A 138,657-nucleotide genomic window follows, 5' to 3' on the forward strand; every position below is an offset into this window, starting at 1 on the left:
CTTCCGTGATCGCGCTCCTAAAATGCATCCGGGGAATTCCTCGGGAATGCTCACCGTCTTCCCGGAATGCCGAAGGAAAACTAAATAGACACGTCGAGAACTTTTTCCCTCAATGAAAAAAATGTATCGTAAGCTGCATTTAATATCTGTGAAATGAACTATGAATGAAGGAAAGGCACACACACCACAGTGTGCGTAAATAAGGAAGGATTCGGCACGTCTCCATTGGTGTATACGGATCGCGCGTTTGCCCAGTTTGCGTGGGAACTGGGTTCGATCCTCGGCAGAGACAAGTTCAGTTTTGCTTTCCGAGTTCACCCAACACCACCTATACAACAAGGTCTCCGCACGAAGCTTGGGACGTCAGTGAAGAAGGCCATTTCTCCTATTGCCATTGGATGTACTGCAAAAAGGTAAAGATATCGCATGCGTCGTCCTGCTATATCCAATGGGAATAGGTGAAATGGTCTTCTTCAGTGACGTCACGAGCTTCGTGCGGAGGCCTTGTTCTATAGGTGTTGTTGGTTCAATTCGGCATAACGTACAGAAGAAGTTGTCTTTCCTTCATCTATGGGCTGAGAAACATCATCTCACTCTCACTAAACTATGTATGTTTAGCGAACAATCACTATTTTATTATTGCTATTATCAATCTGGGCTGGTCTTAATCCATTAATCGGGTTGGTTCATCTTTTAGCTGAGTTAATCGACTCGATCAATCCGATTGAAATTTTTAATAAAAGTTTGTGAATCAACTTCATTTGTTTGAAAGAACCGATTAGATGTCTTGCAAATTATGTTCTTATACATAGCATATTTTGGATAAGTGACCATATTTAAAATATTTGAATCAATATTTTGATTAGATTTTTCGACAATTCGATTCAACGGAAGCTGATGATTGCAGTTTCAAATTGAGTTTTATGAGAGTTTTAGAGGACAAGACCGAAATTTATTGACTCAGATCCTCTCTTCACAAATGTAATTTGCGTTTGAGTTTCTAAGAGACAAAGCAACAGTATGATCGAAAGCAGTTTCGAAATCAGTGATAAATTCAAAACAGCCGATTTAAAAGAAAAAAATGACAATACCCAAGTGGAAAAATTGCAGGTTTACAAAATAGATTCCGCATATTAAATTGTTCCAAGCGGGCAGCCTTAATTTCTTAATCTATTCCGGTATTTGTTTACATCTATCGAATGGGTGTGTGTGTGTAATGAATAATATATTGATTTTACAGCATCTATTAATATTATTCGGTTACAAAAAATATTCGATAAAAATTCGATTAATCAGTCGATTGAAACTTTTTTGATTAACGAGTTGAAAGTTTTCATCGATTCCCAGCCCTAATATCAACGTATTTCCACCGGATATTAGTCAAAGTAACAATAATTGAAGAGAAATTTTATTTCCTTTTTCAACAGAAGAAATTCTTTCCAACTTTTGAACAATTCTTTTCTCATGAATGATGGTAGGCTGACAATATTTCCTCAAAAAAAGTGGTATGTTGGGATTAAAACACACGGAGAACAGGGAAAACAGGGAGAACAACTTCATAGTCCACAGAGTTACAATAAAGCTTGACGATGATGAGGAGATAGGAAAGATAACATAGAGAACTGAAATGAATTTATTCCACTGGCGTTCGAACGAAATATTTCGGCCGTGATCGTAAAAGGGTTGATTCCTTTCTGTTTGGTTTTTCATACTTTGGACCAAATTTTTTGGACGTCCCATATGTACGGAAATCACGTTTGCAGGGGTCAGGGCATTGTATGGTATTGTATGGTGGAGGCATTGGTATGCATTGTATGAATGATTACATGCAACCATGGGCACTGGATCCCGGGGAGCTGACTATAGCCAACACCCACTAGAAAACAATTCTCTAGTAGGTGTTGCTATAGCCCCCCCCCTTCCTTTAAATAATTAATAAATATACAACGCACACTTTCCTCCTCCTTGCATACGAGCTTGAGACCATGAAAAACGAAAGGCAACATGCACAATCCCCCCCCCAACACACACACATACGAGTGTTTTATTCATGTCGGCGCCTTTGCATGCATCGATGAATTCCTGGGGGGACAGGGCCTCATCTTTCTTACAAAGTTTTTTGGGGGGGGGGGGGAGAACGGGTCCAAGCACTCTGAGCTCTCAGCCTAACCCAACTTGGAGTAAGGTGAGCTTCAAAAGATTATACGAACATATAAAATCTGCATTGGAATAATCGAAATCATTACAATAATAAAACCGGTTTCGAACTCAAAAGAGTGACGAACATTTTTACGAAAATAAGGAGACAACCGAACAATATTTCGTGGGGTCAGAGAAAATTTTATGTACAAATACAACGCTACAACAGGCAAAATGCCCAACGAGATGACCGAGAAATTAATCGAAAAGAAAAAAAAATGGGAGGGGGGGGGGGGAAAGGATTTCTGTCCACTATAGACGGGTTGCCTAATCCGAGGTAAAAGCACAGGAAAAAATTAATTGACCAAATCAAATTAGGGAAAATGGTTTTCGTCCTCTCTTGGCTCTTGGATGGGGGTGCCTAATCCGAGATGAAAAGGGAGGAAAATAAATTTTTGACCAAAAAGAAATTAAGGAAAATATTTCTGTGTGCTCTAGTTGGCGGGGGGGGGGGAGGGTTGCCAAATGCGAGGTAAAAGGACAAAAAAGACATTTATTGACTATCTTGGATTTAGATGAGGAATTCGACTGGTCATGTTGGTTATCTAAGGATGAAGTCACTCTTCGCTATCCATACAAAGGTTTTTAACAGCTGGCTGAAGCGAAGATATATTTAGGAACGGAAGAAAATTCAACTGTCCCTGCGGGGAATCGAACCTACGTCCTTTCACTTTCCGGGTGATCGCACTAGGCTACGGAGGCAACGAATTTCTCAATTTACTTGGAGCTCGTGTGCACTGAACGGGACCGTACATGGACGGTCGGACCTAACTCAGGCCAAAGCTCACAATTGCTGACAATTTCACCAGATGGCGACTTATCCGAGGATGATGTCTGCTACCCATACAAATTCTTTTAACAGCCGGCTGGTGCGAGGATAAGCCCGTCCGCAGGACCGCAACTATATGCTTGGTCACCCGGGGCAAGCGCACATTTTGACGCCCCCCCCCCTTCTTATGTTGAAGGAGAGATTTCAGAATGATTTTGCGCCCCCTCGAGTCTAGCACCCGGGACACGAGACCCGCCTGCTTCCCCCCAGTTGCGGCCCTGCCCGTCCGTACATGAACGCATACGATCTCCAAGGAAAGATTGAGAAGTTCCTCCTGTCTAGTGCGTTCACCCGGAAAGGGAAAGGACGTGGCTTCGGTTTTTTCTCCCGTTCCTAAATATATCTTCGCATCAGCCAGCTGTTAAAAACCTTTGTATGGATAGCGGAGATTGACGTCATCCTCGGATAACCAACATCACCAATCGAATTCATCATCTAAATCCGAGATAGCCAATAAATATCTTTTACCTCGCATTTGGCACCCCCCCCCCCTTACCGCCTAGAGCGCACAGAAATATTTTCCTTAATTTCTTTTTCTCCCTTTCATCTCGGATTAGACACCCCTCCAAGAGCGGAAGTTAATCGTTTTCTCTGATTAGGTTTGGTCAATGATTTTCTTTTTCGACCTTTCATCTTCGATTTTGCACCTCTCGTAGAGTGGACAAAAACCATTTTTCCCGAATTCATGTCAATTAATTTTTCCTTGTGCTTCTCAGGAATAATACCTCGGATTAGGCAACCCGCCTGTAGCGGACAGAAAAATCCCCCCCCCCCCATTTTTTTTCGGGTTAATAACATTTTCGTGATTTTAGCACGAGTTGGCGACTTTGCTTACTTTTAGCAATTTGTTGGTTGATTGGTTGGTTTGATTGGTTAAAACCCATTTTCACGTATTTTTCTCGAGCAAATATGGTAAGCCTACCTATAAAGAGAACAAGTTGGAAACCGTTTTAATGGTACGTCAGTTTGTGTGAAAAATAAACAATCAATTTCATTTTTTAGTGTTATATATTCCGGCGGGCATTCGAAGTCGGAAATAAACCTATATGAATAGTGTGTAGATTGAGTCATAGATGGCAGCAAAACTAAAATCACATCAAGTGCTTTTTTTTTTGTCTTTTTCAATTTGGCAACAATATTCCATGTTTACATTGTTTACATTTGACAGGTTTTGATTACACAAGGATGGCGCTTCTAGTCTCCAAGAGAAGTTTCTCTTTTTAATAAGTTAGGTAATGTAGCAATTTGCTTTGTTTTTTTAAGATTTGTAAAAGAAATGCTTATAAGTAATTAATTTTGAATAAATGCATGATTAATTATTTAATTATTAATTAATTAGTTAGTTTTCATTTTACTATGGGCTGTGTTGGGTATTATAGGGAAAAGGAAAGCATTAAAATACTTTGATCTATCTTGGGCCACGGTTGTAACTGGGGGAGGGGGGGTTCCCAAATTTCATCCTCTCTCATTTAACATTCCGGGGGGGGGGGGGGTTCCAGTATCTAGCTCTTGTTAACCAAGCATGTATAGGCCCCCTTCGCACTATGACTGGGTCCACTCATCCTCCTCAGACAATTAAGGTAAAAGATAATAAAGTATTTGTTGGACATAAACCGCAAGATGCTATCGACAACAAGTGTCAAGAAAAACCGTACTTTTTTCAGAAGTTTTCTAAGGGAGGCGATTGGTGGGGAGAGAAAAAAAAAATAACCTGTTCCCGTCATCATTGTATGACCATAAATTATTGCTTCCCTGAGGAAGATTGCTGGACCCAGTCATGGTGCGGAAGGACCCCTTTTACTTGCATCTCTGCTGTTGATATGTGAATGTTTCTGTTCGTTCATTTGAACCCTAAACTTCCTGTCGTAGGCCTGTTGCTCTCTAGGGCAAGAGTTTTTGATGGGAAGATTGGCTCGAATTCGCGCCTTGAAGTTGGGAACCACAGAAAAGCGACTTCAGCCAACCGTCACTGTGGCAGCGATGTGGTTCGAACCCGTAGTGTTGCGATTGGAGTCCTTCATTCTGAACACTCGATCACCACAGTGGCGCTTCTGCTGACCAAATGTCCAATTACAGCCATGATTAAAAAATATTTTTTTCATGGGGGGGGGGGGGCCCGCCCTTCTCTTTTCATGGAAATATGGGCATAATTTTTTTGATTCCACCAAATTCATCGCAAAAAAGTTCCAACTTGTTTTACAGGCATCGAATGGAGAGCTAGTAATTACCATTTTCTGTTCGTAGAAGTAATTTGTTTGAAATTTCTTTTTTCTTTCAGAAATGAGTGGTCGAGGTAAACGGCGAGAGTACTCTGTATTCCCTCAAGCGGTATGCGCATTAGATCTGAAGCAAGATGATACTCCAACAACGGTTCAGCCTCCTCCTTTGTATCCAGTAAGTCTATGTTATTATTTCTACACTGCTATTACATCTTTTCATTTATCTTGACTCATTTTGATTATGAGCAGCTCTTTAATGTCTCTTGCGTCATAGACTGAGATAGACTTGGAAGCCTGGGGGCACACAGTGATTATTTCTGGGGGGCACGATGATGATGTCGATTCATATATGCATATATACATTAGATCAGTGAACTTCACTTTTGACGCTGGGGGCGATGCCCCCCCCCCCCGTATCTCCGCCCATGTCTTGTGTTAATAAGATGTTATCAATGCTATTTTAATTATTGAATGCCATATGAAGCATACATAACATGCTTCTGTATTCTTCAAATACTGCATGTCCAAAGCCCCAACTAGGGTGGAGCAGGCAGATCTGGTTCCCTGGCGCTGAACCAGAAGAGGCCTCAAATTCACCCTTTAATTGCTTCCTCTACATGCAAGGAGTGCCAAAATTCAGTCTTTCCCCGGGTGACAAAGTATCTAGTTGCAGCCCTGAACATACATTACTGCTATTTATACAAATACAAGGCCACAACAGGCAAAATGCCCAACGAGGTGGCCGAGAAAAAGATGCCTATATCAAATATGGATGTCATATATAAAAATACAGCGACCCCCCCAATTAAAAATGCAATTACAAAAACTAAACTAAAAATATTATATATATATATATATATATATATATATATATATATATATATGTGCATGATAAAATAATATACAATGCCCATAAAGAAAATACTTATGGTTGTCTTATTCTAAGTATGGATAGCGTCTCGATTTACCCCAACATGTTCATCGTATTTCTTTTTAAACGTGCCAATTGCGTTACAATTTACTACCTCTGGGGTAAGCTATTTATTAACAACCCTATTAGGGAAAAATTCCCTGCGACGTCATAACCTAGAATTTTCCCTTACCAATCTATACTGGTGTCCCCTTGTAAAAGCAGTTGATTGACGGTGTAACAATAATTCATGGCCCATCCTATCCATCCCGTTAAAAATTTTGAACACTTCAATCGTAACTCCAGACACCTGCGTTCATCCAACGTGAACATATTCAAAGAAGTCTCTCTTCATAGCTGAAGCCTGGTGTGCCAATAAGAACATGTGTAGCTCTTCTCTGCACCCCACTTCAACCAAGTCTATGTCCCTCTAAGTATGGTCTCCAGAACCTTACAACTACTACTACTAATCCAGACATGCACCTCATTCATATTCCTCTGCGGAACCTCTAATGAATTGGTACATGTTGGAATGTGCGTGTAGTGAAACCTGGCGTGAAGTTTGTTTCTGTGTAATACTTGTTATGTGTTGTGCTGCCATCTGTCACCAGTTTTTCTAACTATGAGTGGAGTGTAATGATTGAATGATTTATTGTTGTAGACCTGTTGCTTTCTGCGGCGAGACTTTTTAATGGGGAGATAGACGTGCATTTGCGCCTCGAAGTTGGGAACCATAGGAAACCGACTTCAGCCGACCACCACTGTGGTGATGGTGGGGTTCAAACCCGGATCCTGGCAATGCAATTTCGTCACTATGACCACTCAACCACCACAGCGGCCCCAAACCTTACAGCATACTCCAGTCCAGGACGAACTAAGCCTTGGAAAAGCGGAAGAATGACTATAGGAGTACTCAGAGACAGCTTTTTAAGGATGAAACTGAGCATTATATTCAATTTTTTTTACCACAGCTGGACGCAATAAGCCGAAAAAAACAAGGGTCAAATTCTGGAAATGTTAAGAGGAGGGACTGAAATCCAAAAAAGTGGGCAAGGGGCCTGGAATTTGAAGAAATGAAGAAAGAGCGGGGGGGGGGGGAGGTGTGGAAGAAAAACCAGTTAAGTTCCAAAATCTAAGAAAAGAAGGAAATGGAAAAATTGGAAAACTGAGATGTATGTAGAAATTTAGAAACAGGCTTGGTAAAATTTAAAGGTAAGTGGGGGGGGGGACAGAAATTTTTTATTTTAAAATGGGAACGAGTACAAAAATTCAGCAAAAGACATTCATTGGAACAATTCCATTCGTCACATTTTTGTTGACAAAATGCTAAATACATGGACATGCTAACTCATGAAATGCCCTTTATACTCTCGTTTATAAGGTATGAAATGCATTCGTGTATGAGCCGACCCCCTTCCCCCACTTAAAGATTCCGGAAATTTTCAAAAGACATTGAAACCAATGTATAGGCGGACCCATCAAAAAATCAACAAATTTTTTGAGACAATGAAGATTTTAAATGAAAAATAATGAAAACATCCAAAAAAAATTGTTTTCCTTCTCATTTCTTTCTGCAGACATTTTACGGGATAACTGCAACACTTTTCTAGTGGATGAATATGTTACAGTGGATCTCACTAATAGCTTTCCAAATTAGAACGTTTTCCAGCCTATTGTTACTCATTTTTGTGGTCCCAACTCTTACTAATATGCATCAAAATTTCCCGTTTGAAGTGCTTGCATAAAAGCGGGATCCACTGTAGCTAGTGGGTTAAGGCAACAACTTTTTCAGTTTGCCATTCATATACGTGAGATGACTAGCATTCGCCAACCAAAAATGGGTGTCGTGTTATGTGAATCTGTACCTTTTCCAAGAATATCTTTCATCGGCCTCAACGCAATGGACTTCTCAATGAAGCCCTGTGAGGGGCCCAGATGACCTTACATGGTAATCATCAATCTGTCTGTCTTTGTAGGAGGGCATCAGTGCATCACTTGACTTATGATGCTTTTAAGATTGCCCTGCTGTTTTGGGTCGGATGTAGGGCTGTCGTAATGCGTAATGCTTGAAAGTATGTAAGCAAATCGGTAGGCTTGCACTTTTCCGGCTTGGGAACGGGGAGAGGTCAGTAGAACATCAGAAAGTCACTTTTCCCCAGGGCTCATGACACTCTCAAGACCATATGAAATTGTTTTGCTGGCCAATGGGCCGAAAGCTGTGGATCCCTGCTAAAGGAGTTGCTGGGTGGAACTTGAGTTGAATTGTTTCTCCTCAAAAACTGGCCAGTGTATAATTTAACCCCCCCTCCAATATACACATTTTTTATTATCCATATTAATCGGCTTATACACGAATATATTATATGGTACACCTCAGTGTGACACAGATACATGCAATCTTGCAACCTGGGAGTAGTGATAGCATTCTTTCCCAGACTTTGCAAAGAAACAGTATTATTTCATGGGATGACAGTATACTTTGTGTTTCCTACTTTCCGTGAAAACTTTATTTGTTCGTTTTATTTTAGCCTTTGTTAGGGAAGCCACGACCACTTCTGAGAGGTGGAGAATATGATTACATGACGACATTGAGAGAAGATCTGAAGGAAAGAATAAGACAGGCTGGGTATTACATGCCATCCGTCACTCAAAACAAGGATATCGAGAGGTACTCTGACAAATACCAGCCATGGAACACTACTAAAGTGATAGAGTGGGGTAATCCGGTTTTTTAATTACTAGAAGAATTTACCGTTCATTCCTCTCATATGTTTTTGCTGTGTTATTTATTTATTTAAAGCTTTCATCAATTAAAAAAAATGCAGAAATTTCATTTCTCGTGCTTATTATTACTTTTTTAATGTGAAAGTGCTTTTTTTAGTCTTTACAGATAGGGTTACTCCATTCCAGACTTGATGCGAAAACAGCCTCTTTATGTACATAACCCTCCTTCCCAACAACGGATGTGATATGGCTATAGCACATATGTACTTAACCAACCCATTCCCTGCAGGGCAAATGTGGTCTTCTCATATGGCCCAGGACCTATTTTGACATTGTAAAATTTGATTTGATTATTAATTGATAAAAATGTGAATTAGGAAAGACTGACACCAAACCCAAAACAGAGTTCATAGGTTAATCTTTCCTAATTCACATCTTTAAATTAATAATCAAATTCAGATTTTAGGCCGTGGGCCACATGAGAAGACCACATTTGGCCTGCGGGCCTTGGGTTGAGCATATATGGGGTCTAGTGCAGTGATTCTCAGACTTTTGTTACTCGCAGCTCCCTTGGCCCATTTATGGTTCATTTGTACATCCCCAGAGTAGTTCAGTACATACTGTGTATTCAGGAATTCATGAAAGAAACACTTCAAAGCTCAAATATTTCCCACTAGTCGCAATGTTCCTGACAAAAGTTGGTGACGCCCCTAGGAGCTGTGACCCACACTTTGAGAAATACTGGTCTAGGGCTATATCACATCCTTGTTGGGAAAGAGGGTGCAATAGAGTGGTCGTTTTTGCTAAATTGCCCTGAGTAACCCTCCCTGTACCAACTAAAAAGAATCACTTCTTTGGCATAAAAAAAACATTCACACACATATATATATATGCTCAACCTATGGGCATAAAGTTAAATGTGGTCTTTTCATGTGGCCCAGAACCAAAATTTGATTTGATTATTCATTGATAAAGAAATGAATTAAAAGAGAGACACTAAACCTGAAACCAGGTTCATTGTAAAAAGTGCACAGAATTAACGTTAATATGAGTATTATTCGTTCCTTTTTTGTGATTGAGCTTGAACTGTAGGTATCCTGATTGGAACCTTCAATTTTCTACTGCAGAGGCCTCTGATGAAAACCACATCAAATGGAAAATGATGAAAATTCTTGGTTTTTGCTTTAAAATTGCCATCACACCTTCTATCTATCTGTCTATATATATACTAAAACCTGTCTGTAAAGAAACTATAGGGACCAAAGAAAATATTGTTATAGGCAGGTTTATCATTATAGACGGTACCATTACACACAGGTTTCACTGTATAACTGATTTTCTGTGTGTATGTGTGTCTGTCTGTGTTTGTGTTCTTTATACAAATCTATAATTTTATATTCAATTGTCGCCAAATTTTGCATATATTCGAAACAGGGCCCAGCTTGAATGATAGGCTACTTTAAAAGTTTGTTGGGGAGGGCAACTGCCCGAAATAGGTGAAAAACTTTTGGGCAATAATGGTTTGTAAACTTCAGCAATGACTTTCAGAATGTTTACTTGGTTCCCTAACAATGCGTCTCAGACGTGTTTATTCCTTTACAATTGTTTGTCACTGTTGTCTTTCATTGTGATCTGTGATCATTCACCAAATCATTTGTGTGACCTGTGCTTTATCCTGAATTCCTAGCAAAGGGGATCTCCAACACATGGCCTGCCAAGCTCTTTAGTAATATAAGTGTATTATAGCCTGGTGGCCCATGGGCTTTATGAAAATTCCAAATGAACCCCCTCGCTGTGTCAACTGTTGAAGGCACCTGGGGCCTAGGGATTAATTTAAAAAAAGATATTGCTAAAAGAAAAACTCCTCCGAAATTAGTTATCAGGTTGTAGGAGTTTGTTAGAAGTCTTAGCTTAACGACTGCCAGAAACATATGCGGGAGGCATAGGGAGTCTTTGCGCTCCCCCCCCCCCAAGTCCACCAAAAATTAAAAAAGGTTAATATTTTGGTAAAACAATAAAATATCAAAAGAAAATGTGTTTTATGTGCTATTTTAATAAATTTTCTGTTAATTTAAGTGCATTTTGAAGAGTGGAAATTTCTCAGAGAAAAAATTTGTGTGCCCCCCCCCCCACAAGCCTTTTTGTACCCCCTCTAAAGGTCTATCATGCTGCATATGCCCCTAATAAGCACTGCCAGTAGGCAAAGCCAGTTCAAATTTCCTGTGAATTTCCAATAATATTGGTCTAAACTGTGTAAATGTGTATGTAGAAATGTCCTCTGCACTTGTTACTGCAAGATTCCTCGAAAGACTGGTTATATTTTTGGAGAAGATGATTCACGACCTGGCAGTCCGGTGGTTAGGGAGCTAACCTCTGACAATGCAGGTCTGGGTTTGAATCCCGGTTTGGGCATGGATTCCTTATAACACTAACAAATTCCCTGGACGGATCATGCTGATCTCTTAGGAATACGTGAGGATCGCATTATTATTATTAAAATTCATCCCCCACTGGGACACGAACCCTGGTCGTTCGGGGGGCAGAGATGAATTTTCTTCCTTGTAAAAATCATCATCTCCAAAAATATAACCAGTTTTTTGAGGAATAGTGTAAATTTACGACAAACAAAAAAAAAGAATATGCCATGCCTACTCACCAAAACAGAAATATATTTTTCCCCTGTGTTGAAATTTTTCTTTTCCTTCATAAGAAAAAAACCAATTATATGGAAACATGGAAGTGGAGACAAAAATTGAAGAATCATAAAAATGCATTTGGACACATAAAATGATGCTAAAAACGCAGGTGTCTCATCACCCTGGTAGCAGGTCTTCCTATTTTTAGAAGTTGCTTTATGTCAGTTTGTTATTTACTATGAAATAAGTTTATTTATGATTTGCTTTTATTTTATATTTCCCCCAGATAGAAGTCTTTATCCCGCTGAATTATTTGAAGATGGTCCGCCTCCTAAGGCGCGGAAGAAACAGAAAACCGGGAATGAGGTGGAAATCTCTGTAAGTGATGTCTATTGCTTCTGAGATTTTTTTTTTCTCATATTAAGTTTTAAAGTTATATTTTTCTTGCTAGATAATTTTATGATTGATGGAGCGGGTTCTAATACTTTTTTGGAGGGGATGCTTATTCCTTAATTATTTTTTTTTTGTACCATTGACGCGCGCTCATGACAACATAAGATTAGTCTGGGTGCAAAGCATATGCATGCATTGCTAGAATTCCTCCCCTTTTTTTCCAGAAGTCGTCACTGGTCATGTGAGTTGAATAGAAGTGGTTAGCTCAAGATGTCTGACAAAGGAGCTAACAGTAGTTTTTACGGCGTAAAGGATGGTGGAAGAGGAGGTCAGGGTGACACCCTCAATTCTGCAACAAAGATGGGCTTCTTTTGAGAGATCTCTGTTCCTTTTTTTTTTGCCCCTATGAGGAATAAAAGTTTCTATGCAGACAATAATCACCAAAGCAACCCCCTCCCTAATCTTCCACATGTAAACGCCTAAAGTAGTACTGAAACGTTATTGCTTTATGTTGCCAAAAAAAATCACGTGATTTTATGTGGACATCCAGTGTATTTGATCAGCAGTGTGCAGGATGGCTTACCCCCATTTATTTATTTATTCTTTGATTTTATCCATTTGTTTTATACACATATATATTCACTTTTCAGGAACTTCTTGTGGCCAAACAAAAAGAAGAATCTGAAGTAGACAAGATTTCTGTCAAAGATGAACCTGAAACGGAGGGGGAAAATGATGATGAAACAGTTGATGATGAGGAAGATGAAGAAGATGCTGAAGAGGTATAATTTTCACTATGAATTTACAATTGAATCAGAGCCCAGCTTAGAAAAGTACAGTTGATGATCATTATAACCCCCCCCCCCCCGCCTCCCCCATCATTCTAGTAAAAAACTGGGTGCCAAATTAACAAATGAAATATTTTGCACCCAAATTTTCAGTTACTATTTAACTATTATTTCTTACTTGGAAAAAGCTGTAGTTTTTTTTTTTCCACATCATATCGACAGCAACAACTCAAAAAATTTTATCTCTGAGTCATGCATGCCACGAGAACAGTGGAGAAAACATCTTTAAATATCCCCCAGATGCACAAACTTTCAGCTCTTATACGCTCGCCACTGCAATTTAATGCGAGTCCAGACTCCTATTGAGTTCCATACAAAGGGAATCTCTCTAGAATGCTGATATCTCAAAATTGCCATCTTGAACCAGCCTGACGATACTAATAAACACACATTCTTGTCGTATACAGTAAAGCTTCTAAAAAATTTTGACACTGAGGTTTTCTTTTCTTTTTTTTTTTGATTTTCAATTTGTAGAATATCATTAGCAATTATCACAAAATATTCAAATTTCATCATAGCAAAAAACAAATTTTTAATGTTTGAAATAATTAAATTTTTCAGATGTAATTTTAAAATTTAGTTACAATCAAAAATTAATGTTAGAATCAAAATTGTAATCAAATGCTTTATTAAATTATCTAAATTGACTAAAAATGATTCATTTTACTTCAAAAATTGAACACTTTCCTCCTTTTTTTTCATGCATAAGACAAAAAACCCTTCGTATAGGATCAGGTAGAACATGCAATGTGATGTGACAAATTTTATTCACTAAAAATTCAGTTCGCAATGAATTTTGTTCATGGCACATTAACACTGTGATGAATTGTCATCACGAGGAATTGATGAGTGACAAATCGAGCATGACATATTGGCGGCCTACGTGAACAGTAACCAAAGTAAACATTCCAAAAGTTATTGTTGCAGCCCACTATGGGACCATTCAAGTATTACGTAAGCAAATTTTTGACCCCCCCCTCTCCCCCTCGTCAGCAAAACTCTGACCCCCCCCCCCCTCCCTGTCAGCAAAATTTCATCACTGCCCCAACCTCCTAATGCATATTGGTGGGATCAGAAATGTACGAGGGAGGGGAGCGTAGGGGCTCGTGCACCCCCCCCCCCCAGACAAAAAGAAAATTATTTTTTTTAATTTAAAAAATATTTTTTAAACATTTTTTTGTTAAAATTTCGAAATAAAACACCTTTATATGTTATTATAATCAATTTCTGTTAATTTCAATGGTATTTGAAGGGTAAGAACTCAAAATTTATCTTTAAAAAAATTCATTGTGACCCACCCTTTAAGCCATATATGGTAAACCCTCAACCCGTGGCCCTGAAGGTTATCTGATGTGGCTTGCCCCCCAAACCTAATTTTGTAAAAATCAACTAAGCGGCACGTTTACAAATCGCTTAAATGACCCGTGGCACAATTCCAGAGCATTTAAGTGGCCCGTGGCACATTTTCAGATTACCGAAGTAGGCCTCAATGATCACTTTCACATTCAAAGATCACCTAAGTAACCCGCGACACAGTTACAGAACACTTAAACGATCCGTGACACATTTAGAGATTCCTTGAGTGACATGTGGCACAGTTTTAGAGCACTTAAGCAGCCCCCAGTGTGGTTCTACATCGCTCAAATTACTCGTGAAACATTCCCAGATTACTTAAGGGATCGGTGGTATAATTACAGATCACTTGAGTGATGTGTGGCACAGCTCCAGAGCATTTAAGCGGCCAGGAAACATTTCCATAGCACTTGAAGGATCTGTGAAAGATTTAGTGATCATTAAAGTGGCTCTGTAGGGGACTTATCAATAGGGAGAATGTTAGTGCAGGTGCCCAATAACTGCCGCTGTGGTGGTCGAGTGGTTGTAGTGACGGACTCGCGATGAGAGGATCCGGGTTCGAACCCCACAGTGGTGGTCGGCTGAAGTTGGTTTTCTGTGGTTCCCAACTTCAAGGCACGAATGCGAGTCGATCTCCCTGTTAAAAAGTCTCTCCACAGAGAGCAACAGGCCTACAACGTTACAAATATTCAATCATTACACTTCACTCGAAATTTGAAGTATAGATGGCAGCACTGAAATATCATACACACTCAGACTATTAGGTGCACTCACTTTGTTCCCAGACTCTGCCACGAAGCTGGGCTGGAAGAGATCTCGGCAACGGGATAAGTCTGGTGGCAGAGACCCTGGCGTTCATTCATTCAGGTGCCCGATAACTATTGAAAGGCTTTTTGTCCGTTTTTGGCGCACCGAATAAGATGTCATTAAGAACATTTCATATCTTCATAAAGGTTGGTTGATGACGTAAACATCATCCAAACCCCACCACCTTGTCATCAAAATCAGCAAATCAAAAACTCTCCATCGATGCTGACGTAATACTTGAATGACCCCTAAACCATTATTGCCTGACCCTTTTATAAACATTTCAGGCATTTTCCCAGCTGACGAACTTTTAAAATAGCCTATCATCCAAGTCAGCTTCTGTTTGGTACACCTATACATGTAACATTTTTCGAAGATTAGTCTAAAAATGTAGATTTGAATAGAAAACATATGCACAGACAGACAGAATAACATGATAACATTACAGACATGACTGTATACATAAAGACTCTAGATTGACAAAATTGCTGTCTTCATTTTCCTGTTAGGGCACTGATTATGTCACCAATTATTACGACAATGAGGAAAACTACCCCGATGAGACAGAAGATCACTTGGAAGATACACAACTGTATTAAACTGCAATTTTTATGTTGATTTTTTAGGACTATGATTGCATAATATGTATATTACATAACTTCATCATCATCATGTTCACATTATTTTAATGTCAGTGTTCTCTTCATTCAAATGTCTGTTAGTTTTAGTCAAGGACTGTCTATTGCTTGAAGTATAATTCCATTATGTTTCAAAGCAAATTTTACTCACGTTTAACACACTCATATTTCAGTTCTTATTGTTATACTGTCTATAACGATCATTTTTATTTTAGTACCGTATATACTCGTGTATAAGCCAAGTTTTTCTACGGAAAATTTGCTCCCCAAGTGGGGGGTCGGATTATACTCGGGTCAGTTTTTGATGAGAAAATATTGGCCCCTGCAATCATTAGTCATTTTTGTAGCAGTGTTCGAGGAACCGGCATTATTTGTATGGGATATGTTCAAACCCCACAGAACTGATAATTTCAAATCTGAGGCAAAGAGATAGAAAACATCATTGGCTTTGATACCAGATGGGCTACCATCGATTGTACAGCCTTTAGATGTGAGCATCAACAAACCTCTCAAAGACTATTTGAGGAATTTGCAGATCGAATGCATGAGTTCCGATGATAAAGAAACCACAAAAAGTGGTGCCTTGAAGAAACCTGACATTAACCCAGTATGCTAATGGGTACATGAGGCGTGGAATTCTGTTTCTTCTGAAATTATCATCCGATCCCTCAAAAAGTGTTGCATCAGCAATGCGATGGACGGAACAGATGATAGTCTCTTTGAAAGTGGCAATGGCGCCGACAGCCCAAATGAGGATAAAAACGAAGATGCCGCACTCCCTATGATAATCTGATGGATTACGATGAGCTTGGAGATTCAGAAGAAACGGATTAAAAAGTTTGAATCATTTTCTATTGTAAATTTCCTTATTATTATATATTCATTTTGCATGAAAATATAATAATTTCTTTTCTCTGAAATGCACAGAATTTTTTTGGGTCGGCTTGTACACAGGTTTTCAATTTATTGCGGTTTTGGTGGTCCTGAAGTGGGGGGGGGGGGGTCAGCTTATATATACGAGTCGGCTTATACACAAGTATATACGGTAATTTTGGTTTCCCCAGTGTCAGTTGTGTAGATACCATTCGAAAATGTGATATCTCTCTTTGTTTTTGAGGGTTTTAAAAAAACGTCCATCAGGTTATTCCATATTGACCATCATGTAATAATGTCTGTCGATCATGGCTTCATACACACATATTTTATTTATCATCTGCGAGCGAAATTTAATTCAGCCATATTTTTTTTTCAGTCTCACAATTTCTGCATTTAATTGCAAAAACAAAATCCCACCAGACAAATGTAAATATCAGTAACGCACAATTTGTAACATTAACCATGGCTTTTAGGATTTTCATTAATGTGTCGTAACTTCATTATGATTCCATCCCATGTTTTTTATTTGTTGTCATTTTTATCGTTCTCATGGTGTTCATATTCAAAATTATGTTATTCGTTTTCTCCTGGTGACCTACTTATATATTATGAACCTGGTGTTATAAGTGATATTCTCTTCCGAGGATCAGATCATGCACCCCGTGTTAACAGAATCAAATTCTGCATGAAAGAGAACTTTTATGTTTCACATTCGTATAATCAAGACTTGAATGGGACAAAACAGTTCCCTTTCACCCTCAGTCATCTTCGTCTAATGGAGACTTGATGCTGTTCATTTTGATGTCTTACATATCTTTATGTGACAGATCATGTCCTGTTGCATCATTAACCATCTCTTAAACTGTTGATTTGTTTTATCTATTATCCCTTGCAAAAGGGGGCTTTCCTCTATCTAGTTGTTGCGACTCACGTCACACATGGTCAAAATATACCAATTCAAGTTTTATCATTATTGCTTAGATTGAGCAAGTACCTTTGATTTTGTCCGAAATCGATCTATTTTCTGTTCTGAATGTATCCAGATTTATTATGATTTATGGTCTTATCACCCAGTTATTTCAAAATTTATCTCAAAATAATTAGCAATTATTAAAATGAAAACAAAGAAAAGCGTTTTTATTTTATTTCGCCCTGGCAATTAAATTGTATGTGCAAGATCAGAGCTGCCATTAGCGGGGGGGGGGGGGTGTGACAGGTGTGGTCGCACCGGGCTCTGCTTTCTGGGAAGCACCGCATTTACTGTAATAATTTATTATAGAAATTCTGAATTTTCATTAATTCTCGATATCTGTATTTTCATCTAAGAAAGAAATAGTTTTGGGAGATTCATTTTTATCAGGAAAGAAATATTTCTTTCATCGAGAAGTTATTAAGAATAAATAATTATTTCTTTAATAAAATTCTGAATTTTCATCATATCTGGAATTGGTTTTCTAATAAATTCTGAAACTATTTCTTTCGTTTATTCCGAATTTTCGTGTATGATGGAATTATTGTTTTTTCCATTTTGCCTGACTTTCATGATTTTATTTTCTGAATTTATTTTGTTTTCTGAATTTCCATGATTTCCCGTATTTTCGACTCTCTCCTCCCCCCCCCCCACACACACACACACACACACACAGAAGAAAAAAATTGGAGCTGGGGGTCATGCAATTATTCTTTTTTTGCTTGCAAGGGCGGCCCTGCACATGATCACCCTCCAAAAAAAATGAAGTTTAAGTTTTCTGAAATAATTGCCTTTAGTTTCCTTATTATGTACTATCTATAATCTTTCTTTTTTTTTTTTTCTCTTTGAAACAACTGGTGTAAAAATATGATTATGTTCACAATGTACAATTATATGCGCACATTAAAGTTGTCTTGTATCACATTATTTCCTGTTGTTTCATTTTCATTCATGAAAATTATTTATGCTGCAGACAATCTATTAATTGGTGTAGATCAGTAGCTTTGAAACTTTCTTTCGTAGCAGAGCACTAATGCTGCTTTAACTAGCCACTTATCAGGATTGTAACTAGGCGGGCAGGAGGGTAAGCAGGTGGAGGTGGATTCGGTGCCCCAGGTGCTGGACCGGGGGAAGTGCCAAATTCAGCCTTTCAATGGTCCTTCTACATTATACAGGATGTCAAAATGCACGCTTGCTCCAGCTGACGAAGTATCTAGTTGTGGCCATGCCACTTATACATGCAGTTAAAATAATACTGTAACATGATTTAAGCTGTTATTTATATTTTATCTAGTCTGTCCTTAAAACATGCATTAGGCAGGTAACACACTAAGTTGAGACATTGCAGCTTCCTTTAACTTCTGCTGTGTGTTAATTAGATTAACAGATTTGAAATCATGAGGACTTGAGTTCGAACCCCTCTGGCAGCGTAGTGGTGGTTGAGTGAAATTTGTTTTGGGTGGTTCGTAATTTTTTAAGACGTGAGAGCTGATTCCCGCCGTTAAAAAGTTTTGGCACAGAGAGCAACATACATACAACAGTGTGGATATAACGGACAGCCATGGGACCAAAAACTTTGTGTGCCATTGGGGAGGTACACAGTGGAGGGTATACAGTGGAATTTTGTTGATACAACAATTTGGTTTCGGTCACAATTGGTTTCCTTTAAATGTACATGTTACTGCAAAGGTGGTGCACAGATTTGTATAGACAACATCACACCCACAAAATCAATTTTGTATGTATGGATAAATGTAATAATAAAAGTATGTATTATTATAGGAAGTATATGAAAGTGCATGCATTCTTGATTTTGATGCATATAGTGTAATTCAGAAAACTATTCAAAATCAAAATTATTCTTTGCTTGAAATCTTTTCGGCTTTCTGGAATTATTTTCCTTTCTCTCTGGGAAATTTTTTTTTTCACTCTGAAACATATCTCTTTATTGATATGAGTGTTTTTTTTTTTTCACACTTGTTCACATGATTTGACAACTCGCCATCAAAATCCCCCCAGAATACAAGAACCCAAGTTGCATCCAAGCAGAGCATGTGCTACTCTTACGACCAGGGTAATATGAAAGTGACAGCCCGAAAAACAACTCTGGATGAAGAAAATCTAACATCCATTTTGAGAATGCAATTGGATGTTTGCTCATTAACCCCAAATGATGTGTATTACTAAACCACACGCACCTCGTACATATTCCCCTGCAGAACTTCTAAAGAATTGGTACATGTTCGAATGTGCGTGTCAGTATTGTGAACCAAATGAAAGGTTTGTTTTTGCGCAATACATGTTTTGTGTATAGTGCTGCCATCTGCCATCAATTTTTCCAATTATGAGTGAAGTTTGAAAATGACGTGTACTGAAGAGGGGGGTGGCTTGTTACCTCTTCCTTTAGGTAATTAAGAAAATAAAATGCAGGAAATACTCAATGCTATGATTACAAATCGCCTCTGACAAAGAAGCTATATCTCGAAAATTAAAACCTTCTGAAGGTAGAACTTTAACAAATAAAAGCTTTCAGAAATGCCAATGAATGTGACATAACACGAGATACAAAGGAAACCTCTCCATGTTCCAGGCAAATAGAAGTGTAAGTAAGAATGTAAAGCAATAGAGCTGACCAGACGGTGGTGACAATTCATTACAAACGGAGGGAGATGGATCATATATACATATATATTTGTTTTTTGTGGTTCTGGTTTAATTGAGGGAAATTATTATGGCAGTGGGTTTTCTCTGGTAAGTCGCCACCTGTTGTAAAAATGAGGAAACACGTTACGAAGAGTGCCGACGTAGCCACCCTTCTCTTTTTTTATGTGTTTTTGAATCTGGTTACTCTGGTCTTGGGACATACGGGTCGAACCGCCTTTCCACCCATCGCTATAGACACGTAGAAAAGAGTCGTCACTTTCATTTAAAAATCAAGATTTATCAGAAAAACAAAATTATCAGATTTTTATGGGACGTATGGTCAAGCAGAGTGAGAACTATGACGTCATAGTGACGTCAACATCATCGTAGGTCCTGAAGAGTTGTATTGATTGTATGTGGCAACACAACAAAGTTTAAAAAAAAAAAGTCAAACAGTCAAAAGTTAACATGTGGCTATCTTTATTTATGTTTTTTAACAACTACGCTATTTTCGGTTTCAGCTGATTAAGGATGAAAGTCGTAGAGGCAATTAACGAGTTGTGGCCGTAATTAATTAATTAATTCCGATAATTAATATTCCGCTGATGGAATGAGTAACGATTTCAGAGTTGACGTCAAACATCTGAACAAGAGTAAACGTCATCAATGGAGTTTCGGCAAGAAAGTTGTCGGACGTAGCAGCAGCAACGTCAAGAAGAAATCATCATCATCATCATGCAAGATGTCCAAAGGTTCCGAGTATTTCCCGTTGATGTCGGATGATTATGGAAACACGACGGATGATGACGAAGAGATAGTTACGGTCCACGATTCGTCCATCTTCAGGCTGAGGCAGAGGAACTCGCCAAATAAGCGTTTGCCCGAGCCCGGTGAGCCCAACGGGAGCAGCCGCGATGGTGGTGAGTCGGAGTTGGCCGCGGCCAAGATTGGCGCCAACGGCTTCAAGAGTGACCTGAACTCGAAGGCGGCTGTTGACCCTTTCCTCAATCGCGAGATGATCACCGTCAAGATGAAGGATGGCGACACCCTCCAGAGCGTATCCCTCAAATACCGTTGTTCGGTTAGTTTTGTCAATTGTTATTTTTGTATGTACAGTCGGATGTTCCCGTTATAACGAACTCCAAGAGCCCCAAAGCAGAATGTGCCGAAATCTGTGACGTACGTCGCAGAACAATTACCACTACTGCAGAACAATTTGGAAGAATTTTAAGAAAAAGTGCAAAAAACACTATTACATGTATGGGGATTTTTACCACAGAACATTTCCAGTCAGCCGAGGGCTCGTCGCAGAACAGTACTAAACATTCTGCTTTGGGGTCCAAGAGACCGGTGAAACTGCTTGTTTCGTTATAAACGAATCCCTGGTGCCGAATGGGAAACAAAGCCCAAAATGGGGCGCTGTCGGTTCACGTGGGCGGAGATGCCCTCTCCCCCCTAGTGTCAAAAGTGGAGTCAATTGATGTAATGTATATATGAATTGACATCATCGTGCCCCCCCCCCCAGACCTCCAAGTCTATCTCCGCCTATGCCCTTTTCTGGCTTTGGCCAGCCTGTTCGTGGAGTGACTACAGATACCTGAATAAGTAAAAGGCACGATTCTGAGGTCATCGCCAAGTTGGCGTATTTTATCGTGGTAATTATGGTGTCGCTGTGGTGTTCGAGTGGTCATAGTAATGGAATGGCATCAAGGGGGACCCGGGTTTGAGCCCTACTGTCGCCACAGTGGTGGTCGGGCGAAGTTGGTTTTCTTTGGTTCCCCCAACTCTGAGGCGAAAATGTGAGGCGATCTCCCCATTAAAAAGTCTCACCACAGAGAGCAACAGGCCTACAAAGAGTACATATATTCAGTCATTACACTTCACTTCTGAAACAGCACAATAACCCAGGTCGATAAGATACTCGCCTAAAATGCCAAAGGATGTTTAGAGGTGTCGCGAGTTCGATACCTGGTTCTTCCTTGTTAGAAAACTTTCCTATCACAGGGGTACAACAGAAATGGCGTATGACCGCAGAAAAAAAGTTCTTACCGCAGGGAGTCAGTCCCCCATCAAGGGGTTAGCGCACCAATCTCTCAATGGCCTATAAAAACAAGCCTGCCATTCAGAATCATCAGTAAATTATAGGGCTCGGTCTAATTAGCCCTTGTGTGCAGAAAACTACTGTGTTGCGACAAAAATGATCAAATGATCACTTCTGAAATAGGGATGCCGCAGCACTGAAAAATCAGACGCAACACTAGATACGGCACTCAGACTGTTAGGTATACATACTTACACTTCCGGCACAACTCACTAGATGGCAGTAGATCTAAATTGTGCTTGGTTTGAAAGAAAAATTTAATTATGGTAAGCTACGGCGACCCGAACAAATAAAGGAATCTAAATATCGATATTTACTGCTGGACCCTGGTGTGTCACCAATCTCTGTCAGGGGCGCTGTAGAGTTGAGACCTTAACAAAGATATTTTGAAGATAGTCTTTGTTAAACTGCTCTGTGGAGCTGTTGATAAACGTTGATTGAGGTAACAGAATGGACCTAGGATTAAAAAGTTTGAGAACCTTTGTCATAGAAGATTTGCCATTGAGTTTTAATTTTCTGTACAAGTATTACATCATTTCTGTATCATGGGGAACCGTGTGTTAGACTTCACAGTTCCCACAGTCGTCCTGGCTTTTTGAATTGCTACTTTAGGTCTAAGTAAATGAATGGCCTTTTGGGGGTTTCGTCTCTGGGGGAGGGGAGTGCGTGTTTGGGACCAGGAGCCCTTTCCTTTCTCAGCTGGCTTGTGGTGGGAGGTGTTTCTAGGGCATGGTGGTGTTGGCACCACCGGATGGACAGACCTGGACTTCTGTGGCGGTTTTGGGGTGTCTGTTGTACTCCCAGCACTGGCATTTTGGTTAGAAATCTCAAGATGTTAGCTGTGCCAGCATTTGGTTTCATTTGTGTTAGGAAATTGATATCACAGTAATTACAGGGATAACCAGCCACTTTTGGTCAATGAACTGGCCGATTGCAATCTTTGGCCATAACATACACCAGGGCTTGACAAATCAGAAAAAAATTTAGGTGCGCACACATATTTTTTTTATTGACAGTTTCCAAAATAGTTATTTTTTACTGGCCCTGTACTTAGGGAACCCTTTTCTACGCTAGCAGACGCACTTGACACAATTTGCAATGAATTTGTGCTGTTTTAAGGTTTCTGTTCCGTTATTGGACACAAAAAAGAAAGTTTGTGTTAATTTTTTAGTCGCCATGGTGACCTGGCTCCTAGTATTTGTCCAGCTCATACATATAGGCCTACTTATGTAGAGTTTGATTGATAAATTGCCACATGAATTATTGCCATGGCGTTAAATCTATTAATAAGCTGAGCACTCTCGGATTACTGGTACAACTCATGAGGCATTGAATGGACCCCAGGCTGAAATCCTTGGCGGGCCCCTATGCCAGACTTTTCACTGGCCTCTTTATAATGGAATTTTGTAGCATGGAAAAGCAAAGAATGATTAGAATCATCGCGGACAGCAGGGCTGGAGCTCTGTCAGCCCTACCCTTTTGGGCAGAGGGGGAGAGGCATGAAGCTGGCCACTCCCGGAATAGGCATAAAACTTTAGCAGCCATGGGGGGGGGGGAGCAATCCCAGGTCACCGTAGCAACTGGAAAATTGATATAGGTCCCTAAAGTTTTGAATACTTTGTATCCTCTGAGAGTAATAAAAGGAAAGTATTGACTTTTCTCCCCGCGTCACATCTGGTTGTAATTGCATCGCTGCAGCCTTCCATCATGGAAGATTGTGGAGGCACAAAAGTTTCTTTTATCTACTGGAAGCGATCAGATCCCCGTGAAAACTTTCCTTGTTTTATAAATCATCATGAAATGATTTCCTTTTTGCATTGTTCCGAGCTGAGCTAACTGCCCTATAGCATAAGACAGTACATGCTGTATTAACACAATAGAAATGTTTCCATTTATAGGATAGAGTGTTTCAAAATTCACCGTGAAAACGTTAGGGGCTAGACAAGCCCGAATGGCTGTACATGTGTACTAGGAACTCGAGCAGTGAAGTGTTACAGGGGAATTCATTTTCCTCAGATTGTATTCTATTTCATGTGTAAAAATGCTTTCTTTTAATTTAGAAATTCAAATCTGTTTATTCGTTTTTTTTTTCTTTCAGATTTCAGATATCAAGAGAGCCAATAATCTGATAAGCGATCAAGACTTCTACGCCCTACCGCATCTGAAGATACCAGTCAGGAAGCATGGAATTCTGTCGCAGCCCGTTTCTCCGGGTGAGTCGCGTAACCACAGCAGCGAGGAAGGCAACTACAATGTCAGGGTGATCAATATGGGTGTGACGCTGCCGAACAATTCACCACAAGATGCCGCAGAGTTTCTGAAGCGTATGGACGAAGACCTTGTGAAGATCGTCCTCAATACGAAATCTCAGAAGGACTCGCTAGATGTAGGAGCAGCATCGTCATCATCATCAGCGGTGGCAGCAGCGCCATCCGCGCTTGGTTCTCCCGGCATCCAGTCGACGCTCGTGAAAGACCCTTACGCCAATCCTTACATCATATGCAACATCCATTGGTCTTACGTGCTGTTTTTCTTGGTGATAATTTCTATAGTGTCTGTGGTCGTTATTTTCTATATAAATTACGTGAGGACTTCACACAACTCTACTCAACAGAACCAGGTGTTTTCTGGCAGTAGCCATTTCAGTTCCTCGCCCAAGGCCGCCGTTGGGTCTTAGGCAAAACCTAACAATATCATACTAGTTCATTGTGAATTCAATTTCAATCCAATCACTTTTTATTTAAACCCCCTCCTCCCTTTTTTTCTTTCTATTGGCGTAACAAACATATTGATAACTTTTATTTTAAATTCTAGACGAGAAATTACCACAGTCGGCGCTCAATTTTACAAACCAGTCCTCTTTGAACATCATCCCATGTTTATAGACTTTTGATATTAACGAACAAATTGTTCAAAGTTTGTAAAAATGAGCGTTGATTGTGTTTTAAAGCAATGTTAGATTTTTACGTATGTTCCTCATGTTGACATGTTTTTTTTTCTCTTTTCATTGCTGATGTGCCAATGTTGAAACATAATCTGATAAATAATCAGATATTGAAATACAGTCGAATCCTGTTATGACGAACTCCAAGAGACGAGAAATCACTTCTTTATAAAGGAATCCCAGATATTTGCATTGTTCCTATGTAAACTTATCTGGGGGAGGGCATTGGAAAAGTGTTCATTAAAACGAGATTTTTTTTCATTATATCGGTATTCATTAAAATGGGATTCGACTGTATATCCAAAATTTTGGGAAAGTAACTTATGCTTGAAAATTAATAACTTGCGTCCTGCAAGACATTTTTTACTTTGTTAGGAGAACAGGCTTTTCCTGTTCTGGACAGGCCCTGTTTATCATAAGTTCGGGACCTGTAGAAATTATGTGTTTTTTTTTGGGGGGGGGGGGAGAGTTACCCTTCTACATAGTGTTCGTTAAGGCGGAGGTATTGGGGGGGAGGGCCTGTGCCTGTGATACAAAAAGCAGCGAATTTCGTTGGCCTCTGGTCATATGCCCCCATTTGCCAGTGCAAGAAACTGCCCCGACCTTGGGTTCCAGAAAACAGGTAAATTACGAGTGATTTCACTGTGTATGTTTGATGTTTTGAAACTTTGATTCTGGATTCGTTTTAGCTACGAGAGCGAATATGATACACCCCACATGGAAGACAGCCCCCAAAGCGGAATGTTTCGCGTTGTTCTGCAAAACATTCTTTCTCTGCAATGTTCTGCTGTAAAAAATACCTATAACAGGCCTAGTGTTTTCTACACTTTTCTTAAAATTCTTCGAGATTGTCCTGTGACATAACATCGCAGATTTCTACGTTCACTGGCGTATTCTGCTTTGGAGGAAAGATAGATGGGCATCACCACCAATAACAAGTACAACTCTGACTATATAAATACTGTAGGGCCACACAGTGTTATCCGAGACAATAATTTTTCGAAGAGGGATTTCACTTCTCTACAAAATTTCAAGGAATAATTAAAGAAAAACAGAATTAACGCTATTTAAAAAATATTACCTAAAATGTGAAGGAGTGTTTCCACTCCTCAATGAAATTTGGAGGAGTAAAATTGAATTTTAGGGCATGTGTGAACTAGGCATCTAGATACGTATTGACGAACACTGGGGCCACACATGCAGTCAGAATCAGGGTTTAAGCAATGGTCGCATTTTGTTAAAAATGCAAAAGAAAATCTTAGAATTCAAAAGAAGTGGTAGCCACTTTCGCAAAAATGCATACAGGAGGTATGGAACGAATAGACATCCAACCATCAATTATTACTTTAGCATTGTTTCATTTCGCTAAAGCTTTTCTCCCCATTTTTGCTTTTTTTTTGTGAAAGGAATTTTTTATCTAGCTTAAATCCTGGTGAAAATACACATTTTGGCATGCGCTGATTTGTTAGGAATTCTGCAGAGGGATGTGTACGAAGCGCGTGTATGGTTAAAGTAGTAGTAGAACCTATAAAGTGCGAAAGATTTTATGCCATGCGGAGGTAAAGATGAGGTTTGGAAAGAAAATTCACATGCCTCTTCGGAGAATTGAACCATTACCCCCCCCCCCCCATCATCGGGGCAAGTACTCTGTAAATTCCTAGTAGTGTATACGGTATACCGTGATTTGGTGACTTTTTTATCACCAAACCCGCTTTAGCACTGGGGTTACCCAAAAACATGAAAAAAGTATAGGTATGTGTTAAATATATTAACAATAATAATTGTTGCTTAATCAATGGAAATCAATAAATGCCTATAAAAACGGCGTCGCCACCAAGTTCATGCTCATTGCGCAGATAAGGACCTGAAAATATTGACCTCAGACAGGATATGGCAAGGTGCTATGCACTAGTGTTACTGCTCGATTACCCAAAAATGATTGTAAAGGTCCATCTTCATATGGAAGTTGATAACACTTTTTGGCCCTTCAAATACTAGCAGTGCAGATACATTTAATCTACGCAATCAGCCGTAAAGCGAAAAAAAAACCAGGAAATAGCATGAAAAAAAACGGCACAGAAACTGCAAAACAAAATGCCAACAATAAGCTGTAAAAAAAAAAAATCGGCCACTGTGTTGCCATCTACGTTTTAGGACCTAAAGAATTATGTTTGCGACATATCACTGTTTTGGTGCATACAAAAATTTGGTGACAAAACTGTATACCTCTTATTGGGAATTAGCCATAGGGCAAGTGCTCTATCATCAAGCTACATAGGACTGACATTTTCTTACCTTAGAGCTTATGTAGACGCTGAAGGAACTGCCCGTGGACACAGAGCCTCTTAACTCTTTAACGCCCAGATAGAAAACCTGGGAGGGTCATGAAAATACCAAGTTTTTTGTGTTCGAAGTGGACTCGTCCAAATTTCGGCCACTTCCCTCTCCCCACCCTTTCTCCATGAGTTTCTATTCATGCCACCCTTTGCATTGATGTTCACCCTTTCATTTAAATGGATTTTCGGGAGATAATTTGTCTATATATATACTGAAAACACCCCTTTCCTCACAGTATTATCTCTTTGTAAAATGCATTGAGTACCCTTAGTCCATTCTCAAGGAACATTCTAGTACATCAGCTTTTAAAATCCCATTGATAGGACGTTGCAGTTGTCTTTTCCATTCCCGCCTCTGACAAGAGCTTTCATCTTCTTCCCCGTTGGTGACAAAAGCCCACCAAAACATACCCATACCCTCTAGCTGGGCCGACTTGAGGCGGTTATGGGCATTAACCTACTCGGCCGACTTGGGGCGATCTGGGCATTATAGAGTTAAATACTCAACTAATAGCTCATTACGACAATACTCCACCCCCCGACAGAAATGAAGGTACATTGAATTCATCTCTCTGCTTGGTATTCAGTCATTTGTATTTTGTATGAACAGAGCTGTCTGTATGAGAAGTTTGCAAGCTCAATTTTTTTTTGTCTTTGTTGCGGCATCTGTTAACGCTCTAAGGCTCAGATATTTCTTCACAAAGTGGTCCAAGTTATAGTGATTGAGGATTGAAATTTTAACACGGGACCAGTATAGACTGATCTGGGAGCATAACATGCACCGTTTGTGATGAGTCAATTTTATCTGTAATTCCAATCTTTTAAAATTTTCTACTTTAATAAATTGCAGGATTGTTTTTTGATGCTAAAAAAAAAAACCCCAAAAACAGATAGATACCATTTCCATTACGAACAATAGCCTTTGAATCGTTCCAACTTTAGTATGCGTACTGCAGAAGCAGGTACAACAAACTGTAGTCAGGTCAATCACTAGGATTTTTATGAGGAGGGGCAAACATAATTTTACTGCTGCGCTCCACCCAGAAGCTACTTTATTGCTTTTTCCACCCGCTCGCTGCACAAATTTTGTTTCCCCTCAGCTTGTCTAATTTTCTTGACCATTCATTCCTAAAATTTGCTGCCCAGTTCTGTAGTTTGTTTTGCCTTGCTACTGTAAATACCCCTCTGTTGCCAAGTCACTCTTTTGTTCACAAACATGTTTACATATTTTCTAAGTTATTCATGGTTTTTCTTCACTCTCTTGCACTTCACTCACATGCTTGCACACGCTGTAGGTCACTTATCATCCTGTTTCCGTACTCTAGATCGCTTGCCGTCCCACTTCCACGCTCTCTAGGTCAATGGTTCTCAACCAGTGTTCTGTGGAGCCTTTGGGGGTCCGTGTGCACTCCCCAGGGGCTCCACGGCTGCTCGAGGAAAATGAAAAAACCAGTAGGCTGAATGTGAGAAAATAATTATAAAAATTTTTAAATAATAAAAACAAATCAGTAACTTCGCTGAAGAAATAAAAAAATAGGCCTGGGGGGCCTCCACCATAGAAATTATGTACCAGAAATGGCCCTGAGAGTCAAAACATTTTGAGAATTGCTGCTCTAAGTCACTGTTTTGGTCACTCACATGCTTGCACATGCTGTAAGCACCACCCCATCCTGGTTCCACACTCTCTAGGTCACTGGTTTTTTTCACTCACCATCTTGGTTCCTCTCCCTTTAGGTCATTCATGTGGTTGTATACTGTTTTTGCCACTCACATGGTTGCATACACTATAGGTCCTTCTCACTCAACCTTTAAGTAACTCCCAGCCAAATTTTGCCGTCTTTCTTCCATTCTAGTGATTTTCTTGATCACTCATTACTCAAACTTGTCGCCATAGGCTATGCCCTGCTAATAGTAAATATGCCACTGTGCGCCCTCTCTCACTACTGTAAAATTCTGATTTTATAACGGTGGTGTTGTTTTATTCTGCTCCAAAAATTTGCTTCCCTTTCTTTAGTTCCGGCCCTGAGGTCAATATATGTGGTCATACGAACTCAAACCTTATCATTTGAGATTGTCATTTTTGATTATATTTTTTAGAATTTCTACGGGATAAAAAAAAGTCCTACATTTTTTATGGGGGGGGGGTTAGAACAATTTAAAAAAAATGTAATAAAATACATTTGATTTGAAATTGTATTTGCGGAAAAGCATTGTACATACTGTACATACTGCAGTACAATTTTTAGACTGAATGCACTGCATTATGGAATAGTGAATCCTGATTTTGAACTATTAGTTTTTTAAACAGTTGCGAAACCTGAGAAGAATGTGTCATATGATGCGGTGACTTATTATGGAGGGCTAATCCTTATGTAACATTTTATAACTATCAGGGTTGATGGAATGAAACCTGTTCGAGTATATTTGGATGTAAAAGATTTCGCGCCTTGAATTGTGAACAGGATCTGTTCAGTTGAGTCGGAAATCGATTGAGATTCTGAAACAGAAACGCAGGTCTGGTTGGAATATTTTTGCCAGATGTCATATCAACGCTTTCTTCAGTAAGTCGAACATTTCTGAGTCAGGGTAATGACTATATCTGATAAGTGTGACAGAGTTCAACTGAGCAATCTATATAGGATGTGAGAAAGACACTTGCGTTAGTTATAAGAAGTCATCATAGGCATCAACTTCTTGAGGGGAAAGAAGATAACAAACTTGAGATGATGTCTGTTCTGATTCAGCAAGCTGCATGAAGCCATCGAGAATGTGACCCAGAATGTTCTTCTACAGCAATGTCCTCATTCATCTAGCTTTGGAGTAGAGTCCTCCGAACTTATTTTTCTCACCCTCTTCACAAAATTCCCTCCTCTCATTGTAGTCATTGCGAGGGCAATCCGTGTTAAATTTTGAAATTCAATGCTAAAGGTGATATATTGCCCATTTTTGTAAAACATTTCTTTGAAGCAGTGTTTGCCCAAAATGGGCAATGTCGTCCCCCAGGGGGCGATAGAAAAGTCTGGGACGGTAGAAGCTCCTGGTTTGGTATAGGTTCATATGGTTTGACTTGAGGTGGGAGAGAATGATTAGAAGAAAACATTTTTGAAGAAGGGGACAATGTGGAACATTGGAACATAAAGTTTGTGAAACTATGCTTTAAAGCAGAGGTCTTCAACTTTTTCCTAGCCGCGAGCACTGCCTGCGTCCATCATCGAAAGAAGAGCACCCTTATGGCAAGTTGGGCACCCTTTGACATACAAATGCATGAAATCAGGAGGATTTCAATCTTTCAATGCAATTTGTGCAAGGTGTTTACTTGGGGGTGTTTACAAGGCGCTTCACGGAGCACCGTGGTGCTAGCGAGCAACGGGTTGAAGATACCTGCTTAAAATCAGTATTTCCCCAAAGTGGGCAATATCGCACCCAAGGACGGTGGAAAGGTCCAGGGAGGGTGATAGAAGCTACAGGTATAACATAGGATCCTATTGGTTCTCTTGAATTAGGGGTGGGAGGCAATAAGAGAAAAAAAGTTCCTGAAGAAGGGGGGGTGACGGGATAAAAAGTATGGAAACCTATGCTGTAGGTACACCAAACTAATTCAGGAACAACTCACCTCTTCTGGTTGAAAATGGTATTAAATTATCTTAATGGCGGTTGTGGACACCTTGAAAGAAAGATCTGATTATCATGAAGCTCTACATTTATCCGAGGCTCCTGGGTTGTGCTCGGATGAGTTCACACGTGTTAAGGCGGTCCTGAGAACTGAGCATACTTTTCTATTTCTGAGATGTGAGACTGATGAGATAAATAAGATCGGGGAAACTGTATTTTGCAGAGCTTCAAAGGACAGTCGGACACAAATCGAGACGAACAGAATCTTCGAACGACGTGCAGAACGCCCTTTCACGTGGAAGCACGCTAAAAGATCTTTCACGTGGAAGCACGCTAAAAGATCTTTCACGATATTCACAACATGACAATCCTGTGACGAAATCACGCTATGTGGAAGTAGGCTTCTGGGTCTCTTATTCTTGATGTAATTTTTAAGTATCTACATCAATATATCGTCGGGACAGCCCAAGCTTTGCACAGGTGGTATCGGCTTTCTCCTGAAGATTGTGAATGCCCAGTGACTTTTCGTAATGGACACGAGTGCATTCCATCCTGCTTCGATTGCTTTGCTGTATTCTGCTACACCATCGAATCATCCATCTTGATAAATCCACTTGAAGGGGTTCCATCTTATTGGCCCTTGTGAATGCTTATTTATGCCCAGTTACGAGTACAGTGGATCCTGCTTATATTTTTCTGTCAAAAAAAAAACCGTTGTGAAAAATTGTAAGCAGAAAATACTTTATACGGGAAATCTTCATGAGTATTAGTATGGGGGGGGGGACCTAAAAAAACGCGTCGTACTAAGCGGGAAAATGTTTCAAGTGGGAACGTTATAACCGGGATCCACTTTGTTCTAAAGAATTAATTGATAATGTATGATATTGTATGAATGTAAATTTACAAATGTGATTGGATCTTTCGATGTTCGTTCAAATTGTAGCGTCATTGAAGATTTTTTTTTTTGTATTATACAGAGTTTTATTAAATTACAAATTTGAGCTTCACATCTTGAGAAACGTTTTTTGTGATATCTCACGAATGCAAGCGCCATTTTTCAAATCTCGCATCATAATTTTGCTTCGTTCTTCGACTGATAATCCTGTTTGTACATAGGTCTAATAAGAATATCATACTTTTTTTTTTTTCTGCGTTAGAAAATACTCGAAAAATAATATAACCACAATACCAATGAGTACAATATAAATCATTGTTTTTTTTTTTAGTTCACGCACATAAGTTCATTTCATTTGCGCCAATGACGGCATATGTATCTTGTGAGAGGCGAAAAGTTCGTCGACGATCTGTTCGTCCAACAACGTGCTCAGGTCACCGATATCATGATCGCGGGATGCGATTTTCCTCAAAATTCTCCGGACTGTCTTCCCGGTTCTTGTTTTCGGAAGAGCAGCGGCGTAGTGTATATATTCCGGGCTTGCAAACGGCCCTATCCGTTTCACAACTTCGTTTTTCAGCATAGAAAAGAACAAAATGGATTCGATAATGTTACGCACTATATTAAATTTCGATCATTAAATGCAAGATTACGAGTTACGAAAAGAATGCATGATGTGAACAATTCTTAACATTATTGATAGAACCATTCTGTGGCGTTTGGTCAGAACATGATATCTCCGAAAAATGAATTTTGATCTAAAACTAAGTCTTGCTAATTATAACTAATTAGAAGTGAGATAAATACACAAGTACATGCGTATGGCTAAAGAACATGCTGATGTATGATATTTTCATTTGTATTTGTGTGTGCGCGTTGTATTTTATTTTTAAATGACAATGGAAATGCTTATATCTCAAAAAATGTAATTTTGGAGTTATGTTCTGACCAAACACCATAGCATTTCCCGTAAGAAGGCTGTATTTTTATGTTGAAATTCGAAACTTTCGTATCTTATTAACCTTTTCTTATCTTATTATATTCCATGCCTTACCTTGTTGCTTCAGTTCGTCCGCCAGCACCTCGTTGAAGTCGTAACCCTGGAATGAAAAAAAGTTTTGGCTGAAGTTTTTTCTATATGAATGAATTCCATTCTTTTCTACCTCGTTCATTCACTTCGGTATTGTTTTGGTAGAACCTCTCGATAACGGTCACCCGTGGAACCGCGAAATTTTGTCCGCTAACGAGGAGAGATTGTCCATTAATCTATTTTAAAATATATACACTGTGTGCGTCCCGTGGACGTAATGTAATTCAAAAAAAGTGTCCGTTATGGGAGTTTCCACTAGAATAATCGTGTTTCTTATGTTAATGAAGGGAGGGCAGTAAGGATTGCCTTCCTGGGGTAGGTAAAATGAGTCCCGATTCAAACTTGACTTGCACGGGCTTCTGAGATGGGTCGTATAATAATACTTCTACAGCCAACGACGTTTGAGCTATGGGTCCCGATTCAAACTTGATTCGCAGGGGTTTCCGAAATTAGTCGCATAAATACACTTACAGCGAGGGACTCGAGCTATTGGTCCCGATTCAAACTTGATTCGTAGTGGAGCTTCCGAGATTGATCGAACAAATACACTTACAGCCAAAGATTCTTGAGCGATCGGTCACGACCCAAACTTGATTCGCGGGCTTCTGAGACTGGTCGTGCAAATCTACTTACAGCCAGGGATTATTGAGACATGGGTCGCAACGTAGCTTTAATTGTGGGTACAAACCCACTTACAGTCCTGTTAGAAATACACTTATTGAATCATTGGTTTTGTCAATTTCAAAAAATAAGTAGTCCCATGAGTCCCGAAGCTGATCTTGTCGTTAATTTTGGGTCGCGGCTGAAAAAGGTTAAGAACTCCTGGCCTAGAGTTTTCTGTGGCGTTGGAAATAGTCTTCTCTGTGAAACACGTTTTTCACTTGAATAAAAGTTACAGGAAAAACCAGATAAGTCCCCACGTTAATATTCCTAAAGAGTGAAAGTTACAGGGGAACGAGCTCGGTTTATTTGGCATCAAGCACGACGGTACATGCGAAGAAATGAAATCATCAGGAATTTTTGCCAATGATTTTCTCTCGTACACAATTAACAGCAGCTACAGTGTGAACGTGTGCGTTCCAATAATGCAGCAGCAAACCGCCAGTGCGAGTTACCTTGTTACTCTGTCCATTGGCGTACGCAAAGGGAGGGGGGGGGGGGCCCGAGCTAAGATTATAGTGTTATTATATGTTAGTCGAGGCGCAAATGCGAGCCGATCTCCCCGTTAAAAAGTCTCGCCACAGAGCAACAGTCCTACAAACAGTACAAATATTCAGTCACTACACATCACTCACTTCACTTCTGAGATATAGATGGCAGCACTGAAAAATCATACATAACACTAGATACGCACTGAGACTGTTAGGTACACACACTTACATTTCCGGCACATCTCACTAGGTAGTAAATTACGTATGGCGATAGACCTGAGTTGTGCTCAGTTTGAAAAAAAAAAAGTGTTATTCTGCAGAAAAAAACGTAACCCCCCAAGAACATTCTGCGTAGGCCTATGATTCTGTCCAATTTTCTCAAAGGCTTTTGGCAAGCAATATAGGAGCCATGGTTTTCTTGCCCGCGCTCGTTCTTGTTCGGTTGTAGGAGTGTTGACTTTTTCCAGGCTCACCGTCACTTTCTTGGTCACAAACTGACCTGGTTCCTAGCTCACCTACGTGACTTTTGGTCATTCACATACTTGTACACTAGTTTTTGTAAATCACACGCTTGCCCACCCTTGGTCACTCGTGGTCGCTCATTGGCATGATCTTTCGTTTGGTCACTCGCATGTTTGCACGCTCTCTAGGTAGAGGCAACGTTACGTTTTTTCCGCCCTTACATTCTAGTATAAATTTCTTGATCACTCGTTCCTCAAATTTGCTTCCCTGGGCGCCCGCTTGACCCCTTTGCAAATGTAAATATGTGCTGGTGTGCTTGGTTATGTTGTTATATCAGTTTAAGAAAACTATTATAATATTAAATCGATTAGTAAAAGTATAATTGTAACAAATTACTCACATCTTTCAAGACGACGAAGCAGTAAAGACACTCCCCCTTCACTGGATGAGGATGAGGCACGACGGCAGTTTCCGCGATGCACTCGTGTCCGACGAGAGCTGCTTCGACCTCGGAAGTGGACAGCAAATGACCGGAGACGTTGAGCATGTCGTCGACTCTTCCGGTGCACCAATAGTAACCGTCTTCGTCCCGTCGGCCACCTTTCAAACATGATGTGGTTTAGTGGAAAGTGTCATCAACATATTCAGCGCACACACATTCAGTCTATAAATTGACACTAGAAATATAATACCACGCGACATCAGATTAGGGATCTTCAATCTTATTCGGGTCGCGAGCACCTTTTGTACGCAGCATCAAAAGAAGCAGAAGTGGATTTATGATTTTGCCGCCCTTTCTCCCGCTCTAGTCGAATTTTTTTTTACCACTACTCCTCAAGTTAGCCACCACGGGATATAAGTCACTCCCATGCTGAAGCACGTTCTGGGGGCCACTTTCTAGGTCAGTCACTAACCTGGTCCCTCGCTCTTTAGGTTATCGTTTTGCATTCCTGCACACTTTCTTAGTCACTGATTTGGTACTTTGCTCTCTAGGTCTCTCCCATGCTCAAACACGTTCTGGTTTAGGTACTCTTTTGGTATGTCGCTCGCAGTCCTGGTCTAGGTCAAACATGATTGCGAACTGTTTTTGTTCACTCACGCGCTCACCACATGCAAATGATCTATATTTACATCACATACATTTCAGTCGAAGGAGATTATGAAGGGCTGCATCAAGGAACATTCTATAGAAAATGAAAGTTAAATCCAACGCGTGGTCACCAATCATATAAGCTAGACCGACGAAAATGTGAAGAAATACTGTAGAGTCGCGCAACAAATGTTTCATTCGATTAGCACGCCAAGTCGCCAGTGACTCTTTCGCGTAGGATATCGTTTCGACAATATCCTCGTGTAAGGAGCATCATAGTACTGCTGTATACGTGTTGGAACATTTGGATACCGAGTCTCCTGTTAGTCGTCAGACGTCGGTATCCCGTGTGAGGAGGCCCTTACGTCCCCTTTCACACACACCGGTTTTGACCGTCCGGTAAGAGCCCGGACTTTTTTTAGTACTATCCATTTAGTACCTGTCCATTAGTACCTTTCACACGCACCACGAATTTCTGCTGGACGGTTTTCTTTGAGCGAAATAATTTTCTTTTTTCACTTATTTTTCAGTTCTATCGTAGAAATCGGAAGAATCGTTGTAGCGATGTGGTTCTCGTATCGTTATATACGGTATAGAAAACGTTACAGCGCGTGCTGGTGCCCCTAATCAATCAAAAGAGAGATGAGGTAAGCATATTCACCTCTGTTTGCAGAATTAAGAGCAGATGAAAATAATTATCACAGGATTGGAAGATTTACAACCAGAACAAAACCCTTACGCGGAAGTTTTCGAGCAGACAACGAGACAAATATTATGGGACTACTCTGTAATCGTTGGAAAGCAGCCCCATGCCAAATGTCAAAAGTCTGCAAAATTTCGAACATGTGTTAAGTATTACATAATTAACTTTATTAGACATACATATAGGTAAATCTTGCGATTTGTTATTAATTTTACGAATGTTATTTTTATTTATTCATTATAGTTTAATGACTTGGTAGCATATTCCGGTATCAGCGAAATCATAAATTATTCATCGATATGTTCGCTCATCATCACGTGCATTTAAAAATCAACAAAAGAAATTTTCTTAAAAGTAATGGGTTTTTTACATGACTCTTCATTCGTCTATCAATTAACTCACTATAAATAATTTTTCAAATTTCTTTAATTATTCTTCTAAAAATGTTCTTTTACCGATCCGCCATTTCCATCTGAACACTCCGGCCGGCAGACAAAAAAAAGACTCACGCAAGTGGTGTGGTGGGGTCAAAATGACCTCCATCAAGCCAGTTAAGGGTTAAAAGATAACACGTTAGAATTTAATCAGTTTATGATTTCATCCGACTTACCATCACCCGTGAAATAATATCCTGGAAATTTCGTGAAATATGTCGATTCAAATCTATTGTAGTCACCATACACCGTCCTCATGATCGTTGGCCAGGGCCTCTTGACCACCTGAAAAACACAACAGGTGATATCAAAACAGTTTAATTGAAGACGTGGGTGTCAAAATGTAAATTTTTGTACGTTATTTTACATACAATGTGTGAACATCGTTTCTGTTGCAATAGACTGTCATGGCTTCCCCACATCCTAGGCAAAAGCCTTAGGATGCATACATATTATCAAACTTTGCATTCAGTACGAGTAAAGAGGGGTGGGGGAAAAAACAAATAAATACCACCCGTGCATACCAGTGACACTAAAACAACGCCATAAACAAGAGATCCCTCTCTTAGAAACAGTAAAATATAAGCAATTCTTCAATACAGTACGTTATGTAAACTGATGTCGTCTACGAGAAAAAAAAAAGTAGGGACGTGACGTCACATAGCAGCTCTGAGAACACATTCGCTGAGCCAAGGCGCCAAAAGCGAAACCAAAAAGATGAAACAGTCATTACTATGTATATAGCCCTGCTTCTCGTATCATCGTAGGTCTTGTTAATATGCGACTCGGATTTTTGGCCCTGCAGTCTAAAATTTTTAACACAATCTGCCTCTTTTGTAAATTTATGCAGCATAGCAAAAAATGAAATCAATATGGGAGCCCCCATGGCTTCAGCCCCATCAGCTTTTGCTCCCATGTTTTTATGAGAAACATTATTAAAATACGAAATCAAACAAAAGAATGTTGAAATGTATTTTTCGTGTCTTGGGTTTATATAATTGACAATTTGATAATTTTACTGATTCGTACCAGGCATCCTTTTCCAGGGCCTTCGATTTCTTTGCCGTCGTCGTCAAGGATCGCCGGTTCGACACCGAAAAATGGTAAAGTCTGCGGAAGAAAAATCAAAAGTTTTGTGAATACGAATATACACACACACACACTATCTACTGATAGCTATTCTTCGGACACGAGTGACCACGGAAAAATGACCTCTGACCTTGATGGCATTCATGACGAAAAGGGGAGCGGGGTTCATTCTTCAGTACGGAGAAATGACGAAAAAAACAAAATAAACATCGTCCAGGAATGCTGCTACACCCCCCCCCCCATTTCTCCCTACTGAAGAATGAACCCTCTCTTTCCGTGATGAAGGCCATACAAGGTCAGAGGCCATCTTGCCATGGTCACACCATACAACAGGGTTTTTCAAAAAGAATCACCCGATTTGAAATATGTATATTACGAAAAATATTGAACATAGACACTTGAAATCAATTTTATATTACATGGCTAATCAAAGTTTTTTTTACAAACCAAATTAAAGGTGCTCAATATGTCCACCTTGGGATGCACGGCATATGTCTATACGGTAGTCAAATACGTCCCAAACTTTTGTGAGCATGTTTGCATCAAATGCTTCCACAGCTGCTGTTATGCGTATCTTTACGCGTTCGGCTAATGTAGTTGGAAGGGGAGGCACATAAACATATAGTATTTTATAAACCCCACAAGAACAAATCGCATGCTGTGAGGTCCGGCGATCTTGGAAGCCAGTGATGTTTAACTGAATCGTTTAGGAATGCGATTGTTCAAAAGTTCTCGAACGTCAAAGCTCCAGTGTGGTGGTGCCCCGTCTTGCTGGGAAATGAAGTCATCCGAATCGGCTTCTAACTGTGGGAAAAACCAGTTTTCAAGCATGTCTTTTTAAGCTGCCGAAGGAAGAGCGTTAGCGCTACCTGTCGGCAACTGCGTGAAACTCGAGATTTCCCTCTTTCTACCTATACATTATTCGATCAAAACGGATTAAAAGCTGAATAGTTATGATTTTTTTTTAAATCGGAATGATTCTTTTTTAAACACCTTGTACTTCGGCAGTGGTTAGTTTTGGACAATAACTTTTATTTGGCGAGGTCTGACCCAGCCCTGAAAGTCTACCTTTGGCGATTCATCCACAGGAAAATTAACCTAATAGAAAATTAACCGACACCACCTCATCATCACTTGTAATTTTGAGCGAGTTACCGAGGCGCATTTACTCTTGCTCGCTCTCTCGGCTGGTCATTCGTTTAAGAGTACACGCGGCGATGAACTGTTTTATCTTAATCTTTCGATTGATGAATAATTGGAGGTGGATTTTCCTCGGATCGTTGTTCGGAGGAAGACTTGGACCATATCTTCCTGACCTCCTTCAGTTGTGACTGCCGTAAAAAAAAAAAAATCCAGGACCTAAACTTATAAGTGGATGGCCGGACAATTATTTTTAGGTGTCTATAATAATACTCATATTTCGTAATATTCGCAATCTTTATCAGAGATGACCTGTAAAGAAGACGCGTTAAAAATCTTAAATGGAAGAATAGGTTAACTTACCGAGCAGCCAGGTTTTAGAGGTGTACAAAATGGCATCGGTGTCAAAACATGACCACCCTGAAAATGGAATATATAGTGGTTGCAATTTAAATACAAAGGCAACAACAGACAAAATGCCCAACGAAGTGGCTGAAAAAATATGCCCCTAAAACACGAATGTCGAAAATACGCATCTAATACAGAAACCTCATAAGAGCACTGAAAAACCAATAGTTATGGTAAAATATAAATATACTTCTTAAGCCCCTTCCCACAAGGGACAGAGCGGGGGCCATGTTTGGTGTTTGAATAGTTTAAGCTCCGTGTGTCATCGAGAACAGGCGTGACTCTTCTCTGCACCCCTCTCGACCTCAATCTCCTTCTGTAAGTATGGTCTCAAAAACCTGACGGCATACTCCAATCCAGGACGAACGAAGCTCCAGAAAAATGGAGGCATCACTTTAAGAGAACGCGAAGAGACTTTTGAGAATAACATCAAAAATTCTGTTCGAGTTTGATTTTTTGACCACCGCTGAGCAATGTTCAGAAAACCTAAGCCGCTCATCAATAAGAATAATGAAACTTGTCAAGTAATAATAGAGTTTTTCCATCCATTATTGGTTTGCCATTTCTGTGCCTTCGTTTATCCTTCAGCTCATCAGGTTGGGAGTTTCCAGTCATACATTCCTATGTGATTCTGTTTTTCTGTTTTGTGTTTTCTGCCTCCCCCGTGAAAGTTTGTACGTTGAGTTTTGAATCACCCTGTATACTATGCACTGTATTACACAGCATACTATTACAAAGTCTTCATGTGTCTCTTATTGTGTTTGTTTTTTGCTCCCAAGTGTTGTTCGCACTACTCGATTTTTTTATTCGTGGAACGGCTGTTGTCGATGCATCAGAGGTTCCTGTTAAGCTTGGTGGGTAACTAGTAAGGACGTAGACCAAAGATGGCTCAACCTTCAGGAGAGCGCGGGCTACTTCAATGAGTTCGAAACGTGTCGCGAAACACTTAAATGATCCGGAACAGCGCTGCTGGTCGCTTATGTGATTTGAAAATATACTGGGGGTCACTTAAGTGATCTGGAACTGTGTGGGGGTGCATAACGGTGAGTAAATAAATGAATCAAAAAAAAAGAAGAAAGATTTATTGTAACATGTCACATATTACTGTGATTTTAAATGGAACAAAACGCAAAATAAAGTTATCAAGTCACCGTTTCAGTTTGCCAGAACGTGTCTACGATGGGACAGCGGCCTTCTCCGACGATACGATGGTACCAAAACCAAGCATCTTGGTTCATTGGTTCGCCCACGGAAGCCAAGACTCTCAACGAACTCCGGTCATGTCTGCGAATATAAGTAAAAAAAGATATGGTGATTCTAAAGCGACTGTAAATCGTAACAAGAATGGGCGTATACAGTAGAGTAGTATTGGGCTTATACACTGTGTTTCCAATTTCGGTTTTCGGTTTCAAAAGTCTGCCTTTTTTAGAGTTTTGACATTGTGTCGAATTTCTAGAAGAATACTGGGTGGAGCTTATATTGGTATTTACCATTTGCAGTGAAAATTTAATCACGAGTGCATTTAGGGGATCGACAGAGAATTGAATAACAGAAAAAAATGTTTTTGATAACATTTGTAAATGATTGACGATGAAACTGCAAATGATTTTTAACTTTCACAAAATATTGTACTGACTTTGCGCAATAATTCTGCGCATTTTCGTGAAAATAGCATGTATGTTCACAAAAGTATAAATGTTTTCTATAAAAATTTCAGTTTTCATCGCATGATTTTTGTTTATAACATGCCGGATTTTTTCAATCAATTTGTTCGAAATTTACAGAAAACGTGACGCTGCTCCTGAAACACACTGTATAGAAATTTAAAATGTGACAAATTTTTACTCAATGAGGTATGAATATTTTTAGTAAATTATTATTAATTGCGCATGCGCAAGAAATATAAACTTTATTTCCTATAGTTTGCTTGCCTGATACATAGTGCAACTTATACGAAAATTCATGTTGAATGTCATGAAATTTTGAAAAAGATACACGCGATACTGTGAGCTGTAGTTTCGAAACTTGCTGAAAGTAATTGAATGAGAAGGGATTTTTCACAAATTGGTATACGATTATTTTCTGTTGTTTGATTATTTCGAGAATAAGCCCATAGCATTATGCGAATAAGCGAAGATGCGTATCCGATGCTACGTAAGAGAAGTGTTTTAGCATAATACGCGTGCATAATGAGTTCAAAATGAAATAACAGCAAATAATCGTGTGCCAATTTGTGGAAAGTCCCATATTATTCAGTTACTTTCCGCAAGTTTCGAAATTACAGCTCACAATATATATCGCGTGTATACTTCTGAATTTTCATGATATTCATTTGGCGTTTCCATGTTAGTTGCACTATGTATATTGGTAAAAACACAAACTATGGAAAATAAAGTTTATACTGTAGTTGATCCAAAATATTTGTTATTCTTATTTAATTTTTTGCCGGTCCCCTAAATGCACTCGTGACTAAATTTTCACTGGAAATGGTAAGTACCAATGTAAGGTATATGTATGGCCAAAATTTCAAAACGGTTCACCCAGTATTTTTCTAGAAATTCGACACACAATGTCAAAACTCCAAAAAGGAACACAGAGTTTTGGAAACATAGTGTAGTAGAGTTCTTTGAAATACCATGTGTTGACTCATCCGCCATATTTGAGAGGAAAGTGAATAGAAATGTATAGAAATATACAGGGTGATTCTAAATTCATGGGACAAATATAAGGCACCTAAACAAGCATTTCTGGTCATACAATGTGAGATCGAATCTCAATAGCAAAAGCGGTAGAGGGTATTTTTAGAGAGTTCTCTTTACCTAAAGCAAATACCATCTATCAACCGTTCGATGGTGCATATGCACTATCGGATTGAAGTTTGTTTTTCATTATTGTAACGACTATCGAGGTTGTTCTGAGCGAAACAATAAGCAAGTGATATAATGACTTGAGGTAGAATTCGCGTTATCCAGGTTGCACCATGTCAGGAGAACTACCAGACCAGATTACAGCCCTCTGCACCCTCGAATGGTTTACTGCACTTATTTCAGCAGATCCGTCGGAAAACTATGATATATTTGTTGGTGAAGTGTTTGTAGTGACAAATTCTGTAAAACACGTCTTTGCTATTTCTGCACATTCTATGACCAAAAATGCATTTTTTTGGAGTCTTATATGACCTCTTAAAGTTTGTCTCAATGAATTTAGAATAACCATGTAGAAAGTGAATATAGAAAATGTAGCTACCCTAAGTATATGTTATCGCTTTGGCAAATCGCTGTTCTGTGTATCCTGTTCTTTTTTTTGTTTAATGATTTCCAAAACTTCACTTGCAGACAAATCTGTGTTTTGTTCAAAGATGGACGATGGTAAGGCCGCTCTCTGTTTTAGGTGCCTTATATACATATGTATATATGACGTTATGTATAACGACGTTATGTATAACGACGTTATATATAAATGGGCGTAACTAGCGAGGAAAGGGTCCCAAGGTGATATCTACAAAAAGTTTTGAAAAAATTATCACTGATTCTAATCATTTAAATTTGCACAAAAATATAAAAAAAAAATCCGGTAGAATTATTATAGGTCCGTCAAAATTTTTTGGAAATATTAACGCTTTGAACGCCAATAGCGGCCAACAATGACTTCAAAAATCCTTCAACCCTAGAGTGTTAGGGTGCCGTCATTCAAGCAACACAAGATCAAGTGCAGCACTGACAAAGAAAGAGAAATTGACTATTTTATACAACAGAGAAGCTGGAGGGAAAGAAAGATTTTAATAGATATCTCCAAAAAGAGCAAGATGCGATGAGTAGCCAACTGTTATCATTTTTAATAACTTTCTTGCGGCTTTAATAATTGCATTCCGCGGATAAATTTTTTTGTTTTTATGCATTTTTAGGTAAGATGAACGTACTTGTGAATTTTTTTAGGACAATACCTTGGGACTCATTCCTTTTAAGGTTGCCTGTAAAGGAGAGCGGACTCATTGTCCTCCATCTTTGAACAGGAAACTGGTTTGCCACTACAAGTGACGTCGGACCATTGAGGAAAAAGAAAAAGCGCAGGGTAACAGCGTTTGGCTACAGCGATAATACAAACATCGCATTCGTGCTCAAAGATGACGGATGAGTCAGCCAAGTACTTCAACGGAACTCTATTCGTAACAATATCCGTTTTAACCTCTCACCTGGTGACGTAACTCTCTCCGAACTTCATCAGGGTCCTTATCGCCGTGGGAGCCGTGTAAAACTGAGTCGCCTTGTATTTGCTGACGATGGCCCAGTATCTACCAGGATCTGGGTGCGTGGGTACACCTTCGTACTGAAAATATATTGCAATGAGAAAATAGTGGTGGGTCAGCGGCATCTTAGTTCGAGATACAGAATCCAAATTATTGAATACTTTTATTGATTCTGACTGGGAATATTTTTTATTAATTCTGGATTCTCATTAGCTCTTAAATTATTTCTTTCACTTATTCCTAAATTGTTACTTTCATCTACTGTCGAATCCCGTTTTAACGAAAACCGTTACAGCGAAAATCTCGTTTTAGCGAACACTTTTCAATTCCCGAGATAAGTTTACGTAGGAACAATGCTAAAACCTGGAATTACTTTATAACGAAATTTCGTTAAAACGAAGTTATTTCTCCGGATGGAAATTTTTCTTCCATTAATTCTGAATTGTTTTTCTTCCATTAATTCTGAAATTTCTTCTTCCATTAATTCTAAAATTTCTTCTTCCATTAATTCTGAAATTTCTTCTTCCATTAATTCTGAATTTTTTTCTTTCCACTAATTCTGAAATTCTTTCTTTCTTTTTTCATTCTAAAATTCTTTTTCAAATTCTGATATTTTTTCTTTCTTTTTTCATTCTAAAATTCTTTTTCAAATTCTGATATTCTTTCTTTCTTTGATTCTGAAATTATTTCTTTGATTCTGAAATTATTTCTTTGATTCTGAAATTATTTCTTTGATTCTGAAATTATTTCTTTGATTCTGAAATTATTTGTTTTTTCATTCTGAATTTTTTTCTTAAAAATTGTGACATATTTCTTCCACTAATTCTGAAATTTCGTAACTCTGAAGTTATATTCTTTTAAATTCCGAAATTATTTTTTTCCCACTAATTCTGTGAATTATTTCTTTATTAAATTCTGAATTTTCATAGATATTTGTTTAATGATTACATATTTTTGTGTAGATGCTCTTTTTTTTAAAATTTCACTTTTATATTCTGCAATTCTGTTAGCTTTATTGGATGCGAACTTTTCTTCTCCTAAGTATATGAAAATGGGACCCTCAAACTCTTTAGACCCTCCCTGTACTCAAAGCAGCATAATTTTACGCTCTGAAGTACTCACGATAATGCATGTGGCTGCATTGAGCAACGAGCCGTACACAGTGTACGTGTGACCAGTCAGCCATCCAATGTCTCCCGTACAGAACATAATATCGCCTGGAAAGTAGTCGAAGACGTACTTAAAGGAAAGTGCACCGTAAACCATGTACCCACCAGTCGTGTGGACGCATCCTTTCGGTCTGCCAGTCGATCCACTGTTGGAACAGAGAAAAAAGGAGTTTATAGACATCGTTTCTGTACAGTGTTAAAGTATGAAACAGAGAAATGCCAAACATGATTTCGTGTGTACGTACCTGGTGTACAGAATGAATAGCGTGTGCTCGGAATCCACCCAAACAGGTTCGCACTCGTCCGAAACCGTCGACATCTCTTCATGCCACCATAAATCGACGCCTTCGTTCCAAGACACCTTCCGGGGAATCGAATTAATTTTAAATAATCGATTCGATCAGAAAAGGAGAACATTAATAAATTTCGAATGTCAATACCTCAAGTTCGTAACCATTAATGACGAAGTGTCCTTCGTTCGTTTCACCATTGAACCGGGGAAAGGCGTTTCGCACAGATGCCAGCCTCATTTGATGTTCAACGACTATGATGGAATCTATTCTGTGGCCCCTACGATTGCGAAAATACGTCTCATGAATAGGGTTGTTCTTGCCATTTTTGATCGTCTGCAATAGAAAGGTACAAGGAAAATGTCATTTACTGTCAGTCCTCAATGTTAATCCTATCGGCATACCAGCACATTTTGTTAGCGTTCCTCCACCTTACAGTAACCATTTGGAGTCCTGTGGGGCTAAGAAGTCCATGGATGCCTTCAACGGGTGTCCGTTATTTCTGGAAGATTTTCCCGTTATGGCAACTATTTCGAGGGAATTTATTCTTTCCCATCATTGAAAACCTCATTCCAGGGAAATCTTTTTTGTTCTAAACAATCTCCTTTGAGGGTAAAATCTCCCTGATATGGGGAAAAAAACCTCCTTTAAGGAAAATTCTTGATATTCTGGACAACTTTCTTGGAGGCAAAATCTCCTTCTTCTAGGCGACAACCTCCTTCGTAAAAAAATCCTTCCCGTTCTGAATAACCTCCTTTGAGGGTAAAATCTTCTTGCTCTGGGAAACAGATACCCCAACGGGGAATATCCTTCCAGAACTGGCCACTTTCCTTCGAAGGAAATTCTTTCTGTTCTATACAACCTCATTTGAGGGAAATCCTTCCTGTACTAGACAACCTCCTTCGAGAGAATCCCTTCCTGTATATTAGACAATCTCTTTTTGTAGAAAATCCCTCTTGTTCTATAAAAAGTCCTTCGAGGGATATCGTTCCTGTTCTGGACAACCTCTTTCGTAAGAATTTTCTGTACAAAAATCTTCTTGTTCGGAGAATTCCCTTCCATTCTGAACAATTTCCGTCGAGGTGGAGGGGGGGGGGGGGGGATTCTAAGCAAATGAGGCAGGCAAGCATGAATCGTAGGCAGTTAATGAATTGAGACTAATAGCGAGTTAACATGTTGCAACTCTTCTGTAAGTTAAAATGACGACAACAACAAACATGAACTACTTTGTGGTAGGTATGCCTCCATGAAGCTCTTTGTTCATAAAACCTCCCACGCCCTCCCCCCTCCCCAATCTGCTGCTTCTGGAGTTGTACTTAGAAGGCAAGAATTTCTCACCTCCGATGATTTTTATTTCGAGGACCAACAGTATGTGATGTTTTCTGTATACCTTTTTGTTTCTGATCAAAAACGGCAAGGACTTCTTTGATTACCTCGCACTAAAACGGTTAAAATATACAGCACTCGTGACCTTACTTTTCCATGCAGATTCTGTAGGTCTTGTCCACAATCTGTTTCAGGTGCACGTATTTTTTGCCTCTCCACACACCATCTGAAAAATTCACACAAATTGAGTTTCAAATCTTAATATGAGCATAAAAAAATAGCGCGTATTGTATCGGCCAGTTTGAATTGGTTCCTTGTCAGAATGCGTGGTCGCATTTACATCCGTTGAGAGTCGGGCATTACAGTTATCATGATCCGTTTTCTGCTGCAAATGCGGATTTCCTAAAAATCGTACGAAGAACAAGATATGCCATAGTGCGCAATTTGCATGTGTGTGTTAGTGATCATTCGCTTCGAAATCCTAGACGATGAAGCCCAATGTTCTGTAACCGCATATTACTAACTGTGTATTCCAATTCTATACTCGCAACTGATGCACACCCGGCAATATCCTAAAGAAAAAGTGGAGAACAATAATTGTGCATAAATATGAGTACAATTCGCACACCATACCAGATACTTATGCCTCGTCTAGGATATATATTCATACCGACAGATACAATATGCGCCACTGGTGTATATGAATATGCAAAATTTCACGGGAAAAGACTATTTCTTTCATCCATACCAGCGGTGACCAGAACTTTACAATTCCCATCGAGCACACGTTCAGCCAAAGATTCAGAAGAATATCCACCAAACTGAAATTGGAATTATGAATGAGTTCAATGAGCTTTATATTGGCTGCGCATGTTTGGGTTAATAACACAGTATCACTGAAAAAAAAGTAAAGGTGGATACTTACGACGACGGAATGAACAGCCCCAATTCTGGCGCATGCGAACATGGCTATCGCCAACTCCAGTATCATCGGCATGTACAGTGCTACCATGTCGCCTTTCTTGACGCCTTGTAGGAAATAAATAGTTTTTACATAAGAGTCTTGAATAATTCAAATAAATGTCTTAAATTCAGGCCTAAATCCAAAGGGGGGGGGGGGGAGGAATAGTACCCAAATAGTCATGGCACGTTGAAATTTGGTCATTTCGGTTGGAATGATGCCAACCGGAATAAAGGAATATGTCGTATCGAAACATTGTTATATGACTATGAAGATCAGAAATATTTCGACTTCCGGAAGACAGATGGCACCAGCACAAAATATTTTTTTTTTTAGTTCAGGGATAAAAAGGTGTCTTCAAAAGTGCTGTTGCACTTCTCGGTGCAACAGCCTAACACATTCGTGTCAAGGCTGGTTCAGCACGTTTCAGTGATCGTCAAATGTTGGAGGCATGCAGGAATTGGAAGGTTGGTCCAACCTTTCAGCTTCCAACCCAAATCAAAGGTGCCGCCTTTCTTCCCGATCTTCCAATCAATCGGACCATACATTGGTCGAAGAACGCCAACTGTCACAACACGAAGATTGTGCTGGGAAAACTGGTTCTGTTATTGTTCTAGGCTTATTCGTCAATGGCCAAGCCGGGCAAGTGTGAATCCAGCCTACACCGCTGCTGCTTCTTTGTATCAGGGAAAGACAAATATTCGAAGCAAATATTCAGCCTTGACTCTAGTGCGGCTTTGACTTTAGGCTAACCACTCTTCGTGTTGTGACTGTTGATGTTTTTCTTTCGACCAATGTGTGGAAAGACGGATTGGAAGATCGGGAAGGAAAGCGGCACACCCTTGACTTAGGCTGGAAGCTGAAAGATACTGAACCAGCCTTGCAACAACTTCCAGCCTCCAACATTTGACGATCATTGCCAATTATAGAGTGGTTATACTACTTGTTCATGACCAAACTTGGAACGCATTGGGTCAGCCTTGACACAAGTGTGACCATGGCTTATGCTGAACGCTGCCAGTGGTTCAGATGCATAATTCTGCACTGTACGTGCGAATCACACTTACCATCGGTCCATTACTATATGTTTTCATGCTTTACGTACTGTATTTAGTAATGCTTTATACGTCTTAGAGGTTCATCGATAGTGGTGTCGATTGGGCTGGATATTTCGGAATAAGCTAGCATATATTGAATTAGTTTTACCTCTTTTTTTGAGGACATTCGCAAATCGACAGACTTTAGACAAAAGTTCGCTGTAAGTGATCTTGTCGAAATCTTGTGGGTCATTTCCTTCCCTGAAAACAAAAAAAAATCAAATCAACGGAATTCTCGAATAATCAACCATATTACCATGAAACATTTTTAGTGGTTGGACCAAAAAGAAAATCTGCGTTGGTATCCACTTCAAACCTGATCCAAAACGTGCTATTAAAATAAGATCTATTTCTGATTGATTTGTATTTACTATATGTTAAAATACCCTTTAATCGTCACAGAGGCAACCCCAAGTTATTTCGAGTAACTTGAATCACTTTATGTTGGCAATCCCGAAATATCTCGGGTTCTCTTATTTCGGCATTCACGAGCCCAGCTAGCTCTGTACAGTAGTCTTTCCCTGATAACGTGTTCCCCCTCGTCATTGCCACCGGGCGGAGTCAGCTTTTGTTCGAAGTCTGATAACACAAAGGGAGAGAGACGATGGTCTTTGTTTACCGTCCGAGGTAGTATAGTATTTTCACGTACAACATAAATCACAGAAAACGATAGTTTTTTTCCATCTCACTCGTATTCTTTATTATTATTTTCGGTGATGGTGGTGGGAGGGGAGCTCACGCAAGATCGAAAAAAATTCTTCTTGAATTGGTGGGGATTTCTATTGTTGCAGTTATAATGCGGATCAGGAAAATTTAAAAACCGTTTATTAGGCTTAAAACGAAAATAATAATGATAATAAATAAATAAATTTGTTGATTAATTTTGGTCGATAACTTTACTCGGCCCATTTGAGTTTGGTACACATATCTCAGGTCTTAAGTTGAAGGCAAGAATCCTTAAACCATTTGAGGAGGAATATAATATTGTGTGTTGCATTGACGGAAGCAAAATAAACGGCAAAGTTGGATTGGTGTTTGTTCTCTATCAACAAGGTATTGGAATTTCACACCATAAATTTCGCATTTGTGATGATTGCTCGGGTTTTCCAAGCGGAACTCCTTTGTCTTAATCTTGCTTTAAAAAAAGTTATGGAATTTCCTGGCTCTAATTTTCTCATTTGCAGTGTTTCTCTCTCGCTTATCTTTCAAGACATAACCAGTAGTAAAAAATTAATGCTCGATGTACAGGGTCTTTTAAAAAAGCTGTTTCAATAACAATATAGAAATAGATTTTTCATTTGTCAGAAGTCACTGCGGCACCATCGGAAACTTGAGAACTGATAAACTGGCCAAATCCTCCACAACTCTCTGTAAAGTTACTAAAATATGTGGAAGCGCCTCTATTGCGCGGAAATCGAGAAAAGTTGGAACACCGAATATTTGAAATCCAATACTGCAAAATTTACTAAACGCTTCTTTCCAACTCCACAATATCGACTGAAGTTGCCTTACCTTTCTTCTGATTTCTATCTCACCAAATTTTTAACTGGACACGGCAAGTTCAAATCCTATCTTAAGAGATTCAACCCGACAGTGAGGAAACAGAAATACAGTTGAGGAAAGGGAATGGATGATCCCGAACATCTGATGCTTGAGTGTTGAAATGTGATAATGCAAAGAACTGCAATTGCACGCGATCTGCGAAAGCTGTCAGTTCAATGACCATCGGTACCATCAAAATTGGTGTACTCAAAAAAGACTCTGTATGGCCTTAATGCGCCGGTTCCTGGCGAAGCCATCTACGCGGAATTAAGTTGTTTCTTCGAAGCCCTAAAAATGGTGCATTTGTATACAGGGTTATCCAAAAGTTAAGAAAAACTTTAAAATTCGATAATTCACCAACCACCGGGGTGCCAACTACAAAGATTCTGTTCCAAGAAAGAGTAGCTATGAAGCCGGATTTATTTAAAAAAAGTATCGCGAGTTTAGTTTGTTTTGTGACAAACATATGGAGGTGCAGTTAGTTTAGGCCAGACCAGACCAGAATCCCCCCCCTCCCTCCCCATGGGCCGATTGTGGGATTACAGATTGTTTTATGGAGAAGGCGAAAGGGTGGACTATTTTACCTGAACCCTTGAATGGTGGAATCGGGGTGCCAACTACAATTTTATGCAGTGCATACCCCCTGGGTCATGTCACTGTCAATCCGGGATAGTAGTGCATATATTGCCATATGGTTGGTAGAGAGTGGTTTGAAATTCCTTAGAATTTCTGATGCCTCAATACAAGGAGTCAAATTTTTGCCTAGGTCCTGTTATGACAGATAAGTAGGGATATATGCTCATCTGATAATTAGAATTACTTAAAATAGGTTGGTAGTGACAGTGGTTCTACCATATTTTAATAAATCATGAATTAATAATATAATGTATGACAGACAGAATTTAATTTTTCTCGTCGCTGCCCAGCCCAAAGGAGCTGCCTGGCGACTTACAGACTGCTCTTGCTAGCTATGAAGGGGGTTATAGACAAGTTTGTGCAGACGTGAAGTGCTTGTAAGATAATAGAAAAAAAAAAATAACATACTGTCCAATAGATGCTACCATCAGAATAGTACAATTAAAAGGTAAATTATAGTCTATGTACATATTTACCGTAATATCCAATTGTGTGACATAGTTACTAAAACCGAAAAGAAAGCCAGACTATTTTACTTGCAGTTGGTCTAGCTGTTTATAGAATTAGGGTTATCAGATTCGGAAGCTGAGAAAGGAGGACGCCTGCTCGCATTCTTAGTTACCTCACTTTTTCTAATTTTACAACAGATGGCGCTACTATAGTGGGAGTGAAAAAATTCTGAAGAACTTTTTGGACCACTATTTTCTATATTTCTGAATAAAAAACTTATAATGTGACCACCGAAAGATAGCCGCTGACCATGTATAACCGTCATCACGAAACGAGATGGTTCATTCTTCAGTATAAGCGAGTCTGACTGTAGTTTGTTCCAATACCAGAAACAGCACTGCAACAGTATTTTCCAAAAAAAAAAAAAAGGAAAGAAATACCACGAATACGAAAACTACGAATACAGAGAGACGACTATGCAATAATTTATTAGCACGAGTGTTGATTATACCCACAGTTTGATTCCTGTTTCTTTAGGGACGACCTTGGTCTGGGGTCATGATAGAGACTTCGAACGCGACTAGTCTGGTAGGCCAATGACGACGTCATTACCATCATAATCGGTTGCAAATAATTCCACTATTCCTGACCAGAGACCGAAGTCCAAGTATCTAGAAAAAAACTGTTCCATCAGCTAAATATAATTCCGTTTCAAATCTGACAGCTTAATTAAGAGAAGAAAACTGATCCTTTCTGTTTTCTTTTCTGGAGGTGGACCCGAGTAAAACGTGTTAACATAACGATAGCATGTTTATCAACTTGCCTTTTTTTCTTTGCAGTCAAAAGTCTAATGTCCTTCCTTGAACTTCGAACTTGAATGAGAAGAGCCGCACGTTCTGTTTTCAGGGTCAAGAAGCATTTATACGCTTAATTCCCATTATGCAGTTTTATAAAATAAACACAGGACTTGTAACATTTTCGGGTTCTTTTTTATCGGGATTTTGTCATCACCTCCTTTAAAAGATTCATATTATTTTTGTGTATTTTTATATTCGTTGATGTGTTGACTTCACTGCAGACAGTAATTAAACAAACATGTTAACGCGGATTTTCTTTTTTGGTGATTATTCATCTCCTCCTGACCAGATCTGTCTGGTCCACCGCTCTGTCTCAATGAACAGAGTGAGTGAATTTAACCACTTTACGATCAAGGACGTAATATTGCGTTCAAACGCTACGGGAATAAATTCAAACAACTCCTCACTGCTTCCTTTTCTCTCTCTTCGGCATCGTGAGGCTTTGTTGTAACCCCTTCGAAGTTGTTATTTTTACCTTGCTTTTATTTCTATATAAATGACCAGTTGGTCAACGACCTATCTTGCACACCACCACCCTTCTCAAAAATCTGGCAACAGTTTCTACAATATAATTATTCTTCTCCATCATCATCACTATCACGTTCTCGGTTGCGATTGGCTCCGCCATTTTTCTTTTTCTGTCCTCCTCCTCCTCCTCTACTCTTTTGTTGCCGGTTCATTTTGAATTTGACTCTTGTCTACAACAGCGAGTAGCTCCCGCTATAAGGAGTTTTTTCAATATTTTTTTTTTCTTCTCTGTTTTTGCTACTGATGAAGGAACTTCATATAGTTCCGAAACGCTTATAGCCGCGTTCATTTTGAATTTTGGGTAAATCTAACGTCGATTATTCAATTGTATTATCAAATCCAAAAGGTAATTCATTTCTAATTATTAGTGATTCTTCTCCCCACATATGAAGTACCCTTCTAGTATATTCATATAAGAGTGAAAGAGAACAAGTAGCGTGATGGTGAATTTAGATAGAAACCTGCTTCGTATACCTATATATTTATTATCTTATCTCTATCTCTTCTCTTATCTGTTCTTATCTATTATACTGCTTTTCTGTCATTTATTTTTTATCCCTTCCTCTTATTCTATTTTTTCCCCTTCACCTTCTTTCCCTTTTTCCAACGTGCGGCGGTTAGGTTAGACAAGGTTACCACATTTATCGCCGATTCGTCAAATAGACATCTCTCTCTCTCTCTTTCTTCTTCTTTCGCTGAGTCGTGCTTGATCTTCCCAAGTAAGCCGGTGTACTCTTCTATACAGATATTCGTACTTCTTTCTGACCAATCCGCACGAACACTCCCTCTTTTCCCTTAATTTTTAAAACTATGAGCGTCCCCCTCTTTGTTTCGAGGTCTTGTATTCTTCGTTATGGTAAGATGTAGTCGCGTGACGTTGTAGCTTCCTTTAGGAGCAGTTCAAGGGCCGTCCTTAAATTTTTGTTAAATTTTATATAATTCCCCCCCCCATCATTTATTTTGTCGAGTTAAGTCTATTTCGCTTTAAATCTACGTAAGTTCAATCTAGTTTATCGAGAATGTAGTTACGTGTGCTGGACGGTTGGGGGCGGCGTGGGTGTTCCGACTCAAAAGTCAAAAGCAACCTAAACTCCAGTGAACTCGATGGATCCTATGCATGTTCAGAGAACAAAATAAATGCTAAGACCATGGGCCTGGCCACGCCAGCTTCGGTTTCGACTCGGTGACACCCAAGATCGCCAAAGTTGATCATCGGGTTGGCCCGCAACCAGGGCCTGGTGGCGTTGACATCCTCCACAGGTCGTCTACATTTCGGTCGCAGCTTCACAAAGTTGTTATGACCCCGGGCGGGGTCATCTACGCCTCTCGGACTCGCCGTCAACCACAGGCCGTCTATTTTTCGGTCGCCCACTTCACACGCCCCCATAAGTTAACTCATTTGTTTAAAAACGAAATCATTTGCTTTATGAATTCCCCCAACCTAAATTACTACACGTATTCTTATTAAAACCCTAATTTTCACCGAGGTGATGTTCTACGCTCAGCCTGCCATGTTCGTACACCACCCTCCGTGTAATATTTGTAATTGAGTATTTTGATTGATTTTGTTTCTCTTTCTCAACGGGGGCCCCCCCCCCTTAAGGATTGCGTACAATAATTAATTCTGTATTAAAAATCTGTGATAACAGAAATGTGATATCTAGCTTGGCTCATCGTGTCTTGTTTATTTGAGAACATGATTACTTTTTCAGAAATGGTCAGTTCTAACCTATGTTCATGTGTTAAATTTAAATGGTAATTTGATAATGGAAATTCGCCTCTCTTCACCTCCCCAGTCAAAATAATATAAACTAATAAAGTGTTTAAACTTTTTAGCAGTTAATTTAAATAACTACGTAACGAAGCAAAGGGGTTAAAGAGAAGTAAAAAAAACAAAAGTAAAAGTTTTTAAGAGTAAGTAAATGCGAAAAAACTTATTTTTCTAGCTAAAAACAGCCCCCCCCCCAAAAAAATGTTATTTTGCCCAAGGGCCTATAGTTTTGAAATAGTATTTTCATGCATAGACCTCTACCGTCCCTCTCCCCAAGAACCTTAATGGGATCAAGGGTCCGGACATTATCGGCCAATTATTTATGAATTTTCGATCAGTATAATTTCACTTACCAACCGAAACAAAAAGTGGGAAGGGTATCACTACTGATAAGACAAAGAGAGTACGAGAATAAAATATGGTTGAAAAAACGATACGGTAGGAGAAAAGGTTGAGAAACCTGCTCTGTTGAACTGCCAACACCATCTACCACAGATAAGTTTCAGGGAAGCTTATCTTAAGGCAGCGTTTCCTCAACCTTTTTTACACCCAAGGACGTGTAAAATGTCTGAAACATGTCGACGGACCCTTATGACAAGAATGACTATAATACCCGTATTTTATACACTCGCGTGCAAAATTAAGAGAATTAGCACATTATTTCGAATTTCTGAAAAAAAAAAACCAACTAATGGACAGATTTTAATAAAATTTGGTGCGAATACACAGTTATAACAGAGAAAGGGATGTACCATACAAAAGTCATAGTACGCACGCATGATTGTCAGTAACGCTCATCATTGCAGGAATGTTCAAAATACATGTTGCGAGATCGAACTGAAAATGCGGTATGGCCCCCCTCTTACTGTTCAGACAGGTCGCACAGCGCGATGGCATACTGGTCACGAGGCAGTTGAGAAGTCCCTGAGGCAATCGGCCCCTCTCCAGCAGCAACGCAGTTTTCAGCTCCGGGATGGTACTCGAAGGGGGATGGCGAGATGCAATTGCTCTCCCAAGAGCGTACCAGACACGTTCTATAGTATTTGTGACAGCAGCTCCGGCTGGCCAATCCATAAGCGGAATATCCTCACTTTCCAGGTAATCGTTCACCAGGTGAGCCCAATGTGAACGAGCGGCCTCGAACAGGAAACCAGCGTCAACTGCGCCCCTGAAAGGGCTCCAAGATCTCATTTCTGTACCTCCTAGCGGTCAGGACCCTCTGTCAAACACACGGAGGGTTATGCGGCAGTCCAACATGATGCCTCAAATAGACACAATTCTCTCAATTTTACACACGAGCGTTATTTTATAGGAAACTAGCCATAATACCCGGAAATGCCCGGGTTTTCTTCAATTACTGGGAGGATTGAAAAAGTGACAAACCATTATAAAGGTGGATCGCATTGTTAAGGGACCACGACAACCGAAGTAAACACTCCGAAAGAGACCTGTTGGGGCTCAGGCACCATTGTTTCCCGATGGTTTTTGGCCCGTTTTGTCACTTTCCATCTCATATACTTTATTTGTCACATATTCATTGTTTTTTACTGCAATTTCAACTGCAATTCACTGAGATTTTCAGCAGTCCCCCCCCCTTGTTTTCCCCCACTGCGCCGCTAGACACTTAAGCGATCTGGGAACGCGCCGAGGGTCGCTTGAGCGATCTGTATATGTGCCATGGGTCACCTAAGTGATGTGGAACTGCATGGCAGGATACTTAAGTGATCTATATATGTACCGCGGTCAGCTTAAGTGCTACGGAACTGTGTCGTGGGGTCACTCAAGTCAGGACCGCCTTCAGCAGACGCGGGCCCCGGTGTGGAAATAATTTCGAGGCTCCTTAGCAACGATTTTTCATCTTTTGTGGGGGAGGGGAATCGGCGTCCAAAGATTCGTGCATATCACAGACTATACAGGAAAATTCTGAAACATATCTATTTACGTTGCACCAATGAAAGTTTCATAATCAAAGGGAAAACCAGCCCACAAAAATTATGAAAATTCACAATTAATGAGAGAAAAATTATTTTCATAATTCATGGAAATTCACAATTAATGAGAGAAAAATTATTTTCATAATTCATGGAAATTCACAATTAATGAGAGAAAAATTATTTTCATAATTCATGGAAATTCACAATTAATGAGAGAAAAATTATTTTCATAATTCATGGAAATTCACAATTAATGAGAGAAAAATTATTTTCATAATTCATGGAAATTCACAATTAATGAGAGAAAAATTATTTTCATAATTCATGGAAATTCACAATTAATGAGAGAAAAAAAATTCAAAGAATATTGATCAAAATTCAAAATTAATGAGAAGAAATTATTCCAGAAGTCATGGAAATCCTGAATTAATGAGAAAAATAATTCCAGAATGCATGGAAATCCAGAATTAGTGAGAGAAATAATCCCAGAATTCATGGAAATCCAGAATTAATGAGAGGAAATAATTCCAGAATTTATGGAAATCCAGAATTAATGAGAGAAATAATTCCAGAATTCATAGAAATCCAGAATTAATGAGAGAAATAATTCCAGAATACATGGAAATCCAGAATTAATGAGAGGAAATAATTCCAGAATTCATGGAAATCCAGAATTAATGAGAGGAAATAATTCCAGAATTCATGGAAATCCAGAATTAATGAGAGGAAATAATTCCAGAATTCATGGAAATCCAGAATTAATGAGAGGAAATAATTCCAGAATTCATGGAAATCCAGAATTAATGAGAGGAAATAATTCCAGAATTCATGGAAATCCAGAATTAATGAGAGGAAATAATTCCAGAATTCATGGAAATCCAGAATTAATGAGAGGAAATAATTCCAGAATTCATGGAAATCCAGAATTAATGAGAGGAAATAATTCCAGAATTCATGGAAATCCAGAATTAATGAGAGGAAATAATGCCAGAATTCATGGAAATCCAGAATTAATGAGAGGAAATAATTCCAGAATTCATGGAAATCCAGAATTAATGAGAGGAAATAATTCCAGAATTCATGGAAATCCAGAATTAATGAGAGGAAATAATTCCAGAATTCATGGAAATCCAGAATTAATGAGAGGAAATAATTCCAGAATTCATGGAAATCCAGAATTAATGAGAGGAAATAATTCCAGAATTCATGGAAATCCAGAATTAATGAGAGGAAATAATTCCAGAATTCATGGAAATCCAGAATTAATGAGAGGAAATAATTCCAGAATTCATGGAAATCCAGAATTAATGAGAGGAAATAATGCCAGAATTCATAGAAATCCAGAATTGATGAAGGGAAAAATCCCAGTATTGAAAATATGTTATAAATGTGATAAAAAATATATTGTGATAAAAAATATATTGTGATAAAAAATATATTGTGATAAAAAATATATTGTGATAAAAAATATATTGTGATAAAAAATATATTGTGATATATAAATGTATATGTATATTTTTTTAACTTCTATTATGATAAGTGCGGAAGCCCCCCCCCCTCCCTCCCCCCCCCCCCACACCGCCAAACTGCGGGAACCGCTGCAACCGCAAATGCCGCACACCCCCTAACGGCGGCTCTGACTCAAGTAATCTGTAAATATATGTCCGACTCTCTTAAGCAATCTGAAAATGTGCCACGGGTTCACTTAAGTGATCTGTGTAAATGAGCTCGCTCAGTTCGTTCTTACAAAATTAGGTTTGGGATCATCTGCAAGACAGATGACTCCGAGGGCCACGTTTGGCCCCGCGGGCCATGGGTTGTGCACATATTGGCATATGCTATGATTCACCTATATATACTTGAATGATAAACATGCAACCTGCGTCGCTCACCGCACTTCCGACATCACACGGCTACTACAGCACCTAGTTGAACTTCCCGGCATAACTTATTGATGTATAGCTATGATCCTCTGGTTTGGTAGGTGCTCGGCAGTGCTCGTGGTCGTACTGGGGGTTTGTGTTAGCGGGAAGGGGTGCAGTCCCTTTTTTGCCTGTGTGGCTGATCTTAGGACCCCGTGGGAGGGAAAGGTGATATCATAATCAGGCGGTGACCTTTCAGTTAGAAATTCCTTGGAATATGGACTGGGTCACCGTTCGGTTAGGACAGCGGTTCTTAACCGGTGCTCCGTGTGCAACTCCCAGGAGCTCCGCGGCGGCGACTCGAGGAAAATTAAATGAATCAGTAAATTTGATAGATAAGTAAATAAGACAGGCCTACAAGGTTCTGCCATAAAAATTATGTACAAAAAAGGGCTCCTCGAGTCAAACAGGGCTCCGCCATAGAAATTATATACTGAAAAGAGCTCCGCGAGTCAGGAAAGGTTGAGAACCGCTGGGTTAGAATGTTAGGATGATGATATATACTTATATACTTGAATCGATATTAAATGATGGAATATTTAGGAGGAAAAACTTACCAGTAAAAGGCCACTTTATCTCCGTGTCCCATCTGTATGTTCCTGTCCAGAGCGTTGTAGCAGATATTCGTCAGACCTCCCTTCATGAATTCGATGAAGATGTCACCTTTGCGGATGTCGAAATTGTACCGGAGCACCTTCTCCTTCGGTGGCCGGACTTTCCAGTACAGAGTCTCGGCGGCCTGTCCCCAAAACTCATCGGGATCGTCTAGCGACTTCCTGTGCATCTCCCAGAACCTCTCGAGGCTACTGAGCCTAGATTTCAGCCTCTGTTCCTCGGACGCGCGGTATACGTACTCTTGCTGGTCTCGGACTTGCCCAAGGTGGTGGTCGCTGCCGCCGTCACCACCACCGTTCTCGATTATGTTTGCGGCCCCGTTAACTTTGACGTCCAGGTCGTGGTTGGGCACGATATCGGATACCAGTGGAGATATCATTGTGTGTCTGTCTGTGTTCGATTCTTGTTTCCAAAGTACACAATGTATCGGATTTATATTATAATTGGATACGTCCTGGGGAATGGGAAGTTGCTTTACTTACTGCTGTTTTCTTTGGGGGAGCTTCATGAAGCTGCTGATGAACTTTTCTTGAAGAAGAAAAAAAAAATTTCAACCAGAGACCGTTTCTCTCGTTTTCTTCTTCTATCCACTATCAGAGCAGATAACGGGGAAGAAGAAAGATGATAAAGCAATTTAATGACATATAGATTATATGCTCGTTCATTTTGCCATTAGTGATTACTGATTAGTTTATTGCATGCTTAGCAGAGGGAGGGAAGAAAAAAAATGAACGTCATTCCTTCTCATTTCTGATTCATTACGCGAAAGCTAATATTGCCCGAAATGAACGCAATTCGCGTATATTCACTCCATTTTCTCGTGTTATTTCCTCGTCTCTTGTGTGTTGAGGTAATGCACGTGTAATAGCGTAGAACAATGTTTCTCAACCTTTTCCAGCCCATGGTCCCCTTTGAATCATATTTTCCTTCCCGTGTCTTCATGGCCCTATATCATTCAGCATGTCCCCTAGGCTGGGATCTTTTAGTGGGGGGCCCCCCATACCAAACATTTTATAGTGAATTTAAGGAGTGAAAAAAAAAGCAGAAAAAAGCAGCGAGCCCCTAGGCTAAAGCCCTGTCGGCCCCACTTATGTGGGGGGGGGGCATGCTTGTCTTATTCACAGCCCCTTATTCTCATCCAAGAGCCTTGCTTCTTATCAAAACTAAATTTATAATGAACACAAAACATTTATAAATGGAATCGATCTCTAGAACCCTGGGCCAGTTACGTGTCCAGAAGAAGGAGGGATGATCATCACTCCGATGAGCCTTATTATATCGCAAAAATAGTTTTGTTTAAAATACGGGATGATCCAACGAACTACACGATAAATCGAACCACCCGGCGCATTACCCTGAGCTAGAGTTCGGTGAGCTTCCTTCTTATGGGGGTTTCATGCATGGGGTCTCAACATCGTTGTTTCCCAGGCCAAGCGATATTCTGGAGCCCCACACTTAGCTGGAATAGCAGCTTGCATGCTTACGTTTGGAAATCATAGTAACAGATCTAATCGTGCAAGGCCCCCTATGGATCTGAGGCACCGGGCCATGCGCGTTAATATGACCCTGGTTCTGCTGGATTCTGAAAATAGTTATATTTTTTCCCACCCTATTTCACTTGAAAGCTTTATTTCTTCACAGCTCTCTGTGGCCCCCTGTACCACATGTTGCGGCTTCCCCCTTTCATCTGATTTTTACCTGTGCCCCCCCCCCCCAGAATATTTCAAGACCGCAAGTGGGCCATATGGCTCCAGGTTGAGAACCACAGCCCTAGAACACAGTTTTTAAAAACTTTTTGTTCCATCGCTTTCTTCTTCGAATTTTTTTTTTCTCTCATCGCTCCCCCGACTCATGCGAACCCATAGAATATAGTAGTATATATACTCTTAGCTTCTATCGCCCCCCTCCTCTGGACCATTCTATCGTCCACCAGGAGGTTATAGTGCCCACTTTGGGAAACACTGCCCTAGAAGGTCACCGAAACTATTCCGGTTAGCTGCCGATTTTTGAGAGTATTGGAGAATTACGGTATGTAAGTAGAACCTCTCGGTAACGGACATCCAGAAATATTGTCCGCTAATGGGGGGAAGGTACGATATACAGTGGAAGTTCGTTTATACGATTTTCACAGTTTCTCGTTTATACGCAATTGGTTCCCATACATTTTAGTGCGAAAATCTATATTTTATTGTGCGTGTGCAAAAGTAGTAAACCGGCAAAAGTTACGGTTTTTGCCTCATTTCACTGTCTGCTATCGAGAGTGTCCGCAAACGGGGAGTCAAGTACATAAAGCCCTATTCCACGGGGCCGATGATCGGTAATTTGTGCATAAACGGGAGGTGCCCGTATAGGAGGTCCACTGTACACCCGTGTGTAAGCCGACCTCCCTCCCAACTCGAGGACGTTCAAAACAATACAGAATTGGAAACCCGTGTATAAGCCGATCCTAAGAAATTTTGGAGGCAAAAATTTATATTTTTTAAAGTATAAAAGTTATATACAGTCGATGCTCGGTATAACGACCCCCCCCCCTTCATCCCGTCGAAAACAGACGTTATATTGAGAGAGTCGTTATATCGAATGTAAAACGTATATGATAGTCGTTCTGTGGAAACATCTGGGACTTGACCTACCGGTCGTTGTGATGGAATGGTCGTGATAACGTGGGGTGTCGTTATAACGAGGGTCGACTGTACAATGAAAAATGATCAATTATTTTTCCTGCTCCCATTTTTCTCGCTCCCTACTTTGCGAGACAGAATTCAAACTCTTTCTAGCACATCAAGGGCTAAAGCAAGGTATGGTTGCGCAAAATGTTCACTCTGGTAGTCGGATATAAGAGATGGCTACCGTTCGCGTGCCACAAAACTGTTTTAACTATCGTGCTGTGTGGATTGATACTTTTTGTCCTACCTTTTTGGCGTAGGACCGTCTTAATGCAGAGACTCACCTGCGTGGGCCTCTTGGTACATGAGGGGGACTTGAATGATCTTGCATGGCAACTACCGTGAATTGTGTTCAGTTTGTTGGGAGTGTCGGTGAATTGGTAGGCAGAGGGGACCCCCACGATGCTGAAATATGGCTTTGTTTTCGTGGGCCGAGTTGAACCTACTTTGTGGGCCAGAATTAGTGCACTTTACTATGGGGGCGGGGGGGGGGGGAGTGAGATTAAACCGCTTCAGAAACTAACCCGTGTATAAACCGATCTTCCCAATATATGAAAGATTTTCTGAACAAAAGAACTCGGCTTATACACGAGTATATACGGTACATAGGTTAATGTGAATCTAGGATCTAGGGGTCAGCAGAGCCTGTGGTGATTTATTTTTGGTGAATCAAAAGCACTGACCCGCGGGACCAAAAATTTTTTGCTCTCAGCTATCAATCTTATCCGATATGTTAACGTATTTAGCAAAATATGAGTTGCATAAAGCGGTGTCTCTCTCAATCCATGGCCATCTTGAAACCATATTTTCTGGTCGTGCGGCCAATGCCCCCCCCCCCCCCGTCTTACCTTGGGCCCCTTCCACGCTTTATCCAAGAGTGAGATCCTTTGTACTTACCGAATGGAATTCAATCAAAACTGAATTTACGAAGGTTTCAACTGCTGGCTGATGCGAAGATGAATTTAGGAAAGAAAAAAAAAAAAATGCAACTGCTCTTCTTGCGTGGGGAATCAAACCCACGTCCTCTCACTTGCCTGCTATAAAGCACCCTAGATCACTAGACCAGTGGTGCGTTGAACCGTGGGTCTACCACGTGTATCTAAATACAGACTGTTGACGTTTTCGAGAGAGTTTTCCAATACTCTGTTCCAGAGAAAAACTTTTCTTCAACCAGTGTAAAAATAATTTCTGAAATTGAGATCTCAGCAGCGCCATCTAGTGATGGCTCATAAACAAATACAATTATTACTTTTATTGTTTCATATTGATACCAATGTTGAACAGTAATTTAAAAAAGAAAATTAAATTATTTTTACTTCTTGACGCTACTGTTGGAATTAATGACACTCAAATCTCGCCTGTTAACACTAGTAGGCAACGAACATGAATCTTTCCTTAGTGCTCGCGAGCGCTGAGCGGGACCCTACATGAACGGTAGGGCATAACTCAGGCCAGCTCAGAATACTGACATTGCAACCAGATGACAACTTCTAAGGATTGTGTCACTCTCGTACGGATAGCGGAGAGTGGCATCATCATTCTCACCATAGGCGGAATAGACTTGAAAGTCTGGGGGTCACGATGACTGCTGGGGGGGGGGGGGAGGCATGATGATGATGATGTCAATTCATATGTACGCTGACAATAGATCAGTCGGCTTCACCTTTGACGCGGGGGGGGGGGGGGGCATTGTCCCCCATGCCCCCCCCCCCCGTATCTCCGCCCATGATTCTTAGAGAACTGAATTTGTAACGAACAAATCTGCATACAAACTAGCTATATCCCTGCCAGAGAGACCCCCCCCTCACCCGAGCATTCATTTTCTGGAATTTTCACGAGCCCCTCCTGTGCCCCCCTCCGAAACAATGCAAAAAAAAACATTCAAAAAAGAATCATATATATCGTGAAAAACACCCCTTCATATATTATTATAAGAAATTTCTGTTAATTCCAATGCTATTTGAATGCTAAGAACTCAGAATTTCTCTTGAAGAAATTCATTGCCCCCCCCCCATCCTCTGAGCCATATAACTACTGCACTCATTCATGACTGACCCGCGGGCCAAATGTGGCCCTCGAGATTATTTGATGTGGCCTGCCACCAAAAATCGAATTTTGTAAAAAGTGAACAGATTTAATCAGAACATTTACAGTGACCCTTTACACAATACAATACGTTACAGAGCATTTAAGAAGTTGCGCGGCACATTTTTAGATCACTCAAGTAGGCCCGCGGCACATTTACTGATCTCTTGAAGGATCCCGCATCTTGATGTGTAGTGACTGAATATTTGTACTGTTTGTAGGACTGTTGCTCTCTCTGTGGCGAGACTTTTTAACGGGGAGATCGGCTCGCATTTGCGCCTCGAAGTTGGGAACCACAGGAAACCAACTTCAGCCGACCACCACTGTGGCGACGATGGGGCTCGAACCCGGGTCCCCGCGATGCGGTTATTTGAAGGCTATGAACTCAAAATTTATCTTAAAATAAATTCATTACGACCCATCCTAAACCATATAATTCATAAATCGCATAAAGGAATTTGGCCCGTGGACCAAATATGGCCCCGGGGGTTATCTGATGCTGCCTGCCCTCCTCAAACCTAATTTTGTAAAAATGAACTAAGCGGCATTTACAGATGGATTAAGTGGCCCGTGATACAATTCCAGAACATTTAAGCGGCCCGTGGTACAATTCCAGAATATTTAAGCAGGCCCGTGGCACATTTTCAGATCACTTAAATGACCCGGGACACAGTTCCAGAATGCTTAAGCGATCAGTAACACATTTAGAGATCCCTTGAGTGACATGTGACGTAGTTTTAGAGCACTTAAGTGCCCCCCCCCCCAGTGCGGTTCTACATCACTCAAGTTACCCGCGGCACATTCTCAGATTATTTAAGTGATCCGCGGCACATAATTACGGATCACGCGAATGGCACAGTTCCAGAGCACTTACGTGGCCCGTACACATTTCCAGAGCACTTAAGCTGCCCGGACAGATCACTTGGATCCTCGAAACATTTAGAGATCACCAAAGTGGCTCCGTAGGGCACTTATCCTTATCAATGGTGGGAATGTTCTTTCAAGAGTGCCCACAAACTATCGAAAGGTTTTCTCGTTTTTGGCGCACCGAGTAAGATGCTATTATGAAAATTTCATACTTTCATAAAGGGTGGTTGATGACGTAAGCATCATCCGAACCCCCCCCCCCCTCGTCATCAAAAGTCAGCAAATCGGAAACCCCCTTACCCTCCCCCCCCTCCATCAATGATAACGTAATACTTGAACGGCCCCCTTAGCTAGCAAAAAGACATACCGGGGGGGTTGGGTTTCTCAGGCTATTATTAGTAAAGAGTAGCTGCGATAGGCCTCGTTATAACGATAGTTGAGTAACGGCAATGCAAACGATGAAGATAATTTAAACGTTACTCGTTCAATATTTTTTTGACATAATTACCAAGGAAGTTGGCCCAGATTTTTCGCGACTAATGAATAATACTCGCAAATTTTGAGGAAACCGTGAGCGCAGCAAATTAGAGAAGCAATGGGTTAGGTTTCGAAGATGTCATTAAGACATTCTTTGGGGAAAAACAAGGATCCTCTAACTAAAGAGCCATTATACACTACTAGAAAACCTTGAGAATCCATGTCGAAACGTGGACCCTGGAAAAGTTCATTTCCTGACCACCTCTCATCTCAGCTGTTTCTGATAGAACTAAAGATCCATTAATCAAAAATAACGGTGCTGGCCAGCACCTCCAAGAGATAGAGATCTCCCCCGCCCCCCAGAGATCTATCTCTAGGAGGTGCGGTGCTAGCCCCCCGAATCTGTAAGGTGCATTCCGTGAAGAACAAGAAGAACGAGATTTCATTGAAATGAATACGCAGATGTATAACCTCCCAATAACGGCCACCAACGGGACCGTGAAAATGTGGCCTCTATTGGGAAGTGGCCGTTATTGGGGGAGGAATTGCCGTTATACAGGCGAATGCCGTTATAACGAACTCCAAGAGACCGGAGAAATCACTTCGTTATAACGAAATTTCGTTATAAAGGAATCTCAGGTTGTTTACATTGCTCCCTTGAAAACTTATTTGAGGTGTGATAAGTGTTTGTTAAAACGAGATTTTCGCTATAACGGTAGTCGTTAAAACGGGATTCGAATGTATTTCTGAAATGGAAACAACTAAAGTTTGGGTTAAGATGTAAAAATTCTGTAATTGATTACTAAAATTATGTAATTGATTACTAAAATTATGTAATTGATTACTAAAATTATGTAATTGATTACTAAAATTATGTAATTGATTACATTGGAAGGTATATTATTCATTCTAATGTACATACAGGGTGCATGCACAGGGATATGACATTTCACTGGCGAACTGTTGATCCTAGAGGCATAGTTCCAATTAGAAAAAGTTTCCAAATAACGTATAGTACTCAGATATGCCATCCATGTTGCAACGGGTTGTATAGTTATCAAAATTGATAAATTAACTTTTTATACAGTCCCCCTGTGCTCTAACTTCCAATTAGAAAATGACCTTCTGATGCCAACAGAAAAAAAAAAATTCACGTTTCCAAGTGCAATGTTGACTGAGATATTCGAATTCGAAAAATGGAGAAATTTGTGGGGAAAAAAAGCGTTAAATGCGCGTGAAGCAGTTTTTCCGTATTTAGAGCTGGTTTTTTTTCCCCAAATTTTCCTCCCTTCTTCAGATTCGAATACCTCAGTGGATATTTCACTTGGAAACATGAATTTTCTTTTGTTGGCACCAGAAGAGACAGGTCAACAACTTTATAATTGGAAGATAGAGCGCAGGGAGACTGTATAAAAAAGCTAACTTATTTATTTTAATAACTATACATCCCCCTTGAAACGTGAATGACATATCTGAGTACCACACATCATTTGAAAACATTTTCTAGATGAAAGTATGCCTCTAGGATCAACGGTTGACCAGTAAAATTCCATACCATGGTTATTTTCTACACACACGAGGACTAGTTAGACCGGGACCTGCAATTTATTGCCGATTCCGAAAACGGCCCCCATTTTTTTCCCCCATACTCACCGAGAGGTTGGTGCTCTAACTCCTCGGTGTGCGACTCTCGGTCATCGTTTCTGTTGCCTCCTGTGTCGGGAGAGTATCAAATTATCATAATGATCATAATGTATAATCGGTGGTTTAAAAGTGACTATGCTTTTAGTATTTATCAAACTTACCAACGACACTTAGTTATTATGCATAACCACCGGTAAATGGGATAAATTTATCAAAAATTACCACCACGATTGGTAAGTACGCATAATAACCGATCTATCACATTTACCGCAACACATACATTATAATTACGAAATACAGTTCACTAAACCCCTAAACGTTGAGAAGAAACACAGCGGAAACACAATTTTTTACTTTATTTGCCAACTTGCAAAATCTCTATTAGTGCTATAGACAAAAAAGCTGAAAGTTGTGAGGTTATGCGTGTCTCTAATCTCTTGCACTCCCAAAACGTCAGCTAGAAAGCAACACTGTCGAAACTGTTTCAAGGTTTCCTACGGTCAGGGCGCAGCAGTTTCAAGCCCCTACTTCAAAAATAGAGGCCCTAGAAGTTTTTATATTTTTGGATGTCCCTCAAAACAACACAAGCGTAACATCCAAAATGGCTTGATGCTGAATCCTGACGTGATCTGCCATCAATGTATCGTGAAAAGATGAGCGCATGAACCGAAAGAGACGCATTGTTAGTATTCGGAAGTGTGACGCCCATGAATTGACGTCATAGGCAGGTAATGACTACTTACGACGATATCTTAATTGTCTTTAAGACGATCAAGGTATTAAGAAGACGAATTACAAAAAAGGAAGAAAGAAAAATCTAAGGAAATTGTAGAAAAACTTTATTCAGCAAAAAACAGAACTATGTTAAAATGCGTGTAGGCACCACGTTACGTTACTCAAGGGGGTTCTAACTGTCCCCCTATGCCGTTTTTTTTTTCCACCTATTAGCGCTACATTTAATACTAGACTTTTCATGGTGCGGACATACTTAAACGAGGGCAACCGTTAATTATGGGGGGCTTGAAATGCCTGCTTTTATTACACGGGGGGTAAATAAATTATTATTTGGCCGTGAAACACAGGGGTGACCGCATTTCGGGGTGTCCGCTAATCCTTCACTGGTGTGGTCATTTTGACCCCACCCATTCTTCATCTCGGCCACCCCCTTGAGAAAGAAATGCATCTGGACCATCTTATTTTCAGTACCTTTCAAGCTAGTTATTTACAAGTGCTTGACAAATTTATGATGATTATGACGTGCTTGACAAATTTATGATGATTATGACGTGCTTGACCAATTTATGATGATTATGACGTGCTTGACAAATTTATGATGATTATGACGGGCTTGACAAATTTATGATGATGATTACATCTGGACTATCTTATTTTCAGTACCTTTCAAGCTAGTTATTTACAAGTGCTTGACAAATTTATGATGATTATGACGTGCTTGACAAATTTATGATGATTATGACGTGCTTGACAAATTTATGATGATTATGACGTGCTTGACAAATTTATGATGATTATGACGGACTTGACAAAGTTTCCGTGGGGGTCAAAATGACCCCATCACGCCACTTGCGTAAGTGTGTTTTGTCTGACGGCAGGAGTGTTCAGATTGAAATGGCGTGTCGGGGGAGAGAGAGCGCGCCAGTTTTCTCGATAACAGTCTCAAATTGATGGTGAAACATCGGATTTCCGAGGTGTGAAAATATAGTAAATATTAATTTAATTTGTAAATTTTGTTTTCTGAGTATATTTCAATCATGTCGGTTGATTTTTCAATTATGAAAGTTGCTTTCAAAAAATTTAATATATAATTTAAAAAAAATTTCGCGTGAAAGTCATGCATCGCATCCTCCATTTTTTCTCGAATGTGTCTTGATAAAGGAGAATTTTTGGGAAAATAATTACAGAGGTTTGGAAAATTATTTAGTGAACTAATTGACGGGTGAGTGAAGGCGTGAATAAATCCCACTGCTTTTATGAAGACTCTTTTTGGTGATTTTTTAAATATATTAAGACTTGGTAGGGTCAAAAAAATGACGCCCACTACGCCAGTTACGTACATAATTTTCACGATGGTAGTTAAGGGGTTCTCTTTCCCTACTATATCCGGCCCAAAGCTGCATTAAGAGCGATATAGAACTTACAAGCGGCTTTGATCCGGCCGATCCGGCCCGTCATGCAGACTACCAGATCCGGCCCAGCCGGCCGAGGTAGGGGGGATAGGCATTTCACATTCTTTTATTCCGTGGGCGGGGCACAGTGACGGATTGTTGACGGCTGCTGAGTGGGGTTCTTGTCGGAGAAAGAGGATTATTTTACAGCTAGTTGCCTGTGAAAGAATGACTATTGACAATGACAATACCTCGGATGAGCTTTGAGAAAGACGCGTGGTTACTATTTTTTGAAATTTCGCCAACATTCTGATTTTCATTGGAAGTTTATTTCGTTTTCTTTGAAACTAGTAAAAGATCCGCCAGCTACCTATAGGTTTAATTAGTAATCGAAGAATTTTTTCCGTAATACAATAGAAAAAAAAAGAACATTAATTTTTATATATCAGAATATCTTAATTTCTTTTTGTGATTAAAAACTTACGAAAATTTTATTTTGGGACATTTTTTATGAAACACTCAAAAAGTTCAGATGCACTGTACATACTGTACATCGGACCCATTAAATTTTGAAGGAATCAATGTCGGAAAAGACAACTAAATATTATTGTATTTGCACATCACTGTCGTTATTGTTAATTAACTTACGTACAATTTCAAATGATTTCTAGAACTAAGATTACCGAAGTTCGATCTTTCCCTATTTTTTCTAGCTGTTTGTGTTTTTCTAGCAAAACATACGCACACCAAGAAAATAAGATGTTTCCGTCAAAAAAGTAATTAAATATCGGTAAAACTGAAAGGGAAATTTTTATGTTTTATTTGTTTTGGATTTAGTGCGAATTCCATCTTCCACATCCAACTGCAGTGGTTCTCAACCTTTCGTCACTCGTGGCCATGCCCCCCTCCCCATATTGAATCAGATTGGCTCGGATCTCCTGCATCACGGGCCTTCTTATGCGGGAGGGGGGGGGGGGAGAATTAAGAATCATCCCGGACCCCGGGGCTGGTGCCCTGTCAGCTCTACCCTTGTGGAGGTCATGCCAACATCTACTAGAAAATTTTCGAGGCCGCAACACGAGCTCGTGACGTCACTAAACTTAGGCGACTGCTTGCGCTACGCACTGTGGAATCGACTTGATATATGTACCGTACTCATTTATTATTCCGCGAGTAAAATTGGTGCTATGAAATATTTCTGCCTCAACGTTTTACTAGATGAATTTAGATTATATATATATTTATATTTTTTTATTTTACTCGCACCCCCCCCCCCACCCCAAGTTCAGACAAAAATACAAAAAATTCACTGTACTTGTCTAGGTTCACAGAACCATTGAAAATATGAGCCACAGAAAAAAATTATCCTTTTCCTCCTTGAAAATGGGTTTTAGGAAAATAAATTTATAACTGAAATGAATTTTTTCTCAATCAAGTTTCATATCACACACCTACAGAGAAAAAAAATCAACAGAAAGTGGAAGTTTTTTTTTTAAATTAATATTTTCTAGTGGGTTTATTATGTTTTCTAGTGGGTGTTGGTCATGCTCGTGCCTCCCTTGCCCTGTTCATAGTTCATCTGTGGCTCGCAAAATAATTTAGTATAGATATTGTACATCCATAAAGGAACCACTTCAAAGCATAAATAGGCACACACATACACATCAGTATTTCCAGCTCGTCGTGACGCCCCTCACAAAAAAGTGGGAACACCCCTAGGAGCCACAATGCACACTTTGAGAAACACTGCCCTGCCGGCTTAAAATTGGTGATAACAAAACTAGAATAGATTTTGATAAACACCACTCCTTGTCTCCAACATTTTCCGCTTCTAATCCACTTGACAGAGGGTTGAGCTTGAAGAATTCACTATCGCAAAGTGGACAATAGTTGTATGAGAAGATAAGTAAGGGCTGTTATACAGGCGAGTTCCAAGAAAACTTGGCCTGGCCTATACTACCCTAATACATATATGCTTGTAACAATAGCAGAATTTGGGTTGTGGCTCTCACCATCGGTTTGTTGTGCTGTTTGTTATCCTGCTGCTTTTTCGTGTTTGGACATCTCTTTTCATTTTTAGCTCTCGTTCTGTTTGTATCAAAACAACGGCTGGATTAAGGAAAATATTCGCCCATGGGCAGGACACTGCAAAAGAAAGACTTCTTGAAAACAGAAAGACTTACGGTGAAAAAGATTCGGGGCTTCAAAATGATTTGAATGATTTCCTACTGCGATTGGAATTTGGGAGGTCCTTACTTATCTGAAAACACGGCCTTTAAAATTCTTTTCAAAAAAGAGGTTTTTTTTTTATCGATTCATAGATTGGGAGTGGAGAACTACGGCTCTGTGGGTACGTACACGTGGCTCTTCAGTAAAACTAAGAAAAGAATAATACAGTGTAGTTTACTAGCAAAAAAAAGAAAAACTTTTTGTCTCGTGAATAAGTTTTGAGTTATTGTGAAAGACAGCTTTGGGGCTAGCTGAAAAGCTAGCTGACCCCAAGTGGCGTGTAATTTAGAGAACTCAGATTAAGTACTTTGTTGGGAAATGCAAAGGTGTTGTATTAGAGAAAATCTCCCTTTATTCTCGTGTATTTCCCAGGGCACCTTTTTTTGACCACTAATGCGTCTGGTATTGGGTTCCATTGTGTGATAAATAAGGTTTAAAAATTTGTGGGATGTTTATATAGTCTACTAAACTATGTCTTCTACTAACAGACATGCTACTAGTTATAAGCAATAATGTCCACAACATAAGCGTACGCAGAATTTTCTCGAGGGGGTTTTCAGATTTTTTTCTTCTGGGGAGGGGTTTTTGCTTTTTTTCCTGCAAAATATCCTGCACTATAATCTTGGCTCAACTCCGCCCCCCCCTTGCGTACGCCAATGGTCCACACAATTCTGTAATGTGATTAGTTTAGGGATTATTTTTAAGCTTTACATTTCTCTAGTTTTCGTCATCTTGTCTTGATACATATTCTGTTTAAAACAGTAGGTCGTAAAATATTTTGTCACTCAGCCTCTTAAATCTTTATCGATTAATAAGTTTAATTCGATTTCTGCTGTCACAAAATGCCGTTGATGAGGACAATTGGCGAAGTTGGTTATGGCAAATAGCATAAGTAGCCAAAACTTTGCATCACGGGAAATTTACTGTGTGAAGAAAGACGAATCTTCTTTCCATACCCGTTCGCTTTGTTTGGTCGGAGAAGAGAGCGTTGAAATACTTTGCTTTCTACGAGTAATCCAGTCATTGTTGCGAAAGGTTCTACAATGTGCAGTAGAAGAATAGATGAAATAAATACGGGGGGAAAGAAATTTGTCTCGAAGAAGCTCTCGGAAATTCTAGGGTCCATAGATTTTCACCCCTCTGGTAGGTAAAGAGTTAAACGTGTTTGACGAAGAATGCTATTTTTGACATTTTACTTGACATTTGTGACATTATTTGTAAAAATTGATTCATTGCATCCTTACGAAATTTTAATGTGATATTTTGCTATACATTTTTGAGGTTATGAACCAAAATCTAAGGTATATCACATACATTTTTTGAATTACAGTGTTTTATAGACAAAATGTAGGATGAAATTTCAAAAAAATTCACACGTACGTAAACATATTTTGGTGTAACTAATGAACATATCATGCAATCCTTTAAATTTTGTTTCATAACCTGCAACATTACTAGCTAAATGCACTGTGAAAATCACAAAGCATTTCATTAATAAAATTTTTTTGCAATCGTGTTTCGAATATCACGTGAATTTTGCCTAAAATTTGACATAAAAACGACTTTTTTCACAGAAAATATAATAGATAGACCAAAATTTGTCACTGTTTTCACCATTTCGAAACACTTTCTATCAAAAAATGTATTTAAAGTTCACTCCAGAACCATTTCAAAGAAAAGTGATACCTTAAGAGGGGTTTAACTGTATTGGCTGAGATAAAACCATCTAAACTATAAAAGTTTGATAAAAGATCTTTTTCAAGACTTGAAAAAAAAGCAACAACAACAACGAATAATCCTAATGGTTACATTTCAGCGAACGCATAATTACCTTAATGGATGCGGACGTTGGTGAAGAAATAAAGAACGCGTCACACATTGAAACTTCTCGTGAAGAGGACGAAAACTAATATAAGATAGCAACAGAGGTCCTTATTCCAAAACTTGCAGAAGCTTTGAACATGTTGCAAATAAATAAATAAACGCTGTTAAGTTTGAAAAGTACGTCTTTTTCATTTTTTGAATCAACTTGAAGATTTTATGTATTATTCAGAAAATTGTAATTAAGACAGAAATTCGTAATTACAAATTCACAAATGAAATAGTTTTTGCGTTCGTTTATGTTTTATACCAGGCTCTAGTAAATGACAACGTTCAGTACTTTTACATAATTAATGAGAGTTTTCGAGATTTTTTTGTGAAAGCGCGTTGTTGTTCTTAAATTGATGAATTGGATAATTTAAATTTTGAACAGTTAGAGCTTTTTTTTGCCGTTCCCTTGGGATTCGAATTAACATAGTTCGGCTGTATAAAGTTGCGATACTTCATGTAACTTTAAACCATTCATTTTATTTTTTCATGCAAGCATTTTTTTCCCCGTGAATTGCGTATTTATTGAAAATAATTTCACCCTTTGTGGCTTTATTAATATAACCCCTTCGCTTGCAAACGAATTGGCAAGAAATTTGGATGCTCTCCATTTGACGAGAATCGGCAATAAATATAGTAACCTTTTCCTAACCTAACCACACGTTAGAAAAAAGGGAAGAAAAGAAATATGGAGAGTAAAAGACAAGTATGATAGATAAGGTAATAAGAATGTAGGTATATATATATATATACACAAAGTTAGATTTCTTCTTACCCTCACCCAACCTGTTCTCTTTCACTTTTATAAGAAAGGTACACCATATGTGAGAGGGAAAAAAAAAATCATTATCAGGGTATACAAAAAACCAAAAGGAAAAAAAAAATGTAAGGTTGCAACAAAGCTTCGGGATGATCAGAAAAGAGAGGAAAGAAAACAGAGTGAACTTGTTTGAATTCATTCCACTGGCGTTTGGACGTGTCTTTTGATCGTAAAGTGGTTAAGAAGGGTTTTTGAATGCAATTTTCTAGAAAATACAATTTTGAGTTTTCCAATTTTCAAATACTATGAAGAAATTATAGAAATTAAAAAAAAAATTTATAAATTATTATTGTTATTATTTATTATTGTTATTATTTATTATTGTTATTATTTATTATTGTTATTATTTATTATTGTTATTATTTATTATTGTTATTATTTATTATTGTTATTATTTATTATTATTACTTATTATTATTACTTATTATTATTACTTATTATTATTATTTTTATTATTTCAATATATAAAATTCAAAGAAATTTTATATATTGCTCAAAGTAAGAGTAAATTCGTTGATTTATGGTTAATTCCAAAAATCTGTAAGGTCCATATTATCCAAGTTGGGTACGGTCCACATTAGCTCGGATAATCAAGGTCCATATTAGCTCGGATAATCAAGGTCCATATTAGCTCGGATAATCAAGGTCCACATTAGCTCGGATAATCAAGGTCCATATTAGCTCGGATAATCAAGGTACCAATCTATTTTTTCCCCCTCAAATTTTAAATTTTTATCAAATCGAAATTATAATGACGATATTTTCTAGTGAGGCCATCTACAATTTGCGCATGGAGTCCTGGCACCAGTCTCTTCTTCAGGAGACGTAGTATCAGGATCCTTTTGATGCCCTCACATGCATTCCGAGAAATCTAGTGAAACAGGATTCCATGTAAGCAACAGTTGAACAGGGACCAATAAGTGTTTGGGGTTGGATGAGAAAACTCTGGAAGTCGGGAATCGGGCAAAAATAAGATTTAAATTGATTACATTTCTTAAATGTTTTTGGAAATTATACACTCATTTATTTAACTCAGTGGCCAAGCTGCAAAATAAGCAGGCTGTAAGTTATCAGCTGGCCAAACGACGAAAGTATGAAGCTCCTATTGAAGTAGAATACGTCCATTCCGGAGAAGCAAAACTCTTCTTTATCCTCGGGTCTGCCACGGATGAAGACTAGCACATCCTCGCGTTCCGGACTCTTCAGTAGTATGGAATCGTATATATTATGGAATTTCATCCGGACGCTACAGTCCGTTTCATGCACCGCCGTGGCAATCACCGACATCGTCAAGAACGAAAATACGCTGTTTCCGGACATGCTCAGCAAATGGACTAAACTAGGTGTCGACGCGGCACTGCGAGTGAACCCGAAAACGTTAGCCATGAGTATGAACATATGAAGGAAATTGTTCACAGTCAGCAATAATGACGTGCTGGAGAAAGTCCGCTCGGCAAGCATCATCGTGCTTCTGATCCTTCCGTAAGACCTGTACAAATTCCCCATGGACTCGACATCAACCAGTCGGAAATCGACTTTAGAGATGGCGTGATTGAAGTCGGCCAAGACGTGCCTCAGATGCAGGCAACAACAGCAGAATAAGAGGCACAGTAAGTTGGGCAGGAGCATCACGTGTACGAACATCACGGCGAAGAAGAAGAACTTGATGGGTTGAGCGAAAATTCCTGGCGGTGAAGAGTTGTACAAGAAGTATTTGTAAAAATCCTCGCTCCCGATCATGTACGCAAACCCTACAGCCAGCGCTAATGGATGCACAAGTATGTAAAAAACACCAATACCACATATCCTTTGAAAATATCTACGGTCGTTCTTCAACCGATGACTCCGACAGCTGCTCAGCATCCTCATGAGTTTGCGTACGAGCTTCTGTTTGCGGTAGAAGTTGTGCCACAGCATGAGCGTCATCAGCTCCGATATCTTCCTGGATATCTCAGTCTCGTAATCCGCTAGAGACTGAGCATATTTCTGTTGGACCAGGATGTAAGCGAACAGGAACGCGGTCCACACGTGCATACCGCAGACTGCAACGAACTGTGATACTTTGACGGCTAGCGTACGGAAACGATCCTTCCCGCCGTCCCATCGATGTAATCCCAAGAACGTTAGGATACAGAAGATGAGACTAAAGAAATCGGGCTTCTTCATCGCGTTGTAGGTACAGTTTGACATAAGTAGAGATATAGAACGTGAGCATTTTTTTCGCGTCCTTGGTTATGACCAAGGTTCACGAGATCAATAACTGAGTTAATATATTTTTCGGAATATGTGACGAATGCTCTTAAAACCAACAATCGAAATCTCTTGAATATACCCAAATACGCTTTATGTTTGACGTCTGGGTCGATATCCAATATTGAAACGCTTTTTTGTTCTCTTTCTAGATGCGAAAACACCAGTAAAGACCCGATAAAATGCAATTCAATGCACGCGATCGATAAATGTTATCTAATATATATATATAAGTTCTGGTGATCACTGTATATTCCGATTTCTATTGTCAATAAGTGTATGATGTTTAATGCATTTAGTGAATGTGATAATATATATATACTCGGTTTCTTTTACTTTTCTTCTAAAAAAATTGTATCGAAGGATTAATTCAACTGACTTCGTGAAGCTCCATTAGAATGAAAATCGATGTATCAACTTTTATTACATCACTCTATGGTTTTTATTTGACCAGTAAAAGTTATGTTGTTATTTGTATACGCAAGCTTTACTCGACCCACCCTAACTGGCCATGTGAGAATTCAACTATTTGTTACATATTGGAGTCCAGCTGAATATATTCGAGGGCTGATGTATGCATAAATTGATAAAAACGTGTGGGTGTGTGTGCGTACAGGGTGTCCTGTAAGTGCTAATGTGGCCTTTATCTCATCAACCGTCCGTCGTAGAGGTATGATTACAATTTAAAAAATGCTCAAAATTCGTTCAAAAATTACCCTATGCTAGTTTTGAGAGTCAAAATACAGTGTCTCACAAAATAAAATAAAAAAATATATATTTTTATACGGCTCTCTTGTATATAGTCGAATCCCGTTATAACGAACTCCGAGAGACCGGCGAAATCACTTCGCTATAAAAAAAATTTCGTTTTAAAGGGATTACAGGTTTTTGCATTATTTCTATGTAAATTTATCTGGGAGATTAGGAAAGTGTTCGTTACAACTAGATTTTCACTGTAATGGTGTTCGTTAAAACGGGATTATTTGATTTTTTTTGCAGTGTCTCTGAACTTCTAATCAATTGAGCTCATCCGAATGGAAGTAGGTAAGTCAGGGAACCGCAACATCACGTCAAAAATGAACAACAGTTATTGTTATCACACATATTATTAAAAAAAATAACGAATTATATTGAATTATATACAGCATTTCATATGATTTCTGAGAACACATAAAATGTGCTTAGAAATAAGTGCATTGGCTGCATATGTTTTAGCGTCTTTCCTCTCTCTCTACGTATTTATTTCAAAGTACATTCCTCTCACACAAAGACGAGCAGGAAAAAAGATAATTATGAGGGGAAAAAGAACATGTTTTTCTAATTTCTTACACGAGAAGTTTTAGCGTTGCTTTGTTAGAGCGCGCACACGCAGCGTATCAACAGCAGTGAAGGAATGGTGTTTCTATGTCCTCCATTCAACTCTCGACGTGATATTACGTCAGAAACATTAGACGGGTTAACAAAATTCCACATAAACTTTACATATGAATCTAGTTACTTAATTAACATGTTTGAGAAGTTTCAAAATCCCCCTCCCTCCCCGTTCCATCATCTACAATGAAGAAAATCAAACTGGAGTAATCAATTACAATTCAAACCCTTCCATTTGTAGGTCAATTGACAGAACCCCTTAATACTAAAGGTTGAAATTTTATCCAAAAAATTCTTTTGAAATTTTCTCAATGCTAAAAACGTTCATTTCAACAGAATATGGGGGTCTGAAATTCACGAATAAACATAAAACAATATCAAAATAGGAATTTACGGCAGGAAAAATTAAAAAAAAAGGCAAAATTATAAGATAAAATTTGAGAATAGGCCAAAAAAAGGGCATTTATGTCATTTTGCCTGAACTTCTGGGCTCTACTAATCACTCATCCCTTGTTTTGATACCGCTTGTTCGTAGTTTGAATGTCTTGATTGAACCTTTTTTGTTTATCACTGACTGCTCCCAGGTAATCGTGGGATGGGCTCATGACTATCAAGTCTAAATGAGCTTCCTAGATCATTCGTTTTGGTCATGCCTTATGCATGTCGTAGACAGGCAATCTCCAAGAACATTCTGAAACCACGGTGAATAAAAAGTAAAATAGGAAAAGAAGAGTGAGCGACACGCTAATGAGATATAAATCTGAAGTCATTGTTTTTGAAACCGCGTAAGTAGTCTCATCACGCACGTCATTATTGGCTGAAAATTGCTGAGTTTAAATTTCAGGGAAAAAAGACGTCACAGTATCACTGTTTCAAGACTAAGTTCGAAACTGCGGAGTCCTGATTAAGTTAGACCAGGGCTCTTCAGTTCATGGCCCGCGAATCTCATTTGCCCAACGGAGCTTTTCGTAGTGTCAAGGTCAATCATTTCCAGACAATGGTTGGAAACATTGAAAAACGAATAATTCTAGAATAAATGAAAGAAATTATTTCAAGATATATTGAGAAGAAAAATGATTTAATAATTAACGAAATAAATAATTCAAGAATCATTTAAAGTGATTTCAGATTAAAACCAATTTCAGAATAAAATTTTATTTGTAATTAATGAAAATTTTTTCAGGTGATTTTTTGGAAGTAATCAAAATTGGTATTTAATGAAAGAAATAACTTCAGAACAAATAAAAGAAATTCAATTGTCCATGTTTAACTCGGGGCCCCATTGCACCCCCCCCCAGCCCCATTAAGATTTCATTGAATTATATCTGAGTTGGTGGCCCGTGGGTTTTGTAGGTGGTTTCAATATGCTCCCGCCATGTGATTGGCCCCCTGATGAGAGACCTGCCATTGGCAAAATAAGCTATGGAATTCGAAGTTCATGAGAGAAAAAAAGCAAAATTGAAAAAAGCAAAAAAAAATCACTAACAAAATATAGAATATATGTGTATATATACTGTATATGGTATACACAGGGTGTCCCACCAAGACCACCCAAACTCCGCACAGCCAGATTTCTCGCTTGGAATACATAAAAACTGTCCAAAGAACTGTACCTGTACGACCCATAGTTTTCGAGGAAAATGCGAAAGAAAAGTATGACGTTATATCCGGTGCAAGGAAAAAAAAAAACTTTATTGGAAACATGAACATCGGTATTTGAATATGTTTATATAGTGAGATGTTCAAAATGTCAACCGCGCGTATCGAGACATGCATGTACGTGCCGTGGAATGACGTCAAGTCGTCGTTTGATATAGCACCGGATATAACGTCATACTTTTCTTTCGCATTTTTCTCGAAAACTATGGGTCATACAGGTACAGTTGTTTGGGCGTTTTTTATGTATTCCAAGCGAGGAATCTGGCTGCGCAGAGTTCGGGCTGTCTTGGTGGGACACCCTGTATATCCGAGCAGAAATATAACTTAGCAAAGAGTGAATTATATAAGAGTTTTTAGTTCAAAACTATAGCTCGCTGCAGCTAGGCCTCTCTACAACGGTATAGTTATTCATTACACTATATTATATATATTTATTCACTATATATTTATTCATTACATTATATCATTACACTTTACTCACTATGAGTTGAGAAAAAACTCGTATTTTTAAAAAAAAAAATTATTGCAGATGGCAGCACTGCAGAAAACAAGCATCACACAGAAACAAACTTCACGAAAGGTTCACTGTACGTACACACACAATCTAACATGCACCAACTCGCTAGAAATTCCGAGGAATATGTAATTATATATTCTATACTTATTATATACTTATTACTATATTACTTATTACTTATTACTCATTACTATATCACTTATACTTATTATATACTTAATTATGTACTTATATAATTCACGAGGTGCACATGCCTGGTTTAGTATTAGTAGTAGTTCAAAATATAAGTACATGTAAAAGAGAGAAAAGGAAAAGACATAACTACATTTCGGAGGAGAACCCTTAGCGAGGGAGGGGGTGGTACAGTTGGGGTTTTGTGACAAGTATGTGCAGTTACAGAGAAATATATATATATATATATATATATATATATATATAAATAAATGTATAAATTCAAAGAAAAACTCGGTACATGTCAGCAGCCCTACCCCCTAGCGAGGGGTACAAAGAGGCCCTTGTGACCAGCATGAGCGATTATACAGAAAATATATATACTGTATATACTTAACTTATGCGAAAGACACGGGGGAAAAACAACTGTACATGTCGTACAATGACTGCAGAGCGAATATATATATATATATATACAGTGCATCTGTATGTGCAAAAGGCATAAAGAAAAAAATCCTGCACATGTCATATCAGGGAAGGGGGCCAAGTGACAAGCATGTGTGTTGCATACACGTGTGGGTAAGGTTAGCGTTCTGGCAAGGAGAGCAATGTCCTTTAGCCAGGGGTTGTCGGAACGGAAGGACGTCGTCTTTTTCCTCTGAGTCTGACGAAGGAGATGTCTCAGTGTTGCTTGTCTCGTGGATTGTCTAGTAGTGACAATGACGTCCGACGAAGGCACATCGTTTTCGTCGATTTAGGGCTCCATCAGATTTGCTTTTTCCGGGTTGTTCCCACAGGAAGGTAATCAGCTGTCTCCTCGGCATGTTCGGTTTTCCTCAGATAGCCCCTTTGAATCATTTAAAGTGACGGGTAGCTGCCTGTACCCATAGCTTTTCCGGAGCTCGGATAGGGAAGTGTGTAATGCGCGGGCAAGCCCTTGCATAATGCATTTTTGTTCCGATCCGGTCACAACCGCACTTGCCGTTGGGCACAACTTTGATCGTCTAGGATTTTGCGGCAAAGGAGGCTATCGCCGGTCACGAACACGGCTTCTCTCCTCAATTTGCTGTTCTTGTCTTTTACTTTCGGTAGCACTTCATGTGTCGAACCAGCAACGTATGCCTTGGGATGTGCCTGGCTAATGGCCATTCCACCATAATGTCTCTACATAGCAACATAGCAATGATTTGGCCACAGATGGAGCGGAAGGGGGCTTGTTCTGTTCTCTTGGGCTCAGTCACGAGTTGTCTCCTTTGCATGTTTGTTTGCTTCTTCGTTGCCCCACAGGTTCACGTGTGCCTTGATCCAGGACACTAGAATGTTCAGGTGCCTATGGAGTAGTCCTCTGGTCTTCTTGCCTGCCTTGTGTGGTATCAGGGGATTTTTCACTGCCATAAGGCTCGAGGGACTGTTAGATCTCGTCGCATCTTTCACGCTTGGTATAAAGCCAAGTGTTAAGCCTGGAATACTATATCGTTTGACTTTAGCTTTGCCTATCAGATTTTTTGGATGTTGTGACCCATCGTATGAAAGCAGGCTGCATCAGTCGAATTTTCTAGCTTTGAGCCGTGTGTAAAGTACTCCATTGCTTGCAAAGTGAGGTTCCACATCTTCATGCTTGAACTTAGCTTGCCTTAGTGGGATGAGTTGACCATCCACGCAGAGCTGTTCGCGCGCCTCCGATTCGAGGGTGTAGTCATCGAGTTGTATGGCTTTTCGTCGTCTCAAGATCGTAATGGTTCTTGGAAGACGTAGGCCGAAGCAGTTCAATCAGATCGATCAAAAGACACGAAGAAAAGCTCCCCGGACTAAAACAGTCACTTGACAGGTTCATGGGGGTGATATAATCCGGCGCCTACGTATAAAATGGACCGGAAAGGATCACCAAGCAATCACCCGTACAGCGTGGAAAAGATTTCGTTGAATAGAATGCACTGTCTGCTTCGTTCCCACTCTGAAGAGTAAATCACGAATTTTCATGTATCACAAGAGACTAACTGATTGTCTTCAGATGGACGTGAGCCACGGCGGAGGTATACATTTCTTGTGAAACATGAAAATTGTGCTTTGCTCTTCAAACTGCGAATGAAGCCGGCACTCAATGAAACCCTTTCCTTACTTCACGGTGATTATTTGGCGGTACTTTCCGATCCATCTTATACACAGACACCGGATGTTATTGCCATCATTAATCTGCCAAGTGACTGTTTTTGTTCGGGTTTTTCTTCGTGCCTTTTGATCATTTTGCCGCAGCACGGTCATTTTCTGCACACGGGGGCAAATTAGACCAGGACCGAACGTCAGTATTCGACATTTTGCTTCTTTCTTTCCCACTCATAGAGAGATTGGTTGGATAACCCTCGGTGTGGGCTACACTGCGGTAGCAATATTTTTCTGTGGTCATGCTGTCGTCATTTTTCTTTACGCTCTCGTGTACTGTCAGCTTTATTATGAGCCCAAAGACTGTAAGTGGATTATAATCATAATTTTCAAGCCTTTAAATGGCATAGCAGAAATTGCCAAATCACTATAAAAAACGCCAAAGTACAAGTGGGCTTTAGAAAAAGCATTTCATTGTGACATCAACTTTACCAAATATCAGGGCTTGTCAACGTTGAAATAAGAGGCTTTTAAGGAGACGAGATATCCCGTCAATACAGTGTAAAGTGTTATAATCCCTCATTCGCGGTTTTTTCTATTGAAAGTTCCCAAGACAACCACGTAGGAGAAGAGGGCTCCGAGAGTAGCAACGACATTCTTCTTGGTGATCTCCATCGTGTACCAGATCGTGAAAGTCAGCGGCACCGCTTTCATTTTGCTGATGAAGATTATCTCTTCTCCCGGATCGTCGAATACTTCTCGGAGTTTGTAAATTTCGTCAAGAACCGCTCTATTTCTCACCGGGATCTCAACCGTCGGCAGTATGATCACCATCATACCGAACAAAGCGTACGACAGATCGACGATCGCGTAGAAAAAGTGATAGGACTGGGGAGAACTGAAGAGCAAATCGTACAAGGTCCGGAAGAAGTTGAAAAGCACGAAACTGTAAGCGAAGAATAACGTTGGTCCGAGTATTTTCTGAATCTCAATGACAGCGAATGAAATCTTGTTGTGAATAATTAAAATTTCTCGAAGGTTTGACAATTTTCTCGTGGCCACACTGTCGATGAGCCTGTTCAATGCGAGCTGGATACCAAGAGACGACGACCCCATTAAAATAATGAAGAAAAATATCACTGTTGACAGCATGTTGTACCATATGAAACAGAAGAAATAAGTCCAAGCAATAATCCAGAGTGGAATGTAATCGTACTCAACGTCGAACGAATGAGTCTTCGCAACGAACCAAAAGATGTGCACATTCGAGGCCATCGAGTACAGCATGAGTACGTAGGTCGATATCCCTAACCCAATCGATGTCAGGGCACTGACCACACCGAAATTCCTTATGTATAAGATGTCGTTGTTGATGGAGTGGTCTTCGATTAGATGGTTCAGTATCCGAGGGATACGTCGGAACTGATTCTTGTTCGTCAAGATCAACGCGATGGTTGGAAATGCGAAGACATGTCCGACTTGGTACAAGAAACTCATTTTCGACGCGTTCGGTGAGAGAAAGTTGAGGTAGCTGAGAGAGGTGAACGCCGTCGCCATGTAACTCACGGTCACGTAGACCCTCAACTTCTGGAGACACCTCAACGGGACGCTTCGGACCTTGGTTTCCAGCACTCCGTGACAGTATATCGCTTTGAAAATCGGGTCGAATGCGTAATTCATGGTGTATGTTTTCACAAGATCATCAGTTCATTATATACGAGTATAACATGTGTTATCCTCGATCAATCCTGATTCGGAACGGCTACTAGATGCTCAGAGACGTTGTAAATACGATCAGGAGTTCGGTTGTGTGCAGACGCTAATTTTTATAATAGACGACATATGAATTTACCAGATCGAACGGGAAAATTCCGGTTCACTCCTGATTGAATGCAACCAATGTACCTTTGGAAGATCGCAATTCACTCGTCAAGTCCGTATCTGAAATCAACACATTCTCTCATATCAAACGTGAAAGATTCACTCCAACCACCGTTTGAGTACTGTCCAGTTATGAAAAACACGAAGCATTGAATTTGAAGCTATCCCTGGTTTAAGCGTTAACGAGCTAGTTTTGCATTGATATGCGCATTCATCTGTGAGATATCTATGTCCAATGACTGCGGAAGAGTTATCATATTTTTGCATGGAAACGTTACTACTTATTTAAACATGAGAAAATTCTGAGTTATTACTTTTTCTTTTAGTGACGTATGTTAGGTTCAAATGTTGGTGGATCTATAGCCAATCAATACCAAAAATGTGCTTTTTTTCCAGACTATTTACTTCATCATTTTACTATTTAGAGGGGAATTACTTTATAAATATAAAAGTACGTACATACGGTCCAACATGGGTGGAGCGACGGGAGTGGGGATGATCTTACACAAATGCATAAACATGACCCGACTAAATCTTATACATGAATTCACATCATCATCATCATCATCGTTCCCTCCCTTCCAGTTTTTCAAGTATATCTCCTCCTATGACGTCCGATAGAGTGACTTTCCACCGAATTAATTATTTCGGACATGTTTGGTTGCGATGACCACAAATCACGTATGGGTACCAAAGTTGGTACTTACTGCGTTGTTATAAAGGAAAGTTATTGGTTGGTTAATTAATTTAATGACTAGTCTATAATTCTAATGGATTTTGTAGTTATTATGTCCTGTATTTGGATCTGATCGATCTAAAGGGCGTTGTCTGGTCCTGAGCTGAGCTGCATAATTGAATGGGTGTCTGGTGAAGGGTATATCGTAAACTGGGGTAATTTAAGAACGAGTACCGCATAATTTTGAACGTCTGTACTGTAGTTGTAAACAACATGATTTTTTTTTTCGGGGGAAATATATCGCAACTATATCTATAGCTTGCTTACCATGCCCGATTATTTAAAATTATTTATAAAATAAATACAAAGAGGCATAATTCTCTGTTGTCCTAAAGTTTCCACGAATGCGAGGTTACTTTAGAACTAGTCTTTTTCCTACGCTGAAAGCCATATTAGAGTACTCTTGTCTAATTTTACCCGAATACCAGCGTGCAGAAATCCTACAGGAAGAGTTTTGCAATCGAAAAAGGGTGATTCATTTAGTTTGTTTCTGAAGAAGTAATTTTTTTTAGTTTTTCTCCACTTTTTTGCTTTTTTTTGCTCTTTTAAAGTTTAACTAATTCGACCAAAGGTCGTAATATTGTGTCCAAACGCCAGTGTAATGAATTCAAACAAGCTCACTCTGTTTTCTTTCTTCTCTCATGATCATCCCGAAGCTTTGTTGCACCCTTACAATTTTTTTTTCGTTTTGGTTATTTTGCATACCCTGATAGTGATTTTTTCCCTCACATATGATGTATCCTTCTTATAAGAGTGAAAGAGAGATCAGGTAGGGTGAGGGTGAAAAGAAATCTAACTTTGTGCCTACATTCTTATCATTTTATCTATTATACTTGTCTTACTCTTTTATTTGTGTATTTTTCTTCCCTTTTTATAACGTGCGATTTGGTTAGGACAAGTTTAATATATTTATTGCGGATTCGTCAGAGAACATCCAATGCCAATTGGCTTGTAAGCGAAGGGGGTTACGAAGAACTAGAAATTTTATTTTCGTACAGCTTTGAACAATTAAGTAAAAAAATGAACCTGAAATAATAAATAATTAATAATAAGCCAAAAAATTTTAAGCTACTTTTTTCCTTGAAATAAAGGTGATGTGATGATCAGCAAGTTGTAAAAGATTGAAAATTCTTCACTAATTCACAACGTTTTATTGAACCACAAAAAAAAAGCGGCTCACCGCTTGCGTTTTGCCCATGCTTCGTATGATGAAAATTATTGCTTTTCTTAGAATTATTTTACCTCATCCTTTAAAGTTCTTCCCAAGAATTCTGAATCACCCTGTAAAATACTTCACGTACGAGAAAAAACTGCATGCAATATCTGCAAGAAAAGCTGGTAGTTATCTTTCTAAGTTTATTGACTGCTTTGCTAAGATGCAATCGCCAATATTTATTAACCGAATCATGAAAGTCGCCAAAAATGGAACTATCGATAATGCATTCGTCAATTTTTCAAATTTTTTTGAGAGAAACTTCTTTAGCCAAGATAGAGTGAATCGATCCAATGGGAAAAGGTAGCGTCACAAAAAGTGCGGCTGCAGTGAAACCATTTATACTGCTTTCATTGGTATCGGTTTGTCGTGAAATTGTAAAAGTGATATCAAATTTCTGTGAATGATAATTACTCAGGACAGAGAAGAAGTTCAAAAAATAATTTTATAAAAAAAAATTGAAAAAAAATGTAAATAGAAAAAAAAAGGAAGCCAGAAAAAACCCTCCGAAAGATATAATCTAACAGAACCTTTTCTGTTCCATAATGAACTGCTCACCTTCCACCTCAATCATACATTCGCAATGAAAGGTACTCCAAGCAGCGGCTTCCCTACTTCGATCTGTTTTATTGTCATTTTCTGACACGAAATCAGCTCGTCGACTTCAATGGCTTCTTTCAATGCTAGATCGAATCTATCCTCAGCTAAACTACCGACGTAAGGTTGAACTTTCTTGATCTTTCCAATGTAAGCCTCGGCGACTTTCTGAGAAGTGAGCTGCAACCGAAGCATAAACATTATTTTCCATTTACGTGAACGACTACGAGTAGTTTGTTACTACAGTGCAACTCGGTTATAAAGAAACCTTGGCTATAACGTCCATCTTTTGGGGCTCCGGGGCTGAACCCTACGGAGAATAATGTTGATGAATCTTGCCTTATAACGCGCATGAAAACGTAACGACTTCGGATGTAACGAAACATTTATCGTCAGTTTGATTCCGTTCCCAATGAAATTCTTAGAAAATTTACAAAAAGAAATGTCTCGTTTGAAACTTGCTTTAATTCAAATACCAAAAATCAAGGATGATGATGATGATTTGCATAATTTATAAAATTACATCATAAGAATACGATTATTAATACAAAAACCCTGACATATTTTGTCATGTAGAACTTTTTTGTGCTGTGAAATAAACTTTTTTGAATTCCTTGTCAATTTGTATTTCCAGCAAAAGATTGTTTATACACTATACCAATTATTTATACCAATATCATTTGTTGTATATAGTGTTTATACAGTATATCATTATAATCAATAATTAGTGATTTAGCTACAAACACTGTTCAATAACAAAATTGTAAATTGAACAGAAGTAGCAAATTCGTGTGGATTTGATGCTGCTTTAAACGAAAATAGCACACAAAATTGATAATTAGCTTTCGTTTCTATTTTACAAGTATCGGAGAATTGTAATTCCTCATACAAAAGACACGATTCCCCTCCCCCCCCTAATTTTGAATTATCCAAAACATTTGAAAAAAATTCTAATTTAACTAGTTTAACATTAAATTATATATAAAACTCAAAGGGAGGGAGGGGGCCCTCGTAAAAGTTAAAATTATCCAAAATTCGATTCAACCAAGTTTCACTTTTCTCGAGATGGATAGATTTATATGACTACAATTAATAATTTAATAATATGACATAATTACCGTATTATAATTTATGAAGTATAATTATGAAGTCATGAAGGTAATCTACATTCTTAATTTCAAAAATTCAAGTATGCTTTATTGAAAATCGGGAAGTTTCAGTTGAATTTTTTTAAAAAAAGTGGCAAATATTAGGGAATGTCCCGTAAAAATACGGATCGTTTTTGGCCTATCTCTCTCTATATATACAAATTTCTGGCCTGGGAGAGGTAGAAGTACGCATATCTGGCCCGAGGACTTGAAAAATCATGCACCTCTGAAGCAAAATTGAAGACACATGGATAATTATCTCAACCCATTGCCGTCTTCACGCATGACCCGGGGGCTTCAAGAGAAGAGTGGTCTCAGAAAAAATGAAAAGTAGTTGAATTTCTCGAGAATTTTCCAGATAGGGCCTCAGGAAAATCACTTGGCCCGAGGCCCCCATGATGCTTTTAAGGCGGCCCTGCCTCAACCGGCTTCTTCAAACTCTTTCCACAGCATTCAACAAACACAGCCTGATTTTATTTTTTTAATAATCAGTCCCCCCTCAATGATTTCAGCTCAAAGACTTACTTAAATCACAGTTTTCCCGATCGTTTTCATATCCTTTTTTTGAAAGGGACGTCGGGAAAGGTTTTCCTCTCTTCCTTTCGTTAAAGTAATCAGCTTTCAATCAATATAACATCATCATTTACAACATCATTACATCATTCTCTGATGCAATCAATTCATCACTCTGAGAAGTGATTGCATATATAAATGATATCATTAAGGTATCCGACTACCTACACCCGTCACTTTTAATCAAAATGGTACTGGAGTGAGTTTTAATAACATTTTTTTTGGTAGAAAATGCCTCAAAAAATGGTGAAAACAATAACGAATTTGGGTATACCTATGCTGTTTTTCTATGAAAAGACATTATTGTGTCAGATTTTAAGCAAAATTCATGTAATATTCAAAAAACAAGATTTTTGTATGAAATATTTTGTTTTCTTCTTTTTTAAAGTAGATATAGCTGGTTAGTGGTGATGCAGGTTATAAACCAGAGGTCTTCAACCTTTATCCTGGTCGCGAGCACTGCCTGTACCCATCATCAAAACAAGAGCACCCTCACGGCAAGTTGGGCATACGAATGCATGAAATCAGGATAATTTCCAATCCTTGTTCAATTGGAACGTTGATCAAGTGCTCGCGAGCACGAAATCGAACACGAGCATCGAACAGTCTGGAGGCTTCAGGGGAGCACTGTGGTGCTCACGAGCAACGGGTTGAAGATGCGTGTTATAAACCAAAATTTAAAGGATTGTGTGGTTATGCTCATAAGTTACATCCAAATCTGTTGATGTGCGTGTGAATTTTTATGAAATTTCATAATACGGGGTGATTATAAAAAAAACGATCCCGACATATGGGCCCCTAACTATCATACCATTCACAGAAACTGAATGAAATTTTGGCATATCTAGCCTATCTACCGCCGGTGATTTTCATGCTACAGTTGCCGTTCGAACGCTATTTATGGTTTTTCACAATGGAGATCACATTCCAATACAAAAAACTTGGTGTTGCCATTTGATATTTTCGAAATTTTCTCACTGTAACCGTAACTGTTAGAGTGACACTGTTGTTTTCATATCATTCTTGAGCGCATACATCAAAATACCTTGTGCCAAAATTTCATTCAGTTTCTGTGAATGGTATGATAGTTAGGGGCCCATATGTCGGGATAGTTTTTTTATAATCACCCTGTACATACTCCGTATATAAAACACTGTAATGTATGTGACAGGATTTAGATTTTTGTACAGAATTTTAACAATATATAGCAAAATGATTAAAATTTTGTGATGATAATATCAATAGATTTTTAGAAATGATATTTAAAACTCAGGTGAAACGTCATAAATAGCATTCATTCTTCGTATAACACGCGTTTGAAGTTTTTATTCACGGATTACTTGTAAGTAAAAACGCAATACTATGTTTCGAAATTTACAGAAAATTTTATTGATGGGAAACACTATACAGCAAAAAAAGGTATAATACAGTCGATTCCCGTTTTAACGAATACCGTTATAGCGGAAATCTCTCGTTTTAACGAAAAATTTTCTAATTCCCCCCAGATACGTTTACGTAGGAGTAACGTAGAAATCTAGAATTCCTTTGCAACGAAATTTCGTTATTATGAAGTGATTTGTCTCTGGCCTCTTGGAGTTCGTTATAACGGGATTCAACTGTGTATTTCAAAATAGCACTGGTAACTCCAGAGAAATGAGCCATTGGAATCAATTTCGAAGTTGATTCCAATGGCCAAAAAACTTCGAAACATAATTTCTAAAGGGCACTTTCCAAATACCGGAAAATACGGGACATCGCCAATTATCGCCAAAAATAACGCCAAAACCGAACAAAGCTCCAAATATTTTGAAATTACGGAAAACTCACAAAGTCGGGAAATGAAACATCACTGCAAATTGCAATGTGGTGGTCGAGTGGTTATAGCGACGGACTCGCGATGCGAGGATCCGGGTTCGAACCCCACAGTGGTTGTCGGCTGAAGTCGGTTTTCTGTGGTTCCCAACTTCAAGGCGCAAATGCGAGCCGATCTTCCCGTTAAAAAGTCTCGCCACAGAGAGCAACAGTCCTACAACGATAAATCATTCAATCATAACACTTCACTCATAGTTAGAAAAACTGGTGGCAGATGGCAGCACTACACATAACAAGCATTACAGAGAAACAAAAAACTTCACGTCAGGTTTCACTACACGTACATGCACATTCCCGCATGTACCGATTCGTTGGGGGTTCCGTGGGCGGGGTGCATGTGTGGTGTAGCAGCAGTTGGTTGGGGCTCCAAAAAATGGCTCGGGGATCCATGATGTTCTTAAGTCAGCCACCTCGTTGGGCAATTTGCCTGTTGTGGCGTTGTATTTGTAATGGATTAAAATGAATTCCATGAAAAAAAACGTTCACCAAGACAAATGTGGGAAGTATTCCCATTTATAGTTGTATTTATCATAATATAATTTATGAGTTGAAAAATAATTTCAATCTTTGACTTCAATAAAGAATAAAAATTCAAGTAGGCTTCGTGTAAAATACGGGTAAAACGGGTCGATAAAAAAAACAGAAAACCTTTCAAGCAGCTTTGACCAGGACTGCCCCGGGAAATACGGGACGTATGGTCACCCTGATCAAAAGGAAATTATGAGTATGGGTGATCTGACCATATTTGCTCAAGGAAAATACCGAATGATGTTCTTCGAAATACGGGAAAATACGTGACATCGCCAATTATTGATGCGTAAATGATGCCAAAAGTAAGCGAAGTTGCTAACTCCAGCTAAAATCACAGAGAAGTCTCCAATCGCTGCAAATGAAGCGCTACTGCAAATTGCAATGAATTAAAAAACAAAATAAAATGACACATAATGAATATACTGTGTCATATACACTACATATATATAATGAATATACTCATGTGCAGTCGAAATTATCATAATGTTATTTTTGAGTTGGTGAGATAATTTATTATCCTTGGTTTGAAGAATAAAATGAAGGAAAAAAAGTCAAGTATGTGTTTCGTTAGCAATACGTGAAAACCGGGGCATTTTTGTACAAAAGTCGGGACAGCCAGGAAAACGGAAAAAACCGGGGCTGTCCCGAAAAGTACAGGACGCATGGTCACAGCAAGTATGAAAGAAATTATGTTGAATCTAAAATTGACAGATAGATGGCAGCACATGGTGAATAGTCAGAAACAAATACAGGTGGCGTCATCTCTCGCTTTACGTGTTTACTTCAGGGGTGGCTAACTTATTTCCGTTCGAGGGTCAATATAATGATCAGATGTAGGGTTACCAAACGTCCTCTTTTTTTATGTCGTTTCAAAAAGTTCTCCCTTTTGTCTGAATTTTCAGGTTCTACGGCATTATTGTCTTTTTTTTCCCTTTGGAATCATGGGCGGAGATAGACTTGGAAGTCTGAGTCCTCCCCCGTATCTCCGCCCATGTTTATAATTTTTATTCACTCTGAAGCATATACAATATATCTACATTGGCATGACTGTGTTTGTGTTTCGCACCCCCCCCCCCCCCCACCCGAAATTTTTACACGCTTTAACCAATTCCCCAGAGTACAAGAATCCAAGTTGCCTCCAAGCAAGGCAGATGCTGTTTTTTTAACAGACCATAGCATGGCCCAGCTTGCTACAGGATCATAGGCGGTGATAGACTTGGATGTCTGAGGGGGGGGGGGGCACGGTCATTATCCACGCTCCCCCGTATCTCCGCCATTGTACAGGATAGTACGAAAAAAATCGATCTGACTATGGAAGAACAAAACCGCAACGTTTTAAGAATACCTTTGTTTGTTCACCAACAGCAAATGCTGTTCAATGAAGAAGGGGGAGGGGGCGGGGATTCTTCCATTCAGAAGTAAAGAAAATTTGACGCAAGCAACACGAAGTGTTGAAGAAAGTCTACACAGTGGATTTGGAGGGTATAAGTCTGCGGATAACAGGCACATACACAATAAGTTCTTCCGATTATTTCCTGTGGAATTTTCTTTCGCCGTGGTGCTTTGCTTGCTGGCTGTGTCAAATCCGCCATTCATTATGTCGAAAAAACGAAAAGTGCATGGGTGGAAAGCAAAGTTGTACTGCTGGTAGGAAAAGTCACACAACATGCCACTTTTTTCTTTCTTTCAAGCCGAGCACAACTCACGTCTGCCACGGATTCATTATTTAATGTTGTTTTATCAAGATGTGGATTCTGAAAGAAGTTTTCTTGGTCGACCAGAACCAGACTTCCTGTTCACCTTGCCATACACCTAAAAGAGATTGATTGATTATCAATTAGGAAATTGAAATACTTTCTTTTGCTTAGTATTATGATATCCTAGTACAGTTCAATGTTATTCCAGATGTTCCGTAAGAACTCAATTATACGTTGAACGAGGTTTTATCATGTACTGTATACAGTTATGTACTGGCTTAATGTCGAGTATATAGATGACTTTCCTCCTATATTGAGTTTCCGTGTAGCTGCGGCTGAAATTGCATATGAAAAGGGTGAAAGGTGATAGTTTTTGTTTCTATCATGAAGGTGAGATGACATTTATGAGACTTTCGGAGAAAATGGACGGGGGAAATAATCTACACGATCTGTGGTTTGACAAACGCTGACATTACGTTCATTTTATACATGTACATGGTGGGTGGAAAGTCCTGGACACACTTTGAAAAATTAATAGAAAATCAACCATTTGACATTTATAAAAGTATAGTACTAAAGTTTATGTACTAAAATAAAGGGTGGTTGTAAATAATCTGACACTACTCAGACGTATGTAGCGCTCATTCTGATGGAGGGATTTTTAAGAAACTTGGTACAGAAAAAATTGAAATATGAACCATGGCGAATAGAAGGATTCAATTAAATACTGTAAATATTCTAAGTAGAATTTTTTTTTTCTATTAATGTTAGAAATATTTCAGGTATTATAAATACCTGGATAATGGATGTAATAATCCATTAAAAAGTGCTAATTTCGGTCGACATATTTTTCTTGTTATTTTTGAGGGAAGTACATTATCTACACTTTTGAGACGGAATTTACATTAATAAAGTTTTTCAGGCTGTTACGCCGTGTTCTAGGCTTCTTTGAAGTAGACGTTTCGTCCACCACTGCGGTGAACTGTGCATCATTTTGGACCATGGGAAAAAAGATAACTGCGATAAAAGGTGCCACTTTTTCACTTGGTGGTAAAAAGATTGGACTTTTTTTTTAAATATAATCTCCCATCTCATGGTCCATATATCCTATACACTGTACCAAGTTTCATGAAAATACCTCCATCAGAATCAGCGTTACATACGACGGAGGAATGTCAGTTCATTTATAACTACCCTGTACTTATCATGGCTGCTCATGTCAGAACACTCATATTGAAATGTGGTAGTTATACGTGACGGTAATCATAAACCATAATCATGGACTGTTTGTGTCACATTTTACGTGTTATGTCGTTTTTTCATGTACCGCCATCTGTGAGTGAAATTGTGAGCTTTCCTTTATTATGTAATAAAAAAAAACCAGTACCGTTTTGATAAGTATTTTGGAGAAAACCGAAAGATTTAGAGTACTTTAGAGTACTTTACCGAACTGTCCCACGGAGGATGAAGGCCTCAGCTCATTCTCGTGTGGAATGCGAATTATCTCAGGAAGACGGAAGGCAGGTGTCACTCACTGGAGCGGTACGGACGGATCCATGGTGGTGGCTGACCGGTCGCTCATAGATGAAGAGCCGAATTTTCCGTCTTCACTGGTGACATCTAGAAACTAGAGCTCGGCACTGGTTGTTGATCCATGCTGATGTCCCGGTGGCTGGCTGATGTCGTTCGTCGGGATGTGTCGCTCTTTTCAGTCGTTTACTGGTAATGTCTGGAACTGGAGCTCGGCATCTTGGCAGGTAGTAAGGCCACGGCCCTGTCGCTGACCCATGGCGATACCGGCTTTCGCAACTTCCTCCCGGATGGTTGAGGGAGGGGAGTTTTGTTTTTTTTTCAGTCGTGGGCAGGAGGATTGTCCGAACTTACGGAGGAGTAGGTGGCGAGGAGACCACGCAGCTTCAGGAGTGCACGTCCTACCTCAACCTCTCTCAGTCCCCAAACCTCGTCTTCGTCAACTCCTCTCTGGACCTTCAACTTTCCGGCCTTCCGATTGGAGGCGGAGGGGGTCACCAGATAGCCACGTCATGTCCTCTCGATGAAAACGCGCGAAAATGGTGACTCACCCCTGGGGGGAAGAGGAGGAGGGAATCCTTTTAAACCATTCAAGAATTTATGGGACACCCTGTATACTGTATCTAATTTTTCGAGTTCCAATGAACACCGGTTCTTGATGAACAAGAACTACTGAGCTTCTTGAATTGAGAATTATATTTGAGTCACTTGAAAAAAGGGTTCCGTTCCATTTCTCTTATTTAAAAAGATATAACATTTGGTTTCGAAACGGACACAATAACAACTCTCCACATCAAGGGCACTTGTTCGTAAAAATTGTTGTTATGCTAGTCGTTTCAACACTCTTTTTGTTTCCATGTTAAACGAGGCGCTTGACGGCGAGGAAAGGAAAGAAAATTGATGATTCGTATAGACATGAACACAATCATTAATTTCCGACACACAAAAGAAATACTTCGTGCAATTAATAAGAGCTCTAGAAACAGAAAGCCATCAAATAACGTCGACGTCTGAGATCATGTCTGTAAAAACGGAGACAATGGTCACAAAAAAAACGGCTCGTTGAGACACAGAAGTAAATGAAATTCACGTTGATGATATATGGACCCTCAGGAACTTATCAAAACTTGTGCCTGTTACGTTAAATGTGATAAATCGGTTATTATGCATACTTACCAATCGTCTTGGTAAGTTTGATAGATACTAAAAAAATCATCAATTTTTTACCGACGGTTATACACAATACCCACGCGTCGATGAAAATTTGGTAAATACTTGAAATTTAACTCCTTTATCTGTGATTATGCATAATACCTTAGTGTAATTAGTGAATTTGATAAACACGAAAAAAACAAAAAGAAATGAGTCTAGTATGTGTGATGAATATAGTCGGACCCTGATATAATGATAATAAATTTAACGATCGTACCCCGATACAATGATATAATAGTATATGTATGAATTATCATGCATTCGGGGGAAAATCCTTTAGTACATGTATTAGTACAATAATATATTTAGTACAATCATATAGTATGATTTATCATGTTTACCAAAGATGTGACGTCTGGTCATTATGCATAATCGCCGGTAAGAATGATTAATTTGGGTAAGTTTTTCAAATTTACCAACGACACGAGAATTATGAATAATCGCCGGTAAAAGTGCCAAATTTAGGGAAATTTATCAAACTTACCGAAATGCTTGCTAAGTATGCATAATAACCGGATATTATTTATTACAGCCACATTTATCACATTTACCGTAACATAAGTATAATCCTTTGATCAAGTGCTCGCGAGCACGATATTGGACACGCTCACGGAGCACTCTTGGTGCTCGCGAGCAACAAGTTTATGATGGTTGCATTAAAGTAAAGCTACATGGACCTGGGTTATTATTTGTATGTATTGTATTTCGTTATCCGGAAAGATGAAATAACAAATACTTCAGTGCATGCTCGCTTTTGTGAAGAAATCTATGAAGAAATATCGATGGTGTGTTGTTCGCTTTCTCCTTTCATGTTTTCCTCGAAACAGATGTACGGTATCCCTTGAGAAATCGTTCATTTCTAAGGTCAATAATCAATACTTTCCTCTGTAAGAAAAGATTTCATACAATGAAACACTCCATTTCTACGCATAATACAGGGTGTTTAAAAAAAAACATCTCCAAAATGAAAGGGCAATTCAGGCATACGATGACAATCCAAAATTAGGTTTGCATTTTACATTGCTCGGTATTTGGCAACTACAGTAAAACCTCGTTATGTCGTCACTCTCATACGTTGTCACTTCGGTTATGTCGTCGTTTTTTTCGGTCCCGTCCAGCTTTCATAGACAGCAATGTTATTAAACCCTCGTTTACTGGTCGCAAATTGACTTGCCACTATGAAAAAGTTTCAGAGAGAGGAACAGATGATTTCTGTGGCACCCTTTAAAACAAGAGCTTGATAACAAAATTGCAACATGCTTAAAAAGTCATTATAAAAGTATAATGTATCAAAACGGAATAGCTGATGTAACGGAAGCAGGGCCGTCTTATGAGCATTGTGGGCCCGGGCGAATTGGTTTTCCTGAGACATCCCCCCTCCCCAGCTGACTGGAAATGATTTGGCTTCCATGCTCAATCTCGAAAACCTTAACGAGATCTCATTATGACAAGGCCACCGGACCGTTGCCGGATGGGCCCACGCGTTAAGACGGCACTATGAGAAAGTTGTCGACCAAAGTTTTCGAAACGTTAGAGGCTGTTCCAGCTGCACCTGACGTCTGCATGGGCTTCACTAATTTGAGGGCTTCAAATTTAAACCACAAGTCACCCCAATTTTCTAATGTCTACTTTTCCCTGCCCCCCCCCCCCCAAAGCCAAAATTAGGCCCTGTGTTCAAGATTACCATATAGTTCTATCATAAACTACTGATGAAGAAGTAAAACACTAAAATCAAAGTTCATGTAAAGGGTGGGCAAAAAGTTCGTATAAACTTTAAAAGTGAATAAAAACCAGAAAATAGCCAAAATAAAAAACGGTTTGCAGGATTAGCATCACTATGTCACGGGAATTTTTTCAAGACAGGGAGAAAAAATAACTCAAAAAACAGGCGATAGGTAGCGTTGACGTACACAGGTGAAAGAAAAGACACGCAAATAACGAACACAATGCCTCAGAATCGTTTATTACAGCAGTATGTATTTCACATGGCCACCACCACAGGGGATAACACATTGCACTCGAGTCACGAATCCAGCAACGGCATAATGTGTAGCTGGTCCACATACACACTGGTTTACAACGGTGAACTGGCTGTGGATTAGGAGCGCAAGTTCTTATAACCGTCTCATTTGCATATTTCCACCGAAGTCGCTCGTACCACCGCCATCTATCGGCTGTTCTTTAATTATTTTAATTTTTTTTTTTTTTTTTTTTTTTTGCTATTTAAAAAAAATTCCCGTGACCTAGCGATACTAACCCTGCAAACCGTTTTTCATTTCGATTATTTTTCCGGTTTTTATTCATTTTTAAAGTTTCTACGGACTTTTCCCTTACCCTCTATATGTAAAATTAATAATGTGAAGAGAAGCTAATTATTCTAACGGTTGCTCTGATTAGTATAAATGAAAAATTACTAGTACAAGTCAAAGTGTACCCGTATATTTTGACACGTTATTTAAATTCATATCTTAATGAAATGTTATATTATTTTAACTTACATACGATTTTCACAATATTGCCCATTAAAACTGACGGCACTTCGCTGAAGTCGTAGCTCCGTTTAAGCCTTCGTAATTATTCAATATCGTTAAAGACGACTTATCAAGGTTTTACTTTAGATAACTTAGATCTAATTTGTATTATGCACGTATTAGTGGACATCATTATCATCATCATCCTGCCGCTCTCCTTCAGCATCATCATCTTGCCCCTGCAGACTTTGAAGCCCATCTCCGCCCATGAGGGTGGTGAATTCGAGGAAAGAGTAGTAAAGGAAATGAGACTAGAATGCAGATAAGTGGCAAAATTCATGTAGCCCAAGGGCGGCCAAACCATAAATCCGCCTCTGAAAGAGACTGTCAAGTAGAAGCCGCTTGGAGAAGTTTCTGTGGATAATAATAATAATTTATGTTTTATGTTTCTCCCCCCCCCCCCCATTGCGGTCAAAATGATCGCTATCCGTCGTTCTAAAACCTAGTTTCCTAGAACAGTGGTTCTCAACCTGGGGCCATATGGCCCCATTGCGGTCCTGGGATATTCTAGGATCGTCCCGTATTTTACACAGACCGTTTTTTTACCATATAATTCGACTCCTGCGAGAGATGATAATCCACCGTTTTTATTCATGCCTAGCCAGGATTCCAGAGATTGATCTCATTTATTAAAATTTCATTCATAATAAAAAAATAGAAAGTATCTCAATCTTGGATGAGGGTAGGGGGGCCCTGGATAGGACCAGGGGGCCACGAGAAAAAATATGATCCATAGGGGGACCATGAGCTACTACTACTCAACCAGATATGCCCCTCGTCCATATTCCTCTGCGGAACCTCTAACGAATAGGTACATGTTGGAACGTGTGTGTATGTATAGCGAACCTTCCGTGGAGTTTGTTTCTGTGTAATGCTTGTTATGTGTAGTGCTGCCATCTGCAGTCAATTTTTTAAACTATGAGTTCCTTCCTCAACTCATAGAGCGCGAAGTGTAATGAATGAATAAATAGCGTTGTAGGCCTGTTGCTCTCTGCGGCGAGACTTTTAAGGGGGGGGGGGGGGTATCGGCTCGCATTTACGCCTCGAAGTTGGGAACCGCAGAAAACCAACTTCAGCTGATCACCACTGTGGCGACGGTGGGGGTTTGAACCCGGATCTTCGCGATGCGAGTCCGTCTCTACGACCACTCGACCACCACAGCGGCAGGGTGCCATGAGCTGAAAAAAGGTTAAGAAACACTGCCCCAGAAGTCGTTCTAGTGTTCCCCAAATATATCGCCCTCTGGTGGGAAACGGAATGCTTCAGCTGTGGAAGGGGGGGTGGGAGAATAGAAGCTACGGTTATAACATAGGATTCTATGGGCTTGTTCGAATCGGGTGCGATGGGAGAAAAACGATCTCTGGAGAAGGGGGCGATGGAACAAAAAAAAGTTTAGAAAAAACTATATTCCAGACAGTGCGAAATCTCCGTCGCTCTAGTGATAAAGTCACCAGAAACAAAAGAGAAAGTCAATGAATGACTTGTGAATCGATAGCGACTTTCTTTCCTCACGGCCATCTTCCACGAAACACGTGCAATCAGCGAAGATTCAAGATTTCATTATCTTCTCGAGGAATCGGCTTCTTTTCGACAGAATCTTAACGACATGCTCGTAATTAACTCTTTTCATTTTTCTCCACCGCGAAGACTTGCGTGTTTCTTTGTGAAAGTAATTTTCTCCTCTGATATTGTATTCGAAAAAAAAAAAATGGAATGAAATAATAAGATATAGTCGTTTATAAGTAAGATTATCCTATGATTTCATTAACAAGGAGTTATCGACCGTAATCGCTCGGAGGATTCTTTCATCAGAGCGATGGTAATTGCGAGCGGAGTTTCCCTCAGGTGAACGATTCATTTAATGTTGAATTCTTAGTGCTTGATATATTACTTTGGTATCAGAGGTCCATTTACGCTTTTGCCGCCTGTGGGGGGTACGCGTAGTTTTTGGCGGCTTTCTCCGATTCTAGTATAATTTCCTTCGAATTCGTCAGCCACGCTGTGCATAACCCGCTTGGTCTGGTCGCTCCAATGCATCCACAAAGGTAAGCTGACAGGCAGGCCATCATTTCAAATATTTCCAGGATGGGGGGGGGGGGCAAAGGCATGTTCTCAATGCATGTATATACATATATATATATATATATATCATTTTTAGTGTATTTTCAAAAGCCCCCCCCGACCCCCCCCCACATGACGGGCCTGCTGATAGGGCGCCAGCCCCGGGACAAATACCATCATTTTCTTATTTCTTATGCTACAAATTTTTCTTATAGAAGGGCCCGTGAAAAGTCCGGCTTGGTGGCCCGCCAAAGATCCCAGCCTAGAGGACTGTCCCTTGAACACTGTTTTGGAGTTTGCACTCTGTGTCTGAGTGCACTCACATGATTGCACTCTGACATGGTTCCTTGCTTTATATGTCAGACTTTTGATCATTCACACGCTTACATATTCTATAGTCATTCTTTTGGTCATTCACATGCTTGCATACACTCTAAGTCACTCACTGACCCAGTCCTTCACTCTGGAGATCACTCTTTTGGTTATTCACATGATTGCTTACACTTTTTCATTTCCAAGTCATTCTTTTGCTCACTCACGTGCTTGCAAACACGCTAAGGCACTCTTTTGGTCACGTACTGACCTATTTTCTTTGCTGTTTCAATAGAGCACATTTATTGAGGGTTTTTTTTTCAATTTTGCCGCCTATTGTTCATGCTAAATTTCTTGGCCCCTCATTCCTCAAATTTGCCGCCTCTCTGAACTTTCCGCTCCGGGCTATAGCCCACTAAGCCCCCTTGTTTGGTACCACGTGTCCTCGAAAGAACTGGAAATATAGCTGAAACTTACAAAAATATGCCTTAACCACTTAACGACCAAGGACGTACCAGTGGAATAAATTCATACGAGGTTTTCTTTCCTCTCTCCCCATCATCGTGAAGCTTCTTTGTTACCCTATATTTTTATGAATCCCAATGGATATTTTTTTCCCACATATGACATATCTTGCTACTATATACATGCAATAGTGAAAGGGAACTCTACTCCCTTTTTCTTAAAGTGTGTCTAGGTGACCACGTCCATCCCATTCGCTTGTAAGCAAAGAGGTTAAATGCAATAGAGCTGCTTACCACTAGAAAAGAATAGTTATGAAACAGATCGATCTATTCAACATAATTACCAATAAATACTTTTGATAGTTATCAAATCGGTATCAAATAATTTTGAAGTAAAAGGTAGATAAAAAGTCATCAGCACATTTTAAAAATGAATATAAAATCAACGAATATTGACGTAAAAAAAGTGTGGTTTTCCCCAAAATACTTATCGAGACATCAGTTCTTTTTTTTAATACATAATAAAGAAAAGTTCACAATTCTAGTCACAGATGGTGCTTAATCACCAAAAAACGACGTAACACGTAAAATGAGACAAACAGTCCATAATTATTGGTTTACGATTTGCGTAACATAAAACTACAACATTTCAATATGAGTGTTCCGACATAAGCATCCATGATAAGTACAGGTTGGTTGTAAATAAACTGACACTCCTCAGTCGTATGTAAGGCTTATTCTGATGGAGAAACTTGGTACAGTGTATACTACATATGGGCCATGGGGGGGAGGGATTCTATTAAAAAAGCCACTATTTTATTTTTACCACCATGTGAAAAATTGGCGCCTTTTATCGCAGTTATCTTTTTTCCCATGGTCCAAAATGATGCACAATCCACCGCGGTGGCGTCTGCTTCAAAGAAGCCTAGAACACGGCATAACAGCCTGAAAGATATGAACTTTATTAATGTAAAGCCCGTCTCAAAAGTGTAGATAATGTACTTTCCTCAAAAATAACAAGAAGAATATGTCGAGCAAAATTAGCACTTTTTAATGGATTATTACATTCATTATCCAGGTATTATAATACCTGAAGCATTTCTACATTAATAGTAAAATAAATTTTTACGTAGAATATTTACAGTATCGAAAGGTCAAAAAATGGCTGTCCCAAAAGTTTAGGAAAAATTCAGATGTACAAAAATTACATTCTTTCAATAGTAAATAGATTTTTTAATTTTTTCTAACAACCACAAACCTGGATCCAATTAAATTATGTAGGGTTTCAATGTATAAACTGTATCATGCTTTCCCGATAGAACTCTTCAAATAATCAACAGTCGAATACTGCATTTCATTTGCAAACACATTTATCGTATGTCCCATACATTCCTGATAAGATTCAAGTCAGAACTAATCGATTTTGTTGCAACCCTATTATTTTTCCCCCGCTTTGTTTTCTGAGTAAAATAGAACAGGTAGGGTGGGGGTGAAAAGAGACATCTACTTTGTACTTACATCCTCATCAACTTATCTATTTCATACTGTTTTACTCTTTCATTTTTTCCCCTTGTTTTTGCTCTTCTACTTTTTTCCTTCTCATTTTTTCTAACGTAAGATTAGGTTAGGCAAGGTTACCATATTTATCGCCGGTACTATTTTTTAATGAAATAAACTTTCTTGTCATTTTTAGAGGGTACAAAGTAGGAGGTGTCATAGAAAAATGTGTTCCATCGATAGAATCGGCTATAAACATATCATTGCTAAAATGAAAAGCTTTTAAGACGATGAGAAATTCCATCGATGCGGCTGAAAGGGTTGGGTATTATTACCGTATTTCCCTTCGTATAATCTGTGGATTATCTGTTAAAAAAGTGGTTAAACATTAAAAAAATTGGACACCAGTATCTATTGGTAAGGAACAGGACACCATAACCTGATTCTAGGTTATGCTGTCGCAGGGAATTTTTCTCTAATAGGGTAGTTAATAAATGGAATAGCTTACCCCCAGATGTATTAATTGTAACACAATTGACACGTTTGAAAAGAAATACGGTAAACATGTTGGGGTAAATCGAGAAGCTATCCATACTTAGAATAAGACAACCATAAGTATTATTTATGGGCATTGTATAATATTTTATCATGTGTAATTATACATGATAAAATATATACATATATATACAAATACAGAAACAACGCCACAACAGGCAAAATGCCCAACGAGGTGGCTGAGAAGTATATATATATATATATATATATATATATATATATATGTGTGAAATTTACATCTGAAAGGGATTTATGTGCCGCATCAAGCAAAACAAGTAGATTTAAGTTACCTTCGAATGAATAGACAGGGCGAGAGAGTTCTGTAATCTACCAAAATTTCCTATTCTACAAGTCAAAAACAAAAACTGATAAAACCCAGGGCTTGACTTAAGGTCTCTGGGCAAAAGAAATATGATGGGTGGGGGCTTTAACTGCGCCAATTTTATTCATGAATACATTGATCTACCCTTATATCTTATCTGGTACAGATTTCGATCTTATATCGGTAATTTCAAATACTTTTTTTTTGGTACCTGAAAATAACACGTTTATCTCGTCGAAAAGAACATTATTTTTGTTTGATTTTCCGAGAACATTTCTTCTTCTTTGTATTCAAATGCTAGTATTTCTAGTATTTTTCCTTTTAAAAATGTTTTTTTTTAGAAATTATCAAAGTATATTAAGGAAATACACTTTCATTATCGCACTTATTGGAGCGTTGACGTTTCTTCGGGAAAATTTAAATTATAGTCTTTAGTCACAGACAAAATTCTCTAGCGTTGCATGATCATGAGTAGCTAAGCTGTTTCCCGATACCGAGAGGGGGAAAATAAAAATCGATATGTACAGGGTGGAATAAAAAAAGTTCGTGGTTTAAAAGGCCATGCGTGATACTAATGAATGGACTGATGTGAAATTCGCCCAGTTTGTCACTTATTTTGTTAAGGTAACTAAGGTAAATTAAGGTAAAGAAATAGTCGTCGCCAACGATTGTACTATGCCAGTGGTCCCGCGTCACGTCAGAGTAGTATGTAGACACCTTTGGCACGACCTCCGTGCCGCTAACTGGCTCTATCGCCCGCGAAAGATGATCTGATAGACAAATATCAATGTACCCATATGGAATAATTATACTTGCTCTGACCATATATCTTTCATACAAATACGGAAAATCCTGATCCCCGCGTGATTTCGCCAATTATATCTGGAAAAATTGCCAAAAAACAAGTAAAGTTGCTAATTATGCAAAAAGAAAACCAATCGTCAAAGATAAGTGAAGTTTCTAACTATCGCTAAAAATACTGAAAAATCGCCGATGATAGGAAATGTAGGAACAAAACGCAAAGGTTATTAAAATGTGATTCATGGGGGGGAAAAAAACGTATGTGTGTGGTTATGCAAGATGGGATATATTACTGCCAAAGCCCGAAATCGGCCACTTCGGACATTGACCGGCCAGTTCGCGAAGTGACCGATGATCCTGGGCCAAAGTCTGATAATAAAAGATATGATTCGGAATCGTCGTCAAATTGGCGTATTTTTCCGTGATAAGTATGCCCACGTTAGTTATGGCGACACATCGAACAGCAGGGAAAATGGAAACGGAGTCGTCCCGCTTGCATACGTCCCGTTCAACCGAATGGTGCATATCAATCATATGGTGATCCATTTACAACCAGACATTTCGTACAGCTGGTCGTTACCCCCCCCCCCCCAATTTCGAGAAAAATGAACTGTGGAAGAAAAATATAGCCTGTCTTTTTCTATTATTTATATTGTCCACACATTTCTACACCTACTACACCGCAATTGAAGGGTTGGAAGGGCGTGGGGAGAAGAGCACCATCTCTCTCTCTCCCCCCTTCTGTGATCAAACTCTGAATAAAGTATTGACTTCATGAACTGGCAGTTGATCCGACAGGTATGGGTAATGAAAACATGTTCGCGAAAAAAGCGGGCTTTATATTAGCCTCGGCATTGCCGAAATAAGAGGGTTTTAAGGATCCGAGATGCCTTGTAATTCCCGAAATACTAGGCATTGTGCTTAGGTGAGATATCTCGTAATTGCTACGAAGGCTAACCCTTTCAAGACTGATTTCTTTTGCTTTACTGAGACGTATATATCTCCCGTTAGTATAGAAAGGATTAAATGCATGTGTTACGGTAAATGTAATGAATCGGTTATTATGCATATTTATGAATCGGCTTGGTAAATTTGTCAAATTCATCACTTTTACCGGCGAATATGCATGTGTCGTTGGTAAATATTTAAAAAAAAGTATCACTTTTGCCGGATAGTATGCATATAATACCAAAGCGTGGTTGGTAAATTCAGTAAATACTGAAAACATCACTATTACCAGTGATTATGCAAAATATCGTTGGAAAATTTGATAAATATGAAAAAATTCCAAATGAGTATATGTGATGAATATATTCGGACCTCCGAATGGTGATAATTTACCATCGTACCCCCATGCATACAATACATGATTGAATTATCATGTGTAGTGTACCATGTTAGTACGATTTATCATGTTTACCAACGACGCGACGCTTGGGTATTATGCACAATTGCTGGGGAAAGTGTAGATTTACCAAAGGCGCTTGAGTGCTATGCATAATCGCCTGTAAAAGGGATTAATATAGAAAAATTTATCGATGTTACCACCGACGTTTGGGCATAATCGCCGGTAAAAGTGATAAATTTAGGGAAGTTTATCCAACTTACCAAAATGATTGGTGACTATACAGAATAACCGGTTATTATGTGACAGCACATTTATCACGTTTACCGTAACATATGCACTCTAAGAAATAGACGGTTCAAGCTTTGTTTGTTTTTGAAACATCAATTTATTGAAAGTATTAGATATTACTGCTACTGAACCTCGTTCACATTCCCCTACGGAATGTTATACGAATTGGTACATGATGTTGGAATGTTTTACTGTATTGACCAAATTTCATATTTATTACCACTTTGGGGGGGGGGTTGAATTTTGAAGGAAAAACAACTTTCTTAGTGAGTTATTTCATCATAAAATGATCTATTCACCAAATTTCATATTTATAGCTTCAGCGGTTCTATACCTCACCAAGTCCATGAGGTATGTCTTCTATTACATTGTTATGTATCACAATAGTCTATGACTTATATACTTGATATATTTTCTTTTAAATAAATATCTTGTACACATTTGAATTGCTAATTATTTTCATTTTAAATTCTATCGAAACAAAATTAATTAAATTTTATGTTCAATAACACTGAAATTAACTCATTTTATGAAAAACGTATTGTTGTTAATGAAAGTAACGCTGTTGTAAGTATGTGTAATTATGTGTGCATAGATGGCGATGTATGTCATAAAAGAAAAATTCTTCTAGTATCAAATAGGATGTGTTCCAAACTTACGCGCCTGTAAAGGAAAGCATACTCATAGTAAAGACTCATTGAACAAAAAACCAGTTTGCCACTTTAAATCACATCTAATCAACAAAAAACGAGCAGGATAGGGAACAGCTATTGGCTGCAGTTATGGTGGATGGTGGTGCAACCCGACACACGCTTACTCTTCTTAAGAATATTCAATTGTACATGCGATATCGTGAGCGGTAATTTAAGTTACTGGTTGAGGGTACCTGGATGATAAGTGATATTACACACAAATTGATATTTCGATTATTTTATGTTATTTGATCATTTCGAAAGTAAGTCCACAGCTTTATGCGAATGATGTCAAAATAAACTGAACGAAATAAATCACAGAAAATAATCGAAATACCAATTTGTGGAAAAAATCCCTTCTATCATCCAGGTACTCTTAGCCAGTAACTTACATTACAGTTCACAATATCGCGTATATCTTTCTGAACTTTTATGACATTCAACTGAAACTTCTATGTAAATTGTATTACATATCTGGCAACCAAATTATAAAAAAATAAAATCTGTATTTTTAGCGCATGCGCAAATAAGAATCATTTCCTAAAAATGCTCATATCTCATTAAATATTAAATTGTCACATTTTAAATTCCTTACAGGGTGTTTTATGTGGAGTAAAAATTTTTCTGTAAATTTCATAAAAATTGTTGGATAGCTAAGCATGTTCTGAACGTAAAACATGCGATGAAAATTGGATTTTTTTATGGAAACATACGCATCTTTGTGAATGTACGTGATATTCTCACGAAAATGCTCACAAATATTGAACATTGTTAGTAAAGTACTTTGTGAAAGTTACAAATCATTTGCAGTTTTTTGTCATATTGGTTGATCAAAAATCTTTTATTTTTCAATTTTTTGTTGGTTTTCTAAACGCACTCGTGACCAAATTTTCACTGGAAAGTATAAGCTTAAGCATAGGGTTTACGTGACCGAAATTTCAGAACGATTCGCCCAGTATTTTTCTAGAAATTCGAAAAAAATGTCCAATCTCTAAAAAGGACTTTTGAAAACAGTGTATATAGCTACGAGAGAGAAAGAAAATATACCGGTCGAATTTTGCGTCCCCGTCAAGCTATTTAAGTCTCCTCAGAGTTTCAGAAACTCTGTATATTTTCCGTCCTAATATACTTTGGATCGCATTCTTTGAAGTATGCCATGCCTAGAGAACTTTTCTACAAAGAAAATGGGTTGTTAGAGACTTTACCCATCGATCCTAACCTAAATCTGAGCTGCAATACAACTCACGCGTATAATCACTACCTAACTCGGCAGCGTCTGATGTTGATCAGTTTGCATGAGTTAACTTCAAAAGCTGATGCGTTATTTTTCCCGACACTCTTTCATCAGTTATGGTGATGACAAAACTTGTAATGACTTCAGGCGAAGACTATTTGATTGCTTCTAAAGTTTCCCCCCTTAATTTTATCAAAGGGAATTGTTGGAACTAAAAGTTGTTTATACTTTTATTTACCCGTAGAATGTAGATTAAATCCAAAATATCAAGAATTTTGTAATTTTAAAGGGTAAAGAAATTGGAGTTATCGATTGAAAATAAAGAGTACGGTCCAACTCGGTTATAAACGACGTCGAAAATCCTGCGAAATTTTGTCGTTATAACAGAGGTTGACGTTTCATAAATGTCATTTGGTGAAAAGTTTCTATCAGATTATGAATACTATGCATGAAGTTATTTGAAAATTATGATTGGAGTGACCATATTTGATCGAGAAAAAATTACGGTCAATTTTTCTCATAAATTGGTGACATCACCAATTCTCGCAAACAAAAATGTCTTCAATTGTCTCAGGAAGTGCCAATTATTAATTATAAATACCTTTTGGCGAGAAATACAATACTATAGCAAGTATGTTGTGATTTAAAATGTACTACACGGGGGGGGGACCTTAGTCATGTTCGGTTAATTAAGTAATTAATTGATGATTTATCGTATTTACCAACCAGCACGATCTTGGGATTAAACATAATCTTAGTTTAATACGTTAAATTCTTGGGTTTATGACCAAAACAGAGTAAGTTAGAGTTTGCCTGATTTTACTGTCCGCTATCGAGAGTCAGTGCAACACCACCTATAGAACAAGGCCTCCACACGAAGCCCATGACGTCACTGATGAAGGCAATTTCACCTACTGCCATTGGATATAGCAGGCAGACGCGTGCGATATCTTTACCTTTTTTTTGTATATATCAAATGGCAATGATAGAAATGGCCTTCTTTATTGACGTCACAAGCTTCGTGGGGAGGCCTTGAGCTATAGGTGGTGTTGGTCAGTGCCGTCTTAAGAGCATCATGGGCCCCCCCCCCCGGGGCCAAGTAATTTATCTGAGGGCCGACCTGGAAAATTCTCGAAACATCCAACTACTTCTCGTTTTTCCGAGGCCCCTCTTCTCTTGAGGCCCCCGGGCCGTGCTCGGGAGGGCCCATGCGTTGAGACGGCACTGTCGAGAGTGTACGCTAACGGGGAATTAAATAAGCCAAAGCCCTACTCCACGGGACGGGGAATCAGAGAAGTGTCCGTTAACGAGGAGTGTTCATTACGGGAAGTTCCACTGTGTGATTTTCTGATTAGAAATCATATTGCCCCGGATTATGTTGAAAAATTTGGAAAGAAATTTCGTAACAGGAACTTCAAACGTTGAATGGTGGAATATAAGGTGTTACACGAATCATATATAAACCATAATTATTGAAATAATAATCTTTTTTTGTTTTTCAACAAACGACTAGTAGGGACTTGTATATATATTGGCAAGGATCTGTTATCAATCAGTGATACAATCTTTTGGATCAAATAGAAAAATGAGAGATTCTGATTGAAATTAGATGAAACATAACTGTTACTCGTATACAGGGCGTCCCATAAACTGAGGAACAGTGGCACCTCGGCTAACGAAGATAAATCGTTCCAGAATCACGTTCGTTAGCCGAAACTCGATTTCCTTTACAAAGTCCAACGCCAGCTCTATTTAGTCTGCTGAAAGCTGATGTTAACACAATCGAATCGGGTTCGCAGGTGTCCCCATCAAATTTGTATTTTGGTCAGTTCATTTCGTATATGAAGGTGGAAAAGATAAGTTCCTATAATGCCCAGATTTTTCAGTTTTATGAAGAGAGTCTCGCAGCAAAGCTGCATTAAGATTTTCAGGTGGCTTTGACTAGCACTGAAGAACGCGTGCTCTGAAAACACCCTTTTTCTTCCGGTGCGTTTTCCATTAGCTGAATTTCCAAATTTTGAATCATCAAAAGCTTTGAATCATCAAATGATTCAAAGCATTTCAGAAAGAAAAGTGAAAGAACACCTGAAAAAAATATTCCAAAGTGGACAATGAGATATCGGGCTCGAGCGACAGAAATTCTGATGTTGATTGGCACCAAAATTCAGTTCACAACGTGGCTGTATTAGGTTAGCATGTGCGTCCCATATCAACAAAACTCTTCGTTAGCCGAAAAGTTAGTAAGCCTAGGCATTCGTTAGCAGAGGGGTAATCACTGCACAAATTTTAAGGGTGAGGTAGAGAACCTCATTAGGATTGAGAATCGCATGGGAATCCATGATCGGAAACGTAATCGTATGTCGCTAGGTAACAAACTGAGGCCCCCCCCCCCATGCCAAAAGCATGAATGTGCAAATTTCCACTTTATGGGTTTATCAGCTGCGAGGTTGGAACCTTAGAATTGCGAACTGAATTTTGTCACAAACGCGAATGTTTAAACCCTATTGTAACGCATGTTACAATAGCATTTTAGGGATATGACACTCATATTCCCACGGTTTGGAAATTTGCACATTCACGCTTCTGGCTTGGGGGGGGGAGGGCGATATGTGTTTTTTTTTCCCTACGTTCTAATGGTAGTCGCCTGAGGAGGAGCATGCAACTGTGTACGAACGGGGAGCTGGCAGAAAAAACTAAGATGAAAAACCGAAAATTATATATTTCCCCTCAAGCGCTCTTATGAATAGCGCCACCTAGTGACGTACGAGGACGTTTATGTTCATCATTTCCTGTGCAGTTTTCGATCTATTTGATATTCTCTACCTTCCCTTAAAGTTTACACTTCTATTTATTAAATATGTTTTAAAATATTTATTCTAATTAAAAACCTTTTAGTATTTAATAACAGTATTATAAAATATATAATTATAAAGATAAATATATTCTTTGAGAACCCTTAAACTCTGAAAAGTAATAGCGACTGCTAACCCGTAGTCGTATACGCCCTGAATCAGACAGCGAGTGACTTAGAGCTTGAGTAATCATTTGAATGGCTAAATGTGTGACCTATCACTGAACCAGGTCAGTGATTGACCTACAGCGCATGCGAGTGACCAAAACAGTGGGCAAGAATGGTGAGTTACCAAAGCAGTGTGAGAGCATTTGAGTGAGCGGAAAATTGAGTTAGAGCGTGAACAAGGATACGAGCAAATAGTGATTAAGGTGAGCGAAGTAGTGACTTGGAGCGTGAGCAAGCAAGCGAATGATCAAACGAGTGACCTACAACAGAGTGGGGGGTGCAGATCAAAGGAATGAGAAGATTACAATACGGTGGGTAAAAGCTCATGTAGGCATTGAAGGGAATGAAATGGCGGATAAATTCGCGAAAGAGGCTACAAAACATCAACTTGAAAACCACCTAATGAAATTGCCGGCATCCTATATTAAAAATCTGCTCTCGAAAGAAGCGTCAGAGAAATGGCAACACCATTGGCAAGTATGCACAACTGGAAGAAAGGTCTTCGACGTTATACCAAAAGTGGGTAAAATGAAAGAAGTCATGCCGAGAGAAATAATAATGTTCCTCACAGAACACGGTCCATTCGGTGAATACATGCAAAGGTTCAAAATCAGCCAGACCAGCACGTGTAGATGCGGCCATCCGGGAAGCGTGATACACTATGTGACACAGTGTGAGTACACAAAGGGATACCATTTGGAGGCGCCGCCGAGCGGAAGAGAGATCTTGTGGAAACGGAAAATTATTTTGCAAAGATCTGCAACGAGGAAACTACAACAAGTCTTGGGCTATCTGATAAATAATAAAGAAACTATTTTGATAATAACTGAAAGCAGGGAACAATCCACTAATGATTCAGAAGTAGAATCTGAAACAGATGCAGATTCAACATAGAGGGGCGCACTTAGGCTCCTAAACCATAATATTTTAGTAATACACCCTGTATAAATTATGAATGTTTTTGTATATACAATTTCATAGTATGATGGTGGTTTAGTAATTGAATATTTGTATGAGCTCATTATGGCATTTTTTTCCAATATATGTGTCGTGCATGGTAATGTTTATGTGTATCAACAATTATATAAAAATGGAAATTTATATTATGTAAATAGTGTATATTATATAAATATATTATGTAAATATATGTATGGGAAATTCAAATGTGATCGCTGCCACCCAGCACTGTGAACGGGGGCCGTGTTTGATTGTTCCCGCCGCACTTTTATAGTATGATAGTAATTTTGTAACCTTGAATATATATTTGTATGAGCTCAGGGTGATATTTGTACCCAATACTACCTTCATAGTAATGTTTATGTGCATTCCCAATGGTACAAAAAAGGGAAATTTTTGTAAAGTAAATAATGTATGCATGTAATTCAAGTGTGAATGCCCAGCACTGTCAACGGAGGCTCTGTTTGATTGTTCCCGTCGCAGTGCGGGCTATGTGTGTATTCTGTGTGTGTATATATTACATGTTCTGTAAGGGGAAGAGCGAGCAGAACACACTGCTCAGTGCTGTGGACGGAGGCTTTGTTTCTTCGTTTCCCGTCACAGTCGAGGCGCTGTATATATGTAATTTGTATGCATTGTGTATTTAGACCATTCTCAAATCTCTCCCACTTCAACATGCCAGCTTCTTTTTCTTCTTTCTTGTCCACAAGTCTTTTCCACCCTTCTTTTGAAATCTCAGGCTGCGGTCTCCGGCCCTTATGTGCCACTGGGCGCACGTGCAATTTTTCTCCCTAGTCATTGGATTCAGTCACCCATTTTAGTCAAATGGCTTGTACGTTGCATCGAGTTGATGGCTGTCTTCATGATGGGGAGAACGACGCGAGTAATTCGAAACTTGCGAGCACGGGGCAAGGGGAGCAACCACTATAAATCTTTGCTAACTTTTCCGACACAACTCTGCCTCTTTTGAGGTAACGGAAGTAAGGTGCTTGCATCAGTCCGGGGCTGTGAGCGGTTCTATCTATCTATCTATCAAAGGAATGATCAAACGAGTGACCTACAACAGAGTGGGGGGTGCAGATCAAAGGAGTGTTCAAGCATGTGAGTAATCAAAACAGTGTGCACGCATGGTGTGTGATCAAAGCGGTGTGGGAGCATTTGAGTGAGCGGAAAATTGAGTTAGAGCGTGAACAAGAATATGAGCAAAATAGTGACTAAGGTGAGAAAAATAATGACTAAGGTGAGCAAAATAGTGACTAAGGTGAGAAAATGGTGACTAAGGTGAGAAAATAGTGACTAAGGTGAGCGAAATAGTGACTAAGGTGAGCGAAATAGTGACTAAGGTGAGAAAATAGCGACTAAGGTGAGAAAATAGTGACTAAGGTGAGAAAATAATGATTAAGGTGAGTAAAAGAATGACTAAGGTGAGCGAAATAATGACTTAGAGCGTGAGCAAGGAAGCGAATGATCAAACGAGTGACCTACAGAGTGGAGGGAACAGATCAGTGAGTGACCTTAGAACGTGTGCAAGCATGTAAGTGATCAAAACAGTTTGCAAGCATGTGAGAGACCAAAACAGTTTGCAGGCATTTGAATGACTAAAAGAGTGACTTTAGAGGCACCGTGCACTCGAAGGAGTGGCGGTGGGGCAGGCCAAGCGAGTTCTAGCAAAGGGTGGCGAATTCGAGGAGAGAGAAGCCAAGAAAATTAGACCAGAATGTTAGAAAAGCGGCAAAAAAAATCACCATTTCGTATTTGAAAGTATAATAAATCGGTCCGATCTCCGTGATAAGATATCACCGTATTTGTGTTCCGGATATAACGAACTCGGATTTAACGAATTTTTCCAAATATACCCCGAAATAACTCCTATAATTGAACCCTGTCTAACGAATTACGAAATCGGACCTCGGTGTAAACGAACTCGTATTTAGCACATCTTACGTTCATACCCTGATATATAGATATATCATTTAACAAATTTTACGAGTGCACCCCCGATATAACGAACTTCCATTTAACAAATTCCTGGATTTTTTGCAAGTTCTTGTGCGTATGCAATCATCAGATTCCAACAAACTTTTTTTGTTATTTAATAAGAAAGGATTATTATCCTTCCATCTCTTTTTCTTAGAGATCGATACATTTTTTTTTTCCCATGATGCATTTCTGCTGCGAGTGCTTGCAGTGCTCTCGCTTGAAGAGTGCTCTACCGATTCTTTTATTCTGCGGCTTTTAAAAGATGTTACAAAAGATGCTTTTTTTTGGAAAATAATTTGGTTTTTTTTGGCACTTCGAGTAAATTTTCTTGTATATTTATTAGTTTATTATCGATTTTTCTTCCCATTCATTCCTGTTCACTGATGGCGTTCGGATCTTTTCTCCGGATCAATTAAAAGCAAAAAGAAAATGCCAGGATATATCACGACAGTCCCCTTTTTCCCTTCCAGAAGGAGTACTTTTATAAAAGATGGTAATTATCTTGTTTCCATTGAAGTTCCAAGACGGCTGACCAAACAAGTCAAAAACATTAACACCCACATTTGTTTTTAGCTTGAACAGTGTGATTTCGATTTAAACGTGTAGCGTCAAATGCGCAAAAATGTATTTTCCTATGAATAAAATTTATTTAGATGAACTTCTGTTTCATTTATTCCGATATATCCATAGTTTTATTCATTTCTACCAATGAAAATAACCAACTTTTTCCTCTAGTTGAAACTGGATTAACCAACTGAAAGTGGTTTATTGTGGTTTTTGTTTTCGGCTAAAACCATGGCCACGCTCGTGTCAAGGATGGCCCAATAGTCATTGGCAAATATTTGTTTCCAATATTTGCCTTCCCCTGATGCGAAGAAGCGGCATAAGCAGACTACACACTCGCCCAGCTTGGCCCAATATTCCTTGACGAATATTTGCCAAGAACAACAGAACCGGTTTTTCCAGAACAGTGCTTGTATTGTGACTGTTGGCATTCTTCGGTCAATGTGTGGCTGGTCCAATTGGAAGATGGGGGAAGGATAGCGGCTCCTTTGATTTGAGTTGGATCAGTATAACACGAAAGAAAGCTCCCGGATGCAGTAGTAAGATGCTCGCCTACCGCGATGAAGGTTGCCGTCAGATCCGCAAGTTCGATCCTGGTAAAGAACACGCATAGCAAGCACTTTTCCATAACTAGTCTGAGACGACCACTAATAGATGGCGTCTTCATTTCCAACCCGACTCGTTCGGTTGTAAATTGCTGCATGGCGATGTGACCGGAGTTGGTGTGTGGGTAAAGTAGTAGAAGTATATATATATAACACGCAATTACTCGGACACCATGCACATTCCACTTGATGTTAAGCACTTGATGTCATTTCTGTTCAGTGCTTCCATGTGCCATGTATGCATGTTTTCTTTCAGGTGGCAAAGGAGCTGAAGCGAGTGATTGGCAACCGAGATCCCACGGGTCCATCTGCGGATGGATTGGTGGGGACGGAGTGCGGTGTTGGCATGGACGGGTGTGGGCTGGCGGAGGGGGACGGACGTTTGGTTCCGTTCTGTTGCTCCTTTGAGCGATGAGTGGCGGACGGGGGTGTTCTCTCGTGGACTAGGGGAGCCGAGTGCCTCGGAATGTTTTTGCTGGGTCGGAGATCTGGCGGGCGGTCCACCTGTACTCCTTCTTGACCATCGGAGGTTTCCGGGAGCTTCCCGGAGTGTGGCTGCTTGGGATGGAGTGGGGTCCCGGCGGGACGGACCCGGTGGCTTGCGAGTCGGGGGATGTTCGCCGGGCCCGGATGTCAGGAGAGTTCTTCCAGCATGGCCCAGCCGCAAGGTAATCCGCTTATATCCCGCAAGGGACAGAGCGGGGGCCATGTTTGGTGTTATGGACACCATACACACACGTTCTTGCCTGTTTCAATTCGTTAAAAATTCCCCAAACGAATGTTAACCAGAGGTGCATGTACGGTCAAATAGATGTAATGGTTCTCATCCTTTGTAAGTCTGCGACCCAATTGATCACAATGTTGTAAGTAAAATGTCCGGTACCAAGATATGTACACACAGCTTCAGACTGCTTCTCAATTGACCAGCTAACCATCGGAAACCATATCAATTGATCCTCTGAAAGATTTTGATGAAGTGATGCGTATGGTGAACACAGTATACATATTCCTGATGATATGAAATGAGGAAAAGTTAAATTATATGGGGATATTATATTTTGCAGGCGAGCCTCTACAGGGGCGCCTGTTTCGTTTTTTTTTTTTGCAACCGCCTAGGACCTAGGTGGTTGCCTAGTCCACTAGTCAAAACACTACTAAAAAAAACACTACTACACACTAAAATTCCATCATGTTTATGATGAAGACAGATATAATTTGTTACAGCACAACACTAGTTGATGCTGGGTGCTCATAAAATAGCATTGTCGATATACGTGCCCCTAGCGGCCGTAAAAAATCGATGATCGCGAATGAAATCCGTAATATAGGTGTTTTTGAGTATGCGCTGGGAAATGAGATGTGAAATAAAATCTTAACTCTCGCGGTTATGGCCCCAGCAGAAATACTTCGAAAAATTCGGATGTCAAAACTCATTTTATGCATTCAAAGTGATTGGCTTATTGAAAAAATCGTGAATGGCTTCGGAACACTACCTGTAGCATGATATACGCTGGCTCTAGACGCACACAAATAAACATGTGGAAACAACCAATGCAGGTAGCATCACTGCCGCAGGAAATCTCCCCCAGAGGGAGTTGGCGCATCAATATGCCATGGTGGCATGTTATTACTCGTTGTCTGTATTCTGCACCATTGTTTATGGTGCAATTTTTCAATTCATGGGTTTCCACTGCGCCGGCCACTTAAACAATGCATGGAAGTAAGTGCTACCATTTGAATTTTTCCGAAATTTTGTTGCCTTGACCGCGAACGCTAGAATTTTTCTTTTCATTTCTGAGCGCATACTTTTGGAAAAAAAACCCCTCAAATTTCATTCGCGTTCATTGATTTTCGGGGCCACTGGGGCCTCGTATATCAGCGAACTTATTTTATGACTCTCCCTGCATTTAAGAAATTCGCCAGTGTGAAGGCTGAAAACAACAAATGCGCCATATGCGGAACGGCGAGAAAATATTAGCACAAAATTTATTTACTTCTTTTATATATAGACGAACATTCTCGTTTATTATCCCCTGAATATCAGGAGCGAATTCACACAAAAGCGGAGAATTATTTACGGAAATACAGAAGTGTTGTTTCTTGGACATGGAACCTAATAACGAAATGTGTTTGTGTCGGGTCGAAAGAGGTGCGAATCCAATTAACTCGATTGACCGTCGCATCCAATTTTCATTAAAAGGAATCTTTTTGTCTCGTCTTCCTATGGAACAATTCATCGATCGGTATAATATATATAGTGCCTCGCTATTTGAATAGTGTTCATTTACTTTATATGTCACTAAATACTCAGAAAATTGACTTCCATTTGCCAATTTCGCTTCAATTAATGAGCTTGATTCTTGTCGTAATATGTTTACAAATTGCTTTTCTTTTTTCCTAAATCTTTTGAGATCCGGAGGTACTCCGTGTTCGTACTTTCGAGCCCCTCCTCCTTCCCTCAAGCACTCAAAATTGCTGCAACACGACGTGGCATGTGCGACTAGTAATGTGTGAAGCTATCTTGAAAGCAATTCCTACTAATGTTTTTCTCTTAGGGCAGTTCGAAATTCCATAACGATGCGAGGTGATTTCGCGTAGCCACGTTGCAATGTTTTCCACGTGTGCTCATTAATGTTCGTGTCTGGGGATTTTTGGTGGCCTACGTAGGATGATGCTGGGGTCACAAGAGTGCGACTTCCTGGTGTCGCATTGCCCTACCGCATTATCGTTTACTTGTTGAGAGGATCTTGTTGAAACTATTTCTGTGCGGGGGGGGGGGAAATTTTCTTCTAGTGATCATCATCCTGTCGTTAGTTTTCTCTGTAACTTTTCTAGATGTTAACAGAAGAATGATTCCTTTGTTTTCGAACAACCTACTTTGACTTTTTGAGAGAAGGGTTAGCGGGAGTTTTCGAACACACCGGTTGGAATCAGTTGGTGTAGTACGTCAATGGAATGATTTTAGAGCAAAACTATCCACTGATTTGCACTATGTCATATCATATGTTCGTGAAAAGCGTGTTTGTTTGCTGCGCCCCATCTGGTTCGCGGGAAAAAGTGTGCAATCTTCGTCTAGAAAAGGAAAGTGCATTCACAGACTGTGAAAGTAGAGCAGGTGACTTGCCATCAAATACTGAAAAAAAAAGAAGGGCTTTAAATAAGGTGATTAGGAAAAGTAAAAAGAAATTTGAATTGAAGTTGACATTGATACTCTGGCCCGAAATCATTTTTAAACTATGCTAACAACCGATCTAAGAGGATAGTTGGCCTCTCCTGATAGAAGCATCTAGGATAGAGAGCAATGCAGGCATTAGTGGTGATTTCAATAAATTTTTCTCGACGTTTTTTAATAGGAGAAGATGGTATCTAAAGTACGGTTGTGTCATGGGGTGACCAACAATATTCAAGTTAAAAGATACGAAAAAGTCTCAATTCAAAATCTAAATAAACAAAACCAAACTTCAAAGTTTTCCGAAAGGATTCCGATCCAATTTAAATGGGGTTTTATTTCGCTGCTTTCGAATATAGCGGTAACATTTTCAACAGCGAAAAAAAAAACAGGTGAATGGAATAATTGGTAACGATTTTATCTTGTTCATTGGACTGTGATATCTGATCGGATAAATGGAATAAATATATTTCTCTAGAAGAAAAAAATTCACGAGAGATCTGAATAGGATTTCGTATCTGTCTTTGGGCGATTATTTCTATCAGAATTACGATTTAGATTTTTCATGCGAATTCTTCTTTGATAATTTGTTTTTTCAATCATCGAATGAATACACATTTTGGAAATTTCTGGTTTGATATATTGAAAAAAACATTATTTTATGCAGGTTGATTACATAATTCCTATTGCCGCATTTTACTGGCGAACCGTTGATCCTAGAGGCATACTTTCAATGAGAAGAATTATCCAAATAACGTGTAGGACTCAGATACGTCATTCACGTTGCAAGGGGGTTGTATAGTTATCGTAAACTAGGTGAGATTATACCACTCGGGGGTGAGAATATGCCATCTTGGCATTTTCAACAAACAGGTGCCCTGTAGTAGCTTGTTATTAAAGCTGTTAGTTTTACCAGCATACCATTACCTTCGGGACAACTAATCACTTCAATAACAAGTCAATAAAAGGCACTTGTTCGCTGGATACAAGAATGGCACATTCTCACCCCAAGTGGCATAATCTCGCCCCATTTTACGGTATTAAAATAATTTTTGTATACGAACGCACCACGATTTTTATCTTAATAACTGTATAACCTCTTGAAAACGTGAATGACATATGTGAGGTCCACATGATATTTATATACTTTCCATAAAGGTGAATTGTTAATCTCGGACCTATGGTGCTCCGGGAATATGGAATGTATATATTTTTAACTTTTTTTTTTTTGATTGAGAAAATAAATGCTTCTTCCGGGGAACCCCCGTATGGCGAATCACATTTGCCGGGTCAGGGTCAGTAACTCATATACTTTTCATAACTGAAAGTATGCATCTGAGGTCAACGGTGCGCCAGTAATACGCGGTGCAAGCTGTTAGATAATCATGATATATACATTTAGTTAGCAGTAAAACGAAACAACAAAAGTTTGATATAAAATATCAGTCTTCTGCACACACACACGCCAAAAATGACTATTTTGCACCATTTCACCACTTGAAAACAAAACAAAATTTGTGTTGCTATTTATTCAATTAAATACCAGCAGATTGATGCTTTCACTTCGAATGGGTGATCCGCCGAAAGTGACAAATTGCCACGTTACCTTGGTCACTCATTCTGACCAATACGGGACGTTAAATTTCTCCCTTACTTGTATGAATGTAAGCTTTTTGCTAATGTGTGGCTGGGTGCGCATAAAATTGTCTTATAACTCAGAGAGACGTATGAATGAGAGGGTATATGAGCGAGAAATGACTGCATTATGACATGAATGACATTCAATTTATGGATGCCAGTCACAGCTCGTTAGCACGTTTTCTCAAGACTCATCTTACCATCATTTCAACGTTCTTCAAGCAGAACGGCCATTTTATTCACACGAAGGTTAACCTAAAGCTAGAGCCATACTCGTGCCCAGCTTGGCCCGATAATCATTCGCGAATATTTGCTTCTCCCCCCCCCCCTCCTGCTGCAATGGAACCCATGCGGCATAGGCTGGACAATATCCCAGCTTGACCTAATGTTCCTTGGTGAATATTTGCTTCCAGAACACTTCCTATGTTGTGACTGTTGGCGTTTTTCGACCAATTTATTTTTTTCCAGATGGATATCAATCGGGAAGGAAGGCTGCTCCTTCGACTTGGATTGGAGTCCTGGAAGGTCCTGGTCGTTATCTTCGTCCAGCCACCAACACTTGACGAGCATTACCGATGATGGAGTGGGTACACTACTCAGTCATGACCAACCTTGGAACAAGCTGAACACGAGTGTGGGCCCCCAGCTTCATAGAGAGAGGCCTGATTCCGAACCCAAAGCCAAAACAACTCCCGAAAACCTATCATATATTATTTCTAATCGCGTTTATTTGTCTTTAAACGTTGGCACAAAACGCGATAAGAAAAATTCCATTTTACAGATCATTTCAAGATAAAGCGACTTTCTATGCATCTAAAGCACAGCATTCAATATTCCACATTTATATTAATTCGGATGATACCAGAATGATAATAATGATTGGAATTAACTTTTTAATTTTAATGGAACCATTTTTCATACCCCTATAGAAAAAGCATTGATTGGAAAAAGTGATATCATTCAATCTTATCGTTTGTTAGACCGTGAAAAAGGATGAGCGGATTGAATCGAAAAAACAATTTCTTTACTATTTCTAGAAAATTCGGTTCAGTGACTTGTTCACAAAAGACACAAGAAATAGGATATTTCTATCTCCTGATCCGATCCACGTATGACGAGTCTATATTTCTCGCGAGATCCCGTTTTTCTTTTAATTGGAAGCTATAGTATCTCTCCCGTCGGATCTTTTTATATATTATTCGAATTATATTTACTAATGAAAACAGAACACCTAGAATGAATTTTGCTAAAATCCTCTTTATTAAGGATTATAGACAGATCGAGTAGACAATAGGGAAACATTAATTTAAGTTTCGAAATTGATACATTCATTATATATACGTCTACACCAGTGGTTCTCAATCGGTGCTTCGCGGAGCCCTTGGGTCTCCTTGTGCGCTCCTCAGGGGCGAATGTGTGGTCGAGTCACAATAGCAAAGGTGTGGATAGTGTATTTACAGAGAGAATGCAAAACAGCACTTCACCAAAATAACAAATATCATATACCTCTGATAGATTTGCTGCAATAAGTGAAATCAACCACTCGAGTAATGTAGTACGCTCGAGTACAAGTGGAATACTGTATAATTGATGCCCCTCAAGTGTGAATCACTCTGCCTTGTAATGATACTGCGCTTATTTTGGACCAGAAAACTATGTATTGCCCCAAAGGAAACGAATCGAGGAAAAAAAATCCTGTGGCTATTTAACCTATGGGTCGTGATCCGAAACCTGGGTTGCAAGGGTTTCCGAGATGGGTCGTTGTTCGAATCCAAACGGTCCAAATCCATTGGCCCGGCCGGAACTTTATTCGCAGGGGGGTTCCGAGAATGATTGCACGAATCTACTTACAGCCAGAGATTCTTGAGAGCTACGGATCACTACTCGAACTTCATTAGCAGGGGGCTTCCGTGATAGGTCGTGCAAATCAACCTACAGCCAAGGGTTTTTGAGCAATCTTGATTCACAGGCGTTGCCGAGATGGGTCGTAAATATCCACTAAAAGTCAAGGATTCTTGAGCTATGGATCACGACCCAAACGTCATTCGCAGGAATGATTCCGAAATGGGTCAAACAAATTCAGTTACAGCCAGGAATTCTTGTGGTATAGATCACGACCTAAACCTGATTCGAATGGGCTTCCGAGAGGGGTCGTACTAATCCACTTACAGCAAAAGATTCCTGAGCCATGAGTCTCACGACCCAATCTCCAACCGCAACGGCTTCCTAGATGGGTCGTAAAAATCCACTTACAGTCATGTTGTAAATGCACATTTGCGGTTGCGTCACTGGTTTCACTAATTTCGAAAAACAAAGTCTCATGGGTCGCGAAGCTGATCTTGTTGCAGATTTTGGGGTCCGGTTGAAAACGGTTAAGAACCTCTCATTTGGGGTGTTTTTTTCTCATCTACGCTTTGTGTTTATTGAATCTCTTCAAAGTAAATTAATTTTCGTACCCAATGCAACCGTGAGCGGAAAATTCACCGAAGGAAAAATTCACAGAATGAAAAATTCATCGCCGGATATAGCAAATATGTCTACATAGAACCGGCTGTAAAAAAAAACCATGTCTCCCCGCCTTTATATCACATTGGTGTTCATGTCCCGCTTTCTCGAACGTCTTCATTTACTGTTTAATTAATGGATAGATGTAAAAATCTTAATGAGTTCTTGGGGGTCGTTGGCGCGTAATTTTTTTTTTCTCATATCCTTTTTGTGTCTTAACGAGTCGTTCTTGCTTGTCATTGTCTCCTTTGTTTCAGACATGGCCTCAGACAACGACGACGGTGAGGTCGTTAATTGTATCGAGCTTGTTGCTTGGTCATAAATGAGAAATAATTTTTTTTCCTTTGTCCCATTATCCATTCTCTCTCTCTCTCTTAAATGTCTCATTAAACATGAGCTTAAAGATGGCCGAAATCAACAAGAAGAATAAAAATCCTCACGAATACAGTTTAATTGATGCTCCTCAAGTGTTGAATCATTCTGCTTTGCAACGATGCTGCGCTGATTTTTGACCAGAAAGCTTATGTATTGCCCAAAGGCGAATCGAAAAAAAAAATCCTGTAACTATATTTACAGCAGTGGTTCCCAACTTTTTTTCTATGCCATGCCCCTTCAAAGCATCTTGAATGCCCCCGTACTTTTGTCACGGGATACCACTGAAACATGACGTATATTGAGTCTACCAGTTGTTACCCGTGGCTTCGGTCGCGTGCATTTGGTAACTCGCTGATGATTCCCCTATATAACATTTAAACACCTCGTGCACCCCTCTTGGAGGATAAACATTCACAGAAATCCCGTCTTACTAGGTATCAACATTATAACATATAATACTGACTAAATTTAATATTTACGGTTTTAGTGATTTCGGGATAGTGAAGATTGTGCTCTATGTAACCTTTTGAACCCTAAGGGGTTGAATTTTGAAAAATGCCTTCTCAGTGAATCTCTACATTATAATACAAAAATACTGACCAAATTTCATATTTACAGCTTCAGCGGCTTCGGCTCGGTGTGATTTCTCCGTATTTATTCATTTATTTATCTCACAACCCAATAGGCAAGATTGCACTTACACCGGTAAGATTCAGAACAACAACATAAGAGGAAATATAAATCAAATGGAAAAACACTTCACATAAGGTGTAAAGTTAAAATCGTCCAAGGAAGAAACGCATCCAGCACCTTGAAGAATCGACCCTTTATTATATCCCTTTGGGGTCGAATTTCGAAAAACCCCTTCTTAGTTAGTTTCTACGTTATGAAATAAAACTTCTGATAAATTTCATGAATTTCAGCGGTTTATAGTGAAGCGAATTTCGGTGGTTTCGGCGTGATTTCTTTATTTCAAACCTCTCTTATGACCTTATTAAGGTTTGTTTCTTAGTTAGTCTCTACATCATGGAATAAAATTTCTGATCAAATTTCAAGGCTATAGGTTAACCGGTTCCGACTTTTCGTGATTTCTCAATGTTACCTTAATTTCGAAAAAAAAAAACTCTTCTTAGTTAGACTTTGCGTCATGAAATAAAACTTCTGACCGAATTTAGTGAATTTCAGCGGTTTCGGATCGGAGTGATTTCTTCATGTTGCATTTGAATTGAATTCTTGAAAACCTCCTTGTTAGTGAGTCTTTATGTCAAGAAGCAAAACTGTTGACCGAATTTGATATTTATAGCTTCAGCGGTTTCGGATCGGCGATGATGAATCGGTCGGGACGTGCATATATACGATTTTATATGTATAGATTATTATAGACCTCACACAAAAGAACGACATCGGCTTTACGTCATGTTTTAGTTCTGAATCGCCTCTGGATATATGCTATGGCTGATGACACATTAATGTGAATTCATGTTTTCTCATACGTCCTTTAAAAGCCATAATTATGTCGAAGTTAATGCGAGTTTCAATGAAATGCGTCCACCACAACAAACGCTACATAGGACGGAGCAGTGTCAGTATAATTAGGCTGAGTATATTGGTCAGTTGAATTATACTGACACTACTGCAACCGTTGCCGTGGGCGTATATCATTGAAACTCTGTACAGTATATACGTCATTTGGACCATGGACAAAAATATAACTGCAATAAAAGAACACCACTTTTCACTTGGTGGTGAAAAATTGGACAATATTTCGATCTTTCTTTTCCCCATGGTCTATATATACAGGTGATTATAATTAAAGTTCCCGTACTCTGAGTAGTTTTTCTCAAAAACTGCTTATCCAAATACAGGAAATTTTTTAGGATATCGAAATGAGACCATGGGAGAGAGATTTATGAAATAAAAAAAGTTTAATTTTCGATCACCAGGTGGAAAATTGGTGCTTTTTTTATTGCAGCTTACATTTTCCCATGGCCCATATAGCGTATACACCAAGTTTCAATTGAATACGTTCACCGGAACGGGTGCTACATAGGTCGGAGTAGTGTCAGTATTCTGAAACTACTCAGGCCTACTAGCACCCGTTCTGGTCGATGTATTCCATTGGAACTTGGTATATGGACTATATATATAATGTAGAGTTTCCGAGATGAGTCTTTCAAATCCGCTAACAGCCCGGGGCTCTTGAACAATGGGTCCCGACCAAAACTTGATTCTCAGGGGCTTCCTAGATGGGTCGTACAAATCCTCTTACTGCTAGGGATCCTTGAGCTGTGTGCCACAACCCGAGTTAGATTCGCAGGAGTTTCCGAGATGAGTCTTTCAAATCCGCTAACAGCCAGGGGCTCTTGAACTATGGGTCCCGACCAAAACTTGATTCGCCAGGGCTTCCTAGATGGGTCGTACAAATCCTCTTACGGCTAGGGATTCTTGAGCTGTGTGCCACAACCCGAGTTAGATTCACAGGAGTTTCCGAGATGAGTCTTTCAAATCCGCTAACAGCCAGGGGCTCTTGAACTATGGGTCCCGACCAAAACTTGATTCGCCAGGGCTTCCTAGATGGGTCGTACAAATCCTCTTACGGCTAGGGATTCTTGAGCTGTGTGCCACAACCCGAGTTAGATTCACAGGAGTTTCCGAGATGAGTCTTTCAAATCCGCTAACAGCCAGGTGCTCTTGAACTATGGGTCCCGACCAAAACTTGATTCTCAGGGGCTTCCTAGATGGGTCGTACAAATCCTCTTACGGCTAGGGATCCTTGAGCTGTGTGCCACAGCCCGAGTTAGATTCGCAGGAGTTTCCGAGATGAGTCTTTCAAATCCGCTAACAGCCAGGGGCTCTTGAGCAATGGGTCCCGACCAAAACTTGATTCGCAGGGGCTTCCTAGATGGGTCGTACAAATCCTCTTACGGTTAGGGATTCTTGAGCTGTGTGCCACAACCCGAGTTAGATTCGCAGGAGTTTCCGAGATGAGTCTTTCAAATCCGCTAACAGCCAGGGGCTCGTGAACTGTGGGTCCCGACCAAAACTTGATTCGCCAGGGCTTCCTAGATGGGTCGTACAAATCCTCTTACGGCTAGGGATTCTTGAGCTGTGTGCCACAACCCGAGTTAGATTCACAGGAGTTTCCGAGATGAGTCTTTCAAATCCGCTAACAGCCAGGGGCTCTTGAACTATGGGTCCCGACCAAAACTTGATTCTCAGGGGCTTCCTAGATGGGTCGTACAAATCCTCTTACGGCTAGGGATCCTTGAGCTGTGTGCCACAACCCGAGTTAGATTCGCAGGAGTTTCCGAGATGAGTCTTTCAAATCCGCTAACAGCCAGGGGCTCTTGAGCAATGGGTCCCGACCAAAACTTGATTCGCAGGGGCTTCCTAGATGGGTCGTACAAATCCTCTTACGGTTAGGGATTCTTGAGCTGTGTGCCACAACCCGAGTTAGATTCGCAGGAGTTTCCGAGATGAGTCTTTCAAATCCGCTAACAGCCAGGGGCTCGTGAACTGTGGGTCCCGACCAAAACTTGATTCGCCAGGGCTTCCTAGATGGGTCGTACAAATCCTCTTACGGCTAGGGATTCTTGAGCTGTGGGTCACAGCCCAAACTTTATTCGTACAGGCTTCCTAGACGGGTCATTCCACTTAGTCCTGTTATAAATGCACTTATTGAGTCATTCGTTTCTCTAATTCCGCCAAACAGCATTCGATGAGTCGCGAAGCTGATCTTGTTGTTTATTTTGGTTCGTGGCTAAAAAAAAGGTTAAGAACCCCTGCTCTAGAATAAAAGAATCAAGGACCTCTAAACCTTTCCAATTTCCCTCTAGGGCACAATAGAATGAAATCCTAATACGGCAAAATCACTAATTAATGAAATTAGAGGAATGAAGCCTATTTTGATCACAAAAACGTATTATATTATACTTCACTAGCTCATGTAAACGGGAAAACAAATAATAAGCTAGTAATAAAATTAGCAATAAATCGACTAATTAATGTCTTTCTAAATTATCTCGACGCTAAGTAACCTTGGGACTTGACAAGGACCTAATTTACACGGTAAATTACTTTGACCGTTTCGGTTCTTTACAGTAGTGTAGTTAATACTAGAGACTACACGATCAAGTCGAGTGCCGTCGTTTCCAATTTTAATTAATGGAAAGTTGCCCGGATGAAGAATGTAATGAAGAGAATTTCGAAAGTCTTTTCTTGGTGGAAAAATTCCCTTTGTGTGAGGAAAATTCCTCTCGATTCAATTTCAAAAATTTCATTGCTATTAATTTTTCTGCGTGATACCGTGGGAATTAATGAATAATGAAATTATATTCCGCTGACTGGAATCGAGAGATCCGGAAACTATTTCGATCCCAAGACTTTTATGTGTCCTGTGTTTTCAATTAATGTATGGAATTCCCATTATATATTATTGGTTTGAAGGACATCTCACAATGATAATTCAATTACTTTCTGCGGTATCGGCAAACGTAACTGATGTTATGGTATCAATTATCTTCTATGCAGCTCTATAAAAAAACGGGGAAAAGGCGTGAGATACTGATATTATATCGGGAATACATCATGAGTTAAGTGCAACGTGTAATCATGTTGATATGTTCAACATGCGGAGGGCGTGGTTGGCGTGTTCCGCAACACCCTATATATTTCCAACAACTATTCGCAATAAAAATGAGAATTACGGCGTTGTAAATACAGCCGAATATCGCTAGCGTGTGACTTTACTACCGTGTTGTTACTATGTATAAGACTTTATAACTCAAATTATCAATTATCAAATGATGCCATCCAAAATATAGTCCAAAGTTTATGGGAGGGGGGGATTTGTAGGAAACCAAATATGTACATACAGGCAGAATTTGTTTTATTACGTTGGATTTCTATGAGTGTTTCATTTCGTTGTACTGTTGCCATTAGGAGGTAGATAAATATAGGATTGTAAATTTTTTGTGTAGGTTATTTACAGCCGGTTTCGTTCCCAGAATTGTAGACGCTTTCTCATTAATGAAGTTCTGTTAGATTTGCCGGAATGAGATCTATACCAGGGGTACACAACCTGTTCAATTCGCGGGCCGGATACCCGGTATTTCTGCCGTATGTGGGCAGAAACTGATACGGTAATCTCCCACTGAAACACAACCTTTCACTAATATGGTTTTTTTTCTCAGTTGTAGCACGATTATCCAAACTCCCGATCGCACGGCTGTTTTTCGAGTTATTTTTTTCCTCCTATCGAAAAAAAATTCCAGTGACCTAGCGATTCTCACCCTGCAAACTGTTTTTGTTTCGGTTATTTTCCCGATTTTTATGAATTTTTAAAGTTTCTACGAACTTCTGCCCACCCTGTGTATATACAGTATATAAATACATTGAGTATATGTTCTTTGTGTGCTACTTTTCTTCGCTTTTTGAGTTCAGAAGAGACCGGATAAAAACTCTAGCTGTAAGTAAGAGGACAAGAAGGCCGCATAAATTGGAATCATACCTCTAACGACCAACGGTTAGTGAGACAAAGGCCGCCTCAGCGCTTACAGGACACCCTGTACAAAAAAGCATTATTTTTTGCACTCATTTTATTTATTTTGGCGCATGGAAAACCTCCGGTATGTATTTTGTATCGAAAGTAACCAATTCGGGCGGAATGTTACGCAAGTGAAAAATGGCCACAGGGATGAAGAAAAAAATTGCAGAATTGTTTTCGGATATGGAAAGGCATGTTTCGATGTCAAGCTCTGAGCAAAATATATATACATGCATGTATACACAGAGAATGTACTCGTAAGCACATACACGTTCGTGTGACCAGAAAGGAATGAATTCTCTGAGCTACTGTTACGGTCATTTTCTGAATGAGTGACGTTCCAAAAAAGGATATGAATTCCTGAAAACATTTTTCCCGGAATCCCCTTTGCTCCAGGCTATGCAATCCATAAAGGGCTGATGTGTTATAATAATTTTTTTTCTTGTGTATGCAGGTTATACAGGATGTACTGTAAGTGCCAGGACCGTCTTGAGAGAGAGAGCATCATGGGTCCCGGGCCGAGTGGTTTTTCTGAAGCCACCTTAGAAATTCTCGAACTACTACTACTCGAATTCAACTACTTCTCATCTTTCTGAGGCCCCTCTCTTCGTGGAGCCCCCCGGACCGTGCCCGGGTGAGCCCATGCGTCAAGACGGCACTGATAAGTGCTAATCTGACGTTTATCTCATCAACTGTTTGTCGTAGAGGTATGGTTTCAGTTCAAAAATTACCCTGTACCAGTTTTGAGAAAAAAAATACACAGTGTATGACGAAATAAAAACAAATCTAAATTTTTATACGGTCCCCTCTTCCCCCTTATTTTCAATATGGCAGTTGTTGCCCTGTCTTTTCTAAGCCCAAGAAAAAAAATCCCATGCTTTTAACTGCAATCTTCATTGGGATATTTTAATTCAAGGACGGAGAATCGGAAGAACCTGATGTCATTTTCTACGAAAAAGTCATTTTTACGTCAAATTTTACGCAAAATTCACGTAATATTCGAAACACGATTGCAAACAATTTTGTTAATGAAATGTTTCGTGATTTCCACAGAACATTCAGCTAGTAATTTTGCAGGTAATGAACCAAAATTTAAAAGATTGCACGACATGCTCATCAGTTACATCCAAACGTGTGAATCTTTTCAAATACCATCCTACATTTCGTCTATAAAACACTGTAATTCAAAAAAAAAAAATCAGATAGACCTTAGATTTTGGTTCACTATCTCAACAATATATAGAAAAATATCATATTAACATTTTGTAATGATAACAAATGAACAGAGTTTTGGAAATCATGTCACAAACTCACTCTCTATCAACAAAATATTATTAAAGTTCACTGCATTTGATAGAAAAGTGCTAAGAAAGGTACTCGGAGATAACAATGTAAGTGTAATTTATTGGTCTATACGCGTAGCATTTGATGGGGGTTATGCGACTAAAAAATAAACTTGCGCAGTCTATATGTTCTGAAACGCGACGTTCTTCAGAAAATACGCGAAACACAGAAAAACGCCGCCTATAATCTCAGGTAAACCGATCTACATAAGAAATTGAACGTCCCCCTTCAACCAATGAATATATTAAAGAAACTGTCAAGAAACTTCTTGGATTCGTTTCTTTCCTGAATCACCTGAGGGAAATCTCTACCTATGGAATGACAGAGAGAGAGAGGAATGACGTCAATCCCACGCCAAAGAACATACTATCGACGGTTTACAGAAAAACGACTTTTATAAAAGTTGTTAGAGAGTCAAATGCGTTCAGATATAATGAATAGAAGATGCACAACAAAAATATGCGTTCAACTGAGAGTGAGATTGTTTTTCCTCAGCTCAATAGAGATCAGGGAAAGATTATTTTTTTTCCTGCATTTTATGCCGAAGTGAACTCTTAACCCTTTCAGCGACAATCCCGAGTTATCTCGCCAAATATGATCTACTTCGTTTCAGCAACACCGAAATATCTCGTCTTTTAAAAACGCGTTTAAGTTGTATGTGGCAGTATGAAATTTCACCGGCGAACCGTGGATACTAGGCGCATACTTCCAATTAGAAGAAGTTTCCAAATAACGCGCAGTACTAAGATATGTTATTCAAGTTTCAAGGGGTTGCATAGTTATTAAAATAGAAAAATTAACTTTTTATATATAATACAGTCCTCTCCCCCCCCCCAAAAAACCCAGTTAAAATGTTGGTGCGCTTTCCTGATGCCAAAAAAATCCACGTTTTGAAGTGCAATATTGAAATTCAAGAAACGGAGGAAAGTTTGGAAAAACAGCGTTAAATGCGAGTAAACCGTTTTGCCCGTATTTAATGCTGGTTTTTTTTACCAACTTCCCTCTGTTTTTTGAATTAGAATATCGCAGCAAATAATGCCGGGATTTCGGGGGAGGACTGTGTGAAAATGTTTTTATTTCAATAACTATACAAACTCCGGAAACGCATGAATGATATATCTGAGTACTACGAGTTATTCGGAAACTTTTTCCGAAGTGGAACTATGCGTCTAGGATCAACGCTTCGCCAGTGAAATACCATACCTCTCCCTCTGTTACCTATGCACCCTGTACATTTTTTTTTTTAAAACATGTCAATAACATCTTGACTACCCTGTGTAAACTGAAAACCATGGTCAGTGGAGCCGGGGTTTCCATGTGTAGAGATAACTCTTCACCAAGTATCCCTGGCTGTAGGGAAATTTTTTTCGACCCCAGTGAATCAGGTTTGGGTCGTGACCCATAGCTCAAGAATGCTGTAATGAATTTGTACGAGCCATCTCGGAAGCCACTGTGAAGCCAGTTTTGGGCCGTGACCAATAGTTCGGTTGACCAATAGTTCGGCTGTAAGTAGATTTGGGACGACTCATTTTGGAAATCCCTATGAATCAAGTTCAGGTAGTGATCGCCATAGATCAAGAATCCTTGGCTACAAGTGGATTTGTAATTTGCACGACCCATCAAGTAGACCCCCCCCCCCCCCGTGAATACAGTTCAGGTCGTGCCAGTGTACTGGTGACCAGCTCGAGTACCTGTTAGTTAAGTTTGGGGTTATGACCAATAGGGACCTCGAGAATTCCTGGCTATAGGGGATTTGTGCGACGTATCTCAGAAATCCTCGTGAAGACCAATAGTTCAAGAATCCCTGGATGTGTGTGGATCTGTACTCTGTACGACTAATCTTGGAAATCCCTATGAATCAAGTTCAGGTCATGATCCATAGATCAAAAATCTTTGGCTGCAAGTGGATTTGTACGACCCGTCTCGTAATCCAGTTTGGGTTGCGAATCATAGATAGGTTAAGTATCCCTGGCTCAATGTGATTCTGTACGACCAATCCCAAAAAATCCATGTGAATCAAGTTTGGCTCATGACTCATATCGTAAGAGCCCCCGACTATAAGTTAATTTGTACGGCCCATCTCGGAAACCCCCTACGAATCTAGTTTGGATTGTGACGATAGCTCGAGAATCCCTGGCTGTTGGTGGATTTGTGCGACCCATATCGGAAGACCTGCGAATCAAATTTAAGTCGTGAACCATAGCTAGAGAATCCCTGCCCCGTCGGTGGATTTATACGAAAAATCTCGAATACGCCTGCGAATCAAGTTTTGGATCGTGACTGATAGCTCAAGAGCCCCTTGCAATTAGAGGATTTCGGTCATAGGTCAAGAATCCCTGGTTGAATTCATATTCAACCAGGGATTATTCAACTCGATCCATCTCGAAACCCCAATGAATCAAGTTTGGGTCGTGACTGATAGCTCGGAAATTCCTAGCTGTAGGTTGATTTGCACGACCCATCTCTAAACCCCCCCCCCCACCCCGCATCCCAAGTTTGGGTCAGGACCCATAGATTCAGAACCCCTGGTTTGTGTATTCTTAAATTTTTCGAATTCGGTGCCACTAGAATCCCGTTTTCTGGATGAATCCCACTGCTGGGGAACCATTACAAAATAAATCCCAGCAAGTATTGATTGAAATTGAAGAGTAATTTCACCACCTAAAGATTAAATCATACACATGCGTAATCTGTGTTTTCTGATTGCTCAGTGAATGCTAGTAACTGAGAGGAAACTTGTCATTTCGTTGCTGAAGAGCGACTAATTAGCATAACTCGTTAATTATGATCACCCTGGGAACGATAAGAGGAAATTTCCGGGAAAAGAGCTATTCAGGATCAACAGACGGGAAGACAATAGACAGAAACAAGGAAAAATATCGGGAAAAAACGTGTTATTTGGATAAAAGAAGAGAAAATACGAGATAAAGTTAACGCGTTGGTAATTAACGGAAACGGAAGCTCATAAATATCGCATACACTGTACAGGGTGTCCCGTAAGTCCTAATTCCCCCTTAAAATATGTTCAGAATGTGTTCAGGAATCACCTTGCACAAGCTTCTAGAGTAGAAAATACAGTGTTATAAAATTTCAAAAAAAGTCTAAATTTTTATACGGTCCTTCCCGTTCCTCTAAGTGTTGTTTTCCTGTGTCTTCTGAAGCCAACAAAAAAGAAATTCCATGTTTCTAAGAGTAGTGTTTTCGCTGAGATATTTGAATTCAAAAATCGTGGAAAGGTTAGGAGAGAACAGCGTAAAAATGATGTGAAGAAGCGTTGTTCATTAGTATGTGGTATCCCCTTTTTTTCTCCATATACGATTTTGAGAATTCAAATATCTCACTGAATATTACAGTTAACAACATGTTTTCTTTTTTGTTTTTGGGCTCAGCAGAGACAGGGAAAAAACTTTCTAATTGGAAGTTAGAGGATAGCGGGGATCTTGTAAAAATTATTCTTATGATATATAGCATTTTCACCCTCGAAAGTGGTCCAAGACAATTTGAGCATTTTTAAAAATAGAATCTTTTGTTGAAGGCATCTTCAACCCGTTGCTCGCGAGCACCACGGTGCTCCCGAAGCATCCAGAGTGCTCGATGCTCGTGTCCAATTTCGTGCTCGCGAGCACTTGGTCAACGTTCCTTGTACGAATTGCATTCAAGGATTGAAATCATCCTGATTTCATGTATTCGTATGTCAAACTTGGTTCACTTCCTTTGATGATGGACGCAGATAGTGCTCGCGACTATGAAAAGATTGAAGACCTCTGGTCTACAGAGAACGGTTGGTGAAATGAAGGTTGAATTAGGGACTTACAGGACACTCTGTATAGCCATAAGTCATTGGACACTTTGTAGGTCGAAGTTGTTTTGTTTTTTTTTTCGAATTTTCTAGAAACACACCCAGGACTCGGTAACCTGGGTCAATAAGATAATCGCCTAAAGTACGAAGGGAAGTTTAGGGCGGGGGGGGGGAAGGTCGCGAGTTCGGTACCCGGTCAGAATCTTTCCTGACACAGGGGTACCACAGAAACGGCGACGTGGCCAGAGAAAAAAAGATTTCTCTACCGCAGGGAGTCAGTCCTACATCGAGGGGATTAGCGCACCAACCTCTCGATGAGTATAAAGAACGCTGCCGTTTTCGGAACCGCCAATGAATTGTAGGTCTCGGTCGAATCAGCCCTCGTTTGCAAAAGAAAAATGACCCATGTGCGACAAAAGTGAGGGGTGATTCAAATATTACGTCAGTATCGGGGGAGGGGGTTTGAAGATTGCTTACGTCATCAACCACCATTTTTAGATGTGTAATATTCTAAGCTGCTGACGAAATTTTGCTGATGGAGGGAGAGGGTCAAAAATGGCTGAAGATATGTGATTATGTTTCTTCTAAAAATTTAAATTTTCACCGCATGTTTTTTGCTTGTAACAAGTGGCGTGTCCAAAGAAACTTTACAAAACTTACACATGAAAATTACACATTATACTGAAATTCGAAATGAAGCAATATGTTATTCTATGAAATATGATCGTTTTAAAGAATGTTTATAAGTACGCATGTTTATAGATCGCTTAAGTAACCTTCGGCACTGATCTAGGTCACTTAATCAAGTGGCCCGCGATACGTTTACAAATCAATAAGTGGCCCCACACTCTCTCTGTAAAGTTGAACACCCTTTCTTTAAAGTTTTGCCTATCAGAGTGTAAACATATTACGTCTGTATTTCCGATTCTGAAAACCCGCGTCGTCTCCGATTGGTTGAAAACACGAATTTCAACTTTTTTTTAGCTTGAAATTCGGGTTTTTTTAACCAATCGGAGACGACGCGGGTTTTTTTATAACCGGAAATAAGGACGCACTATGTTCACACCTTTAGATGTGAACCACACTACATTCGAAAATTGTTTAAAATACAAATACTATACAGGTCTATAGAGAGCCATATATGTTGTTTCTTATGCCTGCAGTGGGGCACGCACGGAGGGGACACTGGCCAACTATAATTTAGAAAAAAAAAATTGAAAAAATCGAAAGAAACTACCTTTTATATGTATTTTAACAAATTTCTGTAAATTTAAATGCTTTATGGAGGGTGGTAACTCAGAACTTGTGTCCCCCCCCCTTTCACTTTAAGAGTTTTGTATCCCTTCCAAAGGTAGACCCTGCGCACTCCCCTGCTTCCCCGCGTATGAGATAGAGCTGAGAAAATCGTTCATGTGTGCGCCAGTAAGCATTTATTAAATTTTCGCATCAAAAGACCACAACCACGAACGTATTTTAGGCACAGGCTAGCTATCCAGCTATACTTTCAATTAAGGATCATCCGAGTAGAATGAATGGATACAAAGAACACCGTCTTCTTTCGAATCATAACCCATTAAAGAAAGAATGGATGCCCTCGAAATTAAATTGCCCGGAAAACTCCCAATTAATATCCTCAATAACATCTTTGGATGGTTATAATTTAAATATTGATAATAATATATAGTTTTTGAAACGGGTGGGGGATGGAGAAAGGTATTGGATTTCTATTGTGAGGCAGTGAAAAGTCGGGTTCAATAAATTTTCGGTATTGAATGTATCTCGCAAAAAGGAAATTGTTTAGTTATTTGGAAACTTTTGAAAACTTTTTCTACCAGAGAAGCATTCATTCAAGGAAGTAATTGATAGCAAACGTGGGAAACCTTTCAATGAGCTGATCATATTTGCGTCCTATAAATAGAGCATGTATAGGTACAGTCAGCCCTGGTTAATCGGATAACGGATAAACGGATAAAATATCCTGGAACTAAAATTTCTTCCGTAGAGACAATGTTAAAGTGCTCCTCTTAAACGCGAATAAATTCGCAACTTTTTTCCCGAACAGAACAGAATTTAATTTGTTTCGTCGTTTTCCGTCCTGGTGAAGTTGTCTGACGACTTAAGGATAGTCGGCCACTGGAAGCTACCACGAGCGAAAGCAAGTCGCGTGTATGCGCAAGACCGTGCACACATGCGACTTGTTTTAGCTCCTAGTAGCTTCCAGTGGAAGACTGTCCTTACAAATAGCTTTCCTGGCATTTGTGAAGGGAAAGTTTGCACGCGCATGTGTGAAGCATGAGTGTGTGTTTGCGTAGAGCAGCGGTTCCTGATTTGGGATGTCTGGACTTCCAGGGGTTCGTGGCCTTTTTATCCACTACTAACCAGACATGAACTTCGTCCATATTCCTCTGCGGAACTTCTTGATACATGTTGGAATGTGCGTGTCCGTGTTGTGAACCGTGTTTGTTTCTATGTAATGCACGTTATGTGTAGTGCTGCCATCTGCCATCGACTTTTCTAACCGTGAGTAAAGCGTAATGATTGAAGTTTTTATCGTTGTAGGCCTGTTGCTGTCTGTGGCGAGAGTTTTTGACGGGGAGATCGGCTTGCCTTAGTGTCTCGAAGTTGGGAACCACAGGTAATCAACTTAAGCCGAACACTACTATAGCGACGGTGGATATAAACCGTCATTAGACCGTCATTATCAGTCATTATAGAGTCCGTCATTATGACCACTGGACCATCACAGCGGCCCTTTTATCCACTTCACGTACAAGCTTTGTTCCCCCTCGAAAGAGCAATTTCTGTAAATACGTTTGCTATAAAGCTCCGCGATGGTGAAGACAGTGGAAAGAAAACACAGAGAACATATGTTTGAATTTATTCCACGGGTGTTTGGACGTAATATTACGCCCGTGGTCGTAAATAGGTTAATGGGGGTCCACGGCTCAGCTGTAGAAATATAACGAAAATTTATGCTGAGTGGAAGAAAAATGATGTAAATAAATTACCTACGAAGGAAAGTTCCAGTTTAATGTATGCAAAAAAGAACCACTGCCACATTGGCAGAATGCCGTAGCGATATTGTTATTGATTTGACAAATATTGTACTCTTGGTTGCATCTCACGATAGGAGTACGATTCGTTGTTTTGGTTATTTCGTAGTCCAGTAGATGCCATTGCTATCGCATCATATTTATTAGTACCAGAAATACAAATCCAGAGGGGAGGAGGACGATCATCTACCATCTCCTAGAGATAGAAGACCTCCGCAGTCTGCTTGTGACTTCAGTAAGTAGTTCCATTTTCCCTCAGAATATTCAGGGAAAAAATTCCCTGCTCGTGCCAGTATCATCGTTGTGAGGAAAAGAAATGATCGCTCTCAGAATTGTTGATTTCTATGCCCCATATCCAATGACTATGCGGTATTTGTGAACCAATCAGGAAGATTCTACGCAAATATAAGAAGAAACGAAATAGGATGCCGTGTTTCAAAATATGGCAAATTTGCTAGGTAATCTGAATGGCGTTTATGGCAAACAGTGCAGAGGCCCTCTAGGAGGTGCTGCTCCAACACGGCCGTCTACCGAGAAGTTGCTCCCATGCAGCGGTTTGCTGATGAGCATAGCATTTCGCCAGATCCAGCCGATGAGTGAGTTGACCGCTGTGGTGGTCGAGTGATGATAATGACGGACTCGCATCGCGAGGATCCAGGTTCAAACCCCACCGTCGCCGCAGTGGTGATCGGCTGAAGTTGGCTTTCTGCGGTTCCGAACTTCGAGGCGAAAATTGCGAGCCGATCTCCCCGTTAGAAAGTCTCGCCGCAGAAAGCAACAAGCCTACAACGCTATAATTATTCATTCATTACACTTCACGCTCTATGAGTTGAGGGGGGGGGAAACTTATAGTTTAAAAAATTGGTTGCAGGTGGCAGTACTACACATAACAAGCATTACACGGAAACAAACTTTACGATAGGTTCACTATACGTGCACACACACATTCCAACATGTACTAATTCGTTAGAGGATCCGCATGGACGAGGTGCATGTCTGGTTTGGTAGTAGTGGTGGTATTTGTTAGCCAATCAGGAAGATTCTGCGCCAAAACAAGAAGAAACGAAATAGGATGCTGTGTTTTTCAAAATCGGGCAAACTTGCTAGGTAGTCTGTATGACGTTTATGGCAAACAGGACAGAGGCCTTCTATATATATATATATACATATATAGTCGAATCCTGTTTTAACGAATACCGTTATAGCGAAATTCTCGTTTTAACGAACACTTTTCTAGTCCTTCAGATAAGTTTACATGAGAGCAATGCAAAAACATGGAATTCCTTTATATCGAAATTTCAATTTAACGAAGTGATTTATCCGGTCTCTTGGAGTTCACTATAACGGGATTCGACTGCATCTCCAGGAGGTGCTGGATCATCCCTTCCAACTGCGAATAATTTATGGGGAAAAAATTTGTCTGTCCCGTAAAATGTGGGACATATTCTCGACACGTTTTCCCGGATCTGCGCCTGACTACAAAATTACGACAACATAGATAGTAGAGTGAGATAAATTAGCACACACAGTACTACCTGCTCCTCTATTTCATCGAATTGTTATGATCAACACGACAACTGTTGATACATATCAACCATTATTCATATTATATTTTCATTCAATAAAAAATTTGGAATTAATGTCTAATACGTTCCCATGTTCTAATGTGCTACGGGACACCCAGAGCCATCTAAACACACGAGTTCCATCCGGGCACAGCACTTGAACCCAGAGCCGGTCCTTGAAATTCTGACCCTCTAAGGGTGATAATGTTTTAGCCGCCCTTAAGATATGACTAATCTGAAAAGAGTATTCTTTCTTCACCTCAATTATCTTGATACAGTGGTCCCCCCCCCAACTGTTGGCCACGACCCTTTTGGGGGAGGGGAAGTAACGTTGATGACTCAAGATGTGGCGAGAGAATTTCCTAAATAAAAACTACCCGATGAGAGCAAATATACCAAATCAATATACGTAATACTGTCGAATCCCGATTTAACGAATACCGTTATAGCGAAAATCTCGTTTTTTAACGAAGAATTTTTTTTTTTAATCCCCTTAGATAAGTTTACATAGGAAGAATATATAGTGAGGGACTCGCGATGCGAGGATCCGGGTTCGAACCCCACAGTGGTGGTCAGCTGAAGTTGGTTTTCTGTGGTTCCCAATTTAAGGCGCGAATGCGAGCCGATCTCCTCGTTAAAAAGTCTCGCCACAGAGAGCAACAGTCCTACAACAATGAATCATTCAATTATAACACTTCACTCATAGTTAGAAAAACTAGTGGCAGATGGCAGCACTACACATAACAAGCATTACAGAGAAACAACAAAACTTCACGTCAGGTTTCACTACACGTACACGCACATTACCGCATGTACCGATTCGTTGGGGGGTTCCGCGGGGGAGGGGGTGTGGGCGGGTGCATGTGTGGTGTAGTAGTAGTAGTAGGTAGGGCCTCCAAAAAATGGCTCGGGGATCCATGATGTTCATAAGTCAGCCACCTCGTTGGGCAATTTACCTGTTGTGGCGATGTATTTGTATTTGTAAGAATGCAAAAACTTGTAATTCCTTTATAACGAATTGATTTCTCCGGTCTCTTGGGGTTCGTTATAACGGGATTCGACTGTAACTCTTCTTTGAAGAGAGGGTGTCCCGTTTGCATTAAATTTACTAAAAATAATATGAAAGAAAGAATCTTATTCAGCCAAGCATCACAAATTTGGTTTTGTCAATTTTTATGAAAATTAATAAATTGATATATTCATTCTCAATACAAAGACAAAATTTCCTTATTGAAAAAATCCACGATTCGCTCTCCTCTTTTCCTAGTTTTTAAAATCGCGATTTTCCACGTCATGTTGCTTACATGTTGCTAAGTTGCGTAGCATAAAGATAAGATTTTTCCCTACCTTTTTATTTATACGATGCTGCGAAATTTTCGAGTGAAGTGACATCCTTGAGTTCATACATTCGTGATCAGAGACGTACGTAGGAGAGAACATAGGGGACCCGTGCCCTCCCCAAGTTGATCAAAAGTCTATATCTATATAAAATTGATTTTTCTGTATGTGTGGGTGTTTTTTCTATACGAAATCTTCAATTTCAGACCGATCTTCGCCAAATTTTGCATATATACCAAAGGGGACCCGCTTGAACGATAAGCCTCTTTAAAAATTTTTAAGAGCTGGGAAAATGCCCGAAATGGCTGCCCCGTTTTATGTATAATATATGGGGGGGGGGGGAGTCCGTTGAAAGTTTAAAAATTCATATAAACCGGAAAAATAACCGAAACATAAAACGGTTTGCAGGGT

General features: G+C 39.4%; 3 protein-coding genes across 3 annotated transcripts; 2 read left to right on the forward strand and 1 right to left on the reverse strand.

The window, feature by feature from the left end:
* Window positions 1-4,182: 4,182 nt before the first annotated feature.
* LOC149071735 (DNA-directed RNA polymerase III subunit RPC7-like) lies at window positions 4,183-18,329 on the forward strand. Its single transcript, XM_089247788.1, has 6 exons — window positions 4,183-4,260; window positions 5,307-5,422; window positions 8,686-8,875; window positions 11,804-11,895; window positions 12,561-12,692; window positions 15,428-18,329. The coding sequence occupies exons 2-6, from the start codon at window positions 5,309-5,311 to the stop codon at window positions 15,515-15,517; spliced, it is 618 nt and encodes a 205-aa protein (XP_089103914.1). The 5' UTR covers window positions 4,183-4,260; window positions 5,307-5,308; the 3' UTR covers window positions 15,518-18,329.
* Window positions 18,330-20,469: 2,140 nt separating this feature from the next.
* LOC149071736 (uncharacterized) lies at window positions 20,470-27,153 on the forward strand. Its single transcript, XM_089247761.1, has 2 exons — window positions 20,470-21,126; window positions 24,245-27,153. Exons 1-2 carry the CDS (start codon window positions 20,656-20,658, stop codon window positions 24,821-24,823), a joined length of 1,050 nt encoding a protein of 349 aa, XP_089103887.1. The 5' UTR covers window positions 20,470-20,655; the 3' UTR covers window positions 24,824-27,153.
* A 5,081-nt stretch (window positions 27,154-32,234) lies between these two features.
* On the reverse strand, window positions 32,235-59,629 carry LOC149071737 (acetyl-coenzyme A synthetase, cytoplasmic-like). The gene is made up of 16 exons (XM_089247760.1): window positions 58,787-59,629; window positions 48,699-48,790; window positions 47,457-47,560; window positions 47,280-47,352; window positions 46,682-46,757; window positions 45,356-45,485; window positions 45,161-45,276; window positions 44,869-45,061; window positions 43,693-43,826; window positions 40,652-40,784; window positions 39,456-39,512; window positions 37,893-37,973; window positions 37,040-37,148; window positions 35,037-35,236; window positions 32,988-33,033; window positions 32,235-32,500 (listed from the first exon to the last, which is right to left on the reverse strand). The coding sequence occupies exons 1-16, from the start codon at window positions 59,221-59,223 to the stop codon at window positions 32,280-32,282; spliced, it is 2,202 nt and encodes a 733-aa protein (XP_089103886.1). The 5' UTR covers window positions 59,224-59,629; the 3' UTR covers window positions 32,235-32,279.
* Window positions 59,630-138,657: the final 79,028 nt, after the last annotated feature.

Source organism: Pholcus phalangioides, unplaced genomic scaffold (assembly GCF_987345545.1).
Source record: "Pholcus phalangioides strain wild (caught in Gottingen) unplaced genomic scaffold, Ppha-v1.0 ptg000018l_1, whole genome shotgun sequence".
Lineage (NCBI taxonomy): Eukaryota > Metazoa > Arthropoda > Arachnida > Araneae > Pholcidae > Pholcus > Pholcus phalangioides.

What these genes read in the sequence shown, in the direction of transcription:
- LOC149071735 (XM_089247788.1), top strand. Translation starts at nt 5,309, where the DNA reads ATGAGTGGTCGAGGTAAACGGCGAGAGTACTCTGTATTCCCTCAAGCG. An exon ending in AGCCTCCTCCTTTGTATCCA is followed by an intron (nt 5,423 to 8,685) that starts GTAAGTCTATGT and finishes GTTTTATTTTAG; the next exon opens with CCTTTGTTAGGGAAGCCACG. An exon ending in GGAATGAGGTGGAAATCTCT is followed by an intron (nt 11,896 to 12,560) that starts GTAAGTGATGTC and finishes TTCACTTTTCAG; the next exon opens with GAACTTCTTGTGGCCAAACA.
- LOC149071736 (XM_089247761.1), top strand. Translation starts at nt 20,656, where the DNA reads ATGAGTAACGATTTCAGAGTTGACGTCAAACATCTGAACAAGAGTAAA. An exon ending in CCCTCAAATACCGTTGTTCG is followed by an intron (nt 21,127 to 24,244) that starts GTTAGTTTTGTC and finishes TTTTTCTTTCAG; the next exon opens with ATTTCAGATATCAAGAGAGC.
- LOC149071737 (XM_089247760.1), bottom strand. Translation starts at nt 59,223, where the DNA reads ATGATATCTCCACTGGTATCCGATATCGTGCCCAACCACGACCTGGAC. An exon ending in GGGCTGTTCATTCCGTCGTC is followed by an intron (nt 47,353 to 47,456) that starts GTAAGTATCCAC and finishes TTCCAATTTCAG; the next exon opens with TTTGGTGGATATTCTTCTGA. An exon ending in GGAGAGAGTTACGTCACCAG is followed by an intron (nt 40,785 to 43,692) that starts GTGAGAGGTTAA and finishes TTATATTCGCAG; the next exon opens with ACATGACCGGAGTTCGTTGA.